Raw genomic sequence first — 110017 nt, 5'->3', positions numbered from 1 at the left:
ATTTCACCACATTTCCAAATACCTTAGAGTTGCTCTGCTGTTTTGCAAATTGTTCATTCCCTGCATGATGGTTCTTCCCATTGCTTTGACCTTCAGCCAAGCCTATTATGTCGCCTCTTTTTTCTAGTTCATGTCTCAGACAGCCTTTTCATTACTCAACCGCACTTTCTTCCAGGGGATCACATGCTTTTTTTAAAAAAAAGTCCCTTGCAGTAACATGTTTTGTTTTTTTAAATTGGTTGATGTACGGAGGAAAAAATCCAGGGGTGAAATTCAGCAGATTCCGAAAATTTTGAATAGTTTGGAGAACTGGCAAATACCACCCCTGGCTGGCCCCAGAGCTGGGTGGGAATGGAGATTTTGCAGTATCCTTCCCCTGGAGTTGGGTGGGAATGGAGATTTTGCAGTATCCTTCCCCCAGGAATGGGGATTTTGCAGTATTTGTTTGTTTGTTTGTTTGATAGATTGATTTATATGCTGCTCCTCTCTGTTACAATATAACAAAGAAACAATATACAATATAAATATCTACAATCCATTTAATTTAACTAATTACTCTAAAACCCCTAGTAACATTAAAAATCACTCATTCCCATTCGAACAACAGACGTACACAGGGATGGGCTAGGCGCCGGAACGGTGGGAACACCGTTCCAGTGGTGGCAGTGGAGCGTGTAGCTTAGCTCCACTGTCACTGGACATGCACACACTGTGCACGTGCAACCAGTGCGATTCTGGTAAAAAATACTGTACTGGTTTTTTGCTTCCGTGCAGGCGTGGAAGCAAAGAAACTGGCAATTTTTGCTGCCAGAAGGACATCTGTGCACGAGATTTCAGCTGCTGCACATGGCCAGCAGCTGAATCTTGCTGCACCGCGTAGAGCGGCAGCTGGGACCAGCAACAAAAGGGGGCTTCCCGAGCTCCGGCCGCGTGGCCTTTCTGCTCTCCCGCACTGCAGGCATCTCTTGGCGGGAATAGCGCACCGAACGAGTCGTGGCCTTTGGGACCACTAGCGCTGTGCTCCTGAAGGCCACGACTCACTCTGGGTGCCATTGCCATGCCAAGAGATGCTTGCAGCGTGGGAGAGAACAGAACAAACCACGCAGCTAGAGCTTGGGGCCACTTGGCCTCCTCCCTGTGCTGCATGCAATCTTCTCGGCGAGGGAGAAGCCGTCATGCAAGGTAAGGCAGGTGGTAGGGGGCAGAGCAGGGCACACGGCGGGGTAACTTACCATTGCGCTTTCTGGCTTTTTTGCTTCTGCGCATTCGCGGAAACCATGCATCCTCCTGTGAGATTCGGCTTCTGCGCATGCTCAGAAGCTGAATCCCATGCCATGCGTGTGTGCGCTCCCTGTCCCGGTCCAGTGGCGCTGGGAATGGTAGCCCGTCGCCGGACATACATCACACTTGTTGTCCAGGGGGCTAGAGTGTAGTGGGCCCAAGCCTGGCGGCATAGATGAGTCTTCAGACTCTTACGGAAGGCGAGGAGGGTGGGGGCAGTGCGAATCTTGGGGGAGAGCTGATTTTTCAGATCCTTCCCCTAGGAATGGGGTGGGAATGAAATTTTGCAGTATACTTCTCCTAGATTTGGCTGAGAATGGAGATTTTGCAGTATCCTTCCCTTGCCATGCCCACCAAGGCACACCACACCCACGGTAGTAAAGAAAAATAATAATAATAAATTTAATAATAATAATTTATTAAATTTGTATGCCGCCCCTGTCCGAAGACTCGGGGCGGCTCACAACAATAATAAAACAGTATGACAATGTAAAAAGGATTTTACCACTTAAAAAAGCGTATGCTCTTTGTACTTGCCATGAATAGAACTCAACCCATGACATCATGACATGATGAATCCTTCTGATCCATTTTGGAGACTATTTTTTTTTTAATTTAAGAAAAAGCCTTTAGATCTGCTTCTTTAATCTGGAACCCTTTAAAAGTATTGGGAGCACAGCTGCCAGAAAAATCACCTTTTGGACGGACCAGTAGCTCACAAACACATATGGCATGTTTGAAAAGTTGGTGGTTGCAATCTGTCTCTTTTGTCACTTATGTGTCTTCCCTTTCCCTTTCCTTCCCTCCCAATACATATATTGCGTGGAGCTACTCCCATTGCCCAGGATGCTCTTCTCAATTTCCCTCTTCAAACCCTGGACTGTGAACATTTCAAGAAGGCTGTCACTATGTTTGATTGTTTTTACCCCTCCTTGGTCTGCTTGTTACAAATTGGCATTTGACTTGAGTCTTGAATTCATGTGCCAAGAAGGCTGGGCAGGCTCTCTGCAGTCTGGGCACTGCTGTGCTGGATGTCATGTCCTAGTTCTCGTTCACATGCATTACACATTGCATGAGACAGAGGAGAGAAATTGTGTGTCTCGTGATAGATGGGTTTACTATTACTACTAAAGCACATTCCACTATCATAAATTCACTTGGTCTTTCTCAGTAGCATCAACAGAATCTAGAGATCTCAGAAAAGATGTTCTTAGCCAATATTTCCAGAGTGCCACTTATTGGGTTTTTAAAAAAATATTTTTAGTTGTGTTTTTTGTCCTTTTGGCAGTCTGAATGTGGATTGGCTATAGTAACTATCCTGAATCATAAGAACAGATCTTTTATTTAAAAAAATATTTTAAGCAAAAGGACTATGCAAATATTAGTCTATACTCTATATGAATTTAGAGTATTCAGTTGTAAAACAAAATACACACTTACATAAGGGAAGAAAATAAAGAGAAAAGGCTAAAGAGAGAGAAAGGAAGAGAGAAAAAGGGGGAGAGAGAGAAGAAAAATTAAAAATGGTTAATTGTTTAGTTGTGTTTTTTGTCCTTTTGGCAGTCTGAATGTGAATTGGATATAGTAACTATCCTGAGTCATAAGAACAGATCTTTTATTATATAGTCGTTATATTAATTTAGAATTGCTCTACCAAGAATTGTTCAGAATGTATTTATTTATTTATGCAGTGACAACTGTAAATCTAAGCAATATTTTATTTTGAGCCTAACACATTCTCTGACAGGACTGACTCCTCTTATTTGACTTCAGTTTGTCAGCATAGAAATCCCATCAAATCAAATAGATCAGGGCTGTCAAACTCCTGAACTGCAGGCTGGATGTGTCACATGCTGGCCACGCCCAGTTTGGCGAAAGGGAGGAAGTCCCGATAGATCAGATGATGCCACCATGATGACGATGTGAGTTTGACACCCCTGAAATAGATAATTTGGAATTCTACAGCTGTATTTCAAATATTGCAGAGACCTCTTTCAAAGGCAGGCTACAAAAGTTACCATCCGAATAAAAAGATTCTCTACAAGTGCATTCCAAGAAGAGAGGTTTGGAAAGATGGGAATCTAGGATTTCCTGGATCCCATGTAAATATATCACGGCGCTGTGCAGATAATATCAAGAATTTACATGCAAGGGAAAGAAAACTGATAGGAAAGACTTTCAATCTCTAATTCCAGCAGATGAAAAATTCCTCCTTGTGTTTAGGGACAAAAAGTCCATATTTTTCTTATAACATCCAATTTAATGTTCTCATTTATAGCTGTGCATTCTAAAGGCTAACATAGACATTTATTGGGGATGTGGAAAGTAAGATGCAATCTTTTGTTGTGCTTTCCATTTTCTTTGTAATAAAAACTGTGGGTTTAATCACCATCACTAAGGTATTCTGTTCTAAGTAGAGTCATAACTAGGTGAAGGACCCCTCTGCTTACTCTTTCTACTTATCAAATCACTTCTTTTTGGAGGAGCACAATCTCATCCAAAAATAAACACTGGGGCTAATATTAGATCACCCATTGATAAGATTTGAGCTGTGCTTGTTGTTTACTATTCCCATCCTTACATTTTTCAAATGATAGTTCAGGTTATTTATGATATCTCTGGCTTGGATCAGGGGAGGGGACCATAGGGGAGATGATGAGCCCCATGGAACCCCTATTACACATGGAATCAAACTTCTTCTCCAAATATTGGTGAAACTACCCATTTAGGTAGGAATTAACCAGTTAAGGCCTACCAAATTTTTTACTACCACACTATGGGCGTGACTTATGGAGGAAGTCCTGCATTTTCTTTCAACACCTTTCAGTGCAAAATGGGTGCTCTGAGGTGGGCCTCCATTTTTGCTATCCCACTGCTACCCCCCCTATCCAGGCAGTAGCCCACCCTTGGAACTAACCATCATTAAAAGTGTCCCCAACCCTTGTAGATACTCAGAGGTAGTTGAGTAGTAGTAATTAAACACTGCTAAGAAGTCAATAGGATCAAGGTGGGAATATTCCCCCAAACAGTTCATGAAAAAGGTTATCCAAGAACACCAAATACTATTTCTGCCTTATGAATGACTATGAATCCCAACTGAAAATGATCTACACAATCCAATTCCTCTAGAATTCTCTGTAGTTGATTTCCCAAAGAGACAAGGGTGGCCTTTCCAACAGAGAAGGCTGAGGACTACACAAAAGTGATCAAACATGGATGGGTACAGAGAGTGCCTTATCCTCTAGCATGGATCAAGCCTACCAAATTCACTATTTCCATTTCTCATAAGTGCAGACCTCAATATTCCAACATTATAGCCATAGAAAAAAAATAAAATTGATTTACTAATCAGACTCTTAAGTCACAGCTATAAATTCTGCTCTGTTTGGTTAAGGATCATTTATTCTGCACGAAATAAAAAGTGTTGCCTAGTATATTTTTGTCTTGTTCATGATAGACAAAAGCGGTGCTTCTAAAGGGATGATGCCATCTAGGGGCTAGCTGTGATATTACAATTGGGGGGGGGGAAAGACCAACAGACGGCCTGAAAAATTGACCTTTGGCACACATAATTCACCCATCAGTTAAACCAGTTTATATAAACACTATGGTGTATAGAGTCACCCCAGTGTAGTTTATTAAACCAAGTGGCTGTATTCAATACAGCACCCTGACTCCAAACAAAGCACATTCCATATCAGTAATCATATACCTTTGATTTATTAATTTATTAAATTTACACGCCACCCATCTTGTGGGTTCCAGAAAATAATACATTAGCTATGGCATTCAAACCTGCTTGATTATGAGAGCGGTTATGAGTTATTACAATGTATTGGAAGTCATTTTGAAAAATTTATTTATACTTGGGCTGGGATCCGTTTCTAAAACCTAATAAAATTGGCAAGAATAATGGCGGGTCTAAGGTCGGGCTCTGGGCGGTCTATTTCCCCATAAAAACCAAGAAAAAATAAATAAAAAACCTACATTTCTTCACCCATTTCCTTCCACTTATGACTGTAACTTGTTGCTTGTATCCTTAAGATTTTTACTAATATTGTTTCCTGATTGCTTATTTGCCCCCGATGACAATCATTAAGTGTTGTACCTTTTCTTTTATGCATATTGAGAGCATAGGCACCAGAGATAAATCCCTTATGTGTCCAATCACACATGGCCAATAAAGAATTCTATTCTGTTCTTCAATAAAAAATTCTAAATGTCTCTTTTCTTTTATGTACAGAGAGCATTTGCACCAGAGACAAATCCCTTGTGTGTCCAATCACAATTGGCCAATAAAGAATTCTATTCTATTCTGTTCTTCAATAAAGAATTATAAATCTATCTTTTTCTTTTATGCACACTGGGAGCCTATGCACCGAAGACAAATCCCTTGTGTGTCCAATCACACTTGGCCAATAAAGTATTCTATTCTATTCAATAAAGAATTATAAATGTCTTTTATGTACAGAGAGCCTATGCACCGAAGACAAATCCCTTGTGTGTTCAATCACACTTGGCCAATAAAGTATTCTATTCTATTTTTCAATAAAGAATTATAAATCTATCTTTTTCTTTTATGCACACTGGGAGCCTATGCACCCAAGACAAATCCCTTGTGTGTCCAATCACACTTGGCCAATAAAGTATTCTATTCTATTCAATAAAGAATTATAAATGTCTTTTATGTACAGAGAGCCTATGCACCCAAGACAAATCCCTTGTGTGTCCAATCACACTTGGCCAATGAAGAATTCTATTCTATTCTTCAATAAAGAATTATAAATGTCTCTTTTCCTTTATGTACATTGAGAGCATATGCACCGAAGACAAATCCCTTGTGTGTCCAATCACACTTGGCCAATAAAGAATTCTAATTCTAATCCAGAGATGCCATACGAGGGGTAAAATTTCATATTTTCCGAAGAGCAACTTGCCCTCCTAAGTCTCTACGGACTTCCCATAGACATCATCTCTCTGGTTTTAATCGAAAACGACTAAAAGGAAGGCACACGGTTCACAGAATCCGGGGAGCCGCCGGCTCGGCTTTAGCGACCGAGATCCTTCCCCAGCCTGCCTGGAACCCGAATCGCCACCGGGATCCGCGGCCTTCCCGTCGGGGGCGAACCTCCCCACGCCCAGCCGCGTACAACAACCCTGCACGGGCATCGTCGTTGTAAGCCAGGAGGGGTGTTGAACCGAGCCGCTCCGCCCGCCTCGCCATAGCCCGACCTGGCACTCGGCCGCCGCGGAGGGGGGCGCGGAGCCAACCTGACGGGCGCGGGCAAGCGAAGAGAGGAAGCCTCTGACGGCTGGGCAGGGCGGGCGAAAGGGAACTCGTCGGCAGCGACGGCGGCGGCGGTCCAGGAAGCCCCGTCGCCTTCCCCGCCCGGGGCCAGGCGGAGCCAGCCGCGGAGGAGGAAAGGAGGAGGAGCGGGTGAGAGGTCGGCCAGCTCCGGTCGCCCATAGAGACGGAATAGTCCCGAGTGGCGGAGGAGGAGGAGGGCGGAGGCGTGTGGGGGGCGCCGAGGAGGGACCCGCGGACGGTGAGCGGCGGGGCTGCTTTGGCGGGAGAGGGGGGGAGAGCGGGAGGGTCTCGGCGGGAGGCAGCGCCTTCTTCTTCCTCCTTCCCTGCCCCGTTTTTTTCCTTCCCCCCCCCCCCGTCTCCGCCTCTCGCCATTGCGGCGACGGCGGCTGAGGAGCGTCCCTCACGCTCTGCCCGCCGCTGCCCTCTTCGTCCCTGGCTGGCGGCGTGGTTTCAAGGCGGCGGCGCTGGGCACCAACCGGGGGCGCCTTGGCTCTTTCCCGCCGCTGCGGGGCGCTGGGCGAGGCGTGGCTGCGGCGCTTGTGGGCGGCTAGGCCACCTTTGGGTCCCGGCTGCGCTTGTGAGGGCGGGGAAGTCTGTTCGGGGGACCCTCTTGTTTTCTTATCTCGCGCCCCCCCCCCCCATCTCCAATGCCGTCCGTGGTCAATTAGAGAACACAGTCGCTCTTGTGTGTCTAAAGCGTAAAAAACGTCAGAGCCTTCAAGCGCCCTGAGGGGTGACCAGACAGACGCTGTTGCGAAGGCGAAAGACCCGGGCCTGGCCATGGAAAGCAACTCCAGGTTCTTGAAGCAAACGAGCCTTGCCTTCCCCCTCAGCCTCCCCAACCGGTTTCACGGAGCCTTAGCCTATCATTTTGTTGTCTGGCATTAAGAGTCAGTTAAAGAAGGCGCTTAGATTAATTTCTGCGTCTCCTCCAGTTTGACTTCACTGGTTGCTCCCCAGGAAGGAGTGGCCTGGCTTCCCTGGCTGGGCCCGTTGGGCCGGCCCTTATTTCGGAAATGCAGAGGATTCCCTGTTTGGAGCAGAGAGTAGGCGAAGTTGGCTCTTCTATGACTTGTGGACTTCAACTCCCAGAATCCCTGAGCCAATCATGCTAAACTCAGGAATTCTGGGATTTGAAGTCCACATATCACAGAAAAGCCAACTTGGCTACCCCTGGTTGTAGAGAAACTCTACATTGCTTCTAGGCCAGGGGTTGTGTTGACCTGTGTTCATGTTGGACAAGTTTGGCTTGCTGGTGAGAATGGCTTGCCACTTTTTCCAAAGTCTGTCTGTCTGTGTTTTCTTTCTTTCTTTCTTTCTTTCTTTCTTTCTTTCTTTCTTTCTTTCTTTCTTTCTTTCTTTCTTTCTTTCTTTCACTTTCCCTTCCTTCTTCCTTCTTCCTTCCTTCTTTCTTTCTCCCTCCCTTCCTCTCCTTTCCCTTCCCTTCCCTCCCCCTTCCTTCCTTCCTTCCTTCCTGCCTGCCTTCCTGCCTTCCTGCCTCCTTCCCTCCTTCTCTCCCCTCCCTCCCTCCTTCCCCCCTTCCTTCCTTCCTTCCTGTTTATATTTATATGCTGCCCACTCCAACAGGACTTGATTGCACAGAACTTTTAAGTTCTGCTGCCCCCCTCCCAAACTAAAAAAAGAGAGAGAGAGGTGTAGTATGAATACCTTACAGACAAGCACAGCAGCAGAGAGAAAGCTTCCTTTATATATTACTAATTACCTCCAAGCAGGTATCGTCCAGAGTTTTTGGACACTGACTCCCATCATCGTAAGTTTTGGACATTGACTCCCTTCATCCTAAACACCAGATTGGGAATGGGGAAATCAGTACAGTAATCCCTTGCTACTTCGCGATTCATCTTTCGCAGATTCACTACTTCACGGGTTTTTTCAAAGGGGGCTTATGGCCGCAATATCGTGGATAATGAAGGAAAATCCAGGAAAACTGAAAGATGAATATCCAAAATACTGTATTCACGGCGATTGCTGTGCCCCCCCATCCCTATTCCCGGCAGAGGCCTCGCATCTTAGAACGCTGGGGAAGGATGGTTTGTGTGTGTTGGCGAGGGGGGGGGGACTGCAGCGGCAGCTTCCTTCAGCCCGCGCATCACGGGGAAGGCTCGGCTTGTCTTGCCCTCCAGTTTGTGGATGTTTCTCAACTCTCTGAAGATCGTGCACCGCCGCCCGACTGCAGGAAAGCCGCTACCACCACTGCTGACCATTGAGAGAAGCCAGTCTCTCTCAGCGGTCAGCAGCGGTGTGTTGTTAGTTTTAAAAGTCCAAATACTCGTTAAATACATAAAAAACATCTTTCTTCTACTTTGTGGGTGTTCTTTGAACGCTTTCCCGGTGAAAAACGAGGGATCCCTGTATATGGTTTTGCCTTCATGCTGGGTGGGATCACTATTATTTGGCTAGAAGACCCACTTTTCTTCTGTTTGGTACATTGGCTGCAATGTTTTATACATAGAAGTTGCCTACTCTGTCCTGGGTGACCAGCGGTGCGCAGATGCTATCATTGCTAAAATGTTATAATTCATAACTCTAATTCATGCTAATTCCATTGCTGGATTTCTATAGATCTTTGTAGTTGTAGAAAAAGGCAGTAATCTGCATGGTAGCTGGAGATGGCTCCATTAATGGTATACTTATTTTTTTTCTGTTGGTGGTGTTTCAATAATGGCTGGGTGTCATAAAATAATTTGTATTCCCCCATTTTGGCAAAAGTACACAGGCCTTTCTATTTCTCCTTTTGGAATCTTTTTCAAAATGGCAGAATCTTGGAAAGAACAAATTATTTTGTACACAACCTAAAGAGAAGAAGCAGGAGAAAATAGTTATCAAGGGACCTTCCACTGTCTGCTTTCCCTCAAGCTGCTTATATGTACTATTAAAAAAAAATCTCTACAATTTGTGACTCCACCCAATACTGAGGATGTTGTAAGAGGAGGAAAAAAGGAAGTAATTGTTCCAATCTGAACGTTTGGTGACTCTGGAGCATACGCTGAGAACAGTAATAAATGTTACACTTTCACCATTGCTAGTGAAATGTCTGCTGAATAATAATTGCATTTCCTCCCCAAAGTAACAGTATGATTGGCAGGAATCCACAGTCTTGGCTTTCTAGACTGCCATAAGAGACAGTTGTCATTGATCATTCCCATAGTGCTCTGCATGAACAGAAACATTGAGAAAGGAAGTGGGCCTCTTATATCTTCCTTAGAGTTCATCTTTCTCTGATGGTGAGTTTCTATCTGTTCCAAAGTTCAGCACGATTGAAATTTCAAGTTAAAAAACATACCTCCACCTTTCTGGAGGGGAATTTTATATCCTCCAAGTCTACTGCAAATTCAGCACAGTGTGACCGTCTCCTCACATTTCCAAATTCAGAATTGAAGGAGGATTTCTCTTTTGTTCCGACACTTTGGCAAATACATTTTTGGAGGCCTGATGTTGGGAAGCTAGTCACAAGAAAATGGGACAGCTAAACATTAGGGAGTTGTTGAACGTGTTCTGTCATGCTTAAAGTTGATTTTGTTTGTTATGGAAATGAAACAAGACTGACTGCATAGTGAAATGCAACAGAGTTGGATTAAACAGCTTCTTCTATTTAATAGCTATTTAATACGGAATCTATTTAAATTAATTTTAAGTTAGAATCCCTCCCTTACACTTGCTTTATATGATTATAACTGTCAGCACATTATAACTGCTTTAGGTGACACAAAATTATTTGTTCTAAGATTTAGCTTCAGCTTTTATATTTTTGTTAACTTTTTTAGTAGTTATGCAAATAGAAAAAGTAATGTCATGATGAATTCTAGTTAGTCTGCACATGTATTTAGATTTTATGTAACTATTCTCATAGCATGTATACTAAAAGTATTTTACAGTGTAAGCTAGTTCCTTAGAGATTTAGAGTACCGTATGTCATATTTTTAGGGTGTGAGCTACACTTTTCTTACATTTTAAAGATTATTACAAATGTTAACACTTGTCTTCAGCATTTGCACATAGCTATCGTGCTTTTAAAAAATTGATTTATTGCAGGCGTGGTTAATTCTTGGATGGGAGACCTCTAGGCAAGGTCAGCTTTAAACTTGACCTTAGCCTACATTGGCCTAGGATACCTTCCAAATCATTCTAAAATTGCAAATATTTGGATCAGTACAGAGTCATATCATCAGACAAAGTGCCTGAGGAACTCATTTGTCATAGCACTGCCTCCTGGGAATGCCGGAGTTTTAGGATAAATTAGAAGTTTTTAAAAAAATCATCCCATGTTAAATAATTTCCATACTGTTGCAAAGAATACTAAATGGCTGGACCCATGAAATTATCAGAAGTCAAGTTCAACTCCTTTGACACAAACATAGACCCACACATAAATAAAATGGCATCAATGGTGATTTGAATACCAGAAGTTGTTTTTCACTTAATATTAATCCCTGGTGGTGAGTTAAGATTGAAAGAATTGTGAGGGGTACTCAATAGTTCAGTTTTACCACATAATCTGAAAGTTGGTTATGGTTTTGATTCTACAGAAGACAGATATACAGTATCTTATATTATATCTCCAGGACTTGCAGAATTTGATTATTTTGTATTATTGTGGAGATTGACTGTATTTCACCAATTCGGGTTTGGTTGGCTTCAGCATTTATAGCAGTAAAGAAATATTGTCTCATTTCATCTGCAGACAAAATTTGTAATACAGTAGTCTGCTGTTGAGCTCCACTGGCACATGCTAACTGGATTCATGCCTTGCACGTCCTACAGTTTCTTCCATCATGATTTACTGAATTATATTACATTATAAACTAAATTAATGTAACAAGGCATAAAGCAGATTTCTAAACCACAGTGATTGCATTCATATAACATGCTCACTACTAAAGTCAAACAAACAGTGTATGGCTATTATATGAACCAGACCAGTGTCTCAAAGGAACTATCAGTTTGCTATATTGTATAAAGATTAATCACTACATGCAAGGAGTGTTTTTCAAGGCTAGGTTTCCTACGTAGCTGAATAAGAAATGAATGAATAATGCTGTGGAACTAAGGCAAAATATAATTCTTCAAATACAAGTTATTGCTAAAGTACAGTGGTACCTCTACCTATAAATGACTCTACTTACGAACTTTTCTAGATAAGAACCGTGTGTTCAAGGGTTTTTTGCCTCTTTTCAAGAACCATTTTCCACTTACAAACCCGAGCCTCGGAAACTGTAACTGGAAAAGGCGGGGAGAAGCCTCTGTGGGGCCTCTCTAGGAAACTCCTGGGAGGAAACAGGGCTGGAAAAGGCAGGGAGAAGCCTCCGTGGAGCCTCTCTAGAAATCTCCTGGGAGGAAACAGGACCTCTACTCTCCCTGTGGTTTCCCCAATTGCACACATCATTTGCTTTTACATTGATTCCTATGGGAAAAATTGCTTCTTGCAATTTTGCTTTCTATTGAAGAACCTGATCACGGAACGAATTAAGTTTGTAAGTAGAGGTACCACTATATTTAGTATTTCCAACCTTCCATGTAATTTGCAGCTTATGCACTGTAGAAACGGCGGTTATCAATAAATGTCTCAGGCTCAAAGTCTGCAATGAATGGGCCAAGCAAAGGTTTTATCTTTTTTTCACTTCAAGTACACGAGATAAATAACTTTAGATTAAAAGATTCCCACATCAATCATTTGCAGGAACAAAAAATAATTTGGGATCTGCATTCTGCTTTCTTTATTTCTCTTTATAAAGAGAGACAAAATTATGCCCAGCTCTTCCTGTTTCTTCCTTCAGAAAAGCCAGTAGTAGTAACATTTGCTTTTTCTTTTCTCTAGAGGAGAAAAACTCGCATGCGCTAGGTGAGTTCTTCAGAAAAATGACTCTAATTTAGATATGGGCATTCCATTTATCCATCCATCCATCTATCCTGCAGTAAGCAAGGCTGAATAAGAGAAGAACCCTGGCAGACAACATATAATAGCAAATGAAGTAAAATTTATTTCAACAAAAATTATACACCATAACTGAAATTATACTAAAATGTTAATCTATTATTATGCATACAACCATGCTGATATGAATGCAGATTAACTTGTTAGACAATGGTAGAAACATACAACATTCATGTATCAAAAAGTACTTGTTTTGTTTTACTATTTGTTTTGTCAAGTACATATTGGTGGTATACAAAGATATAACAATAGTTATAATACATGAAACTAGTAAAAGAGAAACATTTGGATAGGGGACAGAAGGCACTCTGGTGCACTTCTGCACGCCCCTTATAGCCATAAGATAAATGTGATAAGCTGCAGAACCAATCACTCCTTCAATCAAATAGAAATACAGTATCAGCTATATGTACTTTTTTAAATCTTGCAAGTCTGGTTTAGCAAGAAAAAAACTAAAGATGGAAAGATGATTAAGGTCACGTACATAACATGTCTTCCATATAAACAAAAATAACTCATTAGCATTGTATCAGCTACATCTGTATTTTGTTGATTGCTAGTCATAGATAAGCAATAAAACCAAAATGCAGGCAGTGCTGCTATACTAAACGCAGCATCCAGTTTGCCACTAACATGTCTAGATAATAATGTAGCCTTCTCCAATCTGTTGTCCTCCAGATAGGTTGAAGTTGCACCTTGTGTTGTAATGGTTAAAGTGTTTTGTTAGAAGCTGAACATCAAGATTCTAGTCCATCTCAACCACATAAACTCACCTGATGATCTGAGACCAGTCAATGTCCCTCTGCCCAACTTTCCACACAAGTCAATTTTAATGGAAAGAAATAATAAAAAAAGAGAACTCTATATGCATTGCCTTGAGTTTCAAACAAAAGATGATTGTCACAAATACTAACTGAAAAATATATGATTTTATACTAATGAATGGCCAGATTGAATTTTAACCACTCCACAGGAGTTCCTTCCCTTTATAGAAATTCATTTGCAAAAAGATCCTTTTGTCTTTGAATGGCTGGCAAATCATCAAGGATTTGCCAAACAACCTAATTTCAGCTGGGGCCCTACATCTGAAAACTTTAATTACATTAAATATAAAAATCTGAATCTTCTATGAGTTCAGGCTTAGGTTTAACAACTGTGTACAGTATAGTGGAGGGATTGTCAACTAACCCCTTTAAAACCTGTGGACTTCAAATCCCAGAATTCCTGAGCAAGAGACAAAGCTGGTTTAAACAACTGACTCCACAGGATGAATTTATACATCTGGCCAAGTCAAAATGCAGCTTGTTTGTTAGAGGTTTTGTATACAGTATGAACCCAAATACTTCTTTAACCCAAGTACCTATTTAAACTATAATTTAACACTACATAAAATCAAGTCAATGTGTTCTCAGTAAAATTTCTAAAACAATCTGGGCAGAAATCTTGACCATCAGAGGCTTCACTCTTAGGCTTTGTTTTTCATTTTTTAAAAGCTTGCTTAATAATCTTTTGAGATGTGGGGAAACTGAAAATGTAGATAATTCCACAAAGTTAAATTAGTATTCAGACAATTTTGTTAAAATGTGACATTGAGCTAAATGATAAATTTCAACAAAGTATGAAATCCTGATTTTAAGATGGAAAAGGATACTCAAAAAGGGTTTTATTTGATCACAAGCTAAATGTAAGCCAGCAGTGTGATACATCTCATAAACAAGCTAATGCGAAAAAGACAACAAAATTGTTCAAAAATAGGACTGTAAAAGTTCTCCAAGTGGGATTCCGTTTTACTTCCCATATATCTTCCTTCAATTATCACAAATCCTTGAAAGTTTTGTTGATTTTCAGTTCATTTGCAAAGTTGCATATGACCCATGCTTCAGCTTTTTTTTGCTTCTGTCAGTTTGTCATCTTATTGTTAGCTACCTTGCAGATCTTAAAATTCAAAGGTGCAATAAGATTTTTTTAAAAAATAATTAGATAATTACCGCATTTTTGGAGTATAAGACACACCTTACTTTTGGAGAAAGAAAATAGGGGGGGGGGATCTACCTATCAGGTATTCATCTGGCTAGCATCCCTAGTCTATTCAGCTTCAGCACATTATTTATACCTTGGTTAAGGCTGAAAAAGCCTTTTTCAGAGAAAGTAGGAATGAAACCAAGCTTGCAAAAACTTAGGGCAGGAAAATCTTCTTTGGAGAGGGAGTAGGAAGGTGGGAAGATCATTAGCACCTAGTTAGGACTGGGAGAAAAGCTTTGAAAAAGCTACAGTTGGAGTATAAGACGCACTCAAATTTTCATCCTCCTTTAGGGAGGAAAAAGGTGTGTCTTATACTCCAAAAAATACAGTAAGCTCCATAAAAAACAAGCTCACCACTGTAGATCATGGTCCTAATGCAGGAACAAAAATGACTCTCATTTTTATTACATTTTTACAATCATTCTTAAGACCCTAGAAATATACTGATCAAATGTTCAGATATTTTATATATCTAGGATGAATGAAATACAGTATATGCCTAAGTATCTGACTCCTTTTGCAGGAGAGATCAGGAAATAGCCTGTCCAAATTCCAATTCTAGACAATCTTCCAATCTTAGAAATATTTCTCCTATGGCATTAAAACCTCCCGTTCAGTGGCATATTCTTCTTTGTTCTTGAAAAAAAATCTGCCCTGATTACCAATAGGCTTCTGGGTCAAATTGAAGTACAGTACCAATTTACCAATTAAGTACTAGCACTTTTAAAGTCTTTTACAACACAGCACCAGAATATATTTAGATACTTGCCAAAATCAAATAAGCCCCACCAGTTTAGCTATTTAGAATAGATCTCTGGAAGTCCTCTCTATTTATGAGGTTTATGGATGATGGGCCAGATAATGGTGGTACCTTTATTTTAATGGCCACTCTGTTCCAGAGGTATGAATCAGTGCCCCAAAGACTATAAACGTACCCCTTCCCCATATTCAAACAGTTGTAATTGGATTTGATTGAAAAGCTAATCTAATTTAAAGATAGAGCTATTGATCCTTGCTTCCTCTGTTCCCTGTTCAGTTAAATGCTTGATACAAGCACATATAAACACAATTTCTAAAAACTCAACCCCTTCTTTGGTACATTTTAAAGCATGTGATAGGTTAAACTAGTAAGTTGAATAATATTCTTTCCAAATATTCCACTTCACCTGAGATGTACATTTCATTCTAAGTGGTTGGGAACATTGCCCTATAAAAACCTACAGCTGAAATGTGTGGAGTATCCCTAGAGGCGAAAATTAAAAAACCTAATTGATATCAGATATCAATTAGTTCGCTGTGTTTGCTTTGCTGTGTCTTTTCACCTAAGCTTCTGTTCCAAAAAGTTCTTGGCTGGGTTTTTTACCACTTCTGAAATAACCTGAAAAATATATTTTAATGCTGATATTGCTTTATTTCTGGGTTGAAGTTTGTATTAATAATTACATGATTTGTATAGTTTTTTAAATTTTAGTTATAGTATTTGAGTCCTGAGGACTTTAGTATTGGAGGGTAGGCTATAACATATGTTCAAGAAATAATTGTAGAGAAATAATTACATCTATACATCTAGTATAACAGGAATTTTGGTTATTAGTTAGTTATTTAAATTTCAGAATCCTTACTCCAGGAAACTTCCAGTGTTAATACTATGTTTCCCTGAAAATAAGACCCTGTCTTATATAGTTTTTGAACCCTGAAATAAGTGCTCGGCCTTATTGCCATGCACTCAAAAGCCCAATTGGTCTTATTATGAGGGGATATCTTATTTTGGGGGAAATAGGATATGGTTTCTTTAGGTTTCTCTATTCATTATTGGTTTTAAACTACAAGTAGTCCTCATTTATTGAGGCTAATTGGGATTAGAATTTGCATCAATAAGCAGTGTGGTTATAAAGTGTGACATGCAAGTGCATCATTTAGCATCAGAAATCCTGGCAGTTCCTATTGCTATTATTAAGTGAGGATATCATGTGATTACAACTTGAGATTTCCTGCTGCCTTCCAAGTCAGAGGGGAAGCCAGATGGAAACCAGAAGTCGCAGTCATGACAAGCCTTTGGCAGGCAATTCAGAGTACTATGGCCTGGTGCAAGCATAGTTGGGCAGCTAGATTGCTGTGGCACAGTATGAACATGCTTGTGTAAGGGAGTGCTGTGAAACCGTGCAACGGTGCATTGAGTGTTGAGAGTGCAGATAGGTGGAGAGCAGGTAGGTACAGCAGCTTGTATATACAATACAATACAATACATACAATTACAAATACAATTCATACAATACAATACTATACAATACAATTTGTGTATTGTATTGTTTGTTGTGAGCTGCTCCGAGTCCTTGGAGAGGGGCAGCATACAAATCTAATAAATTATTCATTCATTCATTCATTTATCAGATTTGTATGCCACCCCTCTCCGTAGACTCAGGGAGGCTCACAGCAATAATAAAACAATGTACAACAAATCTAATAATTTAAGAAAAAACACTAAAAGCCCCATTATTAAAAACAAACATACACACAAACATACCATCCATAAACTGTATCGGCCCGGGGGAGATGTCTCAATTCCCCCATGCCTGACGGCAGAGGTGGGTTTTAAGGAGTTTACGAAAGGCAAGGAGGGTGGGGGCAGTTCTAATCTCCGGAGGGAGCTGGTTCCAGAGGGTCGGGGCCGCCACAGAGAAGGCTCTTCTCCTGGGTCCCGCCAAACGGCATTGTTCAGTCGACGGGACCCGGAGAAGGCCAACTCTGTGGGACCTAATCGGTCGTTGTTGTTGTTGTTGTTGTTGTTGTTGTTGTTATTATTATTATTATTATTATTATTATTATTATTAATTATTGTGTAAGCATGGCCAGGCAGAGGATTCAGTGGCTAGGCATGGCCAAGTAGATATGCACTATGGCATGGGTTGGAGACCCTTGCAAACTGCAGGATCCAATATCTCTGGGATCTCATGCTTTTGACAGGAGCAATTTAAATCTTCCCTGTCAGCTTCCCCTTCGACTTTGCTTGTGGGAAGTCAGCAGGGGAGGTTGTAAACGGTGATAACATGACAGCAGGATGCTGCGACTGTTGTAAGGGTGGGCTGGTTGCCAAATGCCTCAGCCATGATCATGTGAGGGAGCAGTGCTGGGATGGCCACATAAATAGCCCTCGTTCAGCACCATCATAACCTTGAAATAAAAAGCCAATTCAAGCTCTTGTCACAAAATCATAAATCTTTTCCCGGAAAACAGAGATGCGCAACTCTGACTTACACTGCTCCATTTAGTCCAGATGTGAGCATTAAATCCCTTGATTACTATGCTTAAAGAAGGAATCAGTGACTACATTAAGTGCTGGTGATTAATGTTATCATCAGAGAAGGTTGGATTTTAGCCCATTTTTCCAGTGCTGAAGGAAATTACTGGCATTTTTAAAAACACAAATGTGATATGGTTGTCTGAGGCCTTTCTTTGTTTCATTTATCGCCACTAGAAATAGGCAAAAACAGTGGGCTACACCTTTTGATAATTTTTCAGCAAGTCTAAGCAGCACAATGTCAGGTTTCTTTGGGAAGGGGCAGAGAAAATAGGGGTTGGGAGCCAGCAATTGTTTGTTTCTGATCAGACTGCTTCAGCTTTTTCGAACCTTAGGCGAGTGGCTGAAACTGAAGATCCTCAGTAAAGAGTTTTCTGGCTTACGAAACGTATTCCGTTGCTTAGCAACAGCTCCTCTTGCTCCCCGTCATTTTTAGTGTCTCAAACTAACACTAAAATTCTCCACATGAAATTCGAAGTATCTTGCGGTAATTGTAACAGTACTAAAAAGAGAATCATATAAATAGGCCGAAAGCCGATTTAATTACAATCTAGAGATTAAAAATGACAAGTTTAAATTATACGAGATTGGTTTTGTGCATCTCATTCATATATTTTAAGACTGTATCCCTGAATGAAAGCTGGGATATAAAACAAACAGACGTACCTCTGTGCCATCTTTCCTAAACTCAGGTTGCTCTCATATTCCACGTAATCCCATGTTAATTTAGTGGTTTGATTATCTATAGTAGAGGTAGGCAAAGTCGGCTCTTCTATGACTTGTGGACTTCAACTCCCAGAATTCCTGAGGCAATCATGCTAGCTCAGGAATTCTGGGAGTTGAAGTCCACAAGTCATAGAAGAGCCAACTTGATCTACAGCAATGATGGTGAACCTATAGCACACATGCCACAGGTGGCATGCGGAGCCAATAGAGATGGCATGCAAGGGCACAGGTAGCACGTGGAGCCAATACGGAGGGCACACTGCTCTATGTCAGCTCCAGCACGCATGCAAACACTAGCCAGCTGATTTTTGGCCTTGGAGAAGGCCATTTCACCCTCTGGAGGCTTTAGGGGAGCTTCCCTGAAGCCTCAGAGTGCAAAAAATAGCACAATGGAAGTCAGTTTTTCTGAACTTCCGTTTTGCCCATTGGGTGATTTCTTACTATCCTAGGCTTCAGTGAGGCCTGTGCGCAGGGTGGGGGCATTGTGTGCATGCATGGGGAGGAGGAAATGGATGTGGGCACATGAACACATGATAGCACATGCACATGCACCCATTTGGCATGTGAACCAAAAAAAGTTCACCACCACTGATCTATAGAGTTATGTTATTGGGCAAAATACCTGTCATGCGCAAAGAATCAGGACCACACATTAAGGTCCAGTTAAAATGATTTGTTGTTCATGCCTACATACAAAAATCTAGCAGTCAATTAACAGCACTAAATTGGCATTACATAAATTAATGAAATTCAAGAGAGGCTGAGTTTGGACCACTTGTGGGAATGTAATGATTCCAGGCTGATTTCTCTCTTGACTCTGCCCCCAGGTTCTGCTTCTTCTATAATGCTTGAGTCAGGCTGTGGTCAAACACTCATACCACAGTAGGATACTTTAAATCCGAAGCTCAAGTTCTCATTACCAATCAATTGGGCCACATTCAAGCTCATGGTGAGCCTTTTTCATTTCTTCCTGGTAATTAGTAGGTTGTGTGACTATGGTGATGGGATGGAAGCTTGTGATGTCAGTAAGATAGCACAGTTTAGGGATCAGAAATAGTCCGTTACATTAAGGACCATTTGATCTTGCGGTCAGAAAGAAATTCTCGTGTGTGTGTGTGTGGAAAAGGTTGCAGATATGTTTAATGCAACTTCGTTTTTGCTTTGTTTAAATCAGGGTGTCCAACCATGGCAATTTTAAGACTTGTGGTCTTAACCGTTAAAGAGCTTAACCTTAAAGTTGCCAAGGTTGGACACTCCTGCTTCAAATAGTCAACATATCTCCAACACAACTATGCTCATGGAATTCTGCCTCATATTTATTTATTTATTTATTTATTTATTGGATTTGTATGCCGCCCCTCTCCAGAGACTCGGGGCGGCTAACAGCGACAATAAAACAGTGTACAATAGTAATTTGGTATTGATGATTAAAAATCAATTAATATAAAAACCGAACATACATACATACATACATACATACATACATACATACATACATACATACATACATACCATGCATAGAATTGTAAAGGCCTAGGGGGAAAGAGGATCTCAATTCCCCCATGCCTGGTGGCAGAGGTGGGTTTTAAGTTGTTTATGAAAGGCAAGGAGGGTGGGGGCCGTTCTAATCTCTGGGGAGAGTTGGTTCCAGAGGGCTGGGGCCGCCACAGAGAAGGCTCTTCCCCTGGGTCCCGCCAGGCGACATTGCTTAGTTGACGGGACCCGGAGAAGATCCACTCTGTGGGACCTAACTGGTCGCTGGGATTCATGCAGCAGAAGGTGGTCCCTGAGGTAATCTGGTCCGGTGCCATGAAGGGCTTTATAGGTCGTAACCAACACTTTGAATTGTGACCGGAAACTGATCGGCAACCAATGCAGACTGCGGAGTGTTGGTGTAACATGGGCATATTTGGGAAAGCCCATGATTGCTCTCGCAGCTGCATTCTGCACGATCTGAAGTTTCCGAAGATATGTCAAAGTGACACCATTGGACTGTTTATTGCATGGACTTTTCATATGCCTCTGTATGCCTCCTCTTGAAAGGTTTTTTCTATAGAGCCCAGATCACTGAAAAGATAGGGCATAGCATCCATTGGCAAGTTTTCCATTCCCCAAGAGAGGCATGTAGAATCCCCTACATGGCTTAGGGCCAGACTATCTTCGGGTCTGCCTCCTGCCACACAGTTTCCAGTGACTGATAAGGACTTATAAGGCAGGGTTGGCTTTCTCCGTGTCCCATTGGCCAGACAGTGTCGGTCGGCGGGGTCGTGGGGAAGGGCCTTTTCTGTGGTGGCTCTGGCTCTTTGGAACCAGCTGCCCCCTGAGGGCTATGTTATCCCCACCTTACTGGCCTTACGGAAGACCTTGAAGACCTGGTTTTGCTAGCAGGCCTGGGGCCGTTGATAAAATTGATACCATCTTGATCCGCCCATTAAGGATATGAATGATTTTTAATGGGTTTTAGATTATTTATACTGTTTTTATTTGTTGTACGCCATCCAAATTCTGGAAGGAGTTGGGCAGCCTATAAGTATAATTTATAAATAAATTAATAAATAAATACATATGAATGCCTACTTCCATATTCATCTGACCTTCCCTTGGACCAGGCTGACATGTCATCATTCCTGTACCAGTTCTGTCGAAATTAACATCTCTTATGTAATGTATTAAACACGGGGAGGAAAATACACATTCTCTACATGTACTGCATTAACTACTTTTTTGTTTAATTGACTACTACTTACTTTTGCTGTACTGAACCAGCTTATTCCACCGCTTTGTGTAAAATGACAATAACCATTGAGAGCCCTTCTTATTCATAGTATTTTCTGGCTCACTGAACTGTGTGAATTGGGACAAAAATGTGTTATGTGTAAGTAAAGTATTAAGTATAAGGAAATGGATTTGGGCAAGTAGCTTGATCCATTCTAGCTAGACCCTCTGATTAACTATTGAAGCAGAATGATATCCATTAATCTCCCACCTCTTCAAAGTACCCCCTATCTTCTGGAATATGGCTCCTCTATGGAGAAATAGTGCTTCAACAGGCACATTATTTTTTCTACCAGGGAAACAGGGTGTCAAGTCAAACTTATATGAATGAGGATCCGTGCTACATATCCATCAGTGAGGAAGTGCCTAGTAGTCCTGGCAGTTTTGCTCATACACAGCTTCTCATGGCAAGGACGAATAGAAAAGTAAAGCCAGAGGCAATCCTTCTTTAAAAAAAAGTATTAGAAAAAATTAAGTTTATATACAAATATAAGTCGCACACAAAAATATATACCCAACTTTAAAAACGAGAGATAACCTTGCTCTCTCTTTCCTTACGTGTTTTCACTTACACATTTCTAAATTGTTTGCAGATTTTCATATCGGTATCATACATGCTTATACAATTTAACTCTATTTCTTATAATAGTAATAAAAATAACTTAAATTCATAATAAAGACTTAATTGTTAGTAGCAAATAAAGATCATTCTAAATCAAATAAATGTATCTTACCTAATCTTAAAATCCTTCTAATGCTCTGATAGACACTGCAGCAAGATCAACTCCACTTTACTCAGGCATTTCCCATTCCCCAATTCCCCACAGAGAGGAAACATGGGGACAAAGTAAAGAAGGAGTAGGAGGGCTGGTAGGGTGGACAGGGGAGAGAGCTTTGCTCAAGGCCCCATGAGCTGAAAACTCAGCCTGTAGGATGTGAGGTGGAGGTTGAAGGTTCAAATCTATTATCATATCAGATTTTTGTGGATCATTTCATAGAAATGAATGCTTTGAAAAGTTGTTTTTAGAAACTCTTTTTTAGGTGTCACAAAATTATCTGTTTTTTTATTATAACAGACAATAGTGTTAGCCTTCTGGCAAATTATTTAGATTTAATTTCATGTTCATGATAGAATTTTGTAGTCAAAGTGACCATCTCAGCACTATTAAATATGTTTGAAACTGATCTTTTATTGTAAGGGAAACAGAAAGGAAGCCAGGGCTAAAATTGAATATTGACTGAACTGACAGTAACCTCACATTTTACTCAATGAAATTTACATCTGTTAATGTGTGCGTAAAGAGAGACAGTAGAAATTTTGAATAGAACACATTTTTTTTTGTCTATAAGCCACACTACATGGCATCGGACCAGAATACCTCAGGGACCACCTTCTGCCACACGAATCCCAGCGGCCAATTAGGTCCCACAGAGTTGGCCTTCTCCAGGTCCCGTCGACTAAACAATGCTGTTTGGAGGGACCCAGGGGAAGAGCCTTCTCTGTGGTGGCCCCGGCCCTCTGGAATCAACTCCCCCCGGAGATTCAAATTGCCCTTACTCTTCCCGCCTTCTGCAAGATGTTGAAGACCTATCTAGGTCGCCAGGCATGGGGGGAATAACTATCTTGTCCCCCCAGCACCACCTTTTTCTGACTGTAATATGAGAATGGTGTGATTGTGTAGTAATGATCTTTCTTAAATATTTATATTGGATTTGTACTTTGTATATTGTATTGCTGTTGTTGTGAGCCGCCCCGAGTCTTCGGAGAGGGGCGGCATACAAATCTAATAAAACTTAAACTTCCTCCCCCCCCCCCAAAAGTGGGTAGAAATGTTTGTGCATCTTATAGAGCGAATGTTGCCGAAGCTCCACCCATCTGCTTGCCCTAACCCTTTAGCCTCTGTACATCCCGTTTTCTGCCTTCAGGTATTTTTGGCCTCCACGTGTCCCGTTTCAGCCTCTGTGTGTCCTGGTTTTGGCCTGTGTGTGCCCCATTTTCAGCCTCTGAGTATCCTGGTTTTGGCCCATTCCGGGTGGCAGGGATTGTTGCTGACGCCGCTGATCACTGCCACCTGGCATGGGCCAAAAACAGGATACTCAGAGGCTGAAAATGGGGCACACAGAGATCAAAAACTGGACACACAAAGGCGGAAATAGGTGGCAGCGATCCCCGCAGCCTGGAAGAGCTGATTGTCGGTATTCCAGGGGGCCAACCGCCAGACACCTGCTCTTACTAAGTCAGTCTGTGATAACATTCTGAAACTGACCAGATTGTTTGCTGTTTGTTGCAAGGATGCTAGGCAGATGAATACTCATGGGTGCTGGGAGGCAGAGGCAGATTTTTTTTCTTGTTTTCCTCCGCAAAAGCTAGGTGCATTTTATGGTCTGGAGCGTCTTATAATGAAAAAAAATACGATAATTTCATATCAAAGGTTTGAATAGTGCTTTGTCTTTCAGGCTGTTTATTTTAATATACGACTTGTTTTTGTAGAAGAGAAAGTGGAAACAAGCCAATGTAGGATTAACAGCCATGTTGAACATTCAGTACACTGTCAAAAGTTGCATTTTTCTGTGTCAACAAATATGTGATTGATGCCATTGAGAACATGCTGATTTATTAACCACAGTGGCTGAGATCACAAAAAAATATGATGTAAAAATTGCCTTATGCATAGCAGGGGTTATGAGTTCAACCAGTGGTCCACTTGCTTAGTGAACGTTATATTCCATTGTTGGCTCATAAACACTTTAAAGAAATTATCATTAAATTATCAGATCATTCAATATTGAAATATTTAATATTAAGGAGGGTCTTTATAGCACTTTTATTGCTACAAGAAGAGGTATGGTTCCTGTACAGAGTCTTTCTTTTTATTTCGTTATCTATACACTTAGTTTCTGATGCATGTTTTGTTTTACAGATTTGCCAAAGGCCAAGTACACTATTCGTGGAAGAAAAAGGATTGGAAGCTAGATTACCTGATATTTGGTGCTATAGAAGTCTGAGTATTCCTCTTCTTTGAAGGTATTTTTTTTTTTCAAAAATAGCACTGTACTGTAATTTCAGGAATTATTGGTAGTATATTTGGAGATCAGTTTGTGGGATTTTTTGTTGGGCTTGATTTTTTGATCTATTGATGTAAAAATTGCCACAAACTGCCTTGCTTCTCTGGATTGGAATAGTAATAAAATGTTTGCATAAATAATTAAAAGCTGATTGTTTAGAAATTAAGTGTAATATATATTTAGTAATACAGTGGTACTTCATGATACGAACCCCTCGTCTTACGAACAACCCGAGATACGAACCCGGGGTTCAGAAAATTTTTGCCTCTTCTTACGAACTTTTTTCTTCTTACGAACCCGCTGCCGCTGTCGCCGAGAAGCCCCGCCGCCCGGCTGTTGCTTTTTGAAACAGCCGGGGGGCTTCCCAGCGTCCTCCTGAACCCGAACGCCAAACTCAAACTTCCGGGTTCGGCGTTCGGGAGGCCGCCGAGAAGCCCCCCGGCTGTTTTAAAAGGTGACAGCCGGGCGGCGGGGCTTCCCAGCGGCCTCCCAAACGCCGAACCCGGAAGTTCTGCAAAAGTTCGGGTTCGGGAGGCCGCTGGGAAGCCCCGCCACCCGGCTGTCACCTTTTAAAACAGCCGGGGGGCTTCTCGGCGGCCTCTTATGGAGTCCAGTATGGAGTCCAGTAATGAGTTCCATGCTTCAACAACTTGGTTACTGAAGTCATATTTTTTACAGTCAAGTTTGGAGCGGTTAATATTAAGTTTAAATCTGTTGTGTGCTCTTGTGTTGTTGTGGTTGAAGCTGAAGTAGTCGCCGACAGGCAGGACGTTTCAGCATATGATCTTGTGGGCAATACTTAGATCTTGTTTAAGGCTTCTTAGTTCTAAACTTTCTAGGCCCAGGATTGAAAGTCTAGTCTCGTAGGGTATTCTACAGAAGATTGCCTAGCTCGTGTTGGGGTTGAAAAACAGCTTCAGGGAGCTCCAGTGACAAAAGTAGGCAAAGCATAGAAGGGGTAAGAGAAGGCAGCAGCTGTTCCAGGTAGCCTTTTTTGGGCATGGCACATCAAGCATTTGGAGGCTGAAAACGCATTGCTTGGGGCCCAAAAACACAAGCCATTGTCAGTGGCAATCTCTGTACCCAGGAAAAAAGGACACATGGAGACAGAAGGGTAGGAGCTGGTGGGTGGACAGGGCTCTATTTGGAGTGTAAGACGTACCCAAACTTTCAGCCTCTTTTAGGAGTGGAAAAAAGTGTGTCTTATACTCCGAAAAATACGGTAGATAGGTGTAAACGTAAACCATTTTACTTAGTAACTGAAGTTACAATGGCCCCCACCTCCCCTAGAAGATGCTTCTGACCTAGTTTCAAAATTATGATAGCTGTAGTACCACACACTCACTTGATTACATTTTGGGCTCTTGACAACCAGTTTCCATTTATGGCATTTGCAGTCTCCTGCAGTCACGTGAACCTGATTTTCAAAGCATTTTGCTGACTTACTGTATTTTTCAGAGTATAAGATGCACTGGAGTATAAGACACACCTTGGTTTGGGAGGAGGAAAACAAGGAGAAAAGGCCTCTGCCTCTCAGCAATTTGCCAAACAAACAGCACAGATGATATACTCTGTTTGCTGTGTATTTCTGTGCGGGACCCAGGGGAAGAGCCTTCTCCGTGGCGGCCCCTACCCTCTGGAACCAACTCCCCCCAGATATCAGAGTTGCCCCCACCCTCCTTGTCTTTCGTAAGCTCCTTAAAACCCACCTCTGTCGTCAGGCATGGGGGAATTGAGATTTTCCCTTCCCCCTAGGCTTATAAAATGTATGCATGGTATGTCTGTATGTATTTCTTAAATTAGGGTTTTTAAATTAACTTAAATATTAGATTTGTTTATATTGTCTTACTATTGTTGTTAGCCGCCCCGAGTCTATGGAGAGGGGCGGCATACAAATCTAATAAATAAAATAAATAAATAAATAAATAAATGACACCATTGAAATAGCAAAGAATTAGAGAAATGTACATTATGGTAGTATATTAATGCCAGAAAGTTTTCTTAAATGTAGCCACACTAACTCCTCCCAATTATTTAAATAGATCTACTCCAAACATGACCAAGTCAGGGTTTAACTCAGATGCCTTATCTTAATACTAATACTCAATACTAATATTTAAAACTTTTTAAATTATACTTTTTGCAGACCTTTAAAATTGCTGAGGCTTTCTGGAAATATTCTCTGCTATTTAAAAGAAAATATAATAGCACCTGTCTCTTCAGATCAAGCATTTATTTTAAAAAGTGGCTTCATTTTGTTACCGTATTTTTGGAGTATAAGACGCACCTTAGTTTTGGGGGAGGAAAACAAGGAAAAAAGGCCTCTGACTCTCTGTTTGGCAAACAGAAAACAGCACAGATAATATACACCGTCTGCTGAATATTTTTGTGCGTGTATGTCTGATACATAGAAATAGCAAATAATTGGACAAATGTACATTATGGCAGTATATTAATGCCAGAAATTTCTCTTAAATATAGTCACATTAACTCCTCCCAATTATTTAAATAGATCTACTCCAAACATGAATAACTCAGAGTTTAACTCAGCTGCCTTATCTTAATACTAAAAGGGACACTGTTACATTTCAGATTATACTTTTACAAATCTTTCAATTTGATATGGCTTTCTGGAAGTACAGTATAGTTATTCTCTGCTATTAAAAAGAAGATACAATAGCCCTGGGCCTCTTCAGATCAAGCATTTATTTTCATAAGCTTCTTCATTTTGTTAAGTTGTCTAAAACAATAATAAAACAATCTTTAAAAAAACAAGTCTAATAATTCGAACATTCTATAGACAATTATAGTTATTGACTTACCCCCTTGCAGTTTCAGCAGTCCAACATTGCCAGCAGTCCACCTTGCAGCTCCGGAACCGCCTTCTACCGCACGAATCCCAGCGGCCGATTAGGTCCCACAGAGTTGGCCTTCTCCACGTCCCGTCGACAAAACAATGTCGTTTGGCAGGACCCAAGGGAAGAGCCTTCTCTGTGGCAGCCCCGGCCCTCTGGAATCAACTCCCCCCGGAGATTAGAACGGCCCCCACCCTCCTTGTCTTTCGCAAATTACTCAAGACCCACCTTTATCGCCAGGCATGGGGAAACTGAGACACCTCCCCCAGGCTTTTATATTTTATGTTTGGTATGCATGTGTTGTATGGTTTTAATTGTTGGGGTTTTATATATACTTTTCTAAATATTAGATTTGTATTACTATTATATTGTTTTTGTTGTTGTTGTGAGCCGCCCCGAGTCTTCGGAGAGGGGCGGCATACAAATCTAATAAATTATTATTATTAATTATTATTATTCACTTTCAGTTCCAGCAGTGGCCTTCCTCTGCTGAATCAGGTGTAGATTGGGAGGTTGATAATCACTTGCTTTTGCTAATCAGGCTCTGTGCTGTTTGCTGCAAGGAAGTAAATTGCTGGGAGGCAGAGGCCAAAGGATGGGGGTGTCTGGGTGGAGCTACATCTAATATTTAAGACACACCCAGGTTTTCACCCTCTTTTGGAGAGCTAAAAAGGTGCGTCTCATACTCTGGAAAATATGGTATTTCCATTTTCTAGCAAAAATGTCAATTGGGGAAAATTGAGCCTGCTAGCAATCCCTGCAAAAAAATTTAAAATTGGGTCTGGTGACATAGTGACCTGTGGTGCCCTTTTAACAACCACAATGACTCACAACTGTAATTTTGGACTCAATTTGGTCGTAAGTCGAGGACTCATTACTCAGTTGTACAATTTCTAAAGGCAACCCAAAAAAAAAAAAAAAAGAGGCTGAAAATCAAAAGAAGCCTATGGGTGAACCAGCTCTACAGTTTGTTTACTGTATTTCCAGTTCTGGTCATATCCATTTTGAGCCTTCTTGAGGAACTGGAGTGGTGGAGGTGATAGTGGAAATTACCTTATCCTGGAATTTTAACACTCTTTCTTTCTCTCCCTGGTATGTTGTCTGTGTTGGCAAGTGGGCATTTGAAAGTAGTACAAAGTTTTGGGCAAAAATATCAAAACATCAATGATAATTTGTTATCTTGAGTCCAGGTTTTGCTGATTATGTTCTCTTTATGTTAGTAGTCATAGTACTGAGTCTGAGAAGTTGTCACTCTTCAAGAATATACACTGCTCGAAAAATAAATAAATAAAGGGAACACTTAAAAAACAGAATATAAATTCAAGTAAATCAAACTTCTGTGAAACTAAACCATCCACTTAGGAAGCAACACTGATTGACAGTCAATTTCACATGCTGTTGTGCAAATGAAATATTCAATGAGAATATTTCATTCATTCAGATATAGGATGAGTTATTTGAGTGTTCCCTTTATTTTATTTGAGCAGTATGCAGTATATATAAGTACTGTACTGTACTGTATACTAAAATATACAGTACAGTATTTCAAATATACTGAGCTGAATTGTTACATTTTGTCCACTAGAGGTCAGGCTTCTATCAGGCTTAAATATTTTGAGACTTGCATAGTTTTTCTACCTATAAAGTGTTCTATTCAATAAGATTAAAAGCTAATCATTCATTTGAAACCGGTATTTGTATTGAGGGAGTGTTGAATTGAAGGGAGAAGGATGATAATTGTGGTGTTTATGACCTGTGCTTTTCTAGTTTCAAGTCTTCAAGATACTGGAGAAAAATTAATTTCTGTGGGAAAATGGCTATTTAAGAAACTCAACGCCATGCAGATGAGGGTAGCCTGCATTCTGTGTTCACAACAACCCTGTGAAGAAGGTTAGGTTGAAAAATAATATCTAGGCCAGAATCATTCACTGAAGTATGAAGTCAGGTAGAACCGGATCCTAGGCATTCCTGGTTGCAATTAAACACTCTAATCATTAGATGAAACTGGTCCACATTGTTTTCAGTAGTGGTTAAGCCGTAAACATTAAGATAAATATTACAAATACGCATTAGGTTTGCTCATAGACTGCCAGCTGTCCTCAGCACACAATGCGGTGTATTTCTGTATCCTTAAATGACTTGTCTGGAAATGTCAGATATATAACTTAGCACAACAGGAATCTGAAGACCAGCTCCATCTGGGGCATTCATAAGCTCATTAATTACAAGAGCTTTTAACAGGGTAGACCTGTGTTTCTGTCTTCCATTCATTCAGCTTCCCCTGTCTTTGAAGAGATTTGATGTCTATTTGGCTTTCATTTCATTTAATACAGTGATACCTTGTCTTACAAACTTAATTGGTTCCGGGACGAGGTTCTTAAGATGAAAAGTTCGTAAGACGAAACAATGTTTCCCATAGGAATCAATGGAAAAGCGATTAATGCGTGCAAGCCCAAAATTCACCCCTTTTGCCAGCCGAAACGCCCGTTTTTGCACTGCTGGGATTCTCCTGAGGTTCCCCTCCATAGGAAACCCCACCTCCAGAGGTGGGGTTTCCCAGCGAAGGGAGCCTCAGTGAAATTGCAGCATCGCAAAAACACCAAACCCCACCTCTGGACCTCTGTGTTTTTGCGATGCTGCGATTTCACTGAGGCTTCCCTCTCTGGGAAACCCCACCTCCGGACTTCCGTTGCCAGTGAAGCACCCATTTTTGCGCTGCTGGGATTCCCCTGCAGCATCACAAAAACACGGAAGTCCAGAGGTGGGGTTTCCCGTGGAGGAGAGCCTCAGGTGAATCCCAGCAGCGCAAAAACGGGTGCTTCGCTGGCAACGGAAGTCCGGAGGTGGGGCATCCCAGCAGTGGCGGTGGGTTTGTAAGGTGAAAATAGTTTGTAAGATGAGGCAAAAAAATCTTAAACCCCGGGTTTGTATCTTGAAAAGTTTGTATGACGAGGCGTTTGTAAGACGAGGTATCACTGTATATGGTTACAATTTACAACCACCACTGAGCCCAAAATTTAACTTGTTCAGTGAGTTTTGCCCCTTTCCCCCCACCTTTCTGGCCCCAATTGTCAACTGATTCACTGCAGTTGATAAGTTACTAGCACAACTCTTAAGTGAATCCAGCTTCCTCATTGATGTTGCTTGTCAGAAGGTGGCAAAAGATGGATTACATGGGACACAGCAATAGTCACAACTATGAATCAGCTGCCAAGCATCTGAATTTTGATCACATGATCACAGGAGGTACTGCAAACATCTTCAAGTGTGGAAAAACGGTCATAACGGTCACTTTTATTGGTACCATTGCAACTTTGAATGGTCGCTAAATGAACTGTAAGTTGAGGCTGTAATTTGAGGACTACCTGTATTAATTTTATGCATTTAGTCTAAGCATTGAAACCAATGCAAACGAAAAAGAATGGAAGGAAAACAGGGGAGGGGGTTAATTTTCCAAGATATAACACACACTGTGGACCCTTTCGTTAAAATTTGCCTTCCCAAGAGCTTCCTGAATTCCAGTTCATGAAATTTAGTATCAAATTGCTATTGGATATTTTATTATTTATTATTAATTTATTAGATTTTTTATCCTGCCTTTATTATTTTGTAAGTTGCTCAAGGCAATGAAGATACACATCCTGCTCCTGTTTTCCTCGCAACAACAACAACAAGAACACTATGAGGTGGGTTGGGCTGAGCTTTCATGCCCATGGCAGGCCTAGAGGCCTGGATTCTAGGCCTGCACCTAAACTACTACATCAGCAAAATTAATACATTACAGGATTAACAAAAATAGAAATTCAAAACATAAAAGATCCAATGTTTCCTCTTGGAAGCTGTTCCAATTGTCGCACAACCATAATACACACACACACCAAAAAAGGGGAGGCATCCTTTTCTGTCTGCCAAGACACTACCAAGTTTAATGGAAGAAGAAGAAGAAGAGGAGGAGGAGGAGGAGGAGGAGGAGGAGGAGGAGGAGGAGGAGGAGGAGGAGGAAGATTACAAAACCCACATCCCACATGAAGTCTAGGCCTACCTTTTTGTTCTTCTGGCAAAGCCTGGGTTTACAGGTGAAACTCAAAAAATTAGGATATCGTGCAAAAGTTCATTTATTTCATTAATGCAACTTAAAAGGTGAAACAAAATATATGAGAGAGAATCATTACATACAAGGCAAGATAGTTCAAGCCATGATTTGTCATAATTGTAATGACAAATAATTGTAATTGTAACCCCAAATCCACCATCTCAGAAAATTAGAATATTACACGCAATCAATAAAACAAGAAGAGCTGAAGGCCGCTATTGAAGCATTCTGGTCTTCCATAACACCTCAGTAATGCCACAGGCTGATAGCTTCCATGCCATGCTGCATTGAGGCAGTAATTGCTGCAAAAGGGGCCCAAACCAAGTACTGAGTATACAGTATATGCATGCTTACACAGTGATACCTCGTCTTACAAACCCCTCATCATACAAACTTTTCAAGATACAAACCTGGGGATTAAGATTTTTTTGCCTCTTCTTCCAAACTATTTTCACCTTACAAACCCAAGCCGCTGCCACTGGGATGCCCCACCTCCGGACTTCTGTTGCCAGCAAAGTGCCCGTATTTGCGCTGCTGGGATTCCCCTGAGGCTCCCCTCCATGGGAAACACCACCTCCGGACTTCCGTGTTTTTGTGATGCTGCAGGGGAATTCCAGCAGCGCAAAAACGGGCGTTTCGCTGGCAACGGAAGTCCGGAGGTGGGGTTTCCCAGTGAGGGGAGCCACAGCGAAATCGCAGCATCACAAAAACATGGAAATCCGGAAGTGGGGTTTCGAGGACTTCCATGTTTTTGCGATGCTGCAATTTTGCTGAAGCTCCCCTCGCTTGGAAACCCCACCTCCGGACTTCCGCTGCCAGCGAAGCACCCGTTTTTGCGCTGCTGGGATTCCCCTGCAGTTTCACAAAAACACGGAAGTCCGGAGGTGGTGTTTCCCATGGAGGGGAGCCTCAGGGGAATCCCAGAAGCGCAAATACGGGCACTTTGCTGGCAACAGAAGTCCGGAGGTGGGGCATCCCAGTGGCAGCGGCTTGGGTTTGTAAGGTGAAAATAGTTTGGAAGAAGAGGCAAAAAAATCTTAATCCCCAGGTTTGTATCTTGAAAAGTTTGTATGATGAGGGGTCCGGAGGTGGGGTTTCCCATGGAGGGGAGCCTCAAGGGAATCCCAGCAGCTCAAAACGGGCGCTTCGGCTGGCAAAAGGGGTGAGTTTTGGGATTGCACACATTAATCGCTTTTCCATTGATTCCTATGGGAAACATTGTTTCGTCTTACAAACTTCACCTTACAAACCTCATCCCGGAACCAATTAAGTTCGTAAGACGAGGTATCACTGTACTTTCATAGGTCCAATATTATTCTATGTACAATACTTGTTTTATTGATGACATATAATTCCCTGAGATGGTGGATTTGGGGTTTTCATGAGCTGTACCCCATAACCATCACAATTATGACAAATCACAGCTTGAACTATCTTGCCTTGCATGCAATGAGTCTCTCTCATATATTACGTTGCACCTTTTAAGTTGCATTACTGAAATAAATGAACTTTTGCATAATATTTTAATTTTTCGAGTTTCACCTGTACTTCCAATCTTTTCTTCGCTGCCATAGTTACTGGTAACTGAAGCAGGATCTGCTTTTTGTCAGGGAAGGAGGAAGCCAGCTTCTTGCAGCAGTTCCGTCTTCTGATGACTAAAGGAAGCAGGTTATTGTTCTTGTTTGGTGCTTATCCTGGGAAGTGAATGCTCGCAGCTTTCCAGCAGCTCTTGGTCCCTGGGCAAATAGCGAAAACAAGAAGGTGGTCAGATTCATATTGGACACTAAACCATCGTACTTTTTCTTTGCTTTTGACTTAGTATGATCTGTGAATCAAGCAACTATGGTACGTTCATATTTTAACCGGGTTAGTATTGCTTATCCCACAAATCATGATGCAAGCAGCCAGAGTTTAATGTAGTACATGGACCTAGCCTATATTTACCTTCTGATCTATCGTCAGTTTGTGAGTGAGTGCTCTGTAGGATTAATGCAGAATTATTGGTATTATTTCCTGTTCAAATTCTTGAATAGAATTTCAAGACTACTAATCTCACCAGAAAATTACAAAATCCGACAATACAGTGGTACCTCTACTTAAGAATTTAATTTGTTCCGTGACCAGGTTTTTAAGTAGAAACGTTCTTAAGTAGAAGCAATTTTTCCCATAGGAATCAATGTAAAAGCAAATAATGCATGCAAACCCATTAGGAAAGAAATAAAACTTGGAATTTGGGTGGGAGGAGGAGGAAGAAGAGGAGGAGGACAGTAACTGCTGAAGGAAGAAGATGAGGTGAGGGGAATCAAAAAAATCCAAAACTTTAAGCCTAAAAAAAAAAAAGAGGAACTCTGAGGTAGCGCCCAGAGAAAGGAAAACGCCTCGTTCGCTCTGGGCTGCTCAGAGCAAAGGGAGCGTTTCTTTTCTCTGGGCGCTGGCAGAGGTTTATTCCCTCTCCAAGCGCCCAGAGAAAGGAAATTGCTTTGTTCGCTCTAGACTGCCAAAGCCTCCTTAAGCGCCACCAAAAGGCTCCTATGGTAGCCCAGAAAAGCCCGAGATAGCCGGGATTAAAGGGGGAATGGCAGGAAACTGGCCGGGCCTTTGTGCCACTCTCAAATTTCCTGGGTTCTTAAGTAGAAAATGGTTCTTAAGTAGAGGCAAAAAAATCTTGAACACCTGATTCTTATCTAGAAAAGTTCTTAAGTAGAGGCTTCCTTAAATTAGAGGTACCACTGTATTATTGTGACACCTTTGTGTGCCTTTCATGTCAAGGATTGATCTGTAAACAAAAGCTTGCTTTGTGTCATAATTTTTCAAATCCAGATACCTTTCTATGGTCTTATCTTTTTTAACATATATATTAGCCAATGGCTGATTTTTCTGCCTTTTTAATCACTTTTCTCTTATGCCTCTGTAAATCATATCTTTTCAGAGCTTTTGAGAACTAACATATTTCCCCGAAAATAAGATGGGGCCTTAGATTTTTTTGAACCCCCAAAATATGGCCTTGGCCTTTTTATCGGGGGTTTTATTATTTTGGGGGAGGAGCATAAAATGCAGAGAGCGTGGGACTGGATGTCCCATCGCCACCACCTCCCCTCCCTGTTCTTGGTGCTGGCCACGTGGCTGACGGACTGCAAGCGCCTTGTAGAGCAGAACCCTGCAAGGCTTCTTGCGCCATTGCATGCACAAACTGCAGGACTCCTGCTGGGACAGCGCAGCTGGGGTCCTGCTGCCGTTCGTGCATGCAACAGCACAAGCTTTGCAGAGTCTTGCTCTACAAGGCAGTGGTGGCGGCGTGATGAGTCTCACAGAGATTCCTTTCTGGCGAGTGGGATGTGTTGGGCTGCGAGACACACACCCTACCTGATACTTGTAGCTCTGTCATGTTCCTCAGCATTGTGTCCAGAGAAACCCACTGTAAAATAAAACTTCTCATGAGTTCAGTCAAACTTCTCAAACTCATGAGAAGTTTTCTTTTACAATGGGCTTCTCTGGACACAATGCCAAGGAATGCAACGGAGCTACAAGTTTCAGATAGGATTATTATTATTATTATTATTATTATTATTATTATTATTATTATTTATTAGATTTGTATGCCGCCCCTCTCTGTAGACTCGGGGCGGCTCACAACAGTGATAAAAACAATACATGGTAACAAATCTAATAATTAAAATCTAAAATAACAGTTTTACATTACAAAGTCTAAAAAGAAAAAAGCCCAATATATAAAATACATACACACAGTCATATCATGCACAAAATTACATAGGCAAGGGGGGGGATGTCTCGGTTCCCCCAAGCCTGATGACAGAGGTGGGTTTTAAGGAGTTTACGAAAGGCAAGGAGGGTGGGGGCAGTCCCAATCTCTGGGGGGAGTTGATTCCAGAGGGTCGGAGCCGCCACAGAGAAGGCTCTTCCCCTGGGTCCCGCCAGACGACATTGTTTAGTCGACGGGACCCGGAGAAGACCAACTCTGTGGGACCTAACCGGCCGCTGGGATTCGTGCGGCAGAAGGCGGTCTCACAGATATCCTGGTCCGGTGCCATGAAGGGCTTTATAGGTCATAACCAACACCAAGGATGTTTGTCCTGTGGCCCAACACATCCCACCTGCCAGAAATGACGCCACTGCCGCTGCCGCTGCCTTGTGGAGTTGGGAGGGGGATGTTATTTTGGGGAAGGGGCTTATCTCAGCTGAAATATTTCACTGAAAGGGCTAATTGGCCTTATTATGGGGACATGTCTTATTTTCGGGGAAGCACGGTAGTATAGAATATAACTGTATGTTCTGCCAGAAATGTGTTGCTATCTTCATCTCAAAGCTCAGAAGACATAAATTATATCTTTGCAATGTTTGTTGTAGGAATGGATAAAATTTTTGTGGTTTCACAGAGCTGCGCATATTTAAAAAAATCTAAAAACAAAAACGCCTCTGCTTGGGTTCTGTTGTTAACTATAACTCCAGGAAGTTTTACAAAACGTCTTAACAGGAAAGGTTATGTTCATCATTTTGGATTTAGAGAATTGGACAACTGAAACAGACTATCTGTTCTTAAATAAACAATACAGTGGTCCCTCGATCATCGCGAGGGTTCCGTTCCAGGACCCTAAGCGATGATCGATTTTTCACGAAGTAGCGGTGCGGAAGTAAAAACACCATCTGCGCATGCGCAGATGGTGTTTTTACTTCCACCGCCGCCCGCCCTTTGCCCGCCCACCCCGTTGCTCGCGCCTGGGGTTTCCCCGCGCGCGTGCCGCCCGCCCGCCCACGCTGTTGCTGGGGCCGCTTCCCAGCTGGGGAGCGGAGCTGGGGTTTCCCCAAGCGCGCGCACGTTGCTGGGGCCGCTTCCCAGCTGGGGAGCGGAGCTGGGGTGTCCCCAAGCGCGCGCGCACCGCCCGCCCGCCCACGCTGTTGCTGGGGCCGCTTCCCAGCTGGGGAGCGGAGCTGGGGTTTCCCCAAGCGTGCGCGCGTTGCTGGGGCCGCTTCCCAGCTGGGGAGCGGAGCTGGGGTGTCCCCAAGCGCGCGCGCACCGCCCGCCCGCCCACGCTGTTGCTGGGGCCGCTTCCCAGCTGGGGAGCGGAGCTGGGGTTTCCCCAAGCGCGCGCGCGTTGCTGGGGCCGCTTCCCAGCTGGGGAGCAGAGCTGGGGTGTCCCCACGCACACGCGCACCGCCCCGCCCGCCCACGCTGTTGCTGGGGCCGCTTCCCAGCTGGGGAGCGGAGCTGGGGTGTCCCCGCGCGTGCCACCCGCCCGCCCACGCCGTTGCTCGCGCTGCCGCTGGGGTCTTACCGGGGCAAGAGGGGGAAGACCCAGGGAAGCCGCCCAGCTTCCCAGCTGGGGAACTCCACCATCTACGCATGCGTGGCCATAGAAAAAAGGCACGCATGCGCAGATGGTGGAGTTTACTTCCGGGTTGAAAACTCGCGAAATAGCCCTTTCGCGATGCTCGAGGACGCGAAACTCGAGGGTTCACTGTATACTACAATGTAGCTTACTTTCCAATACTGTAAAAATAATAGCCACTATAGTATTTATATATCTGCCCTTCTCTTTAGTGATGGTAAGATTTTTTTTAAAGGAGCCAGATAAAAATGTTCATATAGGTAGTCCCTGACTTTTTAGTGACTGTTCGAAGTTACGACAGTACTGAAAAAAGGGATTTAATGTCATTTTCCACACTTAAGATTGCTGCAGCATTCCTATGGTCACAGATGCTTGGCAACTGGTTCATTTTTATGATGGCTGCAGTGTCCTGGGTCACCTTTTGCAGCCTTTTGACAAGCAAAATCAGCGGGGAAGCCAGATTCACTTTACAACCATGTTACTAGCTTAACAACTGCAGTAATTCATTTAACAGCTGTGTCGTTTGGCAATAGCTGGGCTCAATTGTGATCGTAAATTGAGGACTACTATGGTTATGTAATCCTAGTATAATCCTAGGGAATATTTAAGTGTTGACTAATAACCAGAAACCTTAAAATATAATGCTTAAAATAAAGGGAACACTCAAATAACACATCCTATATCTGAATGAATGAAATATTCTCATTGAATACTTTGTTTTGTACAAAGTTGAATGTGCACAATAGCATGTGAAATTGGTTGTCAATCAGTGTTGCTTCCTAAGTGGACAGTTTGATTTCACAGAAGTTTGATTTACTTGGAGTTATATTGTGTTGTTTAAGTGTTCCCTTTATTTTGTTTGAGCAGTGTGCATTGTTGTGTTGGACTGTAATGTTTTTGATTGTATAGGAATTGTATTTCTTATTAATATTTAAACTATCTGATACAAAATACTTCAGTCTTCTTATTAAAGGAAGATGATATATAATTTGTTTCTAAAACCCAGAAAATTATTCTTGCACCAAATCCAGAATGGTTTGGTTCATCCAGCATATTAACCACATGGAAAGTTGTTCAATTTTATGTTAACTCAACTAGTGTGGTTTATAAATAACGTCGTATCTTAACTTCTTGTAGCACCTGGCCTTATTGTGGTTTATTTCATAAGCGGATAAAACAAATTTAGCAATATAGGTGAAGTCACACTATGAATTGCATACTATATCTAGCCATTTCGATCCAGAATTTCAAGATTTTGCTTTGGACAATGAATTAACTTTAGTGCATTCCAAATGCTAACGTATTTCCCCGAAAATAAGACCCTGTCTTATATTTTTTTGAACCCTGAAATAAGTGCTTGGCCTTATTGCCATACGCTCAAAAGCCCAATTGGGCTTATTACCAGGGCAGGCGCTGTCTTATTTTGGGGGAAATAAGATACCGTAATTGATGATTTTTATGTTTGCTTATGATGTATATGTTTAGTTTTTAAATGTGATTACTTAACTGTCGCTTTTAATCCAAAATTAAGGACTTGGAAAATTGTTTGCCATTCAAGAAGTAGATGAGTGGAGTGACTTATAAGCCCTGTAAACATAAATAAATAAATACATACAAGCAGTTTGTATGTATTGTGCAAACATATGCAAACAGTATTCAAATCATTATAAAACATTTTAGCTAACAATATTCATTTAAAGTTGGCTGGGAAACTCTTAAAAAGGGCTTTGGCTCAATGGTCATCAGCAATAATTAAAAAGTTTCTTATAAGGAAAGGGTCAGGAAGGTTGAAGAAAATACATTGGATTTGTCAGTCAGCATTTTCTCCTTACCTAATCTTTTAAAAAGATACCAATTACATTTAGCAATTTCATGTCTGCAGTATTGCTAACTGTCTAGAGTACTTTAAGGACCCAAAGTGCCACATTTACATAGTTGGCATAACTTTAGAGCAGACTGAACATGATTCCATAGCATCCTGCTACTCTCACTGTTTATCCATCCCTGGAATTCAGTTATGGCATTGCAGAGGCATTTTCAGAAAGCTGCAGGCTGCTGATGAAAGAATAAATGGGATTGAAAAGCACAGGATAGCATGAAGGAAACGAGTCTGTCCACTAAAGCTGATGTGGTTTGCTTATTTATTTTATCTTAAACTGACAATTTGGGTAGATTATGTATAAATTATCCTGTATTGTTGAATAAACGAGCTTCATTCTTAAAGTGGTACACTTGCGCTGTTCAATAAATCTGTTCCCAATTGCATAAATGTTTCTGGGCTCTCAAGGTAATGAATATGTGTTCGTTCTATAAATTAAAGCATCTCCAAGACAAGAAAGAGATGACAAGACAGTGCTTTTCGATTAATTAAATATAAATTTTCTGGATTGTGAGGCCCTGAGTGTAGTCACCCATAACCCTGGTCATCTCCTGCTTAGATTATTGTAACGTGGTTTACATCAGTGGTTCTCAACCTTTCTAATGCCTCGACCCTGTAATACAGTTCCCCATGTTGTGGTGATCCCCAACCATAAGTCTAGCAGCAATTCTCCCAATAGAGCTTTACGTTGATTGGCAGGAAGGTCAAAGGGACACTCCCACTGTAAACACCTGATTGGTCGGATTGTTAAAATATCTTCCAAGGCGCCAGAATAGAATAGCTTTAGTTCCTAAGACGTCACGGGGTCATCTTTGGTGACCCCCAAAGGGGTGCCCACCCCCAGGTTGTGAACTCCTGCTCTACATGGAGTTATCCTTGCAGGGTACTCAGAAATTACATCTGGTACACAACACAGCAGTGTGGACACTACTGGAGACCCCTTTGGGAGACACACGTAACACCGCTGTGTGAGCTAGACTGATAGCCAGTTTGTTTCTGGGCCCAATTCAAGGTGTTGGTCATTATCTTGAAAGTTTTTTAAAAATCCAGGTTTTTGCCATATTGGCTCATCCCACTCTCTTGAGTGGAACAGTCCTACAGGAAGTCCTCGACTTACAACAGCTCACTTAGTGATTGAATTTACAACAGCACTGAAAAAGCAACTTTTTGATATTTTTTCACACTTCAGACTGTTGCAGCATCTCCCTGGTCATGTGATCAAAATTCAGACATTTGGGAACTGCACCTGCATTTACGGCGGTTGCAATGTACCGGGGTCATTTGATCACCTTTTGTGACAAGCAAGGCAATGGGAAAGCCAGATTCACTTAACAGTTGTGTTACTAATGTAACAGCTGTAGTGTTCCACTTAACAATTATGGCCAGAAAGGTTGTAAAATGGAGCAAAACTTACTTAACAAATGTCTCACTTAGCAACAAAAATGAAGGGCTCAATTGTGGTCAAGGACTGTCTGTACTTCAAATCCTGCCAGCCAAAGACTTTTCAGCTGGCAGAGTCCAAGAGAACAGCCTTTTCTGCTGGGCCCCCTCCCTTGGAATATTCTCCCACTACGGATGAGAGACAATCTTGGCCTTATGAAAGGGCCTGAAAACTGTCACTGAACTGGAGCTCAATAGTGGCCTGCTAAATTGCGGGTGGCCGAAAGGGTAGAAAAAATCCCCAACCCCAGGATGCCTTGTCTTGGTTTTCAGTTTCTTATACAGTAATCCCTCACTACTTCGTGGTTCATCTTTTGTGGATTCGCTACTTCACAGGTTTTCAAAGGGGGCTTAAATCCATTAAATCCATTGAAAATTTTAAATCCATTAAAAATTCATAAAATTCTTCTACAGTACTCTATTAAAGAAACTGGTAGGATATCACATGTAGTTCCAGCTGAGAAACATAATATAATGACTGTTTAATGGAAAGGGTGGGTTTTAAAAGTCCAAATACTCATTAAATACATAAAAAACTATCTTTCCTCTACTTCAAGGAAATTTGTTTTTCACGGATGGTCTTGGAATGCATCCCCCGCGAAAAATGAGGGATTACTGTATAATCATCTTAATTTTAATCATTTTGTATTATCTTTTTTTTTTTACCTTCTATCATTCCGGAAACCATCCAGTCACTGTATTAGTGAGATGAGTGGCATATGCATTTAACAAACAAAGAATCAAACAAAATTATTTTACTTTTATTGGCTGCTGAATTCCAAGGGGACTGTTGGGTTTATTATTATTTTTTACACATCTCGAACAGCATAGCCACATTTCATAAATGCATTTTTAAAAAGATGGTAGGAGCAAAAATATAGTAAAAGGAGATAGCAATGATGCATCTAGTACCATGATGATGAACCTTTGGCATGCGTGCCACAAGTGGCACACGGAGCCATATTGGAGGACACGTGAGACGTTACCCTAGGCCAGCTGATTTTCAGCCTCGGAGAAGGCTGTTTCACCATCTGGATGCTTCAAGGAAGCTTCCCTGAAGCCCCAGCTTGCAGAAAAACAGCCCAGTGGACAAACTGGAAGGTGGTAAAACGCTTGTCCAGTTTGCCCATCGTGCTAATTTTTGCAATCTGGATGGTTCAGGGCAGCTTCCTGAAGCCCTGCACTGCAGAAAACAGCACAACGGGCAAACCGGAATTGTGTTTTCCAAACTTCCAGTTTGTCCATTGGGCTGTTTTTTGCACTCCGGGGCTTTGGGAGGCTTCCCTGAACTCTCCGAAGTGCAAAAAACAGCACAACGGGCAAACCAGAAGTCCATTTTTCTGAACTTCCAGTTTGCCCGTTTTTTCACATCCCAGGCTTCAGTGAGGCCTGTGTGCATGTGCGGGAAGGGGGGGGTTGTGTGCCTGTGCGGGGGCAGCATGGGGGGGGTTGTGCATGCGTGGGGCGGAGGAGGGGTGTGTGTGGGCACGTGCCTGCATGCTAGCACACCCACACACACCCTTTTGGCACGTGACCCCAAAAAGGTTTGCCATCACTGATCTAGTAGAATTGACACAGATTTGCTTCCTGGAACATTTTCTACTTGAAGTGTAGCAACACTTGGTTAGCCTGCTTTCAATGGTTCATTGCACTTATTGCAATATGTTCACTTATTTACAGGATTGTATCATATCTGTGCTCTGAGTCATTAATTATTCACTCTGAACTAAAGGCTCCAATAACAGTGATAGTGTAGTAGCATATTCTTGACAGTCTTGTCATAATAAGCCTCATAGCTACTGCTTCTGTAAGAATCCAGGAGATACAGAGGAAAAGAGAAATTCTGCTTTTCTATTATTTATTATGGGGAGGCAGGCGAAAAGAATTTGTTTCCATCTAAGGGCTACATAAGCATCAAGGAAGCGCATTACAGGCTTCAAACTGACAAAGGACGTCAAACAGTCCAAAAAGGTTGGGGCTAAATGGATCCTCAGTAGCCATTTATTTGTCTAGAGCAGTGTTTTTCAACCTTTTTTTCTTCAGGGGAACCCTTTGGTGTCATCAGACTTCTGGCGGAACCCTGGTTTAAAAAACTCTGCATTAAGCTGTACATCCTGAAGTTGAAATAGAATTCTTTATTGACCAAGTATGATTGGACACACAAGGATTTTGTCTTTAGTGCATATGCTCTCAGTGTACATAAAAACATACATTTGTCAAGAATCATGAGGTACAGCACTTAATGATTGTCATAGGGGGTCAAATAAGCAATTAAGAAACAATCAATATAAATCATAAGGATACAAGCAACAGGTTACAGTCATAGTCATAAGTGGGAGATCGATAATAGGAATGATGAGAAGACTAATAGTAATAGTAATGCAGCCTTAGAGGATGGAGGCAGAATCAGCAAGTACTGTTACCGCATGAGGGTCCGTGGCTGTGGAGTAGCAGAGGGAGAGAGAGAGAGAAAGAGAGGCTGCGCCGTGTACCCTCGCTGGGAGTGCCGAGCCTGAGCGGGGCAATAAGTGGAGGCCATTCGCTCCATTCCACCCGCTTTCCCTCCCCATTTTTGGCAGCTGCGGGGGCTGGTGAGAGGGTCAGAGTGAAGGCAAAGCCGGAGCGGACTCCTTCTGTTCCGCCTTCCGCTCCTCCTGCCTTCTCAGGCCCAAAGCGTGAGGGGAATAGTAGAGTGCACTCTCTTACAGTGCCCTGCACAGGGAAAAGGGAGATAACGAGTTGGTTGCTTGGCCGAGCGCAGCAGCATGTACACAGCCACAGGAAGGAGGCGGGAGAAGGAGCGGGAGAAAACCTTGAGCCACCTGGCATGCCTCGGCCCTGAACTGGGAAGCTCCGTGTCGGAGGTACTGGAGAGACAACCGCTCCCGCTTCCTCCTCCTCCTCCTGCCGCTGCAGCCCACGCTTTGGCCCCACTGCTGCAGCGAGGGGCTAGAGGGGCGCTGCTGCTGCTGTCGGCACCAACACCACCGCCACTGCCACTGCCACTCCTCCTCCTGCTTGGCAGCTGCTGCTGCTGAGCATGACTGATCTGCCAGACAGGAGACAGAGGAAGAGGCTGCCCCGCTGCAGAAGTGGGTAGGATTGAAGGGGGGACCTGCCTTGCCTTCTTATTAAGTCGCGGAACCCGTGACTGGCCCTTTCCGCGAAACTCTAGTTGAAAAACACTGGTCTAGAGATACCCAATTGTAATGGGGGGCGAGGGGGGAGGGAGAGAGGGAGGGAGAGATTTTTTTCTTCATCTATATTAATTCCATGCCCTTACACATAAACATGATACTTTAAAGGCTAATTGTGAGGTGAGGGGTAGCATTTTTTAATAGTGTACATCTTGGTGTACATCTTTTCCTTCCTTGCAAAACTAGATATTATAAAATATTTTAATTTGGACTGATGTATGAAGAAGGAATCCAAGGTAAAAGGGAAGGTGCACCAAGTCTTTCCTGTGTTTAATCATTGTGTGGCTTCCTTTATGCCATCAATTTAAAAAGTAGATGGATTTCACACAGATCGTTATCACTAATCAGAGCAAATAATTTACTGTTCCAACCAGATTATTTCATCATTAGGTAACGCTCATTATTCATCAGGCACGTCCCTTGCAACAAAATGAAAAAATTCTGGAAAATAATATGAAAAACATATTTATAATTATCATACTTTTTTCTAGCCATTGTTCAAAAACAGTATAGAACAAAGTTATATCTTTTCACAGATTTCCACTCTTTAGATTGGAGGGACGAAGGGAAATTCCATGCATAAATAAAGTGACTCAGGGTCATTCCAAATTTTGACTCAGGTTTAACTTGTCTGAGCAAGGGGCTTTTCTACTACTGGGGGAATCTTAGTATGTGAGTCTCGGAAGTGCACAGGGTGGTTATAATATCCCACTTGAGCTGTGGACAGCTCTGACCTTGTTCTTTTAAAAAAACATTTAAAACAGGCCTTTTCAACAATCTGTAGTCTAAACATTCAATAAAGAAATTAAATGTAACTAGACAACATGGAAAGTAGACAAATAGTAGATCAGTTATGTCAACATAATAGAGTTGGGCTGTAATTTCATGCCATCAAAATACGTTTGCTGTGGCAATGAGCTGAAAAATTTCCCTGGAATTTGGAAGCCATTTTCCTTTGGTGATAGTGACTTTGTTCAGTGCCATTGAGCTATTTAGGTGCATCTGATACAGGTGGTCCTCAAACTACAACAGTTCATTTAGTGACCATTTGAAGTTATAGGCACTGGGAAAAAAATGTGACTTATGACCATTTTTCACACTTAATGACCATTGCAGCTTCCCCATGATCAGGTGATCAAAATTTGGATGCTGTACAGCTGGCATATATTTATGAAGGTTGCAGTATCCTGAGACCATATTATTACTTTTTGCGATCTTCCAACAAGTAGAGTCAATGGTATGCCAGATTTACTTAACAACCATGTTACTAACTGAACAACTTCAATAATTCACTTAACCAGTAGGGCAAGAAAGGTTGTAAAATGAGGCAAAACTCTCTTAACAATGGAAATGTTGATTTCAATCGTGGTTGTAAATCAAGCACTACCTGTAGTGGGTCTCATTTGTTTTCTGCTTGTGGCAATTAACATTCTAAATAACATTGCTAAATTTGTTAAAGACAAGAGCAGTCTACATTCCCTAGTCTAGTCTAGTCTAGTCTGAGGATTTTCAGACTCAAAGCTTCAGGGGAAATTGCTTAAAGAGTTCACCAGGCTGTGAAAATGCTGCAGGAAATACTGAATCCACCAGTGAAGATGGATTGAGAAAATTAGTTCACTTCAGGGCCCAATTACATGTTATTTTGGCTCCAACTCTGGTTAGTCAGAGATCACGAGCTCAGGAAGAAAATCAACAACTTTTGAGAACAATAAACAGCAACTTGGAAAGTATAAATGCTATTTGATCATGACTGAGACTGGTTAGCAATTAAACTTGAAGAATATACCTAAAACAATAAGCTGATTGGTGAATTTTTAAAAGTTGTTTTCAAGTAGAAGTTAAAAACAAAGTTTTGAAAGGTCACTTGAGAACTTAAATAACAAAATCCTGCTGCTTACTGACCAGCCATTAATGCATATCTCTTTCGCTGTTGTTTTTCAAGAAAAGGGCTAGAATAACCAATAATTAAGAAGAGTTGTATTATACAGTATCATAATTGTATAAGTCTCAATCCATACATTAAATTCTTGTTATAAAACATGGCTTTTTCAGGAAGAGCCAAATAATAGTGCTTGAGCAATTAGAACCAGCTACTGCTTATGAGCAAGAAAGCACAAATATTAGAAATTACAGGTTCGTATTTTGATTAAACTCAGCATTTAGCTTTGCTAGAAGACATTTGGAGAATATTGGAGCCTTGGAGTTTACAAATTGGAACTAGGCTTGCTTTTTGCACGAGGAAAGACTCCTAAGGGCCTGAAAGCTGAAATGGAGATTAGAAGTAATGTTTTCATGCCTTGCTTATCCTTTTTTGCTACTACCTGTGCAGGATTCCTGAGAATCTCTTAAGCTTCTTAAACTGTTTCAGGAAAGCCATGTGGTTATAAAGAGAAAGGAAAAGCAAACTTAGAGAAGCTACAAGAAAAAGGAGAAAAATAAGTTGCATCTGGAAGGGCCCAGTCTCTCTCTCTCCCCCTCCCTCTCTCTCTCTCTCTCATAGAGAGAGAGAGAGAGAGAGAGAGAGAGAGAGAGAGAGAGAGAGAGAGAGAGAGAGAGAGAGAGAATGAAATTAATCCTCTTCCTCTAGTAGGAGAGCTTTCTGAATACTGATCCAACTAGGATCAGAGGTATCATTGCATGATTAAGAAAGAACGAAACTCTTCATCTAGTTTGTATTACCAAGTCATCATTTGTGCAACCCAGGGTTAGGGTTAGGATGAGAATTAGGATTAGTGCTAGGGGTTAGAATTAGGGCTAGAGTTCAAAGTGAGAGCAACAAGGCTGCAGCGAGGGAAAGATGGAGATAAAAGAAAGATGCAAAAATGGAGCAGCTCTATAAAGTCAGGAGTCGACTGTGGCTCAGATCATGAGCTTCTCATTGCAAAATGTAGGCTTAAATTGAAGAAAGTAGGGGAAAGCACTAAGCCACTCATGTATGAACCAAATCATATCCCTGATGAGTATACAATAGAGGTGACAAATAGATTTAAGGAATTAGATCTGATGGACCGAGTGCCTGAAAAACTATGGACGGAGGTTTGCAATGGATAGCAAGTAAAACCATCCCAAAGTAAAAGAAATGTAAGAAAGCAAAATGGCTGCCTGAGGAAGCTTTGCAAATAGCTGAGGAAAGAAGTGAAGCGAAAGGCAAGGGAGAGAAGAGAGAAATATGCCCAATTGAATGCAGAATTCCAAATAATTCCTAGAAGAGATAAAAATGCCTTCTTAAACGAACAGTGCAAAGAAATAGAATAGGATAAGAAAACACTAGAATAGAGAGGACCAGAGATCTCTTCAAGAAAATTGGAGATATGGAGGGAACATTTCATGCAAAGATGGGCATAATAAAGGACCAAAATGGCAGAGATCTAACAGAGGCAGAAGAGATTAAGAAGAGGTGGAAAAATTACACAGAAGAACTATACAAGAACGAGTTTAACATCCCGTGATGGGATGGTCACTGACCTTGCAGACATCCTAAAACGTGAATTCAAATGGGCCTTAGGAAATCTGAGCAACAAGTGGAGGTAGCAATATCCCAGCTGAACTATTCAAAATCTTAAAAGACAATGCGGTAAAAGTGCTACATTCAATTTGCCAGCAAGTTTGGAAAATTCAACATGGCCACGGGATTGGAAAAGTTTACATTCCAATTCCAAAGAAAGGCAATGCCAAAGAATGTCCAAACTATTGCACCATTGCACTCATTTCGCATGCTAGTAATGTTATGCTTAAAATCCTACAAGCTAGGCTCCAGGCAGTTTGTGGATTGAGAACTACCAGAAGTACAGGCTGTCAGGCCGAAGCCATTGGTTGGATTTGGAGACTTTGGCCTGCCACAAGTAGAAGAGTACTGTGGGATTTGGGAATAAAACTTATTTATTTCTCGGGTGTTAACTGGAATGCTGACACAGGGAGGATTTCGAAAAGGCAGAGGACCTAGAGATCAAATTGCCAACATAATCTGGATCATGGAGAAAACTGGGGAGTTCCAGAAAAACATTTACTTCTGCTTCATTGGCTATACTAAAGGCTTTGTTTGTCTGGATCACAACAAATTGTAACAAGTTCTTAAAGAGATGGGAGTACCAGACCATCTTATTGGTCTTTTGAAAAACTTATATGGGGACCAAGAAACAACAGTGAGAACTGGACGTGGAACCACTGATTGGTTCATAATTGGGAAAGGCGTCCAGCAAGGCTGTATACTGTCGCCCTGTCTCTTTAACGCAGCGTTTCCCAACCGGTGTGCCGCGGCACACTAGTGTGCCGCGAGACACAGGCAGGTGTGCCGTGAAGCTCCCTGCCCGATCTGCCCCCTCTCCTCCTCCGCCGCCCCCTGCCTTGGGGCGCGACTTCTCTCGCGGCGGCGGCTGCAGCTTCAGCTCCTCGGGACGAAAGCGCTCCCAGCCCTCTCTCGCAGCCCCCTGGCTGGGAGCGCTTTCGCTGCGAGAGAGGGCTTTCTCCATCCGTTTCTGGAATGCACGCCCCGCCCCTCTCTCGCGCGCGCCGCTCCCCTTTTCTCTCAGCCCTCCCTGGCTTCCCTTCTCAATCCCTCCCTCCTTCCATCTTTCCTTCCCCTCAGCCGTTCTGTCTGGGGGTCTCCCGCTCTTCCCTTCCCCACCTCCCAGGCTTTGCCTTTGCCACCCCCACCCTTTTTTGGTTGACAAGGAGTCCTTTGCCGCATCCCGCAGTTCGCACTCGGCTCGAGGCCGCTTTCCCTGGCTGCGCTCGGAACCGACAGGGTGCTGCTCTTTCTCTCTCTCACTCTCTCCCGTGAGGCGGGGGAAGGAAAAAAAAAAAGCAAAAAAACCCCTTCTTGCAGCGTGCCCGCGCTCGTCCCTTCAGCAGCGAGGGAGGGAAGTCAGAGGGCGAGGGAGCGAGCGAGCGCTCTTGTCCTCGGTGCCCTCTGCAGCCTGCCTTCCTTCTTTTTTGCCGCCGCTGAGGGACGGAGAGAAAGATAGAAAGGAAAGAGGGAGGGAGAGATAGAAAGGAAAGAGGGAGGGAGAGATAGAAAGAAAAGAGATAGAAAGGAAAGAGGGAGGGATGGAGGAAAGAGGGAGGGAGAGATAGAAAGGAAAGAGGGAGGGACAGATAGAAAGGAAAGAGGGAGGGAGACAGAGAGAGAAAGAGAGACATAGCAAGAGAGAGAGAAAAAAAGAAAGAAAGAGATAGCAAGAGAGAGAGAAAGAGATAGCAAGAGAGACAGAGAGACAAAGAGATAGCAAGAGAGACAGAGAGAATGAGAGAGAGAAAGAGAGAGAGATAGAAAGAGACATAGCAAGAGAGACAGAAAGAGAGCGAAAGAGAGAGAATGAAAGAGAGATAGCAAGAGAGGCAGAGAGAGAGCAAGGGAGAGAGAAAGACATAGAGGGAGGGAAGGAGGGAGAGAGAAAGAGAGCAAAAAAGAGGAAGAAAGAAAGAAAGAGGGATGGAGAGAGAGAAAGAAGGGAAGGAAGGAAGAGAGAGAAAGAGGGAGGGAGAAATAGAGTGAAATGGAGGAAGAGATTTTTTTTGTCCAAACTTTTCTTTAGCCCCCCCCCCCGCCCCCCTGCCCCCCCGTTCAGTGTTCCCCAGGATTTTGAAAATATGAATAATGTGCCGCGGCTCAAAAAAGGTTGGGAAACACTGCTTTAACGTACATGCAGAGCACATTGTGAGAAAGGCGGGGCTAGATGAATCAAAAATTGGAATTAAGATTGCCAGGAAAAATATCAACCACCTCAGATATGCAGATGATACCACTCTAATGGCAGAAAGTGAAGAGGAACTAAATCTTGATGCCGGTGAAGAAAGATACAGGTTCGCCTGGTGCACCAGTTGCGGTCCTATTTGGACAGGGAGTCACTGCTCACAGTCACTCATGCCCTCATCACCTCGAGGTTCGATTACTGCAACGCTCTCTACATGGGGCTACCTTTGAAAAGTGTTCGGAAACTTCAGATCGTGCAGAACGCAGCCGCGATAGCCATCGTGGGGCTTCCAAGATTCGCCCATGTTTCTTAACACTCCGTGGCTTGCATTGGCTGCCGATCAGTTTCCGGTCACAATTCAAAGTGTTGGTCATGACCTTTAAAGCCCTACATGGCTTTGGACCAGACTACCTCCGTAACCGCCTGCTACCGCATGAATCCCAGCGACCGATAAGGTCCCACAGAGTTGGCCTTCTCCGGGTCCCGTCGACTAAACAATGTTGTTTGGCAGGCCCCAGGGGGAAGAGCCTTCTGTGTGGCGGCCCCGGCCCTCTGGAACCAACTCCCCCCGGAGATTAGAATTGCCCCCACCCTCCTTGTCTTTCGTAAACTACTCAAGACTCATTTATACCGCCAGGCATGGGGGAGTTGAGATATTCCTTCCCCCTAGGCCATTACAAGTTATGCATGGTATGTCTGTGTATGTTTGGTTTTATAATAAGGGTTTTTAGTTGTTTTATTATTGGATTGTCACATGTTGTTTTTATCATTGTTGTTAGCTGCCCCGAGTCTATGGAGAGGGGCGGCATACAAATCCAATTAATAATAATAATAATAATAATAATAATAATAATAATTATTATTATTATTATTATTATTATTATTATTATTATAAGTCAGCTTAAAACTCAACATTAAGAAAATTAAGATCATGGCATCTGGTCCCCTCAATTCCTGGCAAATAGATGGGGAAGAAATGGAGTGACAGATTTTATTTTCCTAGACTCCAAGATCACCGCAGATTGAAATGGCAACCAAGAAATTAAAAGACTCCATTCCTGGGGAGGAAAGCTATGGCAAATATAGACCGCATACTAAAAAGCAGAGGCATAACCTTGCCAACAAAAGTGTGTATAGTCAAGGCTATGGTTTTCTCAGATCCAACTGTGAAAGTTGGACCATAAGAATCGAGGCCTTTGAACTATGATGTGGGGGAAGATTCCTACGAGTTCCTTAGACCAGTGATTTTCAACCTTTTTTGAGCTGCGGCACATTTTTTTACATTTACAAAACCATGGGGCACATTGAGGGGCGGGGGCGGCTAAAAAAAGTTTGGACAAAAAAATTCTCTCTCTTCCTCCCTCCCTTTCGCTCTTTCTCTCTCCCTCCCTCTTTCTCTCCCTTCCTTTTTTTTCTCTCTCTCTCCATCCCTTTCTTTCTCTCTTCCTTCTTTCCTCTTTTTTGCTCTTTCTCTCTCCCTCCCTACCTCCCTCTATGTCTTTCTCTCTCCCACCTTCCCTCTCTTTCTCTCTTTCTTTCTCTCTCTTGCTTTCTTTCTCTCTTGTTCTCTTTCTCTCTCTCTTGCTTTCTCTCTCTTTCTCTCATTTTCTTTCTCTCTCTTGCTTGCTTTCCCTCTCTTGCTCTTTCTTTCTTTCTCTCTCTGAGCTTCGCGGCACACCTGACCATGTCTCGCGGCACACTAGTGTGCCACGGCACACTGGTTGAAAAACACTGCCTTAGACGATCAAACCGGTCAGTCCTAGAGGAGATCAACCCAGACTGCTCTTTAGAAGGCCAGATCCTGAAGATGAAACTTAAATATTTTGGCTACCTTATGAGAAGGAAGGACTCACTGGAGAAGAGCCTAATGCTGGGAAAGATTGAGAGCAAAAGAAGAAGGTGACGACAGAAGAAGGTAGATGGATCGAGTCACTGAAGCAGTAAGCATGAGGTTAAATGGATTCTGGGGGATCGTAGGGGACAGGAAGGCCTGGAGGAACATTGTCCATGGGATCATGATAGGACAGACGCGACTTTGCAACTAATAACAACCATAAGCAAGCTGTTAGTCTGGTTTGAACGAGAGGTCAAATGGTACCATCTGTTAGCTGAACCCAACCTCCAGATTATAGCTAATACATTTTCACTATAACTACAATGTGACCCACAGCCCGGTTTCATAATTCAACTAAATGAGACCACATCCTAGATTGATGTACAGTGATCCCTCGAGTATCGTGAGGGTTACGTTCCAAGACCCCTCGCGATACTCGATTTTTCGCGATATAGTGGTGCAGAAGTAAAAACACCATCTGCGCATGCGCGCCCTTTTTTTCAATGGCCGCGCATGCGCAGATGGTGGAGCCGGGGAGCGACTAATACAGTAGTAGATAGCTCGTCCTTTCGCCCGCCTGCCGCTCGTTCGTCCGTTCGCCGCTCGTCCTTTCGCCTGCCCGCCGCTCGTTCGTCCGTTTGCCGCTCGTCCTTTCGTCCGCCCGCTGTTCGTTTGTCGCTTGTCCATTCACCCGCCCGCCCGGGCGCCGTTTGCCGCTCGCCTGCCCGCCGTTTGCCGCTCGCCTGTCCGCCGTTTGCTGCTCGCCTGTTCACCCGCCCGCCGTTTGCCGCTCGCCTGTCCCCCGTTTGCCGCTCGCCTGTCTGCCGTTTGCCGCTCGCCTGTTCACCCGCCCGCCCGGCCGCCGTTTGCCGCTCGAGAGCAAGAGGGGGAGAGATAGAGAAAGAGAGAGAAGGAAAGAAAGAGATGAGAGAGGGAGGAAGAGAGTGTGAGAGAGGAAGAAGCAAGATAGAGAAAGAGAGAGAGAAAGAAAGATGAGAAAGGAAGGAAGACAGTGAGAGAGAGGAAGAAAGAGAGAGAGAGAAGAGTGGAAGGAAGAGAGAGAGAAATGATAGAAAAAAGGGGAGAAAAAAAGAGAAATGAGGAAATGATTGAAGCAGAGAATGACAGGAAAGAAAGAGAAAGAGACAGAGAAGTGACTCTTGGTATTTTTAATTTATTATTTTTTGAAAAATCGCGATGTAGCGTTTCGCGAAGATCGAGATCGCGAAAATCGAGGGATCACTGTATTGTGAAAACTGAATCTGTAAATCAGCAGAGGGCTTCTGGTTGTCTAGCTATGGATATTGGATCAGCTGTATCGGATGGGTTGCAATTATTTTTAAAATGCAGTTTTGCAATCCGGACATGCCGTTTGATCTGTCATTGATTTTTTTTTTGAATGCTGACATGCTGTATTCCATTAGCTCCTGTTGGGCTGCCAGCTGTGTCTTGTCTATTTGTGCTTTATTGGACTGAATTTCAGAAGACAGTTTATGTATGATGCTGACCATGAATCTGTCTTGAAATTTTGATCCAAAATTGCCTAGGACTGAGCAATGTATTATTGTTTTTTAATAATCGAAATATTTACTATTTATTTCTATCTCCATACAAAGTGTTGCCTCTTACATTTAATTAGACTGAAAAATCTTGGAACTTAGTAACCAAATAACTCTCCTGTTTGTAGAAATGCAGTTCTTCCTTTCTGAACCAAAGTAGTAAATATAATAAAAATGCAACTAACCTCCCCCCACACCTGAGGTCATAAAAGAAAAGATAGCTCACCATTCATCCTCTCTCAGTGGTATGTATTCTTCCCTTCCCGACATATTCTTTTTACTACCTGATGTTCCACATTCTTCATTGATTGATATTAAGCAGGAATAGCAAAGGCAGCATCTTTTTAATTGCCTTGCCAGTTAAAGAGTAGAATGCCTTTGACCAGATGAACTGCTTTGCTCTGTCTTTTCATATTTTGCCCCCCATGACTTGACTTATTAGTAGACCATTTAAGAAGAGTAGCTTTTCTGGACAAAATACATATTCTGGACATATTAATTATCAATATAAGAGAATGATTGTTCCTTAGGGTTGAACTGTAGGGCCCTTGGTGATCTTCGAGCTGTGGACCTGTCCTCCATGCTTCTATGGATGCCCCCAAATAAACAAACATAATAATAATAACAACAACAACAACAACAACAACAACAGAGTTGGAAGGGACCTTGGAGATCTTTTAGTCCAACCCCCTGCTCAGGCAGGAAACCCTAAACTACCCTACACTACTTCAGACAGATGGTTATCCAGCATCTGCTTAAAAACCTCCAGTGTTGGGGCATTTACAACTTCTGGAGGCAAGCTGTTCCACTGATCAACCATTCTGACTGTCAGGAAATTTATCCTTAGTTCTAACTTATTTCTCTCCTTGTTTAGTTTCCACCCATTGCTTCCTGTTCTACCCTCAGGTGCTTTGGAGAATAGGTTGACTCCCTCTTCTTTATGGCAACCCCTGGGATACTGGAAGAATGCTATCGTGTCTCCCCTGGTCTTTCTTTTCATTAAACTAGCCATGCCCAGTTCCGGCAACCATTCTTCATATGTTTTAGCCTCCAGTCCCCTAATCATCTTTGTTGTTCTTCTCTGCACTTTTCCCCAAGACTCGATATCCTTTTTGCATCCTTTTTCTAATATCCTTTTTGATATATCGAATTACATCACTACAGGGGACCCCAACCTACAATATTTCTAAAAATTCTCACAGAGGGAAACAAATATTCCATCAATTCCCTACTACAAAGAATCAAAGCCCTGACAATAGATGAAAATGAAACCATGGTGTTATTTGATGTCTTTACATCTGTAGAAGCAGAATCAGCAAAGGAATCCATGACAGCATTACTACACAGCATAACCAACTTAAGCAAATACACTAAGACTGAAATGCCCAGTATCGTGGATCCCATCAAGCTTTGTCTGATCACATATTTTCAGTTTGACAGACAAATATATGAAACAAATCAAAGGAATGTCCATGGGGTCACAATCTGAAGTTAGTTGGGGGAAAGATCAAAAGCAACATGAGAAAATATTATTTTACTGAAAGAGTAGTAGATCCTTGGAACAAACTTTGAGCAGATGTGGTTAGTAAATCCACAGTAACTGAATTTAAACATGCCTGGGATGAACATAGATCCATCCTAAGATAAAATACAAAAAATAGTATAAGGGCAGACTAGATGGACCATGAGGTCTTTTTCTGCCGTCAGTCTTCTATGTTTCTATGTCCTTCCTTTCAGGACTCAGACCATAGTGCAACACCTACAACCGTAATGGCAAACCTATGGCACGCATGCCATGCCACAGATGACACATGGAGTCATGTCTGAGGGCACGCGAGGCATTGTCCTATGTCAGCTCCAACATGTATGTGGATGGTGGCCAGCTGATTTTCGGCCTTCCAGAGGGCGAGGGGAGGCCGTTTTCACCCTCCCCAGGTTTCAGAAAAGCCTCCGGAGCCTGTGGATGGTGAAAACGGACCCAGTGGGGGGGGGGGGGGATTGCATTAAGGGTGTGGGCACACACATGCGCACTATCACACGTGTGCGTGCCATTTTGGCACCTGAGGAGAAAAACGGTTGTCATCACTGACCTAAAGTCTATTCTACTCCCATGGAATTGGTACTTGAAGGACACTTTTGTCATAATAAAAAAAGGAACAACTTTTTTAAAATTTATAACAACAAAGGAACATACACAAAACTATCAACAGCATCTTCAAAGGAATAAAATCACAAGGGAAGAAGAAAATAATAAAGTTTCCCCTCATGGATATCCTCAGGTATTGTTGGCAAATTAAAAACACGAGTCTATCTCAAAACCACCCACGCCAACTAAGTGTTTCCCTACCAAACAACGCAACTTCCTACAACAACAACAACAACAACAAAAATACGTAAGATCATTTATTTTTTAGACCAGCACAAATTCAGTGCACCAGCCCTGATCGTTAGAAAAATGTTCTATAGATGTCATCTATATCAGTGTTTCTCAACCTTGGCAACTTGAAGATATTTGGACTTCAACTCCCAGAATTCCCCAGCCAGCGAATGGGAGTTGAAGCCCAGATATCTTCAAGTTGGCAAGGTTGGGAAACACTGATCTATATAACATCTTCCGACACAATTGAAACCCATGCAACTTTATCAAAAAGTGCCTGAGCACTTAACCCAATGTAACACAACCAACCCAAGCATTGAAAAGGATAGCACTGCCATGCATTAAAAAAATATCAGAAACTACTAACCAATTATTGCAACCACCACATGCCATCATCACAGCACACAAACCAACTAAAATTCAAAATATGCTAGGTAAGCCAGAAGACTCAGCAGCCCCAGAAAAAAAAAACCCAGGAGTCATCTACAACAGTGTTTTTCAACCAGTGTGCCGTGGCACACTAGTGTGCCGCGAGACATGGTCAGGTGTGCCGCGAAGCTCAGAGAAAAAGAAAGCAAGAGAGAAAGAAAGCAAGAGAGAGAGAGAAAGAGAACAAGAGAGAGAGAAAGCAAGAGAGAGAGAAAGAAAGCGAGAGAAAGTAAGCAAGAGAGAGAAAGAGCGAGAGAGAAAGAAAGCAAGAGAGAGAGAGAAAGAGAGGGAGGGAAGGAGAGAGAGAGAAAGACATAGAGGGAGGTAGGGAGGGAGAGAGAAAGAGAGCAAAAAGAGAGGAAGGAAGGAAGAGAAAGAAAGAGGGATGGTGAGAGAGAAAGAAAGAGGAAGGAAGGGAGAGAAAGATGGAGGGAGAAAGAAATAGAGTGAAGGGGAGGAAGAGAGAGAGAGAGAATTTTTTTGTCCAAACTTTTTTTAACCCCCCCCCCCCCCCCGCTCAATGTGCCCCAGGGTTTTGTAAATGTAAAAAATGTGCCGCGGCTCAAAAAAGGTTGAAAATCACTGATCTACAACATACAGAATAAGGTTGTAACAGACACTATGTAGGACAAACAGGCAGAAGCCTATCAGAACTGATCCATGAATGCCAACTAGCAATCAGAAGATATGATGAAAATTCCTTAATTTCACAACACGAACACCCTTAACCATAGCTTCAACTGTGAGCATCCTTGACCAAACCAAGTGCAAAAACACTAGGGAATTTCTGAAAGTCTAGCATTCAGACAAATCAGTGATCAAAAGACACATAGAGATAAACAGCATCTACATACCATTCAAAAGCGAGAATCAAAAAAGCCAAAAAGGAAACAAAAAGAGCAAAACATCTCACCAGCAATCAACATCCAGATGAGCAGAGATTAACACTAGACTAATAAGAAGTCAACAATACCCAAATCGAGGACCTACCAATTTAGAAAAAGAAGCTACCAATAAACAACAGCCTAATCAAGGAAAATTACTCCCACCAACACTCATAGGGCAAGACACTAGTGTATAAATGAGAGCAGACCTCACTTTCTTTTAGCACTGATAATGTTACCTAGTTTGGTGATGAAACATCCGCAAGAAAACAGCCAAACTCTGAAAGCTCCAAAAATCTCATAATTTTGATTATGGTCGGTGCTTTTCGTAAATATTCTCATTACCGAAGTATAGTTAATTCCTTTATTATTATGTTTCTTTGTAATTTTTTACAATAAACATAACTTTCATAAAAATGTATTTCCTGTTGTGTTTTTACATATTAAAATTATAAGATAAAGGTTATTTTTTAAATAAAAGCAGCATCCACTTTAAAATACATAGGTGATTTGGCAGATGAACCAGTTGCTACCTGAATTAAGCCATCATATCTCTGGTATTTGGTGCTTAAGAGAAAGAAGTTATATATTAATCTGCTAGTAAAGATACTCAGCCATAAATTAAAGTTTTCTTCAATCTCTCACATTCCATTCTTGGTGAAAACTGTTTGACTAAAATCCATTTGCAAAAGAATGTGAACTGGGCACTGCTGTTGGACTATTAACGCTAGCTCAAAGGTTCATTTGGAACCAAGACTGTGGAAAGAGAGGACTTAACGTACAGGTCAAGTAGTGCAGAAACTTTAATGAAGTTAGAAGAAACTTTAAAAAATGAGCTGTAGAAACCATGTTTAGCTGAAGGTACCTTAGTATTTAAAATATTTCCATCTATTCTACAGTGCTTTAAAATGCAATATTTAAATTTAAAGCCATGTTCATAACAGCATTTTCTTTAAAAAAAATATTTTATTGGTTTTTTAATATTTACATCTTAATATCTTCAGATAGGTTGACATCCTTATATTTACATTCATATTATATCAATACATTATATATTTATACATTGTATACACAGTCATTTTTTATATTTTTTCTTTCATCCATCTTTTACTGTTATTTTGCATTTCTTTTTTGTGTCCATTTATACCATTTGGTCCAAGTAATGTAGAGGTCTGAGTCCTTTTGATCCTTTAGTTCCATCGTTAATTTGTCCATTTCCACGCATTTATATATATATATTTAATAAACCTCTTTCTCAGCGGGTATCTGTGGGTCTTTCCATTTTTGTACGTAGACAATTCTTGCAGCTGTTGTTATCTGTAACATTAAATATTTCATATTTTTGGAATATGGTTTTTTAACAATGCCTAACATAAAGAATTCCAGAATAAAATCAATAATAGTCTCCGTCATTTCTTGTAGCCATTTATGGAGTCTCCTCTAATACTTGACTCCTCTAATACTTGACTCCATTTATGGAGTCTCCTCTAATACTTGACTTCGGGACACATCCCCCATAAATGAAAGAACAAAGGGGAAAGCACTAGGTCATTCATAACAGCATTTGCAACATTTCAGGTTAAATTGAAATTAGATAGGATACCTTGTGAATTGATGGCATGAGAGAAAGACCGTTTCAGATACTATACAAGAATAGCCAGGTTGGTTGTGAGTACCAGCAAATTAGTCTACGAGTCTACGGAGAGGGGCGGCATACAAATCTAATTAATAATAATAATAATAATAATAATAATAATAATAATAATAATAATAATACATTGATCTGGATGGTTACCCCTTTGATGACGTTCTGGAAGGCCTTAAATGCCCAGGACCTTGGGCTAAGGTGGATGAAACCCCTTGTTAGATACCTTTGTCTTAAATTTCACGTTTCTTGGTGTTAGTTGCCCAGATTTGCCATTTTGTTTATTTCCATTGCTGAACTTTTATTTATGTTATTGTATTTGTATCCTTATATAGTGTGAGCTACCCAGAGACTGTTTCGAATCGGGCAACACCAGAATCTAATAAGCAAATAAGTAAATAAATAAATAAACAGTGCATCACAGAATGTGTGAGTTAGAAGATACTGTAGAAATTATGTCTCCCAACTTCCCACTCAGTATAGCAATGACCTTTTTTGGTTGTGGGCCGATAGTCATAATGCAATGCGTGTGCGACCCCACCACTGATGCCCCGTGCATGTGTGCATGACCCATGCACATGCCTTGCCCCGTGCATGCACCCCATGCTCATGCAGGCACATGCGCCCCACACCCGTGCATACAAAACCAGTGCCTGCATGTGCAAAACTGGTGCATGCCTGCACAATCCTGCGCATGGATCCCACCCCCACATATGCACACACATCTCCCACGTGTGTTTATTATTTATTTTATTTATTAAATTTGTATGCCGCCCCTCTCCGTAGACTCGGGGTGGCTCACAGCAGTAATAGAAAAACAATATACAATACAAATCTAATAATTAAAACTAAAAACCCATAATTTAAAAAACATGCACACAACATACCATACATAAACAATATAGGCCTGGGGAAGTTATCTTAGTTCCCCCATGCCTGACGACAGAGGTGGGTTTTAAGGAGCTTACGAAAGGCGAGGAGGGTGGGGGCAATTCTGATCTCTGGAGGGAGTTGGTTCCAGAGAGTCAGGGCCGCCACAGAGAAGGCTCTTCCCCTGGGTCCCGCCAAACGACATTGCTTAGTCGACGGGACCCGGAGAAGGCCAACTCTGTGGGACCTAACTGGTTGCTGGGATTCGTGCGGCAGAAGGCGGTCCCGGAGATATTCTGGTCCGATGCCATGAAGGGCTTTATAGGTCATAACCAACACTTTGAATTGTGACCGGAAACTGATCGGCAACCAATGCAGACTGCGGAGTGTTGGTGTAACATGGGCATACCTGGGGAAGCCCATGATTGCTCTCATAGCTGCATTCTGGACGATCTGAAGTTTCTAAACACTCTTCAAAGGTAGCCCCATGTAGAGGTAGCTCCATGCCACATTGGCGGCAGAGACCTGAAATCCAGCTGCCCACAGAGAAGGCTCTGCATGCCACGAGTCTACGGATGGGGGCGGCATACAAATCTAATAAATAATAGATAATAATAATAATAAATAATAATAATAATGTATTCAGGGGTGGGCTGATGCCTGGGCGGGTGGGGGGGAAACGCAGTGGGGTAGTAAAAATGGAGCTCCATCCCGGAGCACCTAATTTGCACTGAAAGATGTTGAAAGAAAATGCAGGGTGTCCTACATAAGCCATGCCACAGTGTGGTAGTAAAAATGTTGGTAACCCTTCACGGCATGTATTCCATACGTTCACCATCATGGCTATATAGGAATCCTCTGAACTTTCCTTGATATCATTTGAAAGCCTTCAGCAAGACAGAATCCACCGTATTACTTTTTCAAGCAATTATTAAGTTGAACTAGTACAGTTTGCAAAATGCATATCTATATTATATATACAGTGATCCTTCGTTTTTCGCGGGGGATGCGTTCCAAGACCACCCGTGAAAAATGAATTTCTGTGAAGTAGAGGCAAGATATTTTTATATGTATTTAACGAGTATTTGGACTTTTAAAACCCACCCTTTGCATTAAACAGTCATTCTATAATGTTTCTCAGCTGGAACTACATGTGATATCCTACCAGTTTCTTTAATAGAGTACAGTAGTACTGTAGAAGAATTTTATGAATTTTTAAAATTTCAATAGATTTAATGGATTTACGTAAGCCCCTTTTGAAAACCTGTGAAGTAGCGAATCCATGAAAGATGAACCGTGAAGTAGCGAGGGATTACTATAATGCAAGCAGGCTCAAGTTCAAAATGACTCCTTGTTTTACTAATCCTTTCCAAAAGCAACTTTTTAATGAACTTAAATTGTAAGGTGGAATTCACAAATATGAGATACGACATGACCATAACTAAACACGGGCATTCCTTTTCCTGTCAAGATAAATAAGGGGTAAGAAAATATAAGATCTCAAATAGAACTTAACATTTTGGCAGGTACATATTTCTGTTCTGGAATGTAATAGTCTTTTTTTTAAATCTGCAAATGCTATGGTTTATGAATGGTGTGCATTCAACAACTCTGTTTTCCTTCACATTTGGGTAACCGGTCATTTTCACTTCTCTTCCGTTTGTTTTTATTTAATTCGTAGTTGGGGAGGAAGGCCATCTTGTGAATTATAAACTAGAAGGGTTCGGTAGGACTTCCCAAATTTATTCTTGACTTCTGAGGTTTCCGTGGAATAAAATAGTTCCCCGGATTCCTTTTTAGAATGTCTGGTCCCTGTTTGCTTGTCACAAGCTTACAAGAGTTAATTCTGGAAAGCTTTGAAAGTATTGTGGATTTTTTTTTGAGCAAGATTATCTTCCTGACCTAATTGGGTGGGATTGGGAGTCCTTGACTTGAAATAACCAAGAACAATCAGACACTAGAGTTGCCAAGTTCGGGGTCCCCAAACTTGGCAACTTTAAGTCTTGTGGACTTCAACTCTTGGAGTTGAAGTCCACAAGTCTTAAAAGTTGCCAAGTTTGAAGACCTCTGCACTAGATCCATATACTGTTGTTAACATTCTCAACTTTTCTTAACTTTAAACTAGAACTAGTGCTTTTAAAATCAGGACGTACAATTTTCAGATTGAGGAAAGCCTTTTTTAGATAGATAGATAGATAGATAGATAGATAGATAGATAGATAGATAGATAGATAGATAGATAGATTTTTTATTGGCCAAGTGTGATTGGACACACAAGGAATTTGTCTTGGTGCATATGCTCTCAGTGTACATAAAATAAAATATACATTTGTCAAGAATCATGTGGTACAACACTTAATGATTGTCATAGGGGTCAAATAAGCAATGAAGAAGCAATATTAATAAAAATGTTAGGATATAAGCAACAAGTTACAGTCATAGAGTCAACATGGGAGGAAATGGGTGATAGGAATGGTGAGAAAAACTAGTAGAATAGAAGTGCAGATTTAGTAGAAAGTCTGACAGTGTTGAGGGAATTATTTGTTTAGTAGAGTGATGGCGTTCGGAAAAAAACTGTTCTTGTGTCTAGTTGTCTTGGTGTGCAGTGCTCTGTAGCGACGTTTTGAGGGTAGGAGTTGAAACAATTTGTGTCCAGGATGTGAGGGGTCAGTAAATATTTTCCCCGCCCTCTTTTTGACTCGTGTAGTATATAGGTCCTCAATGGAAGGCAGGTTGGCAGCGATTGTTTTTTCTGCAGTTCTGATTATCCTCTGGCGTCTGTGTCGGTCTTGTTGGGTTGCAGCACCAAAACAGACGGTTATAGAGGTGCAGATGACAGACTCAATGATTCCTCTGTAGAACTGTATCAGCAGCTCCTTGGGCAGTTTGAGCTTCCTGAGTTGGTGCAGAAAGAACATTCTTTGTTGTGCTTTTTTGATGATGTTAAGGGGTCTGGACGATCATCTTTTTCTCCCCTCTAGCTTATTGACATACGGAATAAAATTCTATACCAAAACATATTGGTAATTTCCCCATCTGGTAACAGTCATGAACATTTCCCTTGGTAATATGTCTCTCTCATGTAGCTAATTGGAAAACAGCCCAAGTAAGTAGCACTCTCTGGCCAAAAGGGGAAAAAAATGGGTTACTTTAAAATATATTTAAATTAAACATGATTAATAATACTTCCCATAAAAATTGTCAAGTTTTCCCTTCTAATCATGCTAAACCTTTTCAGCAACAACTTTTACAAATGCTATACAAGAGTTGCAGGATGCCTATTTTAATAAAAGTTTCAAGGAGTTTTTTTTTAAGCTGGGGAGAAAAAATACATTAGCCCTCTGAGAGTGAGCAAGTGGCTTACTTTCTTTGATGCCTAAGCATGGAAAGTTGGCCCAGGTTTAACAACAACATCTAATAGAACAACAGCTAATAGAAAGAGTGATGTAATTTTCAAAAATATACTATAAGCAGGGGTAACATTTCTCTAGAGAAAGAATCACTTTGGCTGTGTGATTTCATTGCAGTAGATCAGTCTCACAGCCGTGAGTAAGCTTGAAATCACCAAATCATGCTGAGTCATGCAAGAGGGAGAAAGGGCTCTCATCAGTTGCCTTTTATGGAAAGGCTGATGCTACAGTTACGGAAAAAAAAGTAGTCCCAGCAATAGGTCCCATTGTTTCCGTAGGACTTGACTGATTATCTCACACAAAGACAAAAACACAAGGGTCACGATGGAGCTAAAATTAAGCACTGCTGAATTAGCTTTTGTTCGGGGAGAAGGGCATGCATTGAATTTTAAAAGTGCTCCGTCTTGTTTGGATCAAGTGTAGAAGTCATCAATTTGGATGGGAAAGTCGGTCACCGTTTTCCCTTTCTCCCCCTTCCCCCATGTTTCCCCTTTTCCAAAAGAGAATACAGTAATACCTCATGATACGAACTTAATTGGTGCAAGGAGGAGGTTCGTAAGACGAAAGGTTCGTAAGACGAAACATTGTTTCCCATAGGAAACAATGTAAAGTCAATTAATCCGTGCAACCAAACACCCCCCCCCCGCAAAAAACCGGCTTTCGGCGACTGCTGGGAAGCCGCGCGGCTGTTTTAAAAGGTGACAGACGGCCTGGGGGGCTTCCCAGCACCCCCCCGAACCGAACCCGGGGTTCAGAAAATTTTTGCCTCTTCTTACGAACTTTTTTCGAGTTACGAACTGGCGTTCGGGAGGCTTCTGGGAAGCCCTGCCGCCCGGCTGTCACCTTTTAAAACAGCCGCGCGGCTTCCCAGCAGTCTCCGAACGCCGGTTCGTAACTCGAAAAAAGTTCGTAAGAAGAGGCAAAATTTTTCTGAACCCCGGGTTCGTATCACGAGTTGTTCGTAAGACGAGGGGTTCGTATCTTGAGGTACCACTGTATGTCTTAATTTTCTGCCCTGCAAATATTATTTCCTACTTTCCTTTTAAAAAAACAGCTGTTGTCATTGTCTGGTGATGTTGATCAAGCTCCTAACTATAGCAGGCTTTGTAAAGTTACTGGTAGAGCTGTAAATATGTCAGTTTAGAGGCTGCCCTTGAGGAATCCAGGAGGATGCTGGCAGCAGGCAGCGCAAATTCTGGTAAACGGTCTTTTGAAGACCCTAGCGATCGTGCACACATTCTTGAATAAGCTATCCGGTAGCCGGAGCTTTATTTATTGAATTCAGAATAGGAAATGTGATCTTGTTATACATAGCTTGTTGGGGGTTGTGTTAAATTCTGTTAATCGCGTGCAATTCTGATTCTGTGGTAATCAAAGATGTGGCAAGCAGAGTTAAAGAAAGCATTCGAAAACAAAGCTAAGCAATGTGGATTGCACTCAGCTCCCATACTCCCTGACTCTCATCCATGCTGCCCGGAAGTTATGAAAACTTTACTCCAATGCATTTCAAACATATGCATTTTTATTTGTTTGTTTGTTTATTTGTTTATTGATTTGATTTGATTTGATTTGATTTGAATGCCGCCCCTCTCCGAAGACTCGGGGCGGCTCACAACACAAAACATTACAAATCCAATGATTAAAACAATTTAAAACCCTTAATATAAAATACAACCATACATCTCATACAAACCATACATAAAACGGAAATGGCCTAGGGGAATCAATTTCCCCATGCCTGACAACAGAGGTGGGTTTTAAGGAATTTACAAAAGGCAAGGAGGGTGGGGGCAATCCTGATCTCTGGGGGGAGTTGATTCCAGAGGGTTGGGGCCACCACAGAGAAGGCTCTTCCCTTGGGTCTTGCCAGATGACATTGTTTCGTCGACGGGACCTAACCGGTTGCTGGGATTCGTGCGGCAGAAGGCGGTCCCGGAGATATTCTGGTACGATGCCATGAAGGGCTTTATAGGTCATAACCAACACTTTGAATTATGACCGGAAACTGATCGGCAACCAATGCAGACTGCGGAGTGTTGGTGTAACATGGGCATACAGTGTTCCCTCGATTTTCACGGGTTCAAACTTCGCGAAAAGTCTATACCACGTTTTTTCAAAAATATTAATTAAAAAATACTTTGCGGGTTTTTCCCCTATACCACGGTTTTTCCTGCCCGATGTGTCATCGCCAAACTTTCGTCTGCCTTTAATAATTTTTTTAAAATAAACTTTAATAAATAAACATGGTGAGTAATAATCTAAATGGTTTCTAAGGGAATGGGAAATTGCAATTTAGGGGTTTAAAGTATTAAGGGAAGGCTTGTGATACTGTTCATAGCCAAAAATAGTGTATTTACTTCCGCATCTCTACTTCGCGGAAATTCGACTTTCGCGGGCGATCTCGGAACACATCCCCTGCGAAAATCGAGGGAACACTGTACTTCCTTTCTATGTTTTGTAGAGAATAGAGTATATTGCTCAAAGCAAGACTGAGCGCCTCTGAGTATTTGGGCCTTCTGATGCCAGGGTGTTTCCTGTATGGAATGGCAGTGTCCTAAATCAGGGGTCTCCAACCTTGGCAACTTTAAGACTTGTGGACTTCAACTCCCAGAATTCTGAGACTTGAAATCCACAAATCTTAAAGTTGCCAAGGTTGGAGACCCCTGTCCTAGATGAACCCAGTGTACAATCTGGGCTTCCTCCTGGACTCAGTAGCTCCTGCTGGAAGTGGCAGCCACGACTATGAGGGTATTTGCACACTTCTGGTTGTGAACCAGCTGCACACATCCCTGGACTAGAAAGTTCTGCTTATAAGTTCTACTCATAAGTTCTATACGCTATAAGTTCTACTCATGCCCTCCTTTCATTTGGATAGCTGCAACGTGCTCAACTTCGGCTCCCTTGAAAAACACCCAGAAGCTTCAACTGGTGCAAAATGTGGATGTTAAATGAAATAGTGTGCGGCCACATTGCTTAGCGACAGAAGTTCCAGTAGATCCGGTTTGTTAGATCAGTGGTCCCCAATCTTTCTGGCACCAGGGACCAGTTTCATGGAAGACAATTCTTTTACGGATTGGCCAAAGAGTTTTCAAATGCAATTTAATTCTGCATGTGCCTAGATGAAACTTTGCTTGCCTGCCAACCGCTTGCACAGCCCAGTTCCTAACAGGCCACAAACTAATACCAGTCTGTAGCCACCTCTGCATTAAGTGGGGATCATATCATAGTTAGAAAAGGACCTTTTCCTGCACTTTGTGAATTGCCACTTCCTTCCCTCTGCCTCCCTCATGGCCAATCCTGACAAGCTCCCTTTGGCCCAAAAGGATCTGCTTCCCTACCACAAACAAGCTATTAAATGCTTCATTCATTTATTTGTATTACAGATTTGTATTAATGCATCTTACTGTATAAGACACACCCTTCCCTCCCCCAAAAGGGTGAAAATGTTGGTGTGTTTTATACATCGAATATAGCCATTTTTGCTGTTCCAAAGCCCAGCCCTTGCATCTAATTTTTGGGGAAAATGGGCCCGTTTTTCACAAAAATGCGGTGGGCAGAGGGTCTGGGAAGCCTGCAAAGAGCTTCTGGGTGCTGGGGAATGTCAAAAATGCCCGTTTTTGTGAAAAATGGGGCATTTTTTGCCTGTTTTTTCACAAAAGTGGGGGCATTTTTTTGCATTTTTGGGAAAAAAATGGGTGAAAAATGGCCCATTTTCCACAAAACAGATCTGTTTTTACCTTCTAGCATGACTGGAGGAGGAATATACATACATACATACATACATACATGGAGACCTTTGCTATAATGAGAAGCTAAACTCCGAGTCTCCGGAGAGGGGCGGCATACAAATCTAATATAATAATAATAATAATAATAATAATAATAATAATAATAATAATAATACTAATAATGCAGTGAAGAAATGGAGTTCTCCAATTGATAATTTGAGCTCCATTCCCTGCTGAAGGGGAATTGACATCCTTTGGCAGGCAACTCTTTCAGCCAGCCTTTACAGATGAAAGGAATCTGAAGTCAGAGCAGAGAGCAGAAAGGCAGCAAGATCAGTTAAATTAAAGAGCTCAGGGTGCTTCAGGAGAGTAAGGAACACCTGGCACAGGCTGCACACGAAGGTCCCTCCCTCAAGAGCTGAAAATCTTGTTTGGATTTAAGCAGGGAGAATTTTCAGCTCCTGAGTGGACCCAGCCATTTAACCCCGAGGAATCCTGTGTGCCTTACTTTGGAACTTTTTATCTGTTTAACATAGAATTGATGGTGGAAAAAGACTTCATGGTCCATCTAGTCTGCCCTTATACTATTTCCTGTATTTTATCATAGGATGGATATATGTTTATCCCAGGCATGTTTAAATTCAGTTACTGTGGATTTACCAACCACGTCTGCTGGAAGTTTGTTCCAAGCATCTACTACTCTTTCATTAAAATAATATTTTCTCATGTTGCTTTTGATCTTTCCTCCAACTAACTTCAGATTGTGTCCCCTTGTTCTTGTGTCCACTTTCCAATTAAAAACACTTCCCCCCTGGACCTTATTTAACCCTTTAACATATTTAAATGTTTCGATCATGTCCCCCCCCCTTTCCTTTCTGTCGTCCAGACTATACAGATTGAGTTCATTAAGTCTTTCCTGATACGTTTTATGCTTAAGACCTTCCACCATTCTTGTAGCCCGTCTTTGGACCCGTTCAATTTTATCATTATCTTTTTGTAGGTAAGGTCTCCAGAACTGAACACAGTATTCCAAATGCAACAACCTGCACAGTAGCTTAATGAGCACTACCAGGAATGCCAAGATTGTGGCCGTTGAACAAAGTCACCTGACATCTCACTTAGCAACCACTTTACTCCCTGACCAAGATTTCAGCCTCGATTCTGGTTGTAAATCGAGGACTACTGTAGTGCTTGGGGTTTTTTTTAAATCACCAAATTGCCAGCAAATTACCCTTGGGAAATGATTCTCAAGCCAATTTTCTGCTAATTGTTAGCTGCCCTAGGTAGTGATTGTACAAAGATTTCTACATCAAGTTTCTACATCCGTCTGATATGTTCGCAAGCAACGCGTACAAGAATAAAAATGGCCAACTATCCCCATATGTGCATAATTTCATTGATGTTGATTTTGTCCTTGAGGCAAGAAGTACTTTTATTGTTTCTTTAAAATAAGCTTGTTAAGTGGCTAAGATTTTATAGTTTGCTTCATAACCAAAAAAGAAAAAAGAAAGAAATAAGAATGGAAAGTCGGTCTTGCCCTGGAAATAAATTCCTATCATTTGCTGCATTTCTGCTCGTATTATATCATATCATACCACCCAAGATTTATTTAATAGACAAAGAACCGAATTGCCTGGCAGGATGCTTGACTGATGAGGTAATCTACAATTGGCACAAACCTTTCCTGGGATCTGAATCACTGGATATATACAGTACCTACATTGCAGAAGGCTGTTTTGTTTCATTTTTTACTCCAGGGCTTAGGGTGACTTCCGACTAGATTCTTTCTTTTGATAAATTTTACTGACAGTATACTTAGCTGAAATATTTTTTATTTTGTTCACAACTAAAAATATGTACAGTATAGACATTTCTAGTGAATATTATAGATATACTGATTTTAATGCTACCAAATCACTGACCAGAGATGTACCAATTGGAGCAATAAATTAATAAATGAAGCTATCTTATAGCCGGAGAGAAAGCCTGGTGTTAATATGGCTGATAATTATATTTCTAATCATCCTCTAAAATAGTGGTTCTCAACCTAGGGATTGGGACCCTATGGGGGTCAAACGACTGTTTCACAGGGGTCGCCTAAGACCATTGAAAAAGACAAATTTCCCATGATGTTAGGAATTAAAGCATCTATCTATTCTGCCACCTTGGAACATATTTTTACAATCCAACCAATCAGGTGTTTACAGTGAGGGTGTCCCTCTGACCTTCCTGCCAATCAGCTTAAAGCTTTGTTGGGATAATTGGTGCTAGACTTATGGTTGGGGGTCACCACAACATGAGGAACTGTATTTAGAAAGGTTGAGAATCACTGCTCTAAAATCTTGCTAGTTGTGTAGTGGGCTTCAGTAGGCAAGAAACAGACCATAATAGATACAACATTTATTGACTGAAAACTGGAACTGAGGAATTGCAGGCAAATCCTGGAATTTATACTCTGGGCCCACAGGGCCTTAATCAATCATAATACTTGAAAAAGCCCACTCAAGTATGAATGATCAAAGTTTCCCTCCAAAACAATTGGAGTTAACTGTTAGGGTCATCTAAAGGTTAGCTTCACTTTAGCAGGATTTAATACAACTATATATACTGCTAAAAAAAAAAGAACATCAAATTACACATCCTAGATCTGAATGAATGAAATATTCTCATTGAATACTTTGTTCTGTTCAAAGTTCAATGTGCACAACAGCATGTGAAATTGCTGGCAATCAGTGTTGCTTCCTAAGTGGACAGTTTGATTTCACAGAAGTTTGATTTACTTGGCATTATATTGTGTTGTTTAAGTGTTCCCTTTATTTATTTTTTTTAGCAGTGTATGTTCAATTATATTCAGCTTATTCAGTTCGGTGAACCCCAACCCTACTGGCCTTCCAGAAAGCCTTAAAGACCTGGACAAAAATGGGATGTATTATTTTATTGAGTGGGCTTTAAATTGTTTTTAATGTCCATTTTTATTGTAAGCCGCCTAGAGTCTCTTGGGAATTGGGCGGCATATAAATTGAATGAATGAATGAATGAAAATGGGAGTTTAACTTGTCTGGATTATTGTCTATATAGATTCTGAGTTGTGAGAACTGGAAACTGTTAAAGATTACTGTAAATGGGCAGTGGAACTCACAGTCGCCCAATTTCTAACCTGGCACCTTAACCACTTTATACCAAACCTGTTTCCTGATATATTAATATATTGATTAATGTAGGCCCTGAATGGTTGATAGTACTGTGATAGTACTGAAGCCCAGAACAGCATGTGACTCTTTTTATCAATGGGGTAGAAGGAAGGAACACTTATTTGACTCAGTGGCCCCCAATCTTTTGGGCAACAGGGACCGATTCACTGGAAAGAGATTTTTCCGTGGACTAGGCAGGGCGTGGTTTTCCATGCTGCCTGCATCCTACGATTGAGGCTTAGTTTGTTTGTGCAAAACAGTTTCTGATATGTTGTGGACTGGTGTCTATGGACCAAAGGTTGGGGACCCCTGATTTCACCCACTGGCTATTGGAAGATTGAGACCTTAGAATTAAATACAGAAAGAATTGATTTTGGTTTGCTCACAGCATATATGCAGAGACATTGTTATCAGATGATTTCTCTATTTATATTTACCTTTGAGTTTTATTAAAAGCAATGTTTTTCATAGAATGCAAATTGATTGCCGCGTGTATCAATCAATATTGTTTCTGTTAGTACTTTACTTGTCAGTTTGTTAAACTCAATAATAGTATGTACCAGCTCTGCAGATAGATATACAGTGTTCCCTCGATTTTCGCGGGGGATGCGTTCTGAGACCGCCCGCAAAAGTCGAATTTCCGTGAAGTAGAGATGCGGAAGTAAATACACTATTTTTGGCTATGAACAGTATCACAAGCCATCCTTTAACACTTTAAACCCCTAAATTACAACTTCCTATTCCCTTAGCAACCATATATATTATTACTCACTAGGGTTATTTATTGAAGTTTATTTTTAAAAAAATTATTAAAGGTGGACAAAAGTTTGGCGATGACATATGACGTGGTATAGGGGGAAAAAACGCGAAGTATTTTTTAATTAATATTTTTGAAAAACCGTGGTATAGACTTTTCGCGAAGTTTAAACCCGCGAAAATCGAGGGAACACTGTAGCTTTGGAAGTATCTATCTCTGAGAGCTGCTTTGTAATTTTTGAGGTGTTTATGTCGTAGATTTCACTATTTTAACTAGGGTATTTGGCAGCGGGCACTTTTGAAAAGCATTAATATATCTAGTAGTTGGATCTGAAGCTCAGACTGATGATTTGGTTGTTCTTTTTTATATTTTAGCAGCATAGTCGACAGTATTGCTATCGTACTGGTGTTTTTATGACCAGAATCAGATTCTATTATAGCTTCACTCTGTTTTTCTGCTTGTTTATACATAATGCTCATAGTTCTCTTTTACAGCATTTGTCTGCCTGTTCTCAAAAGCATTCCAGTTTTGGCAGTATTCAGGCATAATCTTGAAAACTAGTCAGGAGTGGTATTTCAGTAACTCACGTGGTTTCCCAGAGATTAAAAAGCCATTCCAGCAAAACCATCCTGTGATACAATGGTCATTCGTTGGCTGAACATGATGATCAGAGTCTGCAGATCATTGGAAGGGATCCAACAAAAGGATATTACAGCCTGTGACTCAGCTCTGAAAACTCATGCCTAGATGTAGAAGGCAATCGGTGCCAAGCATGATAAGCAATGTCATTTGAATCAGGAAAAGAAAGTGAACACGATCTTCTTAAATATGCTCTATGTTGCTTTGATTGGGTAATTTGATTGGGTAATTTCAACCTTGTTTATAACCTTGCATTAATTCAGATTTTTGAGGTACACATTTTTTTAAGAAATAAGATACTGGTAATATATTGAAGCGCATTATTGCCCTATGCCAGGGGTAGGCAAAGTTGGCTCTTCTATGACTTGTGGACTTCAACTCCCAGAATTCTTGAGTCAATCATGCTAGCTCAGGAATTCTGGGAATAGAAGTCCACGTGTTATAGTAGAGCCAACTTTCCCTATCCCTGCCCTATTCAATTTGAATAAAGGTCTCTTGGGAGTCCAGAGAAATAACTTGAATGAATTATCACCTTAACTTTGGAGAAACTCCTGTAAGAATTACTAACGCCCACACCAATAATAATAACAACAACAACAACAACAACAACAACAACAACAATAATGATTTATTAGATTTGTATGCCGCCCCTCTCCGAGGACTCGGAGCGGCTCACAACAATAAAACATCAAGTTATTTTCTTCTTCTGTTGTGAAAGCTTAATTATTTTTACATTGGAAAACATGAAATATTCTGAACCTTTGTTCCTGTTGTTGATTAATTATGATATTTTTTTTGCCAGTAAAGCAATCCATTGTCTTTTCTTAACAGTGTTTGGAAGAGTTCACGAGAATGTCTGGCAAAACGTCTGGCACCACAAACAACATAGCTCAAGCAAGAAGAACTGTTCAGCAGTTGAGAATAGAAGCATCTATAGAAAGGATAAAGGTTAATCATAATATATTTTCTTGTTATGAACCATGTTTATGTTGTTTAAAGTGTGTTCTCTGTCTCTCCTCTTATGTTTTAAAATTCTTCTTTAAAAATCAAGCAAGTTTAAGAATTTCCTTGTGATTGTAATGTGGCGTTGGGAGTCTAATATCTTTTGATTAATGAAACTTCAAGGTTCAGTTAGATACATGCAATAGTCACACATTTGGAAATTATATTGGTGAGTCACATAAGTCACAATGAAGTTTTCATTTTGCTCCGTTCAGCTTTCAAAAAGTTGTCCTGATGATTTCCAGAGAAACAGAGTCCCAAGACACTTTACACAATTTCTCTCCAAACCTTTTTTGGATTGGGAAAAATAAAAAAGGATAAATACAAAGGAATAATATAGACAGTGAATTGGAAGTGTAGAGGTAGTATCAGCAAAGTGAAATGTTAGAATAAGAAATCAAAGGAAAGAATCCCAAGAACAACAAAAAGGCCTATTAAGTATATTAAAAAAAAAAAATATTAGTATATATTCAGTATTAGCAGGATGCTAAGAAAAAAAACCCTACAATTACTCAAATTCTATTTTGATGCAGTCTTCTCCAGTACTGTATATGTATCTATATGCGTGTGTACGTACACACACATATATACACATACACACACGGATATACAGCCTGAGTTTGTGGAGAAGGGCGGCCTAGAAATCCAAATAATAAATAATTATTAGAAATAAAAATAATCCAAATAAGAAATCCAAATAATAAGTAAGTAGGGTAAGTCAAAATAAGTATGTGTGTGAATGTAGTCCATTTGGAACTGTGAAGAGCAGGAGGCAGTGACATAAACGAACCTTAAACTTGATAAAGCATGATCAGAGAATTCATCTTTAATTAGTTTAAAACTCTAGTATCTGATTCATTGCAAGGTAGAGAGGAACTAACTGGTGATTTAGTCAAAATTTTCACACATTTTCTTTTTCAAAATCAGAAAAAAGAAAACACAGAAGGCCAAAAAAAAAAAGCCATCAAATTACAGACCAATTAATCTGCGGTCAATACTTGCAGAAATTCTAGAACAAATCGTAAGCACATGTCAGCACCTTGAAAACAGTGATAAAAAAATCAGCAGGGATTTGTCAAGAATGAGTCTTTGCAGACAGAGGATAATCTCTTTTTTTGATCAAGCAAATTCCATGATAGATTGTGGGAATGCTGTAGGCTAAGGATGTGCATGGAATGAAAAATAAAGTTTGTAAACCTGATATACACTCTCCCATTATGGAAGTTGTGCCAAACTGGTTTGGTGAGCCATGCTTTGACAAAAACAAAATCCAGAATACTTTGGCAGTTGGGTTTCAACCAAAACAAAAGAAGGAGTAAGAGTGATTTTTTACAAGGCAAATTGGGAAAGGTTGAGACATTTAATCCCCTGTTTTCGTACCTCCTCTGCATGGTTTGTGTGCTGGCCTGTCTGCCTTTTGATCTGTTGGGACCCTTTTGTATAGATCAAAACAGGTGAAACATGCATGGTTTGGTTTGAGTACAAACCATTGAGAGCCAGTTGTCCTATGCAGGGAACAGGTCATGGGTGGTGGATACTGCATATTCTTCCTGTAGGCATACAGGTAGTCCTTGGTTAATGATTAGTAATTTGGTGACCTTTTGAAGTTGTGACATTGCCTGAATGAGTGGTGGCAACAACCTGTCATTTTAAGTTCCAACTTGCTATGCTGCAACTATGCTGCAACGTCCTGCCTGTCGGCGACTACTTCGGCTTCAACCACAACAACACAAGAGCACACAACAGATTTAAACTTAATATTAACCGCTCCAAACTTGACTGTAAAAAATATGACTTCAGTAACCGAGTTGTCGAAGTGTGGAACTCATTACCGGACTCCATAGTGTCATCCCCAAACCCCCAACACTTTAACCTTAGATTATCCACGGTTGACCTATCCAGATTCCTAAGAGGTCAGAAAAGGGGCAAGTACAAGTGCACTAGAGTGCCTTCCATCCCCTGTCCTATTGCTCTCCTATATCTCCTATACCTTTCTTCTATTCCTATATCTCTTCTTCTATTCTTTCATTGATATGTTCTATTACTATACCTTCTTTTCTTTTCTATTCTTTGTTAGATATATTTTACTATGAGTATCTCCTCTATAACCTTCTTCATGTATTTTACTATGTGTATATAGATATATACCCACTAAAACCCTCATTGTGTATTGGACAAAATAAATAAATAAAAATAAAATAAACTATCCCCCACCCCACTCATGCAGTCACATGATCACAATTGGACACTTGGGAACTGGCTTGTACTTACAAGAGTCGCAGTGTCTTATGCTTATGTGATCACCATTTGTCCCCTTCCCTGGCAGCTTTCCACAAGCAAAGTCAATAGGGAAGCCAGCAAGTCACAAGTTGCTCTGGTAAGCCTCTCCCTCCCACACATCCTTCCCTTGCAGAAGTACCTCGACCACTCTGAAAACAGCAATTCCAAGCCCTGACGTGCTTTAGCCGCCTCTCCCTGGCCATCCATTCAACCCCCCCTCACTCTCCCCCCCCCCCGTCACACCCAACAGCAGCTAGTTACCTGTTTCCCTTCCTGATTGCAAGCCACCTGAGCTAAGCAACTTCCTCCTGGCCGCCCCATTGACTTAGTTCGTCAGGAAATTGCGAAGAGGGCCTCGCTTAACCACCCACAATTCCCCTTAGTAATAGCAATGGGGGGTTACCATTGCTGAATGATCTGATCTTGCAGCTTTATGTTGCATTACGTAATGTCCTTCCTGTCAACAACTACTTCAGCTTCAACCGCAATAACACACGAGCACACAACAGATACAAACTTAATGTAAACCACTCCAAACTCGACTGCAGGAAATACGACTTTAGTAACCGAGTAGTTGATGCATGGAACTCACTACCAGACTCTGTAGTATCATTTCGTAATCCCCAAAACTTTACCCTCAGACTATCTACTGTTTGACCTCTCCCGATTCCTAAAAGGTCAGTAAGGGGCGTGCATAAGTGCACCAGTGTGCCTTCCGTCCCCTGTCCTAATGTTTCTTTTTATTTTTTTACTAGTATCTTGTATATGAATATTGTTATATCTAATATTTCTTTTTATTTTTACTCGTATCATGTATATGAATATTATTACATATTTACATACCTCCAATATGTACTTGACAAACAAATAAATTCTGGTCCAGATTATAATTATAGCTGTAATATATTTTGATGTCCTAAAAAACATTTGACAGGCCAATTAGCAAGCTGGTTAAATATAGGTTGGGTGGCATGATAATTAAATTGATACATAACTGGTTCAAAACACAAATTTGCAGGCATGTTTATCAATTGCTCCCGATCCAGTTAGAGGAAGGAATCGGTCCAGGATTCCTTTTCTATAATGACCTGGGTGAAAAAGTAAAGGGCATACTTAACAAATCTGCAGGTGACCAAAAATTGAAGGGACAATAATTTAGCAAATTCGTATCAATTGCATAAAGATATGCTGTGGTGTACTTGGCTTAGTAAGAGTAAAAGTAGTCTTCAAATTATGACTCATCGCTTACCAACCATTTAAAATTCTGACACATTCCCTCAAAGGTACTTACAACACAATTCCAAAGTGTCAATGGCCACACAAACACATCCCAATCATGTGATTACATGTTGGGAGTTCTCAAACTGGCCCACAGTTGCAGTCGTTTGCAGGAACCTGCAGTCGTATGACCATGTTTCCTTTCTGATTTTTGACAAAAACAGCCCATAGCAAACCATGAGCTCACTTTATGACTGCGATGTTTGCTTAATTGCAGTGACCTGCTTTACCACTTTTACGATTTACAACCATATTGGGCAAGTTCCATTACGGTCCTAAGTCAAGAACTACCTGTATTTGCAAAGAAAGTGAAATAGTAGTTGGTTACAAATTAAATACAAGTCAGCAGGCTACCAAAATAGGCAAATAAAGTTAATAAAAGTATATTTTCCAAATTACAGAAAATAGTAATAATAATAATAATTTATTAGATTTGTATGCCGCCCCTCTCCGAGGACTCGGAGCGGCTCACAACAATAAAACATCATATACAAATCCAATGTTAAAACAGTCTTTAAAAACCCCCTATTAAAACAGCCATACAGCCCAAACACACCATTCATAAAGTCAAAGGCAGCTAAGGATATATCAATTCCTCCATACCTGGTGACATAGATGAGTTTTCAAAAGTTTGCGAAACGCCCAATTTCAAGTAGTGGGCCATTTTCAGCCACCATGTCTTACAGATCTGGGTTTAGAGAAGGACACCAAGGGGACAGGAAACCAAATCTCAAGGCGAGAGTTTGCAGAGTGACGAGAGACGTTTAACCTTCAGAAACAATGCTTGAGAGGACTTATAATAGCATTCTTCAAATTCCTGAAGGGATGTCACGTAGAAGGTCAAGGCCTGTCCATCCCTATTCCAAAGTGGAGGCCATGGAAGTATAGATTTAAGTCCTAGAAAAATAGATTCAGATTTAATGTTAGAAAGGATGTTCAAATAATAAAACAGGTCCACAGTGCAACCAATTACTCAAAGAGATAATAGACTCCTCTGACAACCCTTTACCTAGGATGCTTTAATTGTGATTTCTGCATTGAGGAAGGGGGTTGATCCAAAGGTCTGAATAGACTCGTCCAGTTCTTGTTCTGTGATTCTCTAGCCATTTGTAGAAAGCTGCTGTCAAGATGTGCTAGATTACATCGTTGTTGTATCTTGATCAGCATAGTCCCATGGAGTACTAGGCCTGTGATTTCTTTGTAGAAGATAAGAATGCCATGGGCATTCCCAGACTTCTTAAGATGCGTATGTGAAGAACAGAAAATGAAAAGTAATGCACACCTACTTTTAATCTCTTAGCAATTACTTCTTAGCAATTACTCCTGTACCACCCAGTGGTGGGATTCAGACTTTTTTACTACTGGTTCTGTGGGCGTGGCTGGGTGGGCATGGCAGGGATACTGTAAAAACGCCATTCCTGCCCCACTCCAGCAGAAAGTTGCTGCAAAATTCTCATTTCCTCCTGATCAGCTGGGACTCGGAAGGCAGAGAATAGATGGGCAGGACCAGTAAGAGGTGGTATTTATTTATTTATTTTATTTATTAGATTTGTATGCCGCCCCTCTCCGTAGACTTGGGGCGGCTCACAACATACAATAAAACAATTCATAACAAATCTAATAAATTTAAAAAACACTTAAAAACCCCATTATTAAACCAGACATACACACATACCATACACAAATTGTATAGGCCCAAGGGGGGGGGGATGCCTCAATTCCCCCATGCCTGATGGCAGAGGTGAGTTTTAATGAGTTTACGGAAGGCAATGAGGGTGGGGGCAGTTCTAATCTCCGGGGGGAGCTGGTTCCAGAGAGTCGGGGCCGCCACAGAGAAGGCTCTTCCCCTGGGACCCGCCACATGACATTGTTTAGTCGACAGGACCCGGAGAAGGCCAACTCTGTGGGATCTAATCGGTTGCTGGGATTCATGCGGCAGAAGGCGATCCCGGAGATATTCTGGTCCGATTTATTGGTTCTCTGAACTACTCAAAATTTCCGCTTCAAGTTCTCCAGAACTGGTCAGAACCTTATGAAAACCACTTCTGATACCATCCCTTGGAACTTGATGACAAATAAAAAAACATTTAAAAAGCATACATGTGGCTTCTTGTTTTGCAATTGGTTTATTTACCACTGAAGCCTCATTCATAAACAAAAGCTAAAAGACAGTGAAGTATTTTTGGGGGTACCCAGGCACATATTCAATGAATGTATATTAGAATTCACTTTATTAAAAGAAGCTCTTTGGAAAATGTATAACTCTGCATCTTTTTTCCTCTTCAGGTGTCGAAGGCATCGGCAGATCTAATGTGTTATTGTGAGGAACATGCCAGGAAGGATCCTCTACTAATGGGCATACCTGCTTCAGAAAATCCCTTCAAGGATAAAAAAACCTGCATTATTCTATAGGCAAAGCAGCAAAATGCCTTCGAAACCTTCCCCTGCAAAACCAACCTAGCCAATTCTTAGAGAAGTAACCTGAAGGTCACCTGGTAGCCATTGCATAAAACAGCAACTTACAGTATATCCACCTTTGTGTATGAATGGACTTTTAAGTTTACTTGAATGTTTGTTTCTCCCATCCACAATGCCAGGCACACGGTTCTAAAAGTTACTTCTTGCAAAAATGGAAGGGTTCTATAAATATTGGGCATGGATTCTGTTGGCTTGGCTGGGCTGAACTGGGCTGGGCTGGGCTGGGCTTGATTTTGAAATGTAGGGAGTGTTCACAGATCCAAGGATTGAACTATCAAGACCAAAGTTGCCTGAGCTTCATTTACAGAGTAGTGAGGTAGACAAGCCTAGAATGCCAATCAAGCTTTCTTTTGCATTTGATTTGATACCAGTGTGTACCTTGTATATGTAAATGGAGTCTATATCTAGGGTGTATGCATATGTTCGTTTAGATGTATAGACACATTCCAAAGTGCATCCTTTAAGTGCACTCTTTAGAGTTCATTGCTGAATTTATGGATAGGATTTCTGCACTTCATGCTTTCACTACTTAGTATATCTTAAGCTTTCAACAATGTCTTAAAAAAACCTACACATTTGTACATACTATAAATTCTGGTTCTCAACATAGCTTTGAAAAGTAACGTCTATCACCTTTAAGCTATCTTTTATTTCCACTGAAATGTAGACTACACTAAATTCAGATTGATTGTGATAATGGTGTCTAAAAATTTCTTTTCCCTTTCTTTTTTGTCTTTAAGAGGAATTCTACCCTTTGCCTTTCCTGCACAGTTTCTAATGAACTGACCTTTGGAAGCTTTCAGGCTCTTTTTTCAGTTTGATCCCCAAATTTACATTTCACAAATGCCAAACAATCACTGAGTAGGAAGAAGGAGAATCTTGAGTGAAATCTATGGTGCTACTGCTTCTGCACAAGACCTATTAAAATCAATGGTTGTGCTAAATAAATGCTTGAAGGATTATAGCAATTCTCGGCGGCAGCAGCTAATCCCTTGTATATGTTAACATTATTTTTAAAAATTGGGTACCGTTCATCCAGTAAGGAGATACTGAATAGGAAGAAGCAACACTGATACATTTTAAGCCAGGGGTATGTATCTGTATTCTATTTGTTTGGCCTTTTAATTTTATAGTATTATTGTGATCTGCCATAGCTCTGTATTTCAAAGATGTAGCTTTTTGTTGTTGTTCCATATGTAGAGGCCCTTGGATGCATGGTTAGATTTCCTTCATAGAAACTTTAGCATAGAAGGCAAAGCCAATCCAGAAGCATCCGTTTTTGACCAGCCAAGGGACACCCCCACACACAAATATTTCTTCCTATTAAGAAGACCTAGACTTCCATAGTGTTTGTATCTGCTTGGTGACAGCTTAACGCATACTTGGTTTCACCGTAACTGTATTGAGAAGCTAGCTGCAGAGCTGGCAAGCCAAAGTCCCCACCCAATTTACTGGTGCTCTTCACTGCATTATAATCAAGCTCCTGTGGAAAACTGTATTAGTGCTGCATGCTGCTGTGTTGATACTGTATTTCTTTTTGCCTTCATGTTCCCAAAAGATAAACACACTTTTAAGACTAAAATAGGTTCCTAATGATAGTACGGAACTGATAACGAAACCACATTTTTGCATTGATTTTGCTTATTTTATGTCAGTCTGGCCATCACATAATCAATGTCCAATAAATTAGATTACCCGGAATTTGGTGCCAACTTAGTTGCTATCATAATTTAAAACAGTGTATTTTCTGAAATCGTCCATTAACACAGATGACCTAACTTTTGGTTTGTTTGAAGATAATTGGGCAGCGGTTGATTTGTCAGCTATATAAATCTGCTTTATAAAGGATGATGCTTGCAACTGTTAGTCCATGGCAACAACAGGGGTTAACTTGCATTTCTGTTAAATGTAATGAACCAGACTATAGTTAGGTTTGTGTTGTGATCTTAACATAGGAAGTAAAATCCAGAGAAAAAGGTCAACCTATGTTTGACTTTGCTACATGAGAATGGTTAATTCGCACTGGTACATGGTCCTCTGGTGGAAATAAGAATGTACAGATCATGTACCTAAGCTCATGTATGAGGGCCATAAAGTTTTGAAGCTTTTCAGTGTCAGAGTTGATGCTCATTGCAATAAGCCTATAAATGAGGAGAGACTGCACTGGCAGACCTGTCAACTCTAAGAGAGTCGGTGTAATTATTTGTAATGAATAAATTGGTATTGCCATTAGTAAATGGGCACCTGAACATTATATTACTTGTAAAAGCAGAAGTTGATGCTGGACTTTTTCTCACCCATCACCAACCCAACCTGTTTCTTACAAATCCTGTCCGGAATACCAGTATTTTTTTAAACAATTAGAATATTGCTCTTTTTAGACCTATTCTACTCATCAGATGAATGCAATTTGAAAAATTCTCAGCGCGTTCATCAATTTTATATTTTCATATAAAATTAATATGCGATTTAAATGACAGTGATAATTTTTAATGAATTCTATATATATATACAGTATATATACATGAAAAGATATATATATAAACCGATATGCAAACAAAAGCATTTCCATGTTGCAAGCACTACACCGTCACCAGCAAATGCTGCTCCTTATGCGTTAATGTAGAATAAATTTGGACACATTCAATTACTCTTGCTAGTGAGATGTTTAAACTGATTATGATTGCTCCCTACCTCTCATTTAGGTTCTAGATTAAACGGTCCATATCCTTAAATTTTAAACTCAGATTATTTATCATAGATGAACCTCTGGTAATTTACCTAAATACCGTCAGTGCTTGAGTATCTAATAAATGATGTTTGATTTGTTACATTGTTTTAAAAAACTAAGATTACCACTTGGTGATCAGGCATTTGAAAAAGCATCCTGCTCAATAGGCTTCTTGCCTTACAGGAAAAAACACAAACTGGCTAGAGAAGACATTATGAAAAGAAAGAAGGAAATCTTTAGATGTTGCCTTGCAATTGATTGTAATTGCCATTTGTTTATTTCTAATTTCTTCTACCCACCTCTCAGTTTACATTTTTTCTAAATTTAAGTCTTGAGTTGTGGCACCTTAATATTGGGTCTGTTTTTTGGACTTTTTGTTCTTTTTTGCATTGGTAATCATGCTACTTTAGTCTTTTTCAAGTTGGGCTCAGTTCCTGGTAACTTCACAGACACATCCATCTAGCTTTGGGGCAGCAATATAGAAGTGGTTTGCCATTGCCTTCTTCCAGAATGTGATCTTTTGTTGTGAAAATCTTACAGTACTTGTGTATTCACCGTGTTGTAGTGTTATAGCACCAGGCCAAAATAGGTTGGATCCAAATATGCCCTTCCGTATGTGAGATAAGCTATATTATATCCCCCAAAGCAATGTTTTAGCCTTACCCTAATACGTTTCCCAGGAAAAAGGAAAACTAAGAATCCAAGAATCAAATACATGCTTGCTAGGGAGAAAGCCCTCTTTCAGAAGTGACCCGTGCTGACAGGACATACATAAGAGACCATTCAGAGGCTACAATCTCTCATGGTTTATTAAGGAATAACCACTATTCATTATAATGGGGCTTATTTTTGAGTAAGCATGTATAGTATTGTATGATACAAGAAAAGACGGTTCTCTACATGTGCCAGAGAAAGCATAGGAAATGCTATGAGCTTGCATCTTAAAGTAGTCTAGAGCAATGCAAGCAGCAATTCGATTTATGCTGTGGTGCTTTGGATCCAAACCAATATTTTCACCAGCAGTGCTTTGAATCTTTATCATTCATATGTATTTTACAAACCGAAGATAATTATGGAAAACACGGTGTTGTAAACTGCAGATGTTTTCATCTGAGCCAAGTAAAATGTTGTGCCAACTTCCATTTAACGAATGCATTTTGACTTGCCCTTGAAAGACTCATGGGTTGTCAACCTGACCCTTGTCCGGTTTCTTGTATTGGTTGAGATGTAGCAGTTTTCAATGCAAGCAACAATAAATTCAGAACCAAAATGTAACCAGCTGCTTTGGGTTATTTCTCTCCAAATTTAAGTTGTTGCTAGATGCCTCCTCACCCTTCACCAGCTTTTCATAACTTTTAAAATATATATTGAGAGTTGAAACATACACACATTGCTTGTGTGTAATGATGATACCTCAACAAGAAACAGAGAACATGGCCTTCATCTATTGCCTTGGATTCACTTCAGTGGGACTTGCTGCAGTGGTGCTTAGGTTAATGTGATTAACAGAATAGGGGGGGAAATGAACACCTAATTTAAAATAATAACTCTTACACTATTGTGAAGTCTGAAATGAAGAGTATGAAACTTAATAAGGAGTTTTTAGTCATTGTACCACTAACCTCCACCTTGATGTTTTGATTGAAGCATCACGGAAGAAAAATAATACTATACTCTAGAAACAAGCTGTTCTTTATTTATCCCTTTTAAATATAATAGTAAACTACTTTATTTCTTACAGACAATCTTCTCTGTTTTTTTCCTTGCTCGCACAAAATTGTTTTTGTGTTATCACTGAATGTTGCATTGAAAAGAATACCATGATTTGCCTTTGAAGTAAAAAAAAAAGAATGCATGAAATTACTTTAATGGTTTTGTTTTATCTTTCATAAACAATCTGTAATTGTTTGCTTTCATTGTTCCTCTCTATACAATGTGATTGCTCTTGGAAGGTTATTTCTTGCAAACATTAGAAAGGTTAAAAACTGTAAAGATTTCTTTTCACAGCTAATATATTTAGTATCATGGATATAAAATACTTTAATTAAATATCATTTCTTTTCATGTTGTTTTCTGCCTATCATTGCAGTGCACTGAACTTAAGTGTGTTAGAAATAATACATCACTTTAGTTGCATCACTTAATAAAGACATAACAAATTGATTTGAGTCAAGCATGTAACTACGATCACATTCTGCTGCTATTGATACAATTATTGTTTTAAGGCATCAGTTGGAAAGCCAAGGGTTGACCTCTTCTTTTACAGCCCGAATTCACTGAACCATTTCAGACCAACACTGAACTGTAAAGACATCTGCACATTCTTTCTTTGCAAATGGTTTGCAAAGCATGTCGACCTTTTAGCTTCAAGAATAGTGAACATATTTTGCCTTTGATTCTGCATGCTCTATCCTGAAAAGATAATTATGAATAGCAAGATTAGAATTTGCCATAGTCAGATTCTATTCAATGATGTAGTGATAATCCTCATCATATCATAGAACTGGTGTAGCAAATCTCCACTCCCTGCCCTACATCAGTCCTAATATCATAGGACTGGTGTAGTAAATCTCCACTCCCTGCTAGGCGATGTTGCATTTGGTATGCAAATGTTTGCTATACTTACCAGGAAAGAAAACATGAAGTACAGTGATACCTCTACCTAAGAATGCCTCTACTTACGAACTTTTCTAGATAAGAACTGGGTAATCAAGATTTTTTTGCCTCTTCTTAAGAACCATTTCCTACCTGATCCAGGAAAAATTTCCCAGGAAATTTGAGACTGGCACGAAGGCCCGCCAGTTTCCTTCCATTCCCCCTGGGTTTCTCTCTCTGGCACAGTGTATGCAAGGCAGCCTCGCGCCAGGTGTATGGGAGGCGCATGCTTCTCCTCGTTGCCACAGTGTACCCCCTCCTTTTTAAGCCTTAAAGTTTTGGATTTTTTTTATTCCCCTCCCCTTCTTCCTTCAGCAGCAACTGTCCTCCTCCTCCTCCTCCCACCCAAATTCCGAGGTTTTATTTCTTTCCTAATGGGTTTGCACACATTATTTGCTTTTACGTTGATTCCTATGGGAAAAATTGCTTCTACTTACAAACTTTTCTACTTAAGAACCTGGTCGCGGAACGAATTAAGTTCTTAAGTAGAGGTACCACTGTATAGGATAAGGCCCATATAGCCCTCCACCACTCAGAATATCTGCTTTTCTATTGGTAATTAGTTTTGCTGTGGATCTGTGACTGGGCTAAACTGCATGTTAGATGTTCACTTGCCCTATGGAAGCATAAGATCCTTGGATGCGTGGCACATCCAACAAATTCTTCCTTTGACTAGATTTTGCTTAAAGATTAGTCAACAAGAATTAATCTCACCTCTCATTTCAGGTGCCCAATTCTGTTCTTGGCAGCTCCTTTAATATTATCTTCCATCCAATTTTATGCACTTATCTGAGATACTGAACTATATATAAAGTAAGGTTGAACCCCTATTCCATTCTAAAATGATTGGGCCATTTTAGAATGGAATACCAAATATTCACTCAAGAAAGTTTCCATTGCCCTAAATGGTCCATTTTAGAAGCTTCTCTGTGTTGAGCAATGGCATCTTCCAGCCTGTGATAATTTCTGTGGGTGTGCTGACATAGGCTGCTGAGTAAGAGTGAGCTTTTGCCCCACTGACCTGTTGTACTACTGTAAGTGAAATTTCTGCTCAATATTCCTACAGGAGGCAGGGTCTATAAAGTGATTATAGTAGTTGGGGGTGATAGGTTCTTGCAGGGTATCCAGTTGGGAAAATTGCACTTGCTTTCCCTGATGATTTTTGTTTGTGTGTCTGCAATGCAATCTCCACATCACATATATGTGTTATTTATTTATTTATTTATTCATTTATTCATTCATTCATTCATTCTTTTTTTTTTAACCTGGCCCTTCTCCTTAGACTCAGGGTGGCTTACAACACGTTAGCAATAGCACTTTTCAACAGAGCCAGCATATTGCCCCCACAATCTGGGTCCTCATTTTACCCACCTTGGAAAGATGGAAGGCTGAGTCAACCTTGAGCCGGTGATGAGATTTGAACCTCTGACCTACAGATCTAGCAGTCAGCTTTAGTGGCCTAAGCTCTACCCACTGTGCCAACTGTTATATAACTCAGCTCAACTGTTATATAACAGTTCACATTACCTTTTAATATAAAGATGATAGCTGTAGTCCAATATAGCAGAAAGGTACCAAGTTGAGAAAGACGGACCAAATGAATAGAGTCTTGAAATCTTCTGGATCAATACCGCATCACACACTTTAGACGTCAATAAACAAAGGCTTTATTTCCTCCCAAATATCTAATATATGCAGAGCTGTACTGCAGGCAACACAAGACGGTCCAGACTGATCTATTTCTTTCAGATTTTCATTCCAGCAGTTTCAAGTGATGATCTAGCAACCTACTTTCAAGTTTTGTTGCTGTATACACACATTAATTGCTGATGAAACTGTGGTTAATCATAGATCTTTAACTTTGTGCAGAATACTGGCCCTTCTCCGTTCTCTGATCGACAGGGGAACCCAGGATAGGTCACTCTAGTCCTCTAGCTCTATGACTGTATTGCATAACTGAAGACACGCCTCCCTGGTAATGGTCTCCAGTTTTTCAATGCAGTAACAGCTCTTGGACATGAAACTTCCAGAAAGGGGGTCAGTGCACTTCTTAGTTGAGACGTCAAGTGTCACCCAGGGTTCTATGCTCCCTGCATTGGTGGGGATCGAATGCCTTCTCCAAGGGTTGCTTCTTCAGGGACCAGGACAGGTTGATGATCATGTCAGATACCAGCCTGCTAGGATGCGGGGCCGACTTTGGGGTGAGGGTTGCCAATGGAAAACTCTAATACAATATTAATTGGCTGGAGCTCATGGCCGCCTGGCTGGTCTTTATGACTTTCCAACAAGACATCCAAGGCTGCCATGTCCTCCACATAAACTGATGGGGGAACTCAGTCCTTCCTGCTCATGGAGAAATCGGAGGCCCTATGTAGTTGGGCAGAGGCCAACTTGATGACTCTCAAAGTAGACCACACTGTAGGAATGGTGAGGATCCGGGCAGAGTAGGGCCACAATAGACGAGTCGGAGTCACGGAAGTTGCCCAGCCTATTCTTGGTATTGTCTAACTGGGTCTCACCCAGCCCTGGACCTGTTTGCCTCTCCGACAAACTCACAGCTTCCACGCTTCTTCTCCAAGTTTCCAGCTCGGGGGTGGAAGGGGTGGATGACCTTTGTTGCCCCTGGCCCAAGGAGCTGGTGTACCCTCCCCTCATCCCAGCGATGATCAGGAAGAACCTGTTGGAAGAAGCAGAGACCATTCTGGTGCACCTTATTGGCCCAGGAGACCGTAGTTCACCAACCTCATAGGTCTGTTGGTCACCTGTCCTTGGCAGATTCCCCCAGAGAAAGTCGCTGTGTCACAAGGGCCCATCTTTCATCCAGAGCTGCAGTGGTTGCAACTCAACATGTGGAGGTTGAGCGGCAGCTACTGAGGGGAGAGAATCTTTCTCACGTCATCTGGACTATTCAGGTGGCAAAACGGCAGTCCACGATCCATATCTACAAGGCGACCTTGCATTCCTTCTCAGCCTGGTGTGTCAGGCATCAATCGGATCTGGTTTTGTCATCAGTGGTGGCATCAGGGACCAGTTCAGGGTCTTTCCCCCAACACATGTGGCAGTGTTGGGTTCAGTCCTACAGAACTCCCCCCTCCCCAGGTTCCCTAATTAGTCACCCAGGGTGTGTTCCTTCCTCAGAGGAGCCTCCAACCTTATGCTGCCAGTGGTTTACAGATTCCCCTCTTAGAATCTATCTAAGGTTCTTCAGTCCCTCACCCTTCCTCCTTTTGAGCCACTTACGGAGGCCAGCCTTAGTTTTCTCTCCTGCAAGGTGGTTTTCCTGGTGACTATCACGTCAGCTAGATGGATTTCAGAGTTGGCGCTGTTGGTCCATAGGGACCTTTGTGTTTTTCATTCTAACAGGGTTGTCAAGTGGCTGGATTCCGCCTTTCTTCCCAAGATCAACTCCTGGTTTCACCGAGTTCAGGGACTGATCTTGCCAGACTTCTGTCCAAGGCCTAGTCACCCCCTGGAGCTCAAGTGGCATACCCTGGATGTGAGGTGGGCCCTTTGCATCTACATTACTAGGACCTCTTCCTTCTGGAAGTTGGAATGCCTGGTTTTTCTTGCTGTCAACTCTGAGCCAAAAAGTAACACCTTCCATGGTGAGTCGGTGTCTGTAGGCCTTTATTGCTGCCAGTGCCTAGGAGCACCATGGCCTACTCAACTACCATGGCCTGGGCCTCTCAGGTGTTGGTAGAGGATATCTGCCAAGCGGTGACCTGGTCGTCCCTTTCTCCATTTATCCGACATTATCGTCTTGATGTTTATGCCTCTTCCAAGGCTGCCTTTGACATGAGGGTCCTCCAATGGGTTCTGGTGCAGGCAGAAGTTCTGGACCAGACCATTTCCCGCCCTTAAGACTGCCAAACTGCTTTGGTATGTCCCATCCTAGACTCCCCCGTCGATCAGAGCATGGAGAATGGACGTGTCCCTTCTCATGCAGATCAACAGGGGAGTCCAACACCGCCCGGTATGTGGTCTGGTTTATTTTCCGGATGGTAAGGGCAGTTGTTTCGTTTGCTATTGTTGATTGTTTTCTAGTTCAAGAGTTCTCTTTAGTATGTGTACAGTTCTACTTGATTCCCTTTGACTTCATTGTCAACTGGAGACCATTACCAGGGAGGCGTGCCTTCAGTTATTCAATACAGTCATAGAGTTACAGGACTAGAGTAACCCATCCTGGGCTCCCTGGTCGATCCGCATGAGAAGGGACATGTCAGGTAAGAACCAACGTCCAATCTGGTTTCAGCCACCTGGCTTTATTTATTTATTTATTGGATTTGTATGCCGCCCCTCTCCGTAGACTCGGGGCGGCTAACAACAATGATAAAAACAGCATGTAACAATCCAATCCAATACTAAAATAACTAAAAAAAACCCTTATTATAAAAACCAAACATACATACAGACATACCATGCGTAAATTGTAAAGGCCTAGGGGGAAAGAATATCTCAGTTCCCCCATGCCTGGCAGCAGAGGTGGGTTTTAAGAAGTTTATGAAAAGCGAGGAAGTTGGGGGCAATTCTAATCTCTGGGGGGAGTTGATTCCAAAGGGCTGGGGCCGCCACAGAGAAGGCTCTTCCCCTGGGTCCCACCAAACGACATTGTTTAGTTGACGGGACCCGGAGAAGGCCCACTCTGTGGGACCTAACTGGTCGCTGGGATTAGCTTTGCTGCTAAATAGTCCCCATTCATTTCATTGTGTCAGGTTTTAGCTCCCATAGCAACAACAAGGCTTTTCCTTACCCTCCTCTTTTCAAAAACAACTTTTTAAAAAAACTAACATGTTTTAATAACTGCTTTCTAAGTATTTTAAAAGGAAAGTGGAAAATATTTTTAAAGCCAAGACAGCCATAATTGTAGATATTATTTTGTATGGCTGACACTTAAAGTTTCCGGCAAAGCAGCTATTTGAGGTTTCAAGGGACAGTATCATATTTCAAATAATAATATACTTTCATTTCGTATTAACGCTTTGTTATTTGCTTCGTATTTGGTGTTTTTAATTTCTTGCTCTCTTAGAAAGCAGATTAGCGGATGCCACTCCTCACTGAGGTGTGATATGCTTTTATTTCTCATTGTCTATTTTTCCTGCAACGTGGATTATTTTCGGACTTGTTAGAAATGCTTTCTTTTTACCAAACAATTATGTTGCAAATGATGCCCTACATCCCAAATGATTTCATAATTATCTTCTTTTTACCTGCTTCGGATGTTTATGCATCTTAGCTTTATTGTATGCTGCAGCATTGGGACCTGGGCTAGACAAATAATTAAGCAATTTATGAGTGAGATTCCCTATTCTTACAGCTTGAGAATAGAATGGAACAACTCAGCTGCTTCTGGATGTCTCAAGGGTTGTTTTTTTTTACCTGGGACTCAAACTCCTGAATTTCCTGCTGTGGCACAGCTGTTCTTCCAAATTGAGGTACAACACATTTTCAAAATATTAGAATGAAAGTGGTACTGATGCTGCTGGACATAGTAAAATACAACATTCGATTAGATTAGATTAGATTTATTGGATTTATATGCCGCCCCTCTCCGCAGACTCGGGGCGGCTCACAACAATGGTGAAGAACAGTACATAGTAACAAATCTAATATTTAAAAATCTAGATTACAGTTTTAGATTAAAAAGTCCAAAAAAGAAACCCCAATATATAAAAAACAACACACAATCGAATCATACACAAAAACTACATGGGCAAGGGGGAGATGTTTCAATTCCCCCATGCCTGACGGCAGAGGTGGGCTTTAAGAAGTTTACGAAAGGCAAGTAGGGTGGGGGCAATCCTGATCTTTGGGGGGAGCTGGTTCCAGAGGGTCGGAGCCACCACAGAGAAGGCTCTTCCCCTGGGTCCCGCCAGACGACATTGTTTAGTCGACGGGACCCGGACAAGGCCAACTCTGTGGGACTTAAACGGTTGCTGGGATTCGTGCGGCAGAAGGCGGTCTGGCCAGAACATGGCCTCACTATTGTTAGGTAAGAAAGCGAGGACAAATAAAGGGAAATATTTCTTCACCCAGAGAGTCGTTGGTTTATGGAATTCACTTCCAGAAGAAGTTGTGACAGCTGTCAGCCTTGATAGCTTCAAGGCAGGATTAGACAGATTCATGGATGCCAAGTGTTTCACTGGTTATTGAAACGGATGTCCATGTGCCGTCTCTATGTTGGTTGATGCAGGCAGGATTCCCTTGAGTACCATTTGTTGGGGGTCAAGGGAAGGGGAGGGTCTTGCCTTCTCTTTCTGCTCAAGATCCCCATGGGCCTTATTATTGGTGGGCCACTGTGTGACACAGAATGCTGGACTTTGGCCTGATTCAGCATGGCTCTTATGTTCTTATTGTTGATGTATTAAACATTATTTCTGAAGCACATTTCATTATGAAGAATTTTACAAAGAAGAGACTAAAGCGTTTTCTTAGAGGCATATATTACTTGATCCAGCCAGGCAGTCTCAGTTTAGAAAAATAAGATTGAATATTGTTCACTATAAATTGCTGCTGGGAACACTTTCTACCTATCACAAGATGTCTCTTACCCAATACATAATAGAACAGACATGCCTAATCCAAAACATTTATTGCTGTGAATACTTCCATTGCTTTAATGCAGGGGTAGGCAATGTTGGCTCTACTGTGGTATGTGGACTTCAACTCCCAGAATTCCTGAGCTAGCATGATTGGCTCAGGAATTATGGGAGTTGAAGTTCATAAGTCATCGAAAAGTTTGCTTACCCCTGCTTTAATGAGATTTGTTCTGTTTTCAATGATCCAATTTTATATAGTGGTTACGGCACCAGGTTAGAAATGAGATTTTGAGTTCTTCTCCCACCTTGGCATGAAAACTAGCTTAGGCAGTTTTGGGCCAACTATTCTCTGGAGTCCAACCCTCCTCACAGGATGATTGTTGTGGAGAAAATAGGAGAAATAAGTACTGGGTATGTTTGTCACCTCGGGTTACTTACAAAGGTGAGGTAAAAATTTAATTTTATGTCCACTTATAAAATATACTCCAAGGGTCTTTAAAGAGTAATAGCAATTCAACCTGGAGGTATTTCAAGTCTCTCCGCACTCAGCTTTCAATACTTTGTAATGCGACAAAGTAGGAGGCGTTTGCAGAATGTGAGGTTGGTTGTTTCAATTGCTATTCTTCAGGTGTTTTTCTAGACTTTTACAAGGGCAGATGCATTTGCAGCCCTACATCTGTCAGGCCGAAGCCATCGGTTGATTTGGAGACTTTGGCCTGCCACATATTATAATGTAGAATGTATTAGTACGGTGGGAAATTGGGAGAGGCTGTTGCATGAGGGTTGATTGGGGTGGGTTTTGGCTTACCTCACGGTCGATTCGCTCCTTGGCTCGCCGCCTGGGTGTTCATGCAGTGCTAAAAACCAGCTTCTGCGCATGCACAGAGGTAAAAAAAAATAGCTTCTGCATATGTGCAGAAGCAAAAAACAAGATGGCGGCGCCTATGGTGCCGAGAGAACCAGTTCAGGGATATGGCAGGCCTGGTTCACTGCCGGTACTAGCAACCCAGGCAATCAAGTTAACAGAACAGGTCCGAACTGGGAGGAATCCACCTCTGCTACTGATGATTCATTTGCCTTTTTACCCAGATATTCTGGGCAAAAATTTGTCATGTGAACCCATCGTTCCTCGAGAGAATGCATGTTTGTCAGGCAAGCATGTGGGCGAGAAGAATAGCACAGCTATTCTTATTTTCAGATGTGCAAATAATGCTAACACCTTTGCAGAATAATGAAAAATAATTTCATTATTTTTGTTAAGTTTTCCCATGTTACCTGCTCCATCTTTTGAATGCAAACCCCAACTCCAATTTACCATTTGCCTATTTGTATTATCATTAAGTTTGGGTGGGTAGGGGAAATATATGTTCTTTTTTAATAGAGGGATTTATAAATAATAATAATAATAATAATAATAATAATAATTATTATTATTATTATTATTGCAACAAAAGTATTATGCAAAAACTTTAAAGGCTTGGACCTTCTCTGAATGTCATGTCGTAGGAGAATCATAATCTTAATCCTGGAATTGTTTCACCAACATGAACACTTTGTGTAGCCTAAAATGAAAAAAAAAAGCCAACAACCATTTCCTGGTGGTTTTTAAATGTTTTATTTCAGTGAACACAGTCCAATTTCAAATATTGAAGGCAGCAGTCCAACCATTTTAATACATGTGGTGCACAAAAACCCTAGCATAAATAAATTTTTCACTGGTCTCGCAAAATAATTTAATATTTCTTAGAAGAAAAACTGAAGAAATGGGCATGTTGAAACCAAAGAGAATAGCTGCTAGAGTAAACGAACCCTTTTTGGTCTCAAACGTGAAAGGTACTTGAAACAGAAACTAGGAGTTTCGTTTCTGACAACGCCAACTATGCCCACTCGGTGGCTTTCTGAAAGGAACTCTGCCACACTTGATTTCACAACCGTCTTGCAGAACTCTTAACTTCCTCTGGGGAGTTCCTATTGCTCCCTCAACATGGCTTCTGCTTCGAGTCCATCATTGGCCAACCGTGCTGTCAAACATCCTTCAGTTTCACACAATCTGCAGTTCAACCTCAGCCCACTGACTTGACTTCAATTACTGTAATCCTTGTGTCAAGCTGGGAAATTACTTCCTGAGCAAATAACTAAAGTATCTTGAAACTTCAGTGCAATTTTTCTCTATTCAGTTCAGCCTTATTTTGCCTGCTGTCACCGTTCAGGCAGATTAATAATGGGGACCCACTGATCCATGTAGCGGCTTTCACGGCAAAAGCAGATCAGCTGACTTAGGGCTGGATCCTTCCATTGAGAAGCATGTGGATTCTGCAAGAGAAAATGAGAGAGAAAATGTTCTCTGTCAGCACAAAGCAAAATGCTGCTGACAGCAAAAGGACCTATATATAAAAGACACAAAATGTTCTAGATAAGACTGCAATACATCATTTATTCCTGGGGGAAAGTTCAGCTTAATGCTTTCAATTGATTTGTATCAAACCAAAGCTGCTTTAGTGATTTGGGGGGAAATTTAAAGTTTTGTTTAAAATATCTAGGAGTTCACCCTAATAGAGTCTCTCCCCCTCCAATAAGAAGCAAAAATGTTCTCTGATATTAAAATGTATATTTAAAAAAACCCCTATCTGCAATATGGTTTGGATAAAAAAATAAGCAACCAATATTTTATTTACAAGCTAAGCATTATGCACATACTTCACAATTACAAAAAATAATTTGCCTTTGCATGAACATCCAAGTAACTGTATAAAGTATATTTGCAATTTATGTCAAATAATGGATTGACCAACAGAAATATTGACCGAATTTCCTTTTTGTAAATTAAATGTAAAAAAATAATAATTGTAAACCTGCTTCTTAAAGTATGACTTCTGATGTTATGAATAATTTAGCAGTCCCCAAATTACATCGAGACCACAAACAAATTACTTTTAAGTAACAGTGACCAGTCTTTTAATCACTGCCAAGTGAATTATCTAATAATGACCTCTGAGCTAATTAGTAATGAGGAAAGACAAATATAGGCAGGGAGTTACTGTAGGAAGGTGACTCATGGGGTTGTACGATCCTGTTGTCAACAGGATGAAACATGTCTGTACAGGTCTATGCTTTCAAAAGCTCAATAGGCAAAGAAAGAGGCTGTGATACAATTTGTGCAGAGGAAAAGGCTAATTAAAACAAAGGCCCATGCAAATTCTCACTTGGAACCAGATGCAGAAAAGTAAGAATGCTGGAAATTCAGGCTTTGACTTTGGCTACAACTATAGCTAAGCGGCAGGCCATGAAGAAGCAATAGAAATTATCCTGTCCCAGTAGGTGTTTATACCCCAATCTCTTAAGAAAAACAAAACTTACTGTTACTAGCACACAGTGCAAGTCTGCAGGCTGTTCAAGTCCTCCGCTTGCCCCTAAAAGCAGGAGCTCTGCGAGGCGGCTTGGATTGCTCACTCGAAGTATATTAATGTCATTTTCACAACAAAAAGCTTGAATCAGAGTGAAGTGAATTTGTAAAGCAACATCCTGGTTGTCTTCCTCATCTGCTGCCAGCAGGCAAAGCACCACATTATCTGGGTCCCTGCAGGGGTAAAACAATACAGATTGCATTATTCACAGCTCGACAAACAATAATAGGTGTATTTTACAATGAGGAACTGAGACAAAACAGGAACTGAAGTCATGGAGCATATTACAAACATGGGAAATAATTCTGTCTGGGTATAAGCAGAAGCTGAGACATTGTCTTATATGGGCTTGAACTTCAGATGACAGGAACTGGATTTTTAAATGCTCAGCATCCACAGTTCCAGCTTAAGAGTGAAAAAAAGTCAGTCTGGTGACATTTTAGCATCAAAGCAAAGGGCGCATAAGCAAAAAACCCTGATCAGCAGTTTCCATTAGCTTAACTGTCACTAGCTCTTAGAATTCTTGCACTGGGAGTAAATAGGGGAGAGGAATAAAACAACTTCAAATGCAGCGTTTGGCACGAAATTCAGGATTATTATTATTATTTTCCTGCCGGCATAATGCACGTTCAGGAACTTGCTTCCGACAGATCGTCATCCCCACCCTGATGTTTTCCTGAGGTAGATCACTCCACCCGTCAACACCAAAGTAGCAACTTGGGAGTAGTTGTGGCTCCCCAGTCAAGATAAGTCAGGCATCAGCCACCCAGTCTCCACTTACACATTGAGTAGTTTGGCAGCCTCATACACCCCAACGGTGATGCTTCTCTGAGTCAGGGCTTTGCTTAGGACTTCTTCCAGGGCATCCCCCACCTTCTCCATGCTGGGAAAGAAGAAAGGGGGGGGAAAAAAAGTTTCAAAATCCAAATTCCAGCCAGAAGGTCATCCAGGATCGCCGCAATAATAATAATAAGGGGGGGCGCGTTTCTTTCCATCACCCCCCCCCCATCTACTCCCTCCCACAGCCTATGCTGCACAACGCAAGATCCCGCAGCCGAACAGGAAAGTCCTCTCAAGTGGAACAGATCGGGGGGGGGGGGGGGATCCCGGTGTGTGTGAGGGATCATTTCTGCCTGTTGGAAGCGACCGCTGTGTAAACTCGTTCCCGGGTCCTGTCAGAAAAGGCCACGCCGCCCTCTCCACACACACACACACACGTACAAAAAAACGCCGCCTCCGCTAGTTTCTATTCCCACACAGGCGCAAATCTCCCTTCCCCGCACACCGCCTCTTTCCCAGATCGCCTTCAAGCGCCTGGCCGGATTACCTCCCCCCCCCCAGCTGTGAGGTAGTCGATCAACGGGAGCGGGGCGATCTCCGCTGCAGCTTCCTTCACCACCACCACCCCCGCCCGATTTTCCACCGTGCAACCGAACGCCTCTGCAGGCGACCAGCCCAACGGCGGCCGCTGCTGCTCGCCTCCTACCTTCCAAAAGCCTGCTGCTCCCCAGCCAGATCTTCCAGGGTCATGTTGCAGCTGCAGGTCCCAGCAGAGAGGGACGGGAAGAGGTCGCGGGGATCGGGCGTCCTGCCTCGTTCCTCCTCCTCTCCCTCCTCCTCCTCCTCTCGCCTTCTAGACGTCCTCTTCGCCGTCCGCTTTCCCCGCAAAGCCGACGGACCCTCTTGGGTCTCTTCCCCAGCAAAGCAATCCTCGTACCGCGCCGCACGCTCCCCTTTGCACTTTTGCCCCCTTTTGCAAAGTCTTCCTTGCGCCTCTTGCGATCTAGTGCGGGCAACGCCGGCCGGCCGCCTCTTCGACTGCTCTCCGCCGCACCAGCTGGAATGAGGGACAAAGGATCCCTCGGGCCGGAGTTATCCTGCCAACCCCTAGCCAACCGTCTGGCATCTCATTTGCATCCCGCCGCCCGATTGGGCCATGCAAATGAGGCGGCGGCGCGTGCTTGCTCCTCCGCTTGACCCCACCCCTCCTCCCTCAGCCCCACCCACCCCCGCCCCGCGATTTCCAGGCGAGAGAGCTGTCAGTAACTTTCTCTAGTTAATGCTGATTGGGCGGCGCGGTTGCGAAGGGCGGCGCTTGCGTGTGGGAGAACGGCGGGCGGCTGGTTCCTCTCCTTCCCCCCCCCCTCCTCCTCCTTCCTTCCCGCCTGTCTGCTTCAGCTGTTTTTCCTGTTGGGGCGCATTCTCCCCCCCTTTCCCGCTTTGTTTTGAAAGGTGGGGCGGGGCGCAGGAGGGGGGAAGCGTTCGAAAGGGAGGGATTGACCGTAAGCTTCTGTTTGCAGCCAAATGTCCTGGACATCGTCGTTTACAATAAAGAATTGGTAGTAAGCAAAGCTATATAAAAAGTTAAGAGGGGAAGCTTATCTGCTATGGAGAAGTTTTATCTTCCTGTGGGTTGTGAGTGACGCTGCAGGGGCTGTCTGTCTGCCTGATGGTGGAATCCCTGCAGCACTAGGTGAAAACATCTGGCAAACATCTGGCTGCTTTTGCCTGGGCTTGGGAAGAAGTAACCAGGATTGAACTTGGTTACTGCCGTGTGGATGGAAGAGGGAAGTCAAAAAAAAAGTTCTGGAAGGCAGAGACAGGTGTCTTGTGGTATGTGATTGTGTTTGTGGAAAACACCAGGTGCAGAGCAGAACTCGACCTGAGTGTTTTTCCTTGGCTTAAGACCTACCCCAACCACAAAGTAGCCAACCATGTTTTGGTCTCCTTTGTGGGTTGGGCCGACCCCCAGCCCTTGCGGTTTATCTGTGATTCACCCGGCTGTATGAATCCAGGCTGTTGACTGAGCTCAGGCTCCCTTTGTTCAGTTGCCATGTTCAAACACTTGAATTAATACAATGGAGAGAATCCAGAAATATTTCACTCTTCTGCTCGCAACAGAATACCTCCTGCCGCCAGACTTGAGGTTTTGAGCTTGGAAAACCTAGAGCTATGTCGCCTCTGATCTGATCTAAATATAGTTCATAAAATTATCTACCATAATGTCCTACTGGTCAAAGAATACTTCAACCGCAAGAACACGCGTGCACAAAATAGATTCAAACTCAATGTAAACTGCTCGAAACGTGACTGTAGAAAATATAACTTTAGCAACAGATTGATCAATGCCTGTAATGCACTACCTGACTCTTGCTTCTTCCACAAACACCAAAAACTTTAACCTTAGACTGTCTACAGTCGACCTCACCCCATTCCTAAGAGGTCTGTAAGGGGCATGCATAAGTGCACCACCATAACTACTGTCCCGGTCCTATTTATTTATTGATTGGTTGATTGATTGATTTTGTCCAATACACAAAGAGGGTTTTAGTGGGTATACACATAATAAAATACATGATGAAGGTTATAGAGCAGTGTTTCCCAACCTTTTTTGAGCCGCGGCACATTATTCACATTTACAAAAACCTGGGGAACATTAAGGGGGGGGAGCTAAAAAAAGTTTGGACAAAAAAATCTCTCTCTTCCTCCCTTTCGCTCTATTTCTCTCTCCATTCCTCTTTCTTTCTCTCTTCCTTCTTCCCTCTCTTTTTTGCTTTCTTCCTCTCTCCCTCCTTCCCTCCCTCTATGTCTTTCTCTCTCCCTCCTTCTCCCCTCTGAGCTTTGCTTCGCGGCACACCTGACCATGTCTCGCGGCACACTAGTGTGCCGTGGCACACTGGTTGAAAAACACTGTTATAGAGGATATACTCATAGTAAAATATATCTAAGAAAGAATAGAAGAGAAGATATAGGAACATATCAATGAACATATCAATGAAAGAATAGAAGAAGAGATATAGGAGATATAGGAGAACAATAGGACAGGGGATGGAAGGCAATCTAGTGCACTTGTACTTCCCCTTACTGACCTCTTAGGAATCAGGATAGGTCAACCATGGATAATCTAAAGGTAAAGTGTTGGGGGTTAGGGGGTGATACTACAGAGTCCGGTAATGAGTTCCACGCTTCGACAACTCGGTTACTGAAGTCATATTTTTTACAGTCAAGTTTGGAGCGGTTAATATTAAGTTTAAATCTGTTGTGTGCTCTTGTGTTGTTGTGGTTGAAGCTGAAGTAGTCGCCGACAGGCAGGATGTTGCAGCATATGATCTTGTGGGCAATACTTAGATCTTGTTTAAGGCATCTTAGTTCTAAGCTTTCTAGGCCCAGGATTGAAAGTCTAGTCTCGTAGAGTTTTCTGTTTCGAGTGTCTAAACTGTCCTATTGTCTAAACTTACTTATAGTTTAATTTTAGTTTAATTGGACTTGTATGCTGCCCCTTTCTGAGGACTCGGGGCGGCTCATAGCATATATAAAAGACATAATAATACATTTGATCCAATTAGTAAAATTAAAAAATCTTTAAAAAAATTATACCCACTTGCTTTTGTTTATGTTTATACCTATTATCTTGTACATGTTTTGACAAATAAATAAATAACTGAATTAAAGATGCTAGTTCTTGTCACTGCAGTTTATTTTGTTTACCGTTGCCCTTGTTATTGAGCTCCTAAAGATAATAATGGATTAGATAGCACACATGCCAAGATGATTAAAGCCAGTGACCAAAACAAAAACAACATTAATATGATCTTAGGTCAGAACAAAAATATTGCATATAATAAAGTTAATAAAGGCCAATTGCATTATCCTAGGTTACATAATTAAATATTTACTCTTATGGCAAATGCAGGAGCACGCCAGCTTCAAGCTGCACAAAGGCACAATTTGTGGCAACCATGTGTAAATGATTCTCGGTCTTTGGCACCTAGTAAAAAAAAACGGCTTAAATTGTTTTGCCAGTCACTGCTTGTTTACCTTTTTGGCAATACCAAACTCTGAAAATAGCTCACATCCTGGAGAGAGGCCAAATGATGTCAACATGTTCATAATGGTATTCCACCATTGCAGCCTAGGATTGTCAGATATTGGAAAGGAAAGCAGTCCCGTTGGAGCCAGATGGATCCTCAGCCAAGCTAATAAAATAAGCTTGCCAGATTTGCACTTTGCTTCTAATTAAAACACTTGCAGATCTCAAGGCTGCATCAGAAACACTAGTAGGAATCAGACCTCTTAGGAAACCTGATTGGTGTTTTTCCCCCAAAAACATTCAAAAATGGTATAAGGCCTGAGCTGCTGATTCTGTAACCTTTCAATGGCAGCCAGAATTAAGTTTCTTCCCTGTCTTCAAACTGCTGTGACATTCCTGTGTCTCCTAGAACAGCGTTTCCCAACCTTGGCAACTTGAAGATATCTGGACTTCAACTCCCAGAATTCCCCAGCCAGCATTTGCTGGCTGGGGAATTCGGGGAGTTGAAGTCCAAATCCCTTCAAGTTGCCAAGGTTGGGAAACACTGTCCTAGAAGGCAAGATTGGCTTGATCGTCTGGAAACTTAGGAGACAACTATTTAATATCTCGAGCAGCTTGCTTCATTGCCTACCTGTAGGCTAGCTGGGAATCTTAAATCTGTTGAAGAAAACCATTATTTTAATTCGGGGGAGTTAATAACATGTTCAGACCTTGACCCAGGCATGTCTCAAAAGAATCTCTATTGGGCAAGAACATTAGGGATTTTCTGGAGCAGTGAAGGGCTGCAAAAATTTTTACTACCACACTGGACATGGCTTATTTTGTGGGTGTGGCTTGCCTGCCATGTGATCGGATGGGAGTGGATTGATGATCATGTGACCAGGGGTGGTTTAAAGGTCATGTGACTGACTTAAAGGTGGCCAAATTGACCTGACGTCAAGGATTTGTGTTAGGGTTAGGGTGCTTGGCCTCTCCTCTCCTCAAAGAGATACAATTTCTATTTACTATTACTGAACATCCAAAATATACTACACTGCTCAAAAAAATAAAGGGAGCACTTAAACAACACAATATAATTCCAAGTAAATCAAACTTCTGTGAAATCAAACTGTTTACTTAGGAAGCAACACTTACCAACAATCAATTTCACATGCTGTTGTGTGCATTCAACTTTGTATAGAACAAAGTATTCAATGAGAATATTTCATTCATTTGGATCTGGGATCTTTCCTTTATTTTTTTGAGCAGTATATTTTGGCACATAAAAATATAAATTCTCCACTATATAAACTATGTGTATGTACACACACGCATGCACAGCTCTTCTAAAATTATACACATTCAACCTAATTTACTGTGATAGGAACAACATACCCATAGCCCAGAAGGGAAAAAAAGAAAAAAAATCATTTTTTTCCTGCCGGTTCTGCGTACATGACCATACCCATAAGAGCCCATCACTGCTCTGGAGGTATGCCTGGGTCAATGGCAGATCAGGATCAGTAGTGCTTTGGATTACCCAATTTTCTTGAAGCTGCAGTCGCTGTGCTTATGTGATGTCAGTTTCACAGTTCACTAAAAATTGCTGGACCCTAACTAATGGCCTATGTACCAGAAAGTCATCCACATTTTAGTCTATTTTTTATTTATTTATTATTAGAGTTGAAAGGATCCTTGCAGGTCATCAAGTCCAGCAGGAAACAGTCTAGCACGTTCATACTCAATAATACATTTTATTATTTCCTCATTATATTTTTCTTTTTTTCAAGAGGCTAAGGATACTGAAGCCCCACTCCACCTAAACCAGTGTTTCCCAACCTTGGCAACTTGAAGATATCTGGACTTCAACTCCCAGAATTCCCCAGCCAGCAAATGCTGGCTGGGGAATTCTGGGAGTTGAAGTCCAGATATCTTCAAGTTGCCATGGTTGGGAAACACTGACCTAAACAACCACTTTTTAAACTTCAGATATCTTTATTTACATAAATAAATCTGGTGTAAGTCATATTTATGACTCTGTCAAGTTAAATCCAAGGACAATTGTTATGAAGAGAAAGGGTGGGACCAATCATGCCATGTTAATTGGGTTTTTGTTTTATGAACATGCATTCCTCATGTATGAGAGCAATATCAAGCAATAACTTGTAGGTGTAAAAATTTGTCCTCCAGAGCTAAGTACTGCAGACTCAATTTTTAAATTAACTCCAATATAATAACTAGTGTGCCCGTGTGAATCCAATCAATGCAATTTCAGTTGTTGAATATTTGTTGTCTTTGTGTACATGACAACAAATTATAGTTTGTGTCATAATTATTTGGGCGAGCTGTGATTTCCAAAGCAGGGTGGCTAAGTTCACGCAACACAACAACCAAAAGCTGATAAATTACATTGGCATTCTTGTTTACATGCTGCTGGTTTGCTATGGTATGTCCACTCTGTTGTTGCATGCATCAGTTTTCAGCAGGGACTCTAAAAATGTGTTATGCAATTCCAAAAATTCCAAGTTTTGAAGGCCAAACTTCTTGGGATTTCTGGAAACTGCAGTTTCATCACACTTTTAGTGCATCACTAAAGGGAAAGCTGGTTTACAGTCATTAAATTATTTATTGATTTGATTTGATTTGATGTGATTTGATGTGATTTGATGTGATTTGATGTGATTTGATGTGATTTGATGTGATGTGATTTGATTTGATTTGATTTGATTTATATGCCGTCCCTCTCCGCAGCCTCGGGGCGGCTAACAACAGTAATAAAACAGCATATAATAATCCAATACTAAAAACAGTTAAAAACCCATTATTATAAAAACCAAACATACATACACATATACCATGCATAAAATTGTAAAGGCCTAGGGGGAAAGAGTATCTCAATTCCCCCATGCCTGGCGGCAGAGGTGGGTTTTAAGCAGCTTACAAAAGGCAAGGAGGGTGGGGGCAATTCTATTCTCTGGGGGGAGTTGGTTCCAGAGGGCCGGGGCCACCACAGAGAAGGCTCTTCCCCTGGGTCCTGCCAAGCGACATTGTTTAGTTGATGTGACCCGGAGAAGACCCACTCTGTGGGACCTAACCAGTCGCTGGGATTCATGCAGCAGAAGGCGGTCCCTGAGATAATCTGGTCCGGTGCCATGAAGGGCTTTATAGGTCATAACCAACACTTTGAATTGTGACCGGAAACTGATCGGCAACCAATGCAGGCTGCGGAGTGTTGGTGTAACATGGGCATATTTGGGAAAGCCCATGATTGCTCTCACAGCTGCATTCTGCACGATCTGAAGTTTCCGAACACTTTTCAAAGATAGCCCCATGTAGAGAGCGTTACAGTAGTCGAGTCTCGAGGTGATAAGGGCATGAGTGACTGTGAGCAGTGACTCCCGGTCCAAATAATGCCACTCATATCCATACAAATAAGAATACTCCAAACATAAGACATAATCTAATGATTACCTGGCTGTAAACAGCAATTTATTTATCTTATCCTGCAAACAAATGTTGATATTGATATTTTTTTGATGCACTTTAGGGTATCATATAGGGTAGAAAGAAGAATAACTACCGGTACTTCGGAAGGGGAATGGAAAACCAGAATACTGTATTGTTAGTTTAGTATAAATTTTGTACTGGATGTGTTATTCAGTTACATGGAAGTTAATTAGCATAGGTGACAGTTGTCTAGAGCAGTGTTTCCCAACCTTGACCACTTGAAGATATCTGGATATCAACTCCCAGAATTCCCCAGCCAGCATTTTCTGGCTGGGGAATTCTGGGAGTTGAAGTCCAGATATCTTCAAGTTGCCAAGGTTGGGAAACACTGGTCTAGAGTCACAATGTAGAGCTGAACAAAGTAAAAAAAATATGACAACCTATCACTTCTGGATTGGAGAAAAGAAGGAAAGGGTCTGTGTCAAATAAATGTAAGCTAGGGGCTGGTGGAGATCTGTATGAATGTACACCTACAAAATAGCTTGCAAATTAGTTGAGATTTTTCATCTGTTTTTATGAGACAAGGCCAAAATTTCAGATTTTAGGTTTCATAACAAAAAGGCATTTTCTCTGCCAAGCCTTGCAAATCTATTGGTTTAGAACGGTGGCAGAGAGAACTTTTTAGTTTATTTCACAATCCAAAACAACAATGAAGAAGCTCCCACTCAGAGAATAACCTGTAAGGAACATGATGTTGGGATTCCTGTTGCTTTATAACTGACCTTGTTTGTTTGTTTTTAAGAATAATTTTGCATGGGCAGAGAAAGTGAATTCTGCAGTGTATGTTTTGAGATCTCTCTCTCTCTCTCTTTCTCTCTTGCCCTCTCTCCAATATTACATCCATGCACTATTCCCCAATATTAGATACAACCAGGGATAGCAATAGCATTTAGACATATACTGCTTCATACTGCTTTTACAGCCCTCTCTAAGCGGTTTACAGAATCAGCATATTTCCCCCAATAATCCAGGTCCTCATTTTACCCACCTCGGAAGGCTGAGTCAACCTTGAGGCGGTGGTGAGATTTGAACTGCTGAACTACAGCTAGCAGTTAGCTGAAGTAGCCTGTAGTGCTGCACTCTAACCACTGCGCCATCCTGGCTCATGGGTTCTGGATTCTACTGCTGCCAGTTTGCTCATGTGCTTTCAATATTCGATACATGTTCATGATTCCCAAAGGTCGAAGATCTTTCCAAGAAGATAACAGGACTTAAAGTAAACTCCTCTCCCAGTCCATTTTTCCTTCCATGTCAACAATCAACAAACAGAAATCATCAATTGTACTCAGGACTTCTGGAGTATGAGCCGAGGTGGCGCAGCAGGTAGAGTGCTGTACTGCAGGCCAATGAAGCTGACTTGTAGATCTGAAGGTCAGCAGTTCAAATCTCATCACCGGCTCAAGGTTGACTCAGCCTTCCATCCTTCCGAGGTGGGTAAAATGAGGACCCGGATTGTGGGGGCAATATGCCGGCTCTGTTCAAAAGTGCTATTGCTAACATGTTGTAAGCCGTCCTGAGTCTAAGGAGAAGGGCGGCATAAAAATTGAATAAATAAATAAAATAAATAAATAAATTTTGATTTCTTTCTTGGATGTATAAGCTGCATGTCTTGAGAATTTCTTGAATGTGTTAAAAAGCTGTATCTCATTTGAGTCTGTCTGGTTTTTAACTAAAATTGCATGGATTCAATCATTTAAATGTGTTCCTAAATATAGTCTAAACTACATGAACTACACCCAAGTATAATCTAAATTGAGTCCAGAAGTTGTGAATGCTCCAACACTGAAAGCTTTTAAGAAGAGTTTGGATAATCATTTGTCCGAAATGATATAGAATCTCCTGCTGCAAGGGGTTGGACTAGAAGACCTCCAAGGTCTCTTCCAACTCTGTTATTCTGTCTGTGCTGTGTATTTTTTACATATTCACATCTTTACATTCCATATCTATGTATAGAATGTATGACTCATACATTCAGTGGAGTTCTTTCTCCACTAGATAGCTATGCCCAGAACTTCAAATGATGACTATAACCTTACACAACTTTATTCAGAAATAAATCCTGTACAGTGAAACTTCCTTCTAAGTAAAGATATAAAATTTTGATCGAATTATTACAGTGATTTGATGTATCCATTGCACACGTCGTTTTAAAAATTGTGCTGCTGTCGTGAAATATGAGCATCGTCCATACTATTCGACATTTGAAGAAACGCCTTCTAATTAAATCCATTCTTTCCCTTTTAGAACTCATCTGGCGTCTCCATTGTGTTTTCCAGTTTCATAATCGCATTGGCAGAAGCCAAATGTTCTGCTTCTTCTAAGAATCCTGGTTAAAGAGAAGCAAGGAAAGAGGGCATGTGAAAACTCAGAACGTGTTTGGAGAACGGTAAAACATTAGTGATCATTAAAGCTCAGCTGTTGCAGGGGGGGGGGTGTCAATGTGACTATATTAAAACCTTATTAAAGATGAGAATTAAAAAGAACATAGTAACCAAACACCCCTAACTTTAAAAATGGAGTAGGCCATAGATTCTCAAAAACCAATTAGGAATTATGATTGCATTATATACAATCTAGAGATTTTTCCTTAATAACAGAGGAAAAAATAGATGTTGGAATACAGGAATATTTAGAAGATTAAGTTTTTATTGTCAAAACTAATGTTAGTTTAATTCACTTAATAATTCACTTAATAATTTAATAATTCACTTAATAATTCACTTAATAATTCAAGTATGTTGTACAGTCACAATTTTGAGGATTTTTAAACTTGGGGGAATTATTACTATTTTATTCTGCAAAAGTTTAATATTAGGACAGACTAGAAACCATATAAGTGAACAAATCACAAAATAAGTCTACTTCAATCTTTTAATAGTGTATGGTAAAATACTGTATGGTATTTGCATATTTTTGACTGCTATTTAATTTTCAAATTAGCGATGTTGGTGAGAAATCCTGTATAACTCATCACTGAACATGACAAATTTAAGCACATACCAATATACTTTGGTTGGTAGTTGATTTCCTAGGGTATTTTTAGACTTGACTTTACTTAAGGAACATTATCAATTATTTAAAATAATTTTGTTCAGATTTAAGATTACAGTGATAGTAAGCTATCTTTTATCTAGTTTTTCAGTGCATGCTTATAATGAGCAACATTTTTAATTTGCTTGAACCAGCATTTAAACCAAGACTGGGTAAATGTTGATAGCAGGAAGTACACCTAACCTTTTTTAAAGTGGTGGCTATGAACAGTATCACAAGTCTTCCATTAACACTTTAAACCCCTAAAGTGCAATTTCCCATTCCCTTAGCAACCATTTAGATCATTACTCACCATGTTTATTTATTAAAGTTTATTAAAAAAATATTTATTAAAGTCGGATGAAAGTTTGGCGATGACATATGATGTCATCAGGCGGAAAAAAACGTGGTATAGGGAAAAAACCCGCAAAGTATTTTTTAATTAATATTTTGAAAAACCGTGGTATAGACTTTTCGCGAAGTACGAACTCGTGAAAATCGAGGGAACACTGTACTGCTTTTAAGAACTGGGCCAATCCGGGAGCAACCTACCGCTGTTTCACAAGTATTGTATTTATACGAAGGGGCTACAACCAGGGGTGGGCAGCAGGCAGGACGGGGTGGAATGCAGTTCCACCAGCGGAAATGAAGCTGCATGCCCAGCTCCAGCTGACTGGCAGCAGTCACTTCTGGGATTACTGGTCTCGGCTGAGCTCTCCTTTTTCCCCCCTGCTGCTGCTACTGTGCGCTCCTTGCTTTTTTCCTCTTTCCTCCTTCCTGGCCTCAGACGAGCTTCCCTCTCTCCTGCCCGGCTCCCCTCCAGCCTCACACAGCCACCTCCCAAGGCCAGTAGAGCTGTGCTGAAGCAGTCTGGGCTGTGGTCTTTTTCCCCTCACGAAGCCTTCACTCGGCCCATAGCTGAGATGAAAAGGCATCATGCAGCAATAACAATTGACTTGAAGGATGATGATCATTCAAGCCACTCCCACCTAGTCACATGGCTGGCAAGCCACTCTTACCCAGTCACATGACCATCAAGCCATACCCACAAAATAAACCAAACCCACAGTGTGACAGTAAAATTTTTGGCTGTCCACTACTGGCTACAACCCTCAGTTTCAAACTTAATATCATCCCCAGAACCCAAAAAAAGAGAGACCTAAAATAAATTCATTTGTTTTCATTTTGTATTCTCAGCTAAGATTAAGACACTTAAAGGGATAGTCTTTATGCTCCTCCGAAAACAGTACTCTTATATCTTAATCTGTCTGGTTTATGTTCATCTTGGTCCTAGTCCTCAAACATTATTCTGCTGCATGAGTCCCAGCAACTGGTTAGGTCCCACAGAGTCGGCCTTCTCCAGGTCCCATCAATGAGACAATGTCGCTTGGCGGGACCCAGGGGAAGAGCCTTCTCTGTGGGGGGCCCGGCCCTCTGTAATCAGCTCCCCCCAGAGATTTGTATTGCTCCCACCATCCTTGTCTTTCGTAATAGTCTAAAGAGTCATCTATGCCGTCAGGCTTGGGGGCTGGGGCCACTAGCTTCTAGCCCCCTGGCCGATGAATGTATTTTAAGTTAGTTGATTGAATGGGAATGAGAGTTTTTTTTAATGGTTTTAGGTTTTTAGGTTAATTAATTTTAAATTAATTGTATTTAGGATGCTATAATGTTCCTTTATATGTTGTAAGCCACCCCGAGACCTCGGAGAGGAGCAGCATATAAATCAAATCAAATCAAATCAAATCTAGATTCCCATGTGAAATGCTGGAGCTGTATAGGGCTTAGGAAAAGTGTTCATCCACTGGTGGGAACCTTCCACCCTTGAGAGGTTTTTTTTATGATGCCATCTTAATATTTTATCATTCACTGTTTCATTCAGTTATGAGCAGAAGGATGGTAATTTCCCCCATTATAGCAACTTCAATGACTTTGTGTAACTTGCCAAGCAGGTAAATAGATCACATGGATGGTATTGTTTGTTATGGCCTTCCATTCATCAGCTGGATGAAAACACCACATCGTGCATGTAGAGCTTCCTCTTTTTTTGTGTTCAACAGTAGTGAAGATGCTTATGGGTTTACCTCCAAGTTGCTGCAGTCTACTGCTTTGCGTTTAGCTTTGTATCTTTGGCCGTACAGAAGGACATGAGACTTACCGAAGGTAGATTCATTTCTGCAGTGAAGGGCTACCAAAATTTTTACGACCACACTGTGGGCACGGTTTGTGCAGGACGCCCTGCATTTTCTTTCAACATCTTTCAGTGCAAATTGGGTGTTCTGGGGTGGAGCTCCATTTTCGCTACCCCACTGCATTCCCCTCAATCCGGGCAGTAGCCCATCCCTGCATTTCTGGCAGAAAACTCTTCAGCTGCTGTTCTGTCCGGCTCTCTGGTAGGATCCTCCCAAAAATTCACAGGTACAAATTTCAGACACACACACGTTTGAAAATTCAAAACAATGTTCTTTTATAATGAAAAGTCACTTAAGCTAAGCCCTCTTTTGGTATAGCAAAGAGCACTCGTCTCCAAACAAACTGGTAATTTATACAAGTCCCTTATCAGTCCTGTGATACTTAGCTTGCAGCTGTGAGGCAATTCAAAGTCCTTCTTTCACAAAGTGAAACACACTTTGCTCTGGTTTAGTTTCAAAGCAGGGAAAAATCAGCACACAAAAGGTCAAAGTCAGTAAAGCAGTCACGAAACACAACGATCAGATAATCCTCCACAATGGCCAAACCCACAGGCTGCTATTTATAGCAGTCTCACTAATTACCACAGCCCCACCCAACCACATGTGGCCTCATTTTCTTTGATAATAATCTCTCAGTTGTTGTTGCCTATGCATCGCTCTCCGCATGCATGGCTGTATCATTAACTCTTGTTCTGAATCCAAGGAGGAGCTAGATAATTGATCTCCTTCTGAGCTGTCTGCCACACTCTCCTCCTCCCTGTCACTCATGTCTTCTTGGTCAGAGGAGCCTTCATCATCAGATTCCACCGGGGGCAAAACAGGCCTGCAGCATGTAGATGTCTCCCCCACATCCACAGTCCTTGGGGCAGGAGCTGGGCCAGAGCTAACCACAACAGCTGCTAGATATTGCCAGCCAGTTTCGTACATCTGAATAATTTTTGTTGGAGATATCAAAGGATTTTAAGTACTGTATTTGGGTTCTTCCAGAGAGAAGAATTCGAATATTACCCATCAAAAGATGCTGCACCATGTGTCAGTTCCATCTTTCTTCTTTTAGCAGTGAGAAAAAAAGATGAGAAAACATAAAAAAGGACTTTGCTTCTCACTCTCCTGCTCTTCATATTCTTCTGTAAACTATAATTAGTGAGAGGCTCCTCCTCGTTGCTTCAAAGGTTTCCTTATTGAAGCGAGGATACATGCCAACATTACAAAAAGAAATAAGATGATGGGGAGACAGATTTCTTTGCTAAGCTTTCCCAACTTGAGGTATGCCCTGGCCAACAGATCCCAAATTCCTATAATTTACTCCTTGGTAGGTCTAACAGAATTGGGTTCCCAAAACTCCAGATGATCACCAGATTAAGGGGTGGTGGAGAATTAGAACCGCCTGATTCTGATTAACCAGATTATTTTTTGCAGCCCAAATCTGGGAGGCCTGCTTTTGAGAATGGCTCAGATGTCTTATAGCACCACCTTTTTTTTTTTTAACCCAGTCACATCCTGAATTTCTAGCATTCTCGTAAATTGATGTAAAGGCTCAGGCGAAAGCTATGATGAGAAACTTTGTACTGTACTTGTGTTGCAACAGGAAGGGAGAAGCCATAGAGCTGTTGATGTCACCAAGGCTGTCTTTAAAAGCAAGGTCCTTGTTTTTTCCTCATCTTGAAAAAAAATTATCACAGATAATAAAAATTTTGGTAGCCCTTCATCTTTCAGCTGTGGCGAGGGGGGCGTTTGCCCAGGTTCGCCTGGTGCATCAGTTGCGACCCTGTCTGGACCAGGAGTCACTGCTCACATGATGGCAAGGTGACACAAGTTTGACACCTGCGACATAATAGAACCGTCTTTCTACTACCCAGTTTTGTAATTTAAGAAATACTGTATCTCCTTTCTTCACATGCCAATTTTATATCTTTACATCTTTCGGCTGTAGCGAGGAGGGAGTTTGCCCAGGTTCACCTGGTGCACCAGTTGCGGCCCTATTTGGACAGGGAGTCATTGCTCACAGTCACTCATGCCCTCATCACCTCGAGGCTCGACTACTGTAACGCTCTCTACATGGGGCTACCTTTGAAAAGTGTTCGGAAACTTCAGATCGTGCAGAATGCAGCTGCGAGAGCAATCATGGGCTTCCCTAAATATGCCCATGTCACACCAACACTCCACAGTCTGCATTGGTTGCCGATCAGTTTCCGGTCACAATTCAAAGTGTTGGTTATGACCTATAAAGCCCTTCATGGCACTGGACCAGTTTACCTTAGGGACCGCCTTCTGCCGCACGAATCCCAGTGGCCAGTTAAGTCCCACAGAGTGGGTCTTCTCTGGGTCCCGTCAACTAAACAATGCCACTTGGCGGGACCCAGGGGAAGAGCCTTCTCTGTGGCGGCCCCGGCCCTCTGGAACCAACTCCCCCCAGAGATTAGAATTGTCCCCACCCTCCTTGCCTTTCGTAAGCTACTTAAAACCCACCTCTGCCGCCAGGCATGGGGGGATTAAGACTTCTTCTCCCCCTAGGCCGTTACAACTGTATACATGGTATGTTTGTATGTATGTTTGGTTTTTATATATTAAGGGGTTTTAATTTGCTTTTAGTATTGGATTTTATTGTATATTGTTCATGATTGTTGTTAGCCGCCCCGAGTTTTCGGAGAGGGGCGGCATATAAATCCAATAAAACTTGAAACTTGAAACTTTAGAGTGCTGTTCGAAGCTTTCACCCCGCTACAAAGGATGCTCCTCCTTGTCTAGCAGCAGGTTCGCCGCGTTGTTCATGGCTACCAAGGCGTCTGCCGAGAACACAAGAACCCATGCAACCACCCTGCCCTGCTTGGCCGCCTTCTCTTCTGGGCTCAGAGCAGCGCAACTGGGAAAATACTCCCCGTCCAGGGGAATCAATCGAGAGGGACCACACATGTTTCCTGAGGTCACACACACCCTTGGCATTGCTCCGTGCCTTCCGGGGACAGGGGTTTTTTTGCTCCACTATTTGAGAAGCACTGCCCTATTCAATTGTGTCTGTCTGCCTGCTCCAAAAGTTCAAGGCGGCTGAAGAAGACTGAGGCAGTCGGTTCTTTAAATTCTTTATTTGGCTCAGCAGAAGAAAGCTCTTTTTGGAAAGTGACTTCAGCTCAGAACGCGCCTGACTGAAACAGTGTCAGAGTGCTCCTTATATACTTTTACTTTCCCGCCTAAACTCAACTGTCATTGTTTCAACCAATCAGAACGCTCAATCCACATTCAACTTATTTACATTGCTTCAATGCATATTTAACAGCGGCCCCAAAGGTTGCCAGCCTCTACTTTAACACAATGTGTGAACTCGGCCAATTGTGTAAACCATGGCTTGAACCCACTCTTTATCTGTTATGTGCAGTTTTCTTTGGAGGAAGAGATTTGTGACTTTTGTGGGTTTTCCCTTAACCCCTTATCCCTTCCTCAACGGAAGTAAATGTGATGATATGACAACTAACCTAAACAAAACCCAAAACATTTGCGAAGAGCCCTTATCTACAGATAGATTCAGCTCTGGATATACAGTATGCCTGTTTACTCAACTGACATTCCAGGTAGATCCAGCTTATGATTCACACTGCATCAAGATACAAAGTTCCCTATAAATTCTACAACATGAGTCAGCATTTTCTATTATCGGTAAATGTCCAAGGAAGAAAGGACATTAAGAGCAGATTTTTTTTTCTCCTGCAGAGTGAAATAACTTATTTCTGTCTCAGCAAAATAAAGGACAGAAATAGAGACTGACAGCAATCAGCATGACAGATATGCTGTATTTCTTACTTTATTTGTACAGGAATGCTGCAAAAGAGTTTCATTCCTTTATATACACTGCTCAAAAAAAAAAAAAGGGAACACTTAAACAACACAAT

General features: G+C 41.5%; 2 protein-coding genes across 4 annotated transcripts; one reads left to right on the top strand and one right to left on the bottom strand.

The window, feature by feature from the left end:
* Positions 1-6628: 6628 nt before the first annotated feature.
* On the top strand, positions 6629-82087 carry GNG12 (G protein subunit gamma 12). 3 transcript variants are annotated; one of them, XM_070746157.1, is made up of 4 exons: positions 6629-6718; positions 24285-24388; positions 71086-71202; positions 77101-82087. In XM_070746157.1, the coding sequence occupies exons 3-4, from the start codon at positions 71107-71109 to the stop codon at positions 77224-77226; spliced, it is 222 nt and encodes a 73-aa protein (XP_070602258.1). In that variant the 5' UTR covers positions 6629-6718; positions 24285-24388; positions 71086-71106; the 3' UTR covers positions 77227-82087. The 3 variants fall into 3 exon arrangements, with proteins under 3 accessions (XP_070602258.1, XP_070602257.1, XP_070602259.1); XM_070746156.1 differs by lacking the exon at positions 6629-6718 and adding an exon at positions 6725-6827; XM_070746158.1 differs by lacking the exon at positions 6629-6718 and adding an exon at positions 19464-19537.
* An 8718-nt stretch (positions 82088-90805) lies between these two features.
* GADD45A (growth arrest and DNA damage inducible alpha) lies at positions 90806-94776 on the bottom strand. Its single transcript, XM_070746132.1, has 4 exons — positions 94105-94776; positions 93400-93501; positions 92572-92791; positions 90806-91527 (listed from the first exon to the last, which is right to left on the bottom strand). Exons 1-4 carry the CDS (start codon positions 94146-94148, stop codon positions 91414-91416), a joined length of 480 nt encoding a protein of 159 aa, XP_070602233.1. The 5' UTR covers positions 94149-94776; the 3' UTR covers positions 90806-91413.
* Between the last annotated feature and the right edge of the window lie 15241 nt (positions 94777-110017).

Source organism: Erythrolamprus reginae, chromosome 3 (assembly GCF_031021105.1).
Source record: "Erythrolamprus reginae isolate rEryReg1 chromosome 3, rEryReg1.hap1, whole genome shotgun sequence".
NCBI lineage: Eukaryota > Metazoa > Chordata > Lepidosauria > Squamata > Dipsadidae > Erythrolamprus > Erythrolamprus reginae.
This window is presented reverse-complemented; position numbering and strand designations above follow the sequence as displayed.

What these genes read in the sequence shown, in the direction of transcription:
- GADD45A (XM_070746132.1), bottom strand. Translation starts at nt 94,148, where the DNA reads ATGACCCTGGAAGATCTGGCTGGGGAGCAGCAGGCTTTTGGAAG. An exon ending in GAGCAGCAGGCTTTTGGAAG is followed by an intron (nt 93,502 to 94,104) that starts GTAGGAGGCGAG and finishes CTTCTTTCCCAG; the next exon opens with CATGGAGAAGGTGGGGGATG. An exon ending in GCTGCCAAACTACTCAATGT is followed by an intron (nt 92,792 to 93,399) that starts GTAAGTGGAGAC and finishes TTACCCCTGCAG; the next exon opens with GGACCCAGATAATGTGGTGC.
- GNG12 (XM_070746157.1), top strand. Translation starts at nt 71,107, where the DNA reads ATGTCTGGCAAAACGTCTGGCACCACAAACAACATAGCTCAAGCAAGA. An exon ending in CATCTATAGAAAGGATAAAG is followed by an intron (nt 71,203 to 77,100) that starts GTTAATCATAAT and finishes TTTCCTCTTCAG; the next exon opens with GTGTCGAAGGCATCGGCAGA.